Raw genomic sequence first — 110187 nt, 5'->3', positions numbered from 1 at the left:
ATATATATATATATATATATACATTAATCCTCTTCTATGTTGCCCTCTAATATGAAACAAAGATTGATTCTATGCATGGAATTTTGTTTTTTAAACAACAAATTGACATAACATACACACACAACCCCCCCCCCCCCCCCCAAACATAATCACATACACAATTTGCTCTACACGGGAGAGCAAGAAGCACGTAGCTTAGTGGAGCTAGGCTTCAGCTCCCGTGTCTGAGACCCACGTTCGATGTTCATATCCCCCTTCCCCCAGTAGGTAATACCCCTTGATATTTCCGTGATACGAAATCAGGGTGGGGCCCACCCTTTACCCATTAAAAAAAAAGGTCTACACGGGAGAAATCAAGCTCATACTTGCATTTCTTGGATTGGAATAGACTGGATCACGTTGGTTTTTTATTCATGTTTATTTATGCACACTTATAGCAACACCTAAACCTTATTCTCGCCTCATCAATTTGTGTTTTTAATTTCTCACCCAATCCAAAAAGTTTCATTTTATTGAAAAAAAAAAAAATTCCAAACAACATCTATTTACACACAAAATGCCCAAAGTGCCAAATTTCTTGAACTACACTCCTTTAACAATAAGTTTATCGCATATTGTTCATATTAGTAGGGTTCATACACATTAACTTTTACCAAGTGGACCAACACATATTCATTGATTGAATTGAATTTTTGTGAAAAATTAAACAGTCGACTCAATTAGAGACTTGACTAAGCTAGAATCAATAAAGAAACCAAAACTATAATATCATCAAATCCTGATTCAATCATAAATTTTAAATAAATTCCCCTAACAATTTCATTATACAATAGTGCATTATTTAAAAACCCAATTTAAGGGTAATCTTGTGGTTGTGAGAGTCTAACCTCCACTGCTACCTTGCTGGTAGAGGAGCCGCAATTATATTGGAGGGGGAAAAAAGATGGAGAATTGCGACAATGGGCGTTGGTCGCTCACTAGAGGCTGTAGGGGTGGGGGGTATCAACGTTTTTCACGAACTTAGATGATGGAATTGGGGAGTTTGTTTCAATTGACAACAAAGTCGCTCATCAATTTACTAGTGTTAATCACTGATTAAATTAACAATACTTTTTACTAATCACTAATTAAATTAACGATATATCTTACTAATCACTAAAGAATTAGTCAGTCTACACATTAACAGTTTGACATGAACGTTACCGGTAAAATATTGTGAAAGGGCCATAACTCGAAAATTGTTTTGTTTTTTTTTTATTTATTTATTTTAGTTATTACACAAATTTTTGTATGCGGCTGGCCACATGGTGCGGCAGGGGTTACTTGTAGGTGTTACTATAGGTGTTACTTGTTTCCGGGGTTACTTGTATGGGTGTTACTGGTTTTGTCAGGGGTTACTTGTAGGTGTTACCTGTATTCTGGGGTTACTTGTATGGGTGTTACTGGTTTTGGTCAGGGGTTACTTGTAGGTATTACTTGTATTATGGGGTTACTTGTATACGTGTTACTAGTTTTGGACAGGGGTTACTTGTAGGGTGTTATTGGTTTGGTACGAGATTTTGATCTGGGGTTACTCAACCCATTCAAGTGTTCCATACAAGTAACCCTAGAATACAAGTAACTCCAGAATTGAAACAAGTAACCCAGAATACAATTTTTTTTTCAAGAGTTACTTGTACGATGTTACGGGTTTTGGTCAGGGGTTACTTGTAGGGTGTTACTAATTTTGGTCAGGGTTACTTGTAGGGTGTTACTGGTTTGGTATAGGGCATACGTACAACAACCCTTGAACAAGTAACTCATACAAGTAATCTTGAATAAGTAACTCATACAAGTAACCCATGCATACAAGTAACCCTTAAATAAGCTAGTAACTCATATAAGTAACCCTTGAATAATTAATCATACAAGTAACTCTTAAATTAACTCATACAAGTAAACCCTGAATAAGTATTCCATACAAGTAACCCCTTAAAAAAAACAAGTAACCCCTAAAAAATACAAGTAATCAGTAACTCCTGAAAAAAAAATAAAACAAGTAACCCCTGAATAAGTAATCCATACAAATAACTCTTGAAAAAAAAAATTATAAGTAACCCCTAAATAAGTAATCATACAAGTAACTCCTGAAAAAAAAATACAAGTAACAGCTGAAAAATACAAGTAACCTTGACAATACCAGTAACTCCCATTATTTTTGCTGACTTGGCTGGCCTGCTGCACCAAAAAGGCACTGTATTTATTATTGTTTTTTTTTCATTTTTTTTATTTTATTTTTTTTGGTAAAAAAAAAGCAGCAGCCCCCACAGGCACACCGAGTCTCCCCACACTCCACTTTGATTAAAATGAATCGAATAGGCAGCTGTGTCTCGTTTTTTAGAGTGTTCATCAATCTCCATCTTTCTTTCTCTCTCCTCTTTTTCTCTCTTTCTTTTTTCCCCCTTTTCTCTTTCAACTCAAATCTCTTCGCAAATCCCTCCATCAATCTACTCGCCGGAGATCTCTCTGCTTCAGATCTACTTTCATCTCTCTCTTCAGGTATTGTTAATTTCTCTACTCCATTTTGACTGATTACACTTTCAATTTCTATTTACTAATTCTGGGTTTTTTTTGATTAATTTTCATCTGCATTTCTTTTCAACTTTTGACAATTTTATCAACTTGGGGTTTTAATTATCGGTAATGGGTACTAAACCCATTTCTGGGTTTTTAATGTTTGTTTACTTGAACTTGAATCGCTGCATGTTCTCAAATTTTTTTTTTTTTTTAAAATTTTTTTTTGATTAAAATTTTTTAATTTTTGAACTTAATTATCGTTTACTTTGTTTGCTAAATATCTCATTATAAAGCTGATTCTAATTTTTACTGTGATCAACCCCAAAAAGGTTCATGATTTTTGTGTTGAATTACTTTTTCTGTAATTAGAGTTTTAGTGTACGATCTCTTATATTTGTTTTCCAAAATGAGAATATTACTTTTTTTTTGGGGGTTCTTTTTCTTTTATCCATATGATTTGTATAATTTAAGCTTTTGAGCTTTTTCGATTTTTACTTTAGTGAAGAATGTTGTGATATAAGTTTACTGGACTGAGACTATAATTTCCAACTTAGGGTCAATTGCATTGTTGGGTTGCTACAATTTTGGATTAGAAAATGCTTATTGAACGGTGCACAATGAGTTTGCTTAGTGATTTATGCCAAGTTTAGACTTTGTTAGAGTAGCCCTTTATATTTGATGTATTTTACACTTAAAGTTATATGTATGATCATACATTGGCATAGAAGCTCTTCGATTGTGGGGAGGCGAGGATGATCTGTTTTTGTCATATGTAGTGGGTTAAAAGAAATCCTAAATTATATGAAGGGGCTGTTGCTTGTTGCTGAAATGTTGTTTGTATGGAATAGGCCACTAGGGAGCTATACAAAATCTACTGTATATAAAGGCTTAGAATTATAAAGTATTACGATTTCATGTTGATAGCTAGGCAGTTAATTAGTCATACTTGTAATAGTCACAAGCTGGACATTTAAGCTTGTAATTAGTGTTTCAAAGATTCTGCTCCAATAACTATAATGGCTTATTCAATTTTGAGAATTTACATAATGTAGTTCTTTTTCCCTGAGACCTTTTTACTACACTTTTCAGGTGATTGGGTGAAAATTTGTATCAGAATCTGCAGAATCAGACTTTGAAGGGTCTGGAACTAAAACTGTAAATAGTTCTGGTGCCCAGATGAGAAGAACTGATGTTATTAGCAGTCGAAGGAGGGGGGTTTTTCTCTTCTTCAGCTACTGGGTATAGCAAGGGTCTGACCCTTTTACTCTTGGGTCAGAAGAGTGATGATAAGCACATGAAAGTTGCACCTTGGAATCAATACCAGTTGGTGGACCAGGAAACTGAAAGTAACCTCCAGCTGGCTTCTGGAAAGAATAGACTTTCCCGCGGGTGCGCTACCTTTGTCTGTTTTGGTCGCGCTTCCGCAGGACTTGATGGGCAGTCGCCTCTTAAAGTAGGTCCTACCCAGCCACAGGATATTTTGCTGAGTGGTCCTGCAAACGATAGGGAAAAGGAACAGACTCAACAGAGCACTGTTGTTGACGATGATAACAATGCTAGAAATATCACCCTCAAGAGTAGCCTGAAGAAGCCATTGCATAATACTACAGAAACTACTAAAGACAATGATGAGCAGCAGCCCCTGGCTGAAGAGGATAGTGATCTCTCTGGACACACAGAAACGAGAAAAGTGCAGTGGACAGATGCATGTGGGAAAGAGCTTGCAGAGATCAGGGAATTTGAGCTCAGGTATATGACTGTGAAGGCTATAAAATTTGATATCTCTTTATAATTTTTTGTTGTGTAGAAATGCTGGATATAGAATGTTACTTTCTCACTATCACTGTCTTCTATGTACTTACAAGATTAAAGAGTATCCTGCAACAAGGGATTTTTTGTTTGGTATTTGTCCTGGTCTGCATTTATTGGTTCCTTAAGTGATTATAATATAATGTGATTATATAAGGACCACATGTCATAAGTTTTGTTTCTAACCACTTTTATCACACTTCAGTATTTTACTGACTTCACTCAGTATGCTAGGCACTGTTACTTGTGTTGTGTCTATGTGGTGATTTTTGCTGCACCTACTGAAAGATATTACTATAATAAACTAGTCCTACTATAGCAATGACTTGGAAATTTATTAAGCTTGAATTAATATTAACTTATGCTAACATACTTCTTTGACCAAGTTGGAAATTGTACTCGAAGTTAACCTTGAACAGAGTCCTTATGGTCCTCTAGCAATGCAGCCTAAGGACTTTAGTTTATTGTTTTATTAGCAGAAGACATTCTTCATGCATTTTAGGGCTTCAACCATATTCTTCCTTCAAACCCTGATTCAGCTAGGTTTTGTCTGCATAATGAGTTATCATCTTATCATAAGTCAAAATGGAATAATTTTAGCTTTAGTTTGATTGGATGGAATCAGGTTCATGGACTCTATCTCATCTTCAAAATATATAAGAGCTGAATGCATGATTGTTAGTTCTAAGCTTTACGTTAGTTGTTACTTACTAATACAATTCTCCGTTAAATGTTCCAGCTAAAATCATAACTGTCCACAATAACTGATGTTTTGTGTCCTGCAATGTGTTTGATATAATTTCTTAGGATGGTGTTAGTTGATTGTTGAAACTTCTGGTGACATGTACAGACCAACATTTGGCATCAAAAATATTTTATATTATCCTTGGTTTTCTCTCTGCATGAAGTCAACAGAAGTGCTTTTAAGCTCAATGTGTGCTCCCTATATCCCATCTAGTTAGTGAAAATATATGGTAAAAGTTGCATTGACATCAATCCTATAGCAAGTAATGTATATATGAGTTGTAAATGTGGTAGCCAAAGTTTTATCTGCATTTTTTTATATGTGGCCAACCTTTGTGGGATAAAGTAGTATTAATCATTGAACAACTCTTACTGTATTTGTGTTTATTAATTTGTTGAAAGGGAGGGGGGTGGGTGTTTGGCTGCTGGCAGTCTAACCTGTATCAGTTTGAGACTCCTTTAGCCTAGTATTATAGCAAAAGATTTGTTCCCCTTGATCACAAAGACAAACTGGCTTACAGTCTTGGCAGGAAGATAAGCATAGTTAAGTAATACATTTTTGTAGTCAATTTTAAGCAGAGGTTGGAAAGTTTATGCCAAATAGATATAGTAGAACCTATAATTACATTGAATGTTTTCTGTTTAACATTTTATGTTCTAGACTGGATATAAATCCGTCATCTGTCATGCTTAGGAAACTCTTTGTCTTGGTTCAGGGATGCCTAATAAGTGCATGTGAAGAAGTTTGATTTATTCATGGAAAATAATTTTTAACATAATAATGCAAATGCTACTTTACCAATAGTAATTTGACAAATTGTAATAAGTTGCTAATGTTCATACTGGCTATTAACTTGGAAGGATTGTGGGCAAAACAATGATGACTAATTTCTGATTCCTTTCTAGATATACTTTGTAATGCTTAAGGAATAAGTTGACATGGTATTGATCATGTGCTACATTTGATTACTTTTTGGTAAGGAGATATACTTCATCCTGGGAAATTGTGTGGCCCAGTTTGATTCTAAATATGATTTATTATAAAGAAATGGGTTCTTTTTCTTAAAATTTGGTTAAAATTTCAAAGAAGTGGAGTTCAAATTCGTAAGAATCAACGAATCAAGGAGCAGATTTTTACCTAGAGTTTGGTGGTACAGTCTTCTCTACCATCTTATAAAGACAAACATGGGTGGATAAAAATGTCACACATCCACGCTAAATTTTAGATTTGTAAAGCTGGTAGAGAATCAGAATTCACAGCCATCATCACTAAGACTGTGTCTCTTTCCAGCTAATCTCAAAGACCTCCTCACTGCTTGCTTTGTATTTATGCTAATGTAGCTGATTTGAAATGTGCTTTAAGTATAAATTGTATCTTCCTTACATTATCTTTCTGGCAATACCCTGTACAAAGTAAAGAAGCAATCATCAGTGTGCCTGTTCAGTGCCATATTCTTCATGGAGATTTTCTTAGGTAACAGGTGAAACCTATCTATGAAGTATTTCATCTCATGACCCTACTTGATTAGATGGCCTTTCTTCTGTAGATAAAAGACCGTAAGGCGTGGGAGTATGGGATCACTTAGCTTTTAATTTTTTGCAGATTGTAAGGTATCTTAACTGTCACTGGAAACTCTCTGGAAAAACAGTGATATTCTGATAGGGGCAACACAGAGATCTCAATCCACAAAGAAACTGAGAATTTATCCAAAGGAAACCACAAAACTGACACCGAACCTTGAGGTTGGGAGAGTTGATAATCAAACCCACAACCCCTTGGTTTGGATCTCAATTGACTCTTTGAAGTAGTTGAACAGTATATCCTCCCCATGAAAATCTCACAGATTGTTCACTTGTGTTCGAAAGTGGCCATCTATATTTCTGAAACTGAAAATACTTGCTTGAGTTATCTCTGTTTCAGAATAGTTGTAAAGAATTCGATAACCATTAGCTTATTACATTTACCTGTTCAAGCCTACTAACTGAAAAGGAAAAAAGAATAACTAACACATATTGGATAGAGATTCATGTAAGGGTTACTTACCTGATTCCCTGTGAATCTTTTAATTAATCTATCTTTTTTAGTTATTTTCTTTCTTCTTCTTCTTCTTTCTCCCCCGTACATTCTCTCTCCGGGGCCTGGGGTTTTGTGTTTGTCTAAGAATTTTTGGTGTAGCATTTTGTATAAAAAGAATCAAGCCCAAACGATGGACATCATCTCTAGATATAATTCAGAAGTCTCAAATTAATATGATTTGTCCACTTCTTTCTTCTTCCAAGGATATTTCAACCTAAATTCACTTTATAGAAAGAGATCATGAAGCTGTTGATGCAGAGCTTCCCTGAGAGCTTTGAATTACACAATCTGCTGGTGGTCATTTCTTTCAATTATAACTGCTACATGCTTGCTGTGCTGGAGCTTGAGCACTTCTATGCCCCATTAACTTGCATAACCATTGTCTAAGCCCTTTGAGGCTATCACTTGCTGCAATACTAGTATATGACTATATGGTATTCATCAGGAATTGCATCTGCATTTCCTAGAAGTATTAGTTTTGGCAGTCTAGATGGCTTTCATTGTAACATTTAGCATCAATGGCAGTGCCTTATTGGACGGTGATGTGTGGATATTGGACAGATTTGATTGGCTTGATTTTGCTTTTGATCATGTCTGTCTTACTGACAGCAGCAATATATTTATCTCTCTATTTCTGTTCAAACTTTATCTTTTCTTGCACCCTGTTGAAATTGTATATTTTTTTTTCCCAATTTAAGTTTTGTGGTGTATACTTTTGTGGAGTTTCCATTTATCCTGTAATGCATCTGTTTTATGGATTGAATGGAAAGTTGGAAACGTATCTTCATCGATGTTACTCACTTCTGTTGTGTGCACAATTATGTCTTATCCCATTGCTTTCTACTTACATCCACGAAATTAAATTGCAGTGAACATGGCGAATCAGATGACGAGTTTGTCAATGGAAATGGGAAGACTTGTTCTTGCAGGATAATGTAATTTGGGCTTGTAAAAGCCCACTTGATTGAATCAAAATCAAGCATTGTGGAAGGGCATTAGATTGGGCTATTTTTGTGTGCTTAGCTGCTGTGAATCAAGCATATTTGGATTTACTGAGTGCTGTTGCCCATTTTTCGCCTGCTGAGTGAGTGGAAAACTAGAGCGAGGTGCTTGAGGTTTCGAGTGTGTTTTGATATGAGTACAGCCATCTGCTAAGATCCGGCATTCGGATGCCTCTACTGGCTGATTCACTTTGTTAATATCTTGTCAATTTTGTTTCATTGAGTGGACCGTCAGATTGAATTTTTAGTCATCTCTTTCAATCATTTTTTCTTCCCTCTTCACCTCTACTGCTTCTCCCCCCATCACCCATTCTTTTTTTGTTTGGGTTTTTAGATCATGTCCTTTTTCTATTTCATGACTCAGTGTGTATTTGCCGCCGTAATTAAAGTGTTCTTGCATTCAATCATACTTATTCTGCTTACAGGCCTTTGTATTTAGCAATCAAGTCACCCTGGCCCTTAGGTATATTTAATAACAATGCATATGCAGTTTTTTTGGGATCTTTCTCATATAGATCCGAGCATCCGAGCTGATGAGTTGTTTGATTTAGTTCCGGTTTGGCTGATGTTATTCAGTCTCATATCTGTAGCAATTGAAGAGGTTGTATAGTGAACTTAAAACTAGTCAAATTTATACTAATCATGTTTATTCTGAATGCTTAATTAGGCAGAACTGAAAAACAGAAACCTTTATAGTTCGGTTTTCTTAATTATTCGTAAACAGAGAATGATCACGAACTTACTTTCACGTAGTTGGAATCCATTTTACTTATTTTTGAGTAATTAGCGGTGTTTGTCAACAGTTAGCCATTTAATCTTACTCTTAATACGACCCGAATGAGACTATCTATAGTTTCAAATTCCTGTTCTCAGAAAAGTACTTATTATTCTGGGTTCCATACAGCCAAGTGGAGTAAGACTCAGCCTCAGACTCGAAAGCGGCGCGACTCACACGCGCCTCTTACTGCAAGTAGGCATTATCCACTTGCACATAAACAATCAAAATCCTCAACACCCAATAAATCACAGCCACATTTCATCTACCCATTAACAAATTTCCTCTGATTCTGATAACACTTCAAATTCCATCCTCTGCCTTCTCCTCTCTCTCTCTCCTCCCCAATTCAGACAAAAACACTTGGATTCAGAGAAATATGTCAGTAGCAGCTTCAATCCCAAGTATCAGACTACCAACAACAACAACAACATCATCATCTTCTTCATCATCATGTTCTTCTTCCTCATCAACTACCTTGAGCTTAAGGCTATCACAAACTAAGCCCTGTATGTCATTTACTGTCAGGAGTTCACAGACTGAAGGTCCTATCAGAAGACCTACTGCTCCTTCTCCTGCTCCTCCTCTGCAGCCGCCTTCGCCGCCTTCTTCATCTCCTCCTCCATCGCCTCCGAAGCCGGCCTCGGCTTCTAAAGTGGGGGAGGATAAGAGTGTGATCACATTGGAGTTTCAGAGGGCTAAGGCTAAAGAGCTGCAGGATTATTTTAAGCAGAAGAAGCTTGAAGAAGCTGATCAAGGCCCTGCTTTTGGTTTTGTTCCTAAAAATGAGATTGGCAATGGCAGGTATGTTCGGTAACACTTTTTATTATTAAATTAATTTATTGGAATATGTGTTTTCTTTGTAAATTTTATTTTCAATTTCTCTACCATCATGAACATTCACATGTTACCATTGGGTGATATGTAATTTTTGATATTGATGTACTCGCTTTATTTCAATTCGCTATTACTTGTCAGTTTTGGATACCAATGTATTGACTAATACGAAAATATTTTTGTTACGTTTACTAGTGCATAACCTTGAAAAACAATTAATTAGGAAGTCAGGAACATAGGACGTATTATATAGAAGTAAATGAAAATTTCACATGAAGTTATTGTCAATTATATATCCAATGGTTACCTTGTACCAAAATAAATGTAAGATCTATAAGCTGATGATTGTTGAATGTGTCAGCAATGTGGTATTGGGGAATTACTTGTCAAATGTTGATGTGCTAATTGGAAAGTTGTTAATTATGTGATTTTTGTTAATTTGCTAGGTAGGCTTATTCAATTGAAAGGTAAGATGTGAAAATGTTACATGTTTTTATAATGTGTGTTACTTGGACCTTCAAAATTGTTAGAACTATTCAACACAAACATAGGTATGAGAGACAGAGTAATCGAGATTTTGCTGCCCGTCATTCTATCTCTTTGGTAACATAAGCTTGATCGTTGTACGTAAGAGAGGGCTGTGAGGATTAAGATTACATGTTTATAGTATGATATGGTGGCAGTTGAAAAAAAACATGTTTAACATTTACTTTAAAACTCATACGTCCACTTTTCGATACTGTTTGTTCACTTCAGTCTTTGTAACTCATATTGACGTGGGTTATATAAATTAAACAATGTTTTTCCAAACACCGAATAACAGATTCTCCTTGTTTTTCAGTGAAAAAGAACATGTAGAATTTGATACATGTTTAATGTGATTATGCTTTAAGATTACAAGGACTAACTGTTAGCATTTTGATACAATATTTCGATTGTAATGTTTTGCATATAAAAGACATCAATTATGGGATAAATTGTTTCATATAATGGTTGTTTGATTCTTGATGCTTGATCTGTGATGAATAAACTTCATTGCAATTATGAAATAAGCTTTTTTGAGGTGTTAAATTTGGTGAGTATGTGGTAATGCTATGATGTTTGTGATATGATAAGTAAACCATAAACTGCGCCTTTCTGATGTGCTGCTATCAACAGATGGGCTATGTTTGGATTTGCTGTTGGGATGCTGACTGAGTATGCAACCGGATCTGACTTCGTGGATCAAGTAAAACTCATTCTCTCCAATTTGGGGATTGTAGATTTAGAATGAGCTATATAACACCATATCTTTAATTTCATTTTCTACTTTTTACAGTTTATTATACACCCCTTTGTGATTTCTGTCATCAAAAATCAGAATTTCCCCTTCTTTTGTGTGTTACGAGTCTTGTGACCATTTAATTCAACTGTTTGTTGCTATCACCTGTATTTATGTACTTGGTTCTGCATTTTTGAGCTCACAATACCTATGAGGTTCAAATTACAACATTTTTTTTAAAAAAAGTTTTATTCTTATAGTATAAATTACTCATTCATATGCTTTTCTTGTTTATGTTTTCTCCTTGTTTGGTTATACAAAGATTTGAACCTAATTTCTTTAAACTATCACCAGTTGAACAAAGATAATCTCAATTATAGTATGTAAAGATGCCAGTGGTTTCAGAGTTTGAGTGTGCGAAGGTGAATATGCTAGATAGAGTCCTAGGCTTCCAAGGTATGAGGACGATGCTGTTTCAAGCATCATATTGTGGCTGACCGGTTAACCAAGTCAGAGCAAGCTAAGAATAGGGCACTACAATTCTTAAGCTAAACCGAGTCTTCATGGAGTCTGTTTTGTAGAAGAGGTTTCCTAGAATGATGCAAAATTTACATGTAGCATCAGCATTAGTTCCAAGTTCCAACTAGCCCATAGGCCAGATGCAATATCCTCCCGTTTAGTCCTTGGATTCAGAAACAGTTAGTTACCGAAAAAACAACTATGTTGGCCGTTGAGGTCGTAGTAAAAAGTACTTACTGGCGTTGTGCTGCTGCAACTTGTGCAGGTCGTGCTTGTTAGTACAATGCATGATAGATGGTTTAGCTTGTTTATACAATGCAGGTGAAGCTTGTTGGTACCAAATTTAGCTTTGTTAGTACAATGCAGGTCGTGCTTGTTAGTACCAAATTTAGCAATTACAATCTTGTAAAATGAAAATTGCAAATTGTTGCCTAAATAGCATTACAAACTTGTTTGGTGACACCCGCTTCATATTTCCGGATAAAATTGCCTAAAAATAACGTCAATTTTTTTTTTTTTTTTTTTAAAATTTTTTTTTTAAAATTTTTTTTTTCTCCTCCCTTTTACTAAAATTCTAGTGCACTATTGACTACACACTAGTACACTGTTCACTTTTTATTGACAACCGTATATGATAAATCAACCCTTTCATGGTTTTACTACCTCCAATCCATTTTCTTAAGCTTTCATTAGAGGAAAATGAATTAATTTCAGTGGAAGTATTAGGTTGAATCTCTCCAACGTTCATTAATACACAATTTGGCTAAAATTTGCGATCATTTTTATTTGTATTAAAGACTACAATTAGCAAAGGGAATACTCCATATTTAAAATGACTGCATTTGACAAGTTTTCCAAAACATCTATTAACAATTATTCCCACGACTTACCACTACCATGACAAGTGATTAAGCAAGGAAAAAAAAAATAACAAAGCCTAAAAATTGTAGATATCTTTTAAACGAGAAAAAAAATCTCAGCAAACACATATCAATTTTGCTAAAATATATTGAATAATATTCACTGTAAATTGTATTTCACATAAACGGCCACATACAAGTATATATAGACTAGGTTACTTGGAGGGCAAGACCAAAATAACCTAAAGATATTCACAAGATATATAAGATATATTTCCAAATATTCACAATATTATTATCTTTCCTAATACCCCCCCTCAAGTTGGAGAGTACGGATCTCGGACACCCAACTTGCGAAGTAGAAACTCAAATTTAGCTTTACCCAAAGCTTTTGTAAAAATGTCGGCCAACTGAACCGTCGTAGGAACATACGAGGGTATAATCGTCCCATCTGTAATCGCATCCCGAACAAAGTGACAATCTGACTCAATATGCTTTGTTCGTTCATGAAATACTGGATTCTGCGCTATGTATAACGCAGACTGACTATCACAATAAAGGTGCATCCCATTCTCATGTCGAACACCTAAATCACCAAGTAGTCGCTTCAACCACTTTAATTCACAAGTCGTTGCATTCATACAACGATATTCTGCTTCTGAGGAAGAGAGGGCCACAGTAGGCTGCTTCTTGGTCTTCCAAGACACCGGAGACAAGCCAAGAAGTACAAACCAACCACTCAAGGACCGCCTGGAGAGAGGACAACCTGCCCAATCTGAATCACACCAACCTTCCAACTGTAAAGCACTATCAGATCTCAATAAAATACCCTGTCCCGGACTCTTCTTCAAGTATCGAACAACTTGCAGAGCTGCTTCCCAATGATCAACCCTAGGATTTTGCATAAACTGTGATAAAATGTGGACTGAATATGCTAAATCGGGTCTCGTAACTGACAAATAAATCAGTCTACCTATGAGACGTCGATATTTCTCAATATCATGAAAATACTCTCCCTGTGACAATGCTAACTTGTGATTCTGCTCCATAGGGAACTCTGCAGGTTTAGCATCAAGTAAACCTGCCTCTGTAATTATATCCAGTGCATACTTTCTCTGACAAATAAAAATTCCCTGTTTATTCCGGGCTACCTCTAGCCCCAAAAAATATTTCAACACTCCAAGATCTTTCATCTTGAAACAATCTCCCAGATATGATTTAAAATTGAGCATAGCATTTTTATCATTGCCTGCAACAATTAAATCATCTACATATACTAACACATTAAGCTGCATTTTACCCTTTGTCAGAGTAAACAAGGAATAATCATAATATGACTGTTTAAAGCCATAATTTTTCAAAGCTGTAGCAAGCTTTGCAAACCAACATCGAGGAGCTTGTTTAAGCTCGTACAGTGATTTCAGCATCCTGCAAACTTTGTCAGAGTTATCTTTCTCAAAACCAGGGGGAATTTTCATATATACCTCTTCTTCCATATCACCATGGAGAAATGCATTGTGGACGTCCATTTGATGAACTTCCCAATTTTTCACCGCCGCTACTGCAAGAAAGGTCCGAACTGTCACCATCTTTGCTACCGGAGCAAATGTCTCATTGTAGTCTAATCCTTCAACCTGATGATTGCCAAAGATGACTAGCCTCGCCTTCAATCTCTGCAAGTTCCCATGCTCATCATATTTTTCTTTGTAAACCCACTTGCTCCCGAGCGCCTTTTTACCAGGTGGTAGTTTTTCTAACACCCAAGTACCCTGTTCTTCAAGTGCCTTTATCTCATCTGCCATTGCCTTTCTCCAACCCTCGTATTTCATGGCCTCCCTGAAACTCTTAGGTTCATTTCCTCCTGTAATAGCAGCAATATATGTTCTATGTGCCACAGAGAATCGGTGAGAATCAACAAAATGCGTTATAGGGTAAACAGTACCTGAGGGAGGTGATGTCACAGGTGAACTTTGAGTCGGTGTAGATGGACTTTTATTTCGTATAGTATGCAACACAAAATCACGGAATTTGACCGGAGTTTTCTTTGGTCTCATGCCTCTACCCAAGGCATCATCGGTGCCATCCTTAACGTGTGCACCTCGCTGCTGCTGCTTAGCAGGCGAGTGTGGCACGAGCTGCTCCTCCAAGCACCCACTAGTGCTGCTCTCTCCCACGCCCCCTGTACCAGCGCTCGCAGGACTGCCAGCGTACGGATCAGAGTGGCTGGCAGTGCCCTCTGCGGCCTGGCTGCGGGCAGCCTCTTCATGCCGCAACCCGGGTGCGGACGTTGCTGTCTCGGCCTCACTAAGTGCTGTCTCAGCATCCCTATGACATCCCTCATCTCCCCTTACACATTCCTCATCAAACACGCTAAACCCATCTTCGCTTGCCCCTTCGTCTCCACTCACAACTGAAGGTAACATAGTAGTAGTAGGTGTGCTAATAAAAGGAAAATCATGCTCCACAAACTTTACATCTCTCGAAACAAAAAATTCCTTAGTCTCTAAGTCATAGACTTTCCACCCCTTTTTCCCAAAAGGATACCCAACAAATACACACCTCCTACTTCTACTAGCAAATTTATCCCCTTTACTCCGGAAATTATATACAAAACATAAACACCCAAACACCCTAATATGCTCATATGAAGGTTGTTTGTGGAATAAAATTTGAAAGGGGGTTTTATAGTCAAGCAAACGAGAAGGGGTTCGATTAATTAAGTGACAAGCCGCTTGCACACACTCCCCCCAAACTTTGATAGGTAAGTTAGCTTGAAATCTCAAGGCTCTAGCCACATTTAAAATATGTTGATGTTTTCGCTCAACTCTCCCATTTTGTTGAGGTGTCCCTACACAAGATGTCTGAAAATGTATCCCATTCTCAAAAAAATACTCCTTCAAAGAGTTAAACTCCGTACCATTATCACTACGCACAATTTTTATCTCTTTAGAAAATTGACGTTTCACAATAGCAACAAAATTATAAAACATGTATTCAACTTCCGTTTTATTTCTCAATAAATAAGTCCACACACCCCTAGAGTAATCATCAACAATAGTTAAAAAATAATACGAACCACAAGACGAAGGAGTCTTGTATGGCCCCCACAAATCTAAATGCACTAGTTCAAATATCCGACTAGCTTTATTTTGACTCAAAGGAAAACTACTCCTATGTTGTTTTGCCCTAGGGCATACATCACAAGATTTAAATCTACTACTACGACTCACAAACGGAAGTTGCTCAAGAACTTTTCCCGAAGGATGCCCCAAACGTTGATGCCACAACTTTGTAGATTGATCCCCATCCGTCTTCAAAGTCCTCACAGTTGGAACACCTCGGAAATAGTAAAGTCCATCCACACGTTCACCCGCTCCAATCACCTTCCTCGTCATTAGGTCCTGTATAACACAAAGTTTGTTAGTAAATTGCATAGTACAATTTGATTCATCACTTAATTGAGTTGCGGAAATTAAATTGCAATTCAATTGAGGCACATAAAGAACATTTTTAATCATCAAGCCGCCATCCAATGTGACTGTGCCTATTTTAGATGCCTTAGCATAAGTTCCATCCGGCAATCCCACCGGACAATGAGCCACATTTGTCACGTTCTTCAAATAAGAGAGATCACAAGTCACATGGTTCGAGGCTCCGGTATCAATTATCCACCCCAAGTCATGCTTACCATGCAATTTGGGTTTAAGAGAGTTTAGGTGGTCAAGAAGCTGCTGAATTTGGGCTGTCGAAACCCCTGCAAGAGCTGCTGTGTCACTGCTCGAAGGCGGAGCAGAGCTGCTGCTCTGTGAGACAGCCTGCCCACCAGTCTTATGTGCTCGAACAGTGGTGTTTGGGCCTCTGCCTCGCCCCCCTGCACGGCCTCCACGACCTCCAGCAGAACCACCACGTCCCGGTCCACGGCCTCCCCGAGGCCTGTCACCCCACCAGTCAGGAAACCCGTGAAGTTGGAAGCACGTAGCCTCATCGTGCCCTTCACGGTTACAATGCGTGCAAAACTTAACGGAGTTCTCACGGGGCTTCGCCTTTGAATCATACTGAAGCTTGAAGGCAACAGTATTGTCTCGTGAATTAGCACGAGTTGCATCTCCGCCACGCAGCTGCTCTGCTTGAACAAGCTGCTGATATGCTCTGTCCACACTCGGCAGAGGGTCTTGCGCCAAGAGTTGGCCATGAATCGATGCATATGCATCGTCTAACCCAATGAGAAAGTGGTGAACATAATCTTCGTCTCTGATCTTCTCAACTTGCGCCACGATGTTGCACTTGCACCCACCACAAGAGCACTTTGGGATGGACACATAAGATGTTAATTCATCCCAAATTTTGGACAATCGCCCAAAATACACAGCCACTGCTTCATTGGAGTCCTGCTTGCACTCCCCCAACGAACGCTTCAATTGACACACACGAGTTCCACTGACAACGCAAAACCTATTCTTCAAATTCGTCCACAGCAAGCAAGCGTCATCATAATCCCCAAGGGTAGATCACACAATTGGGTCCAAGGTATTCATCAACCAAGACACCAACATCGATTGCACGGCCTCCCAATCCTCAAGCTTCTTAGCTTCACTCGGCTTTGCAATTGAACCATTAATAAAACCGAATTTCCTCTTCGCCTTCAAAGCCGTTCTCACAGCCCTAGCCCATTCATCATAATTATCACCCCTTAATTGAATAGGAGTAATAACGCTTCCTGGCCCGTCACTTGAACCAAGATGAAAGGTCAAGTCGACCTTCGATGATTTTCCTGTCTCCCCTGCCATCTCTCAGGAAAAAAAAATATTTGATTGTGTTTGAAAAAGAAAGTCACGAAAAATTCACACCCTCAAACAATGTCTATGGAAAACAATGTTTGAAAAAAAAAAAATCGGATCTCACAAGGCTCTTGATACCATGCTAAAATATATTGAATAATATTCACTGTAAATTGTATTTCACATAAACGGCCACATACAAGTATATATAGACTAGGTTACTTGGAGGGCAAGACCAAAATAACCTAAAGATATTCACAAGATATATAAGATATATTTCCAAATATTCACAATATTATTATCTTTCCTAATAAATTTGTACCAATTGGTTGTTGGTGCATTGGTGATTGAAATTGACTTGCGAGGGCAAGACTGTCTTGGCACTAGAACCCTACCAGTGTTACCACCAGAATTGATCCCCGAAACTGGATTAGTCCAAAGGGTGAACCAGCGAAGAACAGAGAAACTTGTAGAGAGCCTTTTTAATGGTAGAAAATGGTCGTCCCTTTCCCACCTTAGATTGTTGAATGGAAGCATTTGATGCAAACAACGGGTGATTGAGGATGTCAATTGCCGAGGGTCTGTAAGAAGCAGGACTTATACAGAGTATAATCAAGAGTCTAACTTGATAATCCGTGACTTTTCTTACAAGTTTTGGCATAATATACCTTCTTTTCGTTTCCCAAAGCTTATTGAAAGTACGGCATTCTTTGTACGGTTGCTCACCAGTAAGCATTCGAAGAAAGCACAAGCCGAAAGAGTATACGTCAGTGAGCTGATTATTGTATATCGGTCTATATTCTGGTCCAATTACTACACCACCTTGTGTTCTTTCAAGAACGACCGCGTAACACAAGTCTCCTATCATCAGCCGCCCCGTTTTTTTACTAAAGTAGAAGTACTTGCAGTGGATATCTCGGTGCATTATCGGGGGATCTTGACTGTGTAAATAATGCAACCCTTTGAGAATTTGTCTAGCAAATTCCCTGATTTCTTCGACATCGAAATGATGGTGTTTGTTGTTTAAGTAGTCTTCTAAATTTCCTAATGTTAAAGGCTCAGTAATCATGTTACTTATTATATATTGATCATCCGTCCAATAATGATAGCACTTAACAATATTCTCATGATCTAATGACTTTAACAGTGTCGCTTCAGAAACCAAATTCATATCAAATCCTGTATGAGTAATAAGGGCTACTTCTAGTGAGGATGACTTACTCCAACTAATTTCTATTCCTTCAACCTCATCATAACCTTTGTATATTGTTTTTGAGCCCACTTTGCCTACGATCTCGTCGTACCTTGCGTATCGTCCGGTTGGATCTCTTTCGACCACCTTCACATCGTTCACGTCCACCGATCCAGTCATTGCCATCATCACTAGACTAATTAATCAGCAACAGAGAAACCAAAAAAAAAAAAAAGGTTTTAATTAACTTTTTTGCGTGATGAAAGTTTTGTAGAATGCTGGAAAATATATATAAAGCAGAGATGTAGTTAAGTTGTGTTAGGGACTTAGGGTTAAAGGTTGGTTCCGACTCTTCAGATATTAGTTTTGTTATAGTTATACTGTTGACTATAAAAATGCTTAATGATAAATATTCGCGGAGATATATAGGAAATTGATAGGAGTACTACACACTAAATAAATATTTAAATTCTATTCAAAAAAAAAAAAATATTTAAATAATTATGTCCTTGGATTTGTTCAAAATTAAATTTCTTTTTTTTTTTTGATAAACAAAATTAAATTTCTTTTGACTTACAAGTTACATTTTTTAAATATCTAAATATATTCTGCCCTTTGATTTGTTCAAAGAAAGAAAGAAAAAAAAAAGGCAACAATTTATTTTATTTTTAAATTTTGACAAATTCTACAAGAGCATTATTTTCTCATCAAATAAACAATCGAATATAAAGGTCTCTATTTAAAAGGATGCGAAAAACGTACTTGTATAAAATAACTACTTGCGCCAAGCTTAAAACATTAGAGTATGGAATTATAGTTTTCTTAATAAAACTCAATAATATTTTGATTAATTTGCTTGTTGGAATAGAATTGTTCTTATTTTATTTTTATTTTTTATGCAACTTACAATGTGTCCTCCCTAAAAAAAACACAAATTTTTTTTTTTAATTTTTTTTTTAAAATATGACCTTAAAACTTATACTTGCAATCCAATCACAAAATCCATGGAAATCGAATTCCAATTCCACTTACTACCTAGATGTCACGAGGTCTGAAAGCAGGAGGACTGATTTATTCAGAAAAGTGGCCTGCTTGCTGCTATTGCGCTTTGGTGGATTTGGAAGAGGCGTAATTGTGTAATGTTTGGAAATGCTGATGAAATTCCAGCACATACAGGTACCTTCACCAGATCTAAGGTTGAAGAATGTTGGAATGCTCTAGTGGAAACAGATGTTGGTGGTAATTAGTCATGGCAGGTTTGAGTTCATGATCCAAACGTGTGGGCGCGTGGCTATAGAGACAGACCGATAGGGCAATACATATTGTACAATAGTTGCATAAGAAGTGTTTACAAAGGGACTTGATAAACATCAAGATATAAAAATTACTTGGAGTAAGACTACAATTAAATATAATTCATTAAGGTCTAAGTAAAGTTATGAGAAATAATAATGTACAAAAGCTACAATGCAGCCCATATCAGAACTCGAATTAAAAACAAAATTCGTACTATTGACAAAAACATTAAATAAAAAAGAATCTTAATTTCGACTCAAACATCTTTAGGGACTTGCATTGGATGTATAGTTTATGCTTTAATTTGATCAAATTATGGTAGTCATGATATCATAGATACAGAATTGAAAAGCAAAGTCAAGGAAGAAAAACATATTGTGTATATACCAAATATTATATACAATCAACTAACTCAAGAATATTCATTTATTCAAATCAAACACTTAATACAAGTGATGTAAATCAATTGACGAAAGAATGAAAGAGTCAACCCCCTCCCCTATACCCTACACACACACACCATGGATGATTACAGCCTCAGCAATACTATACAAACTGAGCATCATACATTTTATTATTCTAACACTAAGTTTTATTGAACTGACTAAGATAAAAGAACAAACTAACTATCAGCAATACTATGCAAACAGTACGGTGAAGCCGGCATTAGGAGAGCACTTTCAATTCAGAAGATGCAGGAACATACCCTATGTAACAGCCCCAGCAATCTTGCTCTGAGGGTACTCGAATCAGTCAAGTAACTCGGTAACGGTGCAACAAACGGGTCCTTCAAGAGAGCATTTGCCGAGGGTCTAAGCCCCCAAGCCAATAAACACCTGTTAGTAAATTGATAAACTTGAATATCGTCCTCTGCCACTTTTTGTATCTCAACAAAATCAAGCCCGCCTAAACACACTTGTCTTGGATAATCCATCACCGTACTCGTGCTGCATTTGTTAGCCCAGACCATCTCTAGCACGCACGTTCCGAAAGAGTAAATGTCGACCATCTCGGTGTAACGTCCTTCAGCAAACTCTAGTGACTTGTAACGTGATCCAACCCATCTCTGATAACAGAACCTCTGTTCAAGAAAACACGCAAACCCGAATCCTCCAATTTTCACATCTCCTGTCTCTCCATTCACAAAAATGTTCTCGCAGACAATGTCACGGTGCACAATTCGCGGTGTTTGGTTGTGCAGATAAGCAATTCCTTTCAGAATCTGTCTTGACCATTTCTGAATTGCATTATGACCTGATATCTTGTGATTTCTGAGGTACTGTAACAAGTTTCCTGCAGGAAAGTACTCAGTAATCGTGTTTATCGTCTTCGCCTCGTAATCAATCCAAGAATCGTAGCATTTCACTACATTTTTATGATCTAATAACTTCATTAGACCAGCTTCTGCACATACCATCTCAAGAATTTCCTTATTCTTTAACAAATTCTCTGTTAGCTCTGTCTTAGTCCAAGCAATTTCGATCCCAGCAAGATTATCGAATCCCTTGTAAACTTTCTGCGTACTACATTTCGATTTTCCATCGTACCATACGTGTTTCCTATTCGAGCCATAAGTCTCATACCTCGAACCATCTCCTGGAATTAACTCATTGACCCTTAAGTACTCTCCGTCATAAAACAGAATCGTTTTACCTTCAATCATCTCATCGTACCTTACATACCGCCTACTCGAATCACTCTCGACAATCCTACTGTCACTTCTGGTACCCCCCTGCGAACCAGATGTCGTATCATCAGATTTTTCCCCTTGTAATCTTGCCACCTGATCACGCACAGTCTCTCTGAGAGTCTGAAGGTTAGCAGCACTGATACCTGCTGCTGTCAATGTTTCTGCTGTTGATGTTTCAGGAACATCGACGTCTGCAAGAAACGAGTCCTTCAGAAGGTCATTTACCTTAGGCCTGTCTGATCTATGACGCAGACACTTATCAATTAACTGCCTAATTTCCGAGTCTTTCATACTGTATAGCGCAGCAGGCGGTTCACGTTTCTTAATCTTGTCGAAAACGAGTTCTCTGCTCTCGCATTCGCTGTACAGCACTTCCTTAGACAGTATCTGTAACAGGGTCAGCCCAAATGAAAATACATCAACCTTCTCATTATAATCTGCTGTTCTTAAAATATCCGGCGACACTGTTTCCGGAATACCATCATAGCCAGTGTACCTTTTTTCATCATCAAGATGCATCGCAAACCCGAAATATCCGAGCTTAACTCTGCCCACATTTCCATTAACAAAGATGTTTTCAATCTTCAAATCACGATGAGTTATCGGTATATTATGCTTCGTGTGAAGATGATGCAACGCGCTTAGAATCTGTCGACACCAGTTCTTGATCGCGGTATTACTGTCATCGAGATTATGTTTGCTGAGGTACTCTCTCAGATTTCCTGAACAAAAATGTTCAGTAATCGTGTTAGTGATCGTGTTTCGGGCTTCAGGGGTATCATCAGGTGTCCAAGAATGGTACAAGTTCAGTATATTATCTTCTGGGAAAGTCGGATAAGACATAATTCGATTGAATTCGTCTGACATCTCTGTTGTCTTACACCAAGAAATTTCTTTACCAGTAAACTTATCGAACCCGCTATAAACTGTTCTGGTGCCACTTCTTGCTATGATTTTGTCGTACCTTACGTATCGCCCGTCCGGACTCGCCTCCTCGATACTGTATTCGTCTGTCCGTGATGATGATGCTGACGAACTCGAAGAAGCCATTACTGATTTTGTTGAACAAACAGAAGGTTTGGGATTGAAAAGATGACTAAGAAAAAAGGAAGGTTGTTTTCTGATTTTTGAGGAAAAACAGAGAAATTTTGCTTATTAATTGTGTTTGTTGAAGTAACAGAGAATTTTTGGATCAAAGGAGAATGTGAAAACAGAATTCTAATCAGTAATCACTATTTATAGATTGTTTCTGTCTGATCCCGACTCCACAGAGAACTTGGACTTGAGATCCTGATACTCCTATCGGCAAGCTGAGAACCTACACAATGAGAAGAAGTTAGCTAACCCCGGGGTGATCCGGGGATAACCACTCCGATGATAAAGTCAGAAAGGTGTTTAAGAAAAAGAAAGTAAGAGAGAGAGAAAGTAGAGAGAGATTAGAGAGATAAAAAGTGTAATTAATGTCCTCATTAATGAGGTCTTACCTACTATTTATAATGGTTTATCTTGACAGGTGGCTCTCATCCATGCAGAGCCTTTTGTGCCAAGTGTCGAGCTTCTGTTGCCACGTGTTACATTTCGGTGGGCCGACATGTCTTCAATCTGTGACATATCAGCATCTTCTCCATGATTACTAAAACCTGATCATGTTTTCATAAGATATCGGTCATGCCAGATATCATCCCATACAATTAGCCCCCCAAGTGAGGACGTACGATTACTCATCGTCGTGCTCAGTTTATACCAATAACAAGCTGATTCCGACGAAACAAACTTTGGGTCCCACATCTCATTCTTTAGAGTTTTCCTTGTGGTGTAAATTCTACTGTAGCAACGTTTCTTGTACTCTGTCAAGCACCACTTGTTAACAAAGTTTTACTACTGATGTTGTTGTCTTGGCTTCGTCACAATTCATCTTACTTGCTTGCTTGATTTATATTCAGATAAATTAGCTTGCACATATGTATTGTAGGTCTATATTTAAGCTCTATGTTCTTTTGCTGAGAAGTTTTATACTTGTATAAACTCCATTTCCCCCCCAAGTGACCTTGTGTGCTGATAGCAGACAAGGTCTACTTTCTGTAAACTATCTGGGAGCGAAAAACTCCGTTTTCCCCCCCAAGTGACCTTGTGTGCTGATAGCATACAAGGTCTACTTGCTGTAAACTATCTGGGAGCGAAAAACTCCGTTTTCCCCCCCAAGTGACCTTGTGTGCTGATAGCATACAAGGTCTACTTGCTGTAAACTATCTGGGAGCGAAAAACTCCGTTTTCCCCCCCAAGTGACCTTGTGTGCTGATAGCAGACAAGGTCTACTTGCTGTAAACTATCTGGGAGCGAAAAACTCCGTTTTCCCCCCCAAGTGACCTTGTGTGCTGATAGCATACAAGGTCTACTTGCTGTAAACTATCTGGGAGCGAAAAACTCCGTTTTCCCCCCCAAGTGACCTTGTGTGCTGATAGCAGACAAGGTCTACTTTCTGTAAACTATCTGGGAGCGAAAAACTCCGTTTTCCCCCCCAAGTGACCTTGTGTGCTGATAGCATACAAGGTCTACTTGCTGTAAACTATCTGGGAGCGAAAAACTCCGTTTTCCCCCCCAAGTGACCTTGTGTGCTGGTAGCAGACAAGGTCTACTTGCAATAAAATTGAAGTGTAACCGTTCCTAAAAATATATTTTACTAATTTTTTTTTTAGGCGGGAAAATATTTACACGTGTCACAAATCCTGCCGTTGCTTTTTGAAAGGGCTTGTTAATTAACAGCCGTAGGATTTCTGAACCGCCTTTCATTTCAATTGGCGATTCAGTTTTTCCTTTTTAGATCAAAAATCCACCATTTTTACCATTTCACACCTCTTCTCCTTCTTAATTTTCTCCCGAAAGAAATTCTTATCAATCTTGCGCTTAGTTTGTGCATTTCGTCTCGTCGGGCGTTCCTTCTCTTTCTTCGTCGCTTTCATCTGTAAAAGGCGTTCCTTCTTTTTGCGATTTTCTTCGAAGGTATTTTCGTACCCTAACCCTTGATTTTTATGCTGTTTTATGTGCTTATATTCAATTAAATGTCTGAGGATAGTGTTGAAGAGAACTTTCCTAACCTTAGTACTGCTAGGCGTCGTTTAATTAGGCAGTCTTTAGGTAAAGAAACTGGTAGTAATAGGGGCAATTCATCTTCCCTTTCTGACAATATCGACTATCCCTTTGGGACGTTAACTTCTGAAGAAGAAAAACGTGCTTTTATGATACATAGGACTATTGCTCACCGTGAAAGTGCCTTTCACCCCTTTAACCCTGATATTCCTGCCGATACTGAAATTCTTGACGTTGAGCCTGTTAGTGTCCGTTATCACTTACGCAACTTTACTGGGAGACGCTATTTTAACCAATACGGCACTAACGTTGGCAATATAGGTATTAACACTATGCCAAGGGTAAGGAGTACCAGTTATCAGCCTGAAGTTGCTGCTCGTGAAGCCGCCGAGGCTGCCAAAGCAGCTAAGGCAGCTGAGGCCGCTAAGGTGGCGGAATCTAGTAAAAGACCTGGTCAAGGTCAGGTTATAAGTTCTTCTTCAGAAGAACTTGGGGACGACATCCCACCAAACCCCCAGGAAGGTCAGGTATCTCCTGTGCATGATTCTGCCGTCAACTCAGTTTTAGGAGATGACGAAGCTCAGGAAGATAGTGTAAATAACGAGAGTAGGGATAACATTGTTGATTTAACGGCTGAGGTTATCCAAGAGGAGAGTTTGGACGAAGGATACAATTCCGAGACTGACAGGGCTGAATTCCGACAACCCATAGTCCTTGCCAACGATGGAAAAGTTGCGAAGGAAACAATAAGTGAAGCTTTTAGGAAAACGGCAATTACAAAAGATTACTGCCGTCGTGCGAAGAGGTTTTTTAATCTTCCTGACGGCTATGAGTTGTCTCTTCCTCCATCTGGTGCTTCAGTATTGGATTGCCCAGCCGGGTCCGTGGCCGTTTATCTGAGACATCTAGACTTCGGTCTCCGTTTTCCCCTACACCCATTTGTAGCCAAAATTTTGAAGGCCTGGAACGTTTGCTTAGTTCAGCTAACCCCTCAAACTATTCGTGCCGTTATTGCCACAGTTTGGGTTATGCTTTATCGGAACTACCCTTTGACCCTTAATGTATTTCGGCGGCTAATTACCCTGAAGAGAGATGGACAGTCTGATGGGTGGTGGTCTTTGTACACTCAACCTCACAAATATACCGTCCATCCAAAACTTTCTAGCTGCAAAAACTGGAAGGACAAGTTTTTCTTCATGTCTGTTCCAGATGATTATCCCTTGAGAAGGACTTTTTTCAAGCCTCATCCTCATTTTGACTCAATCCCCGAGAGAGATCTCGGGAAACATGAAGAGAGGGCCGTCAACCATTTTGACGTTTCCGAATTCGACGAAGGTGACGGCAAAGTCCGTCTCATTCCTGCGGTGTGGGTGCCGAATGTGAGTTACATTCTGGGCAACGCTCCGCTATCACGCGTCGGTCTCTGTTGGACTGACCAGCATGGTATAACTTACTTTTCTTTTTACTCCTATGCACTCTCTTATTTCTATGACGAAGACGGCATAGCTTACATGCTACTTTCCTCGTCCTTTCTTTATTGTCATTTGTATCTCTCTCCCTTTTTTTTTTTTTGCATTTTACCGATTTTTTTTTTTTTTTATTTCTTTTTCTAGGTACCGATAAGTTGGATAATAGGCTACTCGGCCTATCTGCTGACGGGACTAGGGTTATCAGGCGGTGTCCCAAAGCTTGCGATCCGTACGACACCCTTGCTACTGTTTGCGGTCGCGCTCCAGCCATCAGTGCTAAAAGAAGAGCTGAGATCATGGCCGATGAGAATGCTAAGAAAAGAAAACTTACACCTCTTGCCAATCGGCGGGGTGGGATCGTGATCTCAAGCCCTCGGCAACCTGAAGGGCGTGCCGAGAAGAGAAGGGATCAACCGGCGCCCGAGAAAAATAAAGAGCAGTCGGTTCCTGAGAAGACCCCGACTGCCAGCCAAGTTAAAAGCCCCGAGGCCATTGTGAAGAAGGTCATTCAGGGTATTGAGATTGAAGATCTCACCTCTGCCGAGTCTCCCCCTCAGCCTCAGGTTACAACCGTAATCGCTCCTATGACAGTTGGGTCGGACTCCAGCATTCCGGCCTTGACTTATCGATCCAATCAGTGGATCGAACGAGTGTCTGGACGGTTTCCAGAGGAAGTTTTAAGGGGGTTTTCTGTCCCTCCTGGCCATTCCGGCGACCGCTGGCAACCAGCCATGGATGTCGGCCGGAATGAATCCATGATAACCGACGACCCTATGCAAGGTGGGAATCTCGGTTACCGGCTGCTGAGTAACCTGACGCTGCCAATGGACAGACCCGCTGGTCCAATCGGCCCCCTTGCCGCGTCTCATATGCATAATTTGATGAAGGTTAGTGTATTACTTACGCGTATATACTTATCGTCTTTATCTCTTATTACTATTGGTATTTCTATATATATATTTCAAGTACTGATATCGGTTTTTTTTTTTTTTTTTTTTTTTTTTTTTTTTTTTTTTTTTTTTTTTTTTGTATGTATCGTACAGGCCGTCATGTCTGGCACAGAATTGGTTGAGATGTACCGCTATTACCAGGAAAAACATCATCAAGCATCTGCCAACGAAAGCGCCATGCAGGAGGCCATCAAGAATGCTGAAAAGGCCCTCAGTGATCTGAGGAAGATAAAAGAAAATGACGACAAGGAGATGTCGGCCTTGAAGATCAAGGCTGAGAGAGTTGCTGGGTTAGAGTCGGACGTGCAGAGTCTGAAGACTCAAATTGCCAAAAAAGATGAAGCCATCCAACGTCTTCCTTCCGTCGAGAAGAACCTCGAAGATGCCAAAACCAAAATTAAGAGCCTTGAAGAGAAGGTTCAAAAAATGGAGGCTGACAAACCTGGTATTCGTCAGCGTGCGGTTGGCCGTTATCTAGCGTCCGATGAGTTCTGCTCCAAACTCCAGGACCGTTTCGATGGGGGTTGGACTGCTGCTCAGAGGTGTATTGCCCACGCCGCCGGTTGGAAGAAGGATGATTGGGCAAAAGTTGAGAAGGCTTTCAGCGAGGAAGCCTATAAGATTCCTTCCGGCTTTGAGGCGCAGCAATTCTCCGAAGAAGACTTATATAACTTGGCGCCAACTGCTGATGACGGCCCCAGCAACCCCAGTATTCTGGACTCCCCGGTGCCTGAAAACGGTCAATCTTGAAGGGGCGGGCAGTCATCACCGACATCTTCTTGTGGGTCTTGTATCATTGGGCCTTATCAGCTATAACTTTACTTGTTTTTTGTATGTATGGACATTTCTTTTGACAGTGCTGTTTTATCGGCATATACCCTTTTTTTGTGGTGATGCCTGTCGATTGTTATTTTTATCTATTATGTATTAACTGTGTATAAATTTGTACACTTTTCGCTATAACTGTATTGCTCTCTATCTGCTATTTTCTAACTTGTTTACAATTATTCCAGTATGATAACTGCATAATCTTGCAAATTAAGCATATATATAGAGAAGAACTTGTAAAAAATAAAACTTACTTGGTAGTTTGCTTGAAATCTGCCACTGAAAGCTCTCTAAAGAATGTCGGCCTCTGTAGATACCAGACTTCGAAACTTCATCCTTGGTGGACACTTTATCAAGACTGCATTTTAAAAGGTGCCGACATACTATGGATACCATTATTGTACTGAAAACTTTAAACATTTTTTGAAATTTTAAATATTCTTCAAATAACATATCATCATGCAAACAACATACCATACAACCTCCAATAGCATATAATATATCCAAATAACATATCCAAATAACATATCATCATGCAAGCAACATAATATATCATTATGGTACTCCTTGCCCCCCTTAGTATACATAGTTCTTCTCGGAGCTATGTATACTGATTCGTAACCGGCTGTTGGTGGTTCAGATTATAACAACGGTCACCCACTGCTTTGATATTACAGTCAGTTAGGTACCCTCTCGGCGATCACATTCTGAGCTATGCCTCATGTCGGCATATACTCGAATTGATTTGGCCGGTATTTATACTTTGAACCAGCAACCTCATGAGTTAACGTATACAACTGATCAGGTTGTACAACTGTTAACTGCATGGAAGCGGTTTTGAGCTGTCCGTCCCATTTAACGATGTTTTGTTAAATGGAGGATGCCTATTGAAATGCACATTGTCTGAATACTTCTTCATTCATCACCGATATCTTTGTCCGATATCAGCTTCAAAAAGTGAGGTTTATTCTCTACACATAGTATTTTTTCAATACAGCTGAATTCCATACATTCTTTAGAGGAGTCCCATCCAAAGTTTCCAAGTAGAATGACCCTTGGACGATGATAGCTTTAATCCGATAAGGTCCTTCCCAGTTTGCAGTCAGTTTCCCGTCTTCATTTCCCTTACCGGTTGCGGCGGTTCTTCGTAGCACCAGATCCCCTATCTGTAACGGCCGATGGGATACCCTTCTATTATATGCCCTAGACATTCTTTCCTTGAATGCAGCTGACTTAACGGCTGCCTTTTCTCTTAGTTCTGGCAAGAAATCCAGTTGTTGTCGTAGGAGTAAATCATTTTGATCTTCACAGTAATGCTGAACTCTGAATGTCGGCAGTCCAACTTCTGCCGGTATGACTGCTTCTGTCCCAAAAACCAGGTTATATGGTGACTCTCCTGTGGCCTCTCTTATTGTTGTCCTATTTGCCCACAATATCTCCGGTATCAAATCTGCCCACAAACCCTTTGCATCTTCGATTTTCTTCTTTATGGCCGTTATGATCTGCTTGTTTGCTGCTTCTGCCTGGCCGTTTGATTGTGGATGGCATACTGCTGCATATGCAAACTTCACTTTATACATCATCAGAAGATCTTTGACTGGCTTGCAATCAAATTGAGTTCCATGATCAAAAACCATCGCCATCGGCAACCCAAACCTTGTAAAGATATTTTTCCATATAAACTTCTTCACTTCTGCTGCCGTGATCTTTGCTACCGGCTCTGCTTCTATCCACTTTGTGAAGTAGTCAATTCCTACTATCAGATATTTTCTGCCTCCTGTGGCTGATGGGAACGGCCCTACTATATCCATTCCCCACTGGGCAAATGGAACTGGGTTTAATATCGGCGTAAGGTCATTTGGGGGGAGGTTGATAACTGGGGCATACTTTTGGCACTTCTCACATTTTCTAACATAAGCCAAAGCATCGGCGTTCATTGTCGGCCAATAGTATCCCCTTCTCATAGCTTCTCTGGACAGGGCTCTTGCCCCAAGATGATTTCCACAACTTCCTTCATGCAATTCTTCCATTAACTTTACCGATTCAGATCCTGTTATGCATCTCTGTAACGGCAGTGAAAACCCTCTTTTATATAACTGGCCTTGATACATAACAAACCACACACTATCCTTCTGTAACTTCTTTAACTCCCCCTTGTCTGTCGGCCCTACACCATGAACAATGTATGCCAGTATTTTATCATACCACTGATCCCCTATCTCAACAGAACAGACAGTTGCCGGTATCTCATCTATGCTTCTCTGCCTGAGTATCTCAACCATTACTGTTCTCTCCAAGTCGTTAAAACTTGAACTTGCCAATCTTGCCAGTGCGTCTGCTTGAGCATTTTTCAATCTGGGAACCAATTTAATCTCAAGGTATTGCAGCTGAGCCGCTAACTGCTTCATTTTCTCCAAATACTTCACCATTGCCGGCTCTCGAGTTTCATATTCCCCACTGAACTGGCTTGACACCAGCTGTGAGTCAGTTGTCAGAACTAGCCGTTTTGCCTCTGCCGCTATCGATAGCTGCATTCCAGCCACTGCAGCTTCGTACTCGGCCTCATTATTTGTTGCCTTGAACTTGAATTTCATGGCGTATTCAAATATTTTTCCGTCTGGGGCCGTTATCACAATTCCAGCGCCTGCCCCCGTTGCTGTGGCTGACCCATCAACGGATACCTGCCACGTCCCCAACTCTTCTTCTTCATCTGTGTATGTGGTTTCTACAATGAAATCTGATAGTGCTTGAGCCTTAATTGATGTTCTAGGCTTGTAACTTATCTCATACTCCGACAACTCTACTGCCCATGCAAGTAACCTTCCAGACGTATCCATTTTTCGCAATGATTTCTCCAAGGGATGGTTGGTGAGGACTTCTATCGGATGTGCGTCAAAGTAAGGTCTTAACTTCCTGGCCGCTATTAATACAGATAAAGCCATCTTCTCTATAACTGGATATCTTCGTTCTGCCGCATTCAGAACATGGCTGACAAAGTAAATCGGTTGTTGACGTCTCTTCCTTTCAACCAACAAAACGGCTGCTACCGTTTTTGGTGACGCCGAGATGTATAACTGCAATACTTCTCCCTTCTCAGGCCTGGCAATTGTGGGAAGAGATTTGAGATGATTCCTCACTACTTCCAAGGCATCACTTTGTTCTTTTCCCCACTCAAACGCCTTATTCTTTCTCAGCACCATAAAAAACGGAAGAGCCTTATCAGCTGATTTGCTGATGAATCTGGTTAACCCTGCCATCCTGCCCGTTAACCTCTGTATATCACGAATGGTTTGTGGTTGTTTCATTTGAAGCACTGCATTCACCTTATCTGGATTCGCATCTATCCCTCGTTCACTGACCATAAAGCCCAGAAACTTCCCTGATCTCACTCCAAAAACACACTTCTCCGGATTCAGCTTCATTTGATACTTTCTCAAGGTTTCAAATGTTTCCTTCAAATCGGCTACATGGTCTTCTGTGCTCTTGCTCTTAACTATCGTATCATCTACATATACCTCAACATTCCGCCCTTTCTGTTTCTCAAAAATCTTATCTACCAACTTCTGATAAGTTGCCCCAGCATTTTTCAGTCCGAACGGCATTGCCTTATAACAATACACACCTGCATCCGTTATGAAGGCCGTTTTATTCCTGTCGGCTCTATGCATGCTGACCTGATGATACCCTGAAAAAGCGTCTAGAAAACTAAGCATTGCATGACCGGAGGTTGAATCAACCAGTCTATCAATCCGAGGTAGCGGATAGCAATCTTTTGGGCAAGCTTTATTCAAGTCTGTAAAATCTACGCACATCCGCCATTTCCCTGTCGGCTTTCTCACCATAACTACATTTGCCAACCATTCTGGATACGTGCAGGGCTCTATAAACCCTGCCGCCAAGAGCTTATTCACCTCGGCCTGGATCGCCTCTATTTTCTCAGTCGAGAAGTTGCGCTTCTTCTGCCTTATCGGCCTGAATTTTCTGTCAACATTCAGCTTATGTTCCATTACCTCAGGATGTATTCCTGGCATCTCACTGGCCGAGAACGCAAAGACATCAGCGTTCTCGCGCAATAAACTTATCAGATTGCACCTAGTCTCCACATCCATATCAGCCCCAACTTTCACTGTTCTACTGGGGTTGCCTGGCTGTAACTCAACTTGGATGGTTTCTCCTCCTGGCAACGGCCTTGGTGTTTCTTCGGGCCTTGCATCGAAGTTTTTCATGGCCAGATCTTGCACTGTCGGCTCACTCTCCTTTGCTGGGTTACATGGAACTGCAGTACTTCCAACTGGGTTCTTCAACGCTGTTACATAACAGGCTTTTGACATAACCTGGCCTCCATACACCTTTTCCACGGCTCCCAGGTTTGACACATAGGCTATAGCCAAATGGTATGTTGATACCACAGCCTGCATGTCATGAATTATCGGTCTGCCGATAATTGCATTATAAGCCGACTTGACATCCACCACTAAAAATTCTGCCATCACATCCCTTGCTTGTGGCCCATCACCCATCCTTACAGGCAACACAATACTCCCCTCTGGCCTCACTGTCGACCCATTAAAACCAATTACGGGATATGATACCGGCTTCAAGTATTGTCTTCCGATATTCATCTCTTTAAAGGCTTGAATGAACAGGACATTTGCCGAGCTACCCCCATCTACTAGTACTCTTTTGACATCAGCACCATTTATCCTGGTTATCAGGACTAACGGATCGTCATGCGGGAATACTACACCTCGTGCATCCTCTTCTGTAAATACAACTTGCGGTATTGATGCCGGCCGAGGACGATTGTCTATATCTAGAGCACACACCAGATGTCGGTGCTCCGCCAAATGTTTCTTTGCTCCACTAATCGTTCCCCCATGAATCGGCCCGCCCGTTATCACATCTACTCTTCCAGTAGATAACGGCGGCATTCCCGTGTCCCCTTGTCGGACTATCCTCCCTTGAGTCCTTTCGGGCCTCGCTTCTATTTGTTGCCTCTCAGCTATTTGCGCTGGTTGTTGATTTCTACCAGTATTCAACCGATACTGTGCTAAGTGCCCTTTTCTAATCAACTCCTCAATATTATCCTTCAACTGAGTACATTCCTCTGTGTAATGTCCCACATCCCTATGAAACATACAATACTTCTTTACATCTCTAGACTTCGCCTTCATCGGAGTCGGCCTTGACCAATCTTCTCTATTCTGATTCACTGAGTAGATTGCGGCCCTTGGTGCATTCAGGGGAGTGTAGGTGCTGTATCTCATTGGGAGTCTTGTCGGCCTGGTATCTTGCCGACTTCCTCCTCCCCTTCCTGGGGCAGGAGCTCTTGACCTGTTTCCTCCAGATGAAGTCCCTTCATACTGACTTGGTCCCTTTCCAGCTGCCACATGTCTACTACTTGTTTTCATCAGCTCTTCACTTTTTATGTAATCATGGGCTTTACTGAACGCCGCTGCCAATGTCGGCAGGCTTTTTCTTGTTAGATATCTTTTGAAATCCGAATCAACCAACCCATTCATCAAAGCCATCACGGCTATCTCCTGTTGCAACCTCGGAATTGTGTTTGCCTCATTATTAAATCTCCTGATATAATCCCTCAAAGATTCATCCGGTTTCTGCTCTACAGCCATCAATTCTCCAGAAGTTCTCTGCCTTACACTATTACTGACATATTGCCCTACAAACATCTCAGTCAGTCTTTCAAAGCTGTCTACTGACCCAATTTCAAGGTTGTTGAACCAATCGGCTGCAGCCCCAATCAGAGTTGTCGGAAATACCTTGCACCAAACTGCATCCGAGTTTGTGTATAGCATCATGTGTCCCTCATAGGACGTTATGAATCTTGCTGGATCCCCTCTTCCATCATACCTACAAGTCGGCATTTTCACCTTCTCCATTGGTTGATCCAAGATGTGCTGGGCAAACGGGGATGCCCTTAACTGCACCACCGTGCGCACTGCTTGCCCTTCCACTTGCGAACTCCTTTGTTGCTGAGTTCTGGTGCTCATAGCACGGCTCGAGGATTGTTCATCCTGCCGTAATGTTGTATGCGTCCTTACCGGCGACTCATGTCGGGGCCTCCTTGACGGGTTCTCCAACTGATTATACTGTTCTTCTTGGTTTCGGTGCAATACTCCTCTTTCTGCCTGAGCAGCTTCTCTTTCAGCTCGTGCTGCCTCTGCTTCCTTCCTTTTCCTACTCATTGCACTCATCACCCTGGCAGCCGTTTCCAACTCATCCGGGGTGAATGCTGCCATAGGATCCTCTGCCTCCCCTCCTCCTGCTGGGGGAGTTATCGGCATATGGAACTGGTTATCCTCTAGGGTATGGGTTTCATCTACTATCTCCACCTGGGGTTGTCCTACTGGTGTTCCATTGTTTCCAGTCATGATTGTTGTTGTTATACACGTGTTTTATTTTTGTGTGAGGTTCTTAGGCGATAGAAGTGATCAACTGCTCCCCTCCTTCTAGCGCCAAACTGTTTCTGTCTGATCCCGACTCCACAGAGAACTTGGACTTGAGATCCTGATACTCCTATCGGCAAGCTGAGAACCTACACAATGAGAAGAAGTTAGCTAACCCCGGGGTGATCCGGGGATAACCACTCCGATGATAAAGTCAGAAAGGTGTTTAAGAAAAAGAAAGTAAGAGAGAGAGAAAGTAGAGAGAGATTAGAGAGATAAAAAGTGTAATTAATGTCCTCATTAATGAGGTCTTACCTACTATTTATAATGGTTTATCTTGACAGGTGGCTCTCATCCATGCAGAGCCTTTTGTGCCAAGTGTCGAGCTTCTGTTGCCACGTGTTACATTTCGGTGGGCCGACATGTCTTCAATCTGTGACATATCAGCATCTTCTCCATGATTACTAAAACCTGATCATGTTTTCATAAGATATCGGTCATGCCAGATATCATCCCATACATAGATGAATCTAATTTTGTAAAACAGAATAATTGGGAATTTGTTATGGGTTAGTAAATATCTAAATCACCCTTTCTTGATTTTCTATTTTTTTTATTTTATTTAAATATTCTATATAATAAAAAACTTCTTGAACTGGAAATTTGGATGATTAGTAGACATTAATAACGGTTTAGTGTAACTAACGTGGAATTGGCAGTTAAAACGGTTATAAAGAAATAGAAATACCCTTTCTTGATATTTATTTATTTATTTATTTTTGTGTTTTGTTTTGTAAAATAAGATAAGAAATGAGAAACATTTCTTCAAAAAATAAAAATAAATACCCTTTCTTTAGTTTCTATTTTTTATTTTATTTTAAAATATTTAATAATAAATTTCTTCAACTTTTATTTATTCAAACTATTTTGATTGTATAATAAGAATTGAGTTGTTTCAAGCCATATGACATAGTAACTAAAACATCAATTAACTAAACCTAAGGTACTACTCCCTCCCCTTTTAAAAAAAAGGTACTACTCCCTCCGTTTTTAAATACTTGCTCCATTTCTCCATGCGTCATGATATCAGAGCCAGGTTAAAGTTGGTGTGTGTCTTGTGTCAATGAATGCTTTATAAGTTACATTTGACATGTGTCACTTGGTGTTTGGTTAAAATATTTTTAATTTTTCTTTAATAATAATGATTTAAAAAAACAAAACTTAAATTAAAATAACTTTATAAAAAATTAAAACTAAAAACAAAACTGAAATTAAAAAAGAAAAATCCCTCCCCCTTACCGGCAACAACTCCACCAGCCCGACATCACCGCAAGCAACCTAAGCCCCTTACCGGCACCAGTGATACCTTCTCCCAATCGACCTAGTACCCGACCATCCAATCCCTCCGTCCCCTTCCCCTGAACCACCTTTCCCCCCACCCTAAATTCCATCTCTTTCCCCTCGAAAACACTCCTCTCCTCACCGGAAAACGACCAAACTCATTTATCCTCTCCGCCGGCCGTCTCGAACCACTTCCCCCTTGAACCACCATATGAAAATCATAAAACCCCAAAATCAAGTGGTGGTTTTAGAGGTTTTTAATTTGACTTTTTGGTGGTGGTTCAAGGGGGAAGGGGTGGAGATGGCCAGCAGAGGGGCGAAATGGGTTTTCCGACACAGGGGTGTGGATTTGGGCGCGAGTTGGTGGCAGGTGGTGGTGGCTGGGGTTGCTATCAGCTAAGGGGGTTTGGCTTTTTTTTTTTTTTTTTTTTTTTTTTTTAATTTCAGTTTTTTTTAAGTATTTTTTAAACAAAAACCAAAATTGTTAAAATAATTGAACAATGATATTGTGACACGTGTCACATATAACCTGTTAAACAGGTTACCAACCGGTCATGTTTCATTTTTGGCAGATGTGTATCAAAGGTCGTTTTATTTTGGAATAATCTAAATGTCGTTTTATTATGGAAGAGCGGTGAAAGATGGTGTTACTTTTGGTAAATTTTCCAATTTAATATTCAAACTTTTGTTGCAGTATAGGATACGGCATATATTTTACATTTAGAGTCGATGACCCAACTAAACTACTCGCATAGATAAAACAATAATTCAACTAACGACATTTAATCATCCTACTAACTTGACCAAGCTCAAGCTAAACCATCCGATTTAACATCTCTAGTGACTTGGATATAACATGTGCTTTGTTCAAATTACAATAATAATCGAGTCATCCGGAAACTACGAAGTATAAACAAAGGTATACAAATTACTTAATACTAAAATTTATTGCTATAAACTAACTCAGCAAAGTTCTTGACACAAATCAAATTATTACAACAAACATTGAAACACACAGCACACTAGCTACACTGCATGATTAGAATTTAGAAACCTCAGCATTAGTCTTAAACTGAGTACGCAATCATACTTATTATAACTATACACCAATGTCACTAACATACTACCCAGAATCAAAAACAGATCACAATATGTATAGTCTGAAATACAAGAATCTATATCTAGAAAAAGTTTAGAGTTGTACTAAAAGATCAAATTGAGTTTAGGATCTTCTGTTCTTGCCAAAGACTGACGACAGCTTTGACAGCCTCTGACGCCAAACATGTTTCCTTCTGCTACTCACATCCATTCCCCGCCGCCTCTGATCTGCCTCTGCAGCTGCTCTGCTGCTCTCCCCTGTTGGTATGCTAGCAACCTCACCAGTCGCAATGAACGAGCATCCCAACAGATTAGATGCTGTGGGTCGCTCATGTTGGGGAACTAGACAGCTTTGAATGAACTCTCTAGTCTCATAATCTGTCACTGCATCTAGTGCAGCAGGCCTTACACCCTCCTTAATCTTCGTTTCAATCTCAGCACGATTCCTGTATTCGCTGTAAATTTTTTTCTTGCTCATCATCTGAAGTACGCACATCCCGAAAGAATATATGTCAGCCAACTGATCATACTTAAAAGTAAAAACCTCTGGTGCCATGTACTCTACTGCCGCATCAGCAAACTCCTGCAAATTAGCATCCTCTTCAAGCCTTACTGCTAAACCAAATTCTACTAGCTTCACTTTGCCCGTGGTTCCATTAATAAAGATGTTTTGGAGGTTCAAATCACGGTGAATAACTGGCGGGTTTTGACTGTGAAGATATTCCAAAGCTGATAGAATCTGCTGACACCACTTCTTTATTGTTTCTATATTACCAACAAGATCGTGTATCAAGCTGTAAACCCTCAAATTCTCCGAAGAAAAAGCCTCAGTAATCATATGAACAGATTTCAGGCCATTATCACTATTATCAGGCCAATAACTGTAGCATTTTATTATATTCTGGTGCTCTAATGACTGCAACATTTTAGGTTCATTTTTCTTTTGGTCGATTTCATCCCCTGGTATTGTACACCAATAAACTTCTACACCAGTCACTTCATCGACCCCTGGATAAACATCTTTCTTGGAGGAGGTGCCGTGTCGTGCTTTGATCAAAGAGTACTTTGCGAATCGCCCAGTTGGATCTCTCTCTGAAATGTAACCTGGTTGCATAACTTGTGTACCTTGTGAACTAATGAACAGAAAAGCAGAGAAAAAGCAGAGAGATTTCAGAGGATTATTGGTGATTATGCAATTATGATGTTTATGTGGAATGAGATGCTATCATGAAGAAAAATGTAGAGTACTTACAAAAGGTTAAGAAATGATTTATAAGGGTAGTTTGATATTTATAATAGTAGTATAGCTTCTATAGAAATCACAATTTATCCAAAAGAATTCATCTTCTTATTAGGTCTGAGAGTTTGTTATGGTAGTTAAACTTAGTTGACTAAGTCTAGCATAATTAAAATTCAAAAGTTTTAAATGGCAGTGACTAAGGATATAGAGTTTTAGACATTGAAGCAATTTTCAGGACATGGATCTAGAGAATCAGATATCAGCTATACGAAATAGACAAAGGCCTTACCTTGAGGGAGCAGTCACAGAATCTGTTGATAAAAGTCCATCTAATTTAGAAAGCACATAGATCTGCAAATTGCTTAAAAGCTTCCCTAAATTCTTATACTGAGAACGATAATCACTTGCTGCAGTCTCGGTAACATAATCATCAACACTGCCACAAACACAACATCCATCAATAATCAATAACGAAACAACAGCACAATACTGACCTCCAATTCAAGTAATATATCCAATGAACAGAACAGAACAGAACAAAACTTCTAGTTAGAAGAAAAGTTTACCTTATCCCAAGATACACAGGCTCAGAAAGACAAGCATTCATAGCATCAACCATCAAGTTATCACCTATCACCAAGCATTTTACCAACACCTTCGTGTTACCCTTGTTAGGATTTCTATACACGAAGGCATACTTGTTTTCCACTTCGTTCCAATGATCAATCCCAACCTCATCTGAACATTCAATACACAGTCATTTTATTATTCTACACAAATCTCTCAAATTGCTACTAAGTGAATATTACATTGTTCAACCTCATCAGTTTTTCGTACATATTTTCATTAACATGATCAATCCCAACTTTCAGTGAACAACCAAAACCCTTAAAGATTAATTTAAAGCATATAATACAAAAATGTGGAGTATAATCATAATTAACTTAATTCCAATGATCAATTTTAACCATCATTGAACAACCAAAACCCTTAAAGATTAATTCAAAGCATATAATACAAAAATGTGGAGTATAATCATAATTAACTTAATTCCAATGATCAATTATGCCAACCATCATTGAACAACCAAAACCCTTAAAGATTAATATAAAGCATATAAATACAAAAATGTGGAGTATAATCATAAATATTTTTTAATTCCAATGATCAATTCCGATCTCCTGGTACCCACTAAAACTCCAAAAAATTACCCCACTTGAAACAAAACAGAAAAATCACAAATATCAAACAAATAAATACAGACAACCAATTTAACCATCAACTTCATTCGAATAATCAATTCCAAATTCCTCCTAAAAAGCCCAGAAAAATTAAAGAAAATAGACAAGAATAATACCAATTGAAGAGGAATAGGAGAAATAATTATCGGCGAAAGCGGCGTGACCGGTAGCAGTGAGGACGTAACCAGAAGCAAAAAACGCAGAGTGGACGACAAAAGCTAATTTGTCGTAATCGTTTCGGAAATTAGGTCTAGATGCTCTTATTACCAACATTACTAAATCTTCTGTCACCATCTTTTCTGCTTCAATTAGGGTTTATGATTTCTGCAATATTTTTGAAAAAATTGAGCTGAGTATTGTCTGTTTTTTATCTTGTTTCTCTGAAAAATTTCTTGGGAAGGAAGGAAATTGATGCAAGCAGTCAACTGGAGGGTAAAAAGGGGAAGAATAATGCTGTGTTATTTTTTTTATTTGGCAGAAAAGAAACCGAATTAGATGATTAAAAGGTCATGCTGTAAGTAGGCTGAGGCCTGTAAACTGCATGCTGTGTTGTTGTTTGTCTGAATAATTGATGCAAGTATTATCATGGATATTATTGACTTCCTTGTTAAATTTTGAATTATTAAGGTTTAATGGCAATTGTTTATATTACTAAGGACTATATAAAATAATTTTGAATTATAATTTTCTAGGTGCATGCTAACCATACTGCCTACATACATAGTGTGATAGTGATGATGTTTATGTTCCTTAGAAACATTGAAACCGCTTGTATTACTAACTTATTAGGATAAACTAGGTTAGATCCCGTGCCATGCACGGTAATTTCAATATTTATCATTGGTTTAATACAATTATTTTACTATAAAAATAATATCAAATTGCAAAATAGGATGAAAGTTCAGTAATTACAATTTTTTTGAATTTTTAAAGAAAACAGAGGAAGAAATGCATGCACGATTAATAAAAATAACCATGGATTACATTACAAAGTTATAGATAATATTACATTATTGTATTATATGACTTTGTTCCCGTCATAAAATAAATAAATATATAAATCTTTGTTGAATGTGTAAAAATGAATATACTTGCCAAATAGAAAAGAAATATTATTATAAAGTAAGTATTAAATTAAATACTTCTCTAAGAAGCTTTGAAAAAAAAAAAAAAAAAAAAATCTTTTGGAGGGAAAATTTTTAACCAGGTTATGACAAATGTCATTTCTGGTTTCGCCTTTAGTATAGGTATATTGATGGGAACTTTATGGATAAATCTTCATTACTATAAAGCTATTACAATAATCCATGGTACATTTTTTTTTGTATAAAAAAAATATACAAAAAATAATATGTATATATTTTTTGGAAAATTCTACAATAAATGTCGTGTGCCGTTATATAGAGCTGTCAAAAGGTGACCCAACACAAAATATCGACCCGAACCCGATTATCACCCGACCCGTCTGAACCCAGAAAATTGGTGACCCAAACCTGATCTGACCCGACCTAAACCAACCCTAGGCCCGAGTTAACTCGAGTATTTGACACTTGAACCTGAACATGAACCGACCTGGAGATGAACCAACCCAAATATAACCCGTAAATTATTGATCTGAACCGAATCCGACCTGAACCGAAATTGACCCAAATCCATTTTAACTCGTCAAACCCCAAAATTAACCTGATTTATTACTAACCCGATTTGAATTCGACCCGACCTGTTCCTAACCCGACCTGAATTTAACCTGATTTGTTACTAACCTGACTCGAAATTCAACTCGATCTGTTACAAAAGCAACCTTAAATCAACACGCCTTGTTATTGACCCGACTCAAAATTAACTCGACTTATTATTTCATACATCTTTATTATTGTAGATATTAACTAGCTAAATAAAGATATATGCTATATGCCTATATATATTGTAATTTACTTGTAAAGTCATAATTTCGTAAGACTAAAACTACTCTATGTTAATATTGAAAATATTTTGTCTTTACTTGAACCAAACTAACAAATTATTGACTTGAACCGACCTGACTTGAACCAAAGAATGACCCGACATGGAAATGACCAGACTTGAATATAACTCGCAAATTATTGACTTCAACCGAACCCGATTTAAACCCGAGAATGACCCGTCTAGATTATAAGTCACAAATTATTGACTTGAACCGAACCCAACTCGAACCCGAGAATGACCCTAACCCAATTTTAACCCAAATTAAACCTGACCTATTATTCACCCGACCCAAATGTAACCCGACTTGTTATAACCCGACCTAATCCCGATAATATGTTTGACCTGACGTGACCCGACTTAAGCATGACCCAACCCGAACTCGGCCTACATAGGTTACGACATTAACCCAAAAGAACCTGTTGCAGACTTGGTCAATCTCCAAGTGAGTTTTGGTAGGGAGTATGAGTACATTCATAGAATATTGGGGTATAGATAGGAGGGTGGATTTGATAAGCACAATCCTACTTGACAGACATTTGGCCTTTCCAAGAGGATAGATTGGCTTTCATTTACCAGAGGGCCTTTTATCAGTGAGTGGATAGCCCAGGTAGGTACCTAGGTCATTTGTGGCAGGGATGTTAAGGGAGGAGGAGAAGAAATCAATAATGTAAGGTTGGGCATTCTTAGAAAAATAGAGTTTGCTTTTAGAAGGGTTCATCTTTTGACCAAAGAGGGAGAAAAAGAGGTCAAGTGTTTGAGAAAGGGAGTTGAGAATTTGGCATGAGGCTTCCCCAAAAAGGATAAATCATCTGCAAACATTAAGTGGGAGATAGAGAAAAAGTTTTTCCTGAAGCTAAAGGGGGTCCAAGCACCCAAGGAGCATGCTTCAGATTTCATGGAAAAGAGGTATTCCATGCATATTATGAAAATATAAGGCCGGGGAGATGGGATCTCCCTGCCTTATAATACCCGTGGTGGCATTGAAATTTGAATTTGGTTTTCCATTTACCATGACATGGAAAGAGGAAGAGGAGATAACACTCATAATCAAATCCACAGAAGGCTTGTTAAAACCACTCCTAGCAAGGAAAGTCCTATTAAAAGGTTACTCAAGCCATCATAGGCCTTTTCATCATAGGCCTTTTCTAGATCAAGCTTGAGAGCAAACCAAGCTCTTTAGATTATTAACGTATGAATACACACTCAACTTTAGATTAATGTTGAAGTTCTAGTCATACATGGTGTGTGCAATGTGTGTAGTAGGAGTAGGGGTTTGAATCTTCAGTTTGTCAATTGATTTAAGTGTTTGTTTGATTTGAATAAATGAGCATTAATTGCTGAATTAATTAGTTTACTGTATGTAATGGTTGAAGACTTGTAGTACTATGCAATTTTTTTTATATCTTCATCATTTTATTAATGTGTTCAAACAATATTATTGCCTTTGATTAATTAATGAAATTCAATCGTGACTAATTAATCCAACTAATGGCATTATACAATGCCTAGATTATGTAGTCCAATTGCAAATACCTATAAGATACCAAATTAATGAATTCAATTGACATCAATGTGTAACATGAAAAAAATTAATGGAGAGAATTATGCTAATAGACTTTCTAACCGACCTCAAAACTCCCTTACAACCGCCCTAACGCATCCCAAAACCAACCCCAGCCCACTTGAAACCGCCACCTCGTCAAATCCAACACAAGCCCTCAATCGCTCCGCAATTCCGCGACCCTCAAACAACAACATCAATTACTTCCTCAATTGAGGGAAGGAAGGGAAGGGCGATTCTGGTTTTTGAGGGGGTTGGAGGAGGGTGGGCGGGATTTCGAGGGTGAGATATGCGTGGGTGGGATGAAATTTGACCGAAAAAATGATAATTTATTTGAGGGGTAGTCGGAAGTCAAGAATCGAGGGAAAGGAGAAGGGTTTCGAGGTGTTCGGGGGAATGATGAGCAGTAAAGGGAGGTTGGCAAGGAAAGGGCTGTCGGATTTAATGGAAGTGGGGGTAGGGAGGGGAGTGGCCTGAAATTGATAATCTGTTTGAGGGCTGCAAGAAGGGGGTAAGGAGGGCTAAGGAAAAGGAGCAATGTAGGGTGTTGGGGTGTTCATCCCAAGTCCCACATGGAAAGATTAAGGAAGTGAGAAGCTCCTTATAAAGCACACTCCAAATAGTATGAGGCATTTTGGGAAGGTGCCCAAAAACAAATCCGTGCGGGCTAGGCCCAAAGCGGACAATATCATACTAACGTAGAGTGGAGTGTGCATGTGACCCGTCAAGCTGGGTGACCCGGGCCCAACAAGTGGTATCAGAGCCGACGGTTCGGCTGGGACAATATGGGCGTTATGTGTGGGACGGTTCCCTCAAATGTGTGACCTCGAGATTTTGGTGCCTTAGCTTGTGTCGAAAGTCCTCCTGATATTGTGGCTCAGACGGCGTGTCCCGTGGTGATAACGGCGGTGCAAGATAGTATCGCCGGAGGGGAGGCCATGAGTTATGTGGTCCTTGGTCTGAGGGGAGGTTTGTTGGGGTGTTCCTTTCAAGTCCCACATGGAAAGATTAAAGAAGTGAGAAGCTCCTTGTAGATTAAAGCACACTCCAAATAGTATGAGGCCTTTTGGGAAGGTGCCCAAAAACAAATCCGTGCGGGCTATGCCCAAAGCGGACAATATCATACTAACGTGGAGTGGAGTGTGCGTGCGACCCGTCAAGCTGGGTGATCCGGGCCCAACAGGTAGATTATCTTTAAGAACGTTTCCAAAAATCACCAATTTCAATTAAGTTTTTCTTATTTCGTTTGCTAAAGGGGACATCAAGAAGCCTCACCCACATAGGAGCATACTTAAAACTACTTCAGATGGTTGCTCCTCTCCATCAACTTCCTTAAGAATAAGGAGTTACCGTCAAAGAACCACAGACATCCTTCTATCACCTTCTCCTTATCTACTTCATTGAAAAATTAGAAAACGAAAACATTCGTCTCCACCATTTTTATCACGACATTATCCTTCAACTTCCGTACCGACATTAATGAGCGTTTCATAGCCTCCACATTGAAAGGCTTGGTTGTCAACAATTATTTCCCTACCAACTATAGGGTAATCTTATTCGTCATCGTTTCTTCATCCTCCAAATTCTCATAATGTTCACCAATAACCTTCGACTCATCCTAATTGGTCAATTTGATTTTCTCGAAATCATTCATTAAATCCTCAGCCATAATTCCAATTCAGGGATAGAAATAAATTTGGGGGAAAATTGTAGAGATTTATGAATTTTAGGGCAAAATTTGCAAGAAACTAACAAACCCTAATTTTGGGACATACAATCATAGTCGAGGGACGACTTAAATTGTGCTCTCAAATAGAGGTGTGTCTAAATCATGTTAGTGCAACTTTAGTTACGAAAAATTAATTTCCTTAAAAAAGAAAAAAAAAAGGTACGGAAAATTAATAAGTTTGGATAATGTTTTTTTCCCCTTATTTTCTTAATAGAATTTGAATAATGAATTTGCTGAACTTGAAAGCTTAGATTTTTAGGTCTAAAAAATAAACATGCAATTTCCTTTATTTTAAGTTTTAGGTATCGGTTTATTAGTAATGACAATCTATAAATTATATATTATTATATTATCATCAATAATTGTGTAAAACATTAAAGTTTTATGCAAATAAATCAAAACTAAGTTAGATGCAAATAAATTAGTCAACAAATAAAAATAACAATCTAGTACCTACTTATTATTCAACTGAAAGATGGAATACAAGTGATTGAAGATGAACCCTATAAATTGAACAACAAACATTACTTAGACCAAACAAACAAAAAATCAACCCCCCCTCCCACACATACACACACTGAAACACACACTACACCAAACTACACACACTAACACACACTGAAGACACACTACACCAACTACACACACTAACACACAGTGATGAAGACACACTACACCATACTACACACACTAACACAGTAACACACACTTAGTGCTCTTGCCTTCTGATTTCGTTCATTACCGACTCATCCGGATAAAATTCGAGCTTTGGCATGTTGCGTATATACATCTTGGTATTATGCCATTTAGTGATCATAGAGTAGCCAACCCGCTTCGGCTTTGTTTCCGCAAAGAAAGGGTGCTTCAAGAGAGCACTTGCCGAGGGTCGCTTTTTTTGTGCAGTAGCCAGACACCCTTCAATAAACTTCCTCACCTTTCGGTCCTCAACATTCTTGAGTGCATCCGGCTTTATACCCGACAAAACATGATAACAAAGAGAACTTTTTGCCCGTTCCAACATGTTGCGTTTCTCTTGGTCACTCGCGTTTTCTCGTGGGGTTAATCGCCTAAATATCTCGCTGTATAACTCATCCGTACTCATCATCTGTAGTACGCACATTCCAAACGAGTAGATGTCTGTCGCTCCACTTTGTGTATTATCCCCTGTATCCGGCTCTCGAAACCTTATTTCACCCCATATGGCCTTCTCTCCTTCGCTCTTTGGTTCATAACAGGCGATATCGAAATTTGAGAGTTTGATGTTGCCTGATTCCCCACAAATTAATATGTTGTCGCAATTTAGATCAAGGTGTAGTATCATTCTCGGCTTGCGGGTATGCAAGAACTTCAAACCCTTCAAGATTTGCTTACTCCAAAGTTTAATAACATCTGTATTACCGACCAGAGTTACATGTTTCTTTAGATAATCCGACACACTCCACGAACAAGGCAATTCGGTAATCATATTAATTTTGAAGGTTCCATCTTTTTCTTCACATACCCAATAGTCGTAACATTTGATTATATTCTCGTGGTTCAACGATTGCAACATCTTAGCTTCTTTACAAAACTTCTTAACATCATCTCTTTCGGTCACTGTTATGACTTTCCAAGCAATTAACATGCCATTTGACTTATCCATTCCCTCATAAATTTCCTTACCCTCTTTAAATCCTAAGCGATTCACGTACCTCACATATCTCCCGTCTCGACCGACCTCCACCACCGTGCGCCTTGGACATTCCTCGCTCCCACCTTCTTCCATTGGTCTCTTGCCTTTATCTCTAAAACCAGCAGCCATTACTTACAAAAGAACCACCAAGATTTGGTGTTGATCGATGAAACTAGAAAAAAGAAAAAGGATACTAAAGAGAGTTAAATTTTTGATGATCTAAATAGTTTGTAGAAATGTATAGAGAATTCTCTTGAAAGAATACCAGAATTTTTGGAGAATTTTGATGAGTGATTTTTTTTCAGCGTACAATGATATTTATAACTAGTTAGTTCATCTAGAACAGATTTGTCTTCAGTTAGTTGGCCGTTATTAAGTAGGTTATATTAAGTCGGTTACATTGAGTCGGTTATCAACAAAACGAAATCCATTTTCTTGTTTTTTTTATTTTTTTTTATTTTTTATTTTTTATTTTTTAATATTAATTATATCTATTATATGATGAAAGTGCTTTAAAAAAAAAATGATGAAAGTACTTTTAGTTTGTAGAGAAAAATGCTTACAAATATTAATTATATATTTATTTATAATTGCAATTTAAGGTTGTTACATGGCATATCCAAACGGAAAGGTAAGTCGGTTAGTTTTAGTTATTTGTGGTAGGTAATGTAAGTAGATTATCAAGATTCAATTCCTAAAAAAAAAAAAAAAAAAAAAAAAAAAAAAGAAAGAAAATAGAATAATAGATTAGAGGAGGTTGAGTAATTCCAATTAGAAAGCGCATTATACGTACTTACGTAGTAGCTTAGGTTTAATTAATGGATGTTTCAGTGACATGACATATGGCTTGAACTCTTGAAGCCTTGAAACAACTCAATTTTCAGTTTATAATAAAAATATCATGAATAAAAGTTGTAGAAATTTATTATAAAATACTTTTAAATAAAATAAAAAAATAGAAAATCAAGAAAGGGTATTTCTGTTTCTCATTTCTTATCTTTTTTACGAAATAAAATCTCTTGAATAAAAGTTGAAGAAATTTATTATAGAACATTTTTAAATTAAATAAAAAATACAATATCAAGAACGGGTATTTCTATTTCTTGATTACCGTTTTAACTGCCACAACTAGCAAGTTAGTAACATTAAACCGTTATAAAATATCTACTAACCCATTCCAAATTTCCAGTTTCAAGAAGTTTTTTTTTTTTTTTTGAATTAAAGAACATTATTCATTCCTGTGTTAGTTAATTGTAAGACTTTTTGTAATTTTAATTTTTGTCAAGAGTTAATTGTAAATACAATTGCTTAATTAGAGTAATTGTTAATCTACGCAACCATTGCTGAGTTACCTTGTTATAAGTATAGTGATTGGATAAAAAGAACAGTGTTCACTTAGTTGCTTTTAATTATAACTGAGTTTTATCACATGTTCACAATTTTGTTCATGTTATGAGCGCAAATTAAACAAGATTATAACCCTGGAATAACCTGATTGATGAAACAACTTGAGGCTGTTGAACAAATTGATGACATAAGGGTTTACATAATTAGGCCATTTAGATTTTAGATAATGAGCAAAAATAGTCGCAAGCAAGGACCTAAAATAAAATTGTCAATGCCAAAATTCTAATGTGACATAGAATTCATGGATTTTGATAAAGACGATATTAACTCTGATTAGCATTCCATCAAACAAGAATTGATATTAGGGACAGGTAGCTTGATATTATTTTAATATTCGATGACAACTAAAACTATTTAATTACTTAGCTTGCATCATGTGGAATATATATATATTCCTCCCAATTTCATAATAATTGTAATGTTATTATGGGTTTATTTAAGGTGAAACTGTAATTTGAGGATCAAAGTGAGTAATATCATGTATTTATACGAGCGTTACATGGAATACATTTAATTGTTAGTGACTGATTGATTATAAACATACTAATCAAATTAAAAGTAGTGCAAGAATTGTTCACATATCATCAAATTAAGTAAACTAATGGACAAAAGAGTAAAAAAAATAATTGAAAGTTGAGATTTGGAGATCAAACTAGCTTAGGTATGGTTTGGATTATATAGTTTTTTCCTATCCTTTAATATAAATTTTTTAATGGTACCAAAAAGTAAATGAATAACAAAAGAAAACTAATTGCTGAAGAATTTGAATAGAGGTTGAGTATTTTTATAGAATATTTTTAATCAAAAATAAAAAAAAAAATTTAAAATCAAGAAAGGGTATAGCTATTTTCTTGATAACCGTTTTTAACTGTCACAACTAGCAGCAAGTTCGTTACATTAAGCCATTATAAATATCTACTAATCATCCTAATTTCCACTTTCCAGTTCAAGAAGTTTTTTATTATAGAATATTTAAATAAAAAAAAATAGATATCAAGAAAGGGTAAATCTGTTTCTATGCCTCAAAAAAAAAAAAAAAAAAAAATCTGTTTCTTGATAACTGACTTAACTGCCCCAACTAACAAAAACCGTTATAGGTATTTACTAACCCATTCCAAATTTCCGATTTTTCTATTTTACAAAATTACATTCATCTATATAAGTCGTCATTTCTCTTGAAGTGACCCTTATATAAATCATCATTAAAATTCTGTTCTTACATTCTCATTTTAATCCAAAATTCTCTGTTTGTTCAACAACACAATTATAAGCAAATTTTCTCTGTTTTTCCTCAAAAATCAGAAAACAACCTTCCTTTTTCCTTAGTCATCTTTTCAATCCCAATTCCCAAACCTTCTGTTTGTTCAACAAAATCAGTAATGGCTTCTTCGAGTTCGTCAGGATCATCACACGCAGACGAATACAGAGTTCAGGAGGTGTCTCCGGAAGGACGATACGTAAGGTACGACAAAATCATAGCAAGAAGTGGCACCAGAACAGTTTTTCTGGGGTTTGATAAGCTCGATGGTAAAGAAATTGCTTGGTGTAAGACGACTGAGTTGTCAGACGAATTCAATCGAATATCGTCTCATCCGACTTTCCCAGAAGATAACTTACTGAACCTCTACAAATCTTGGACACCCGATGACACCCCTGAAGCTCGTAACACGATTACTAACATGATTACTCAGAATTTTAGTTCAGGAAATCTGAGGGAGTACCTCAGCAAACATACTCTCGCTGAAAGAAACACGGCGATCAAGAAATGGTGTCGACAGATTCTAACCGGGTTGAATCATCTTCACAGGAAGCATAATATACCAATAACTCACCGTGATTTGAAGATTGAAAACATCTTCGTTAATGGAAGTGTGGGAAGAGTTAAGCTCGGATATTTCGAGTTCGCGTTGCATCTTGATGATGAAAAATGGTACACCGGCTATGATGGTATTCCAGAAACACTGTCACCGGATATTTTAAGAGGGGGAGATTATGATGAGAAGACTGATATATTTTCATTTGGGATGACACTATTACAGATACTGTCTAAGGAAGTGCTGTACAGCGAATGCGAGAACTCAGGACTCGTTTTCGACAAGATTAAGAAACGTGAACCGCCTACTGTGCTATACAAAGTGAAAGACTCGGAGATTAGGCAGTTAATTGATAAGTGTCTGCGTCATAAATCAGAAAGACCTGCCGCAAATGACCTTCTGAAGGAGTCGTTTCTTGTAGAAGACGATGTTCCTGAAACATCGACAGCAGCAGGTATCAGTGCTACTACAGTTGAGTTTCTCAGAGAGACTGTGCGCGATCAGATGGCAAGATTACAAGGGGAAAAGTCTGATGGTACGGCATTTGGGTCGCAGGGAGGTAACAGCAGTGACAGTAGGATTGTCGAGACTGATTCGAGTAGGCGGTATGTTAGGTACGATGAGATGATTGAAGGTAAAACGCTTCTCTGTTCTGAAGGAGATTACATAAGGGTCAATGAGATATTTCCAGAAGGTTCGAGGTATGAGTCGTATGGCTCGAATAGGAAAGACGTATGGTACGATGGACAATCGAAATGTAGTACACAGAAGGTTTACAAGGGATTCGATAATGTCGCTGGTATCGAAATTGCTTGGACTAAGACAGAGTTAGCAGAGAATTTGTTACAGAATAAGGAAATTCTTGAGTTGATATGTGCAGAAGCTTGTTTGATGAAGCTACTAGATCATAAAAATATAGTGAAATGCTTCGATTATTGGGTTGATTACAAGGCGAAGACCATAAACATGATTACTGAGTATTTTCCTGCAGGAAACTTGTTACAGTACCTCAGAAATCACAAGATATCAGGTCATAATGCAATTCAGAAATGGTCAAAACAGATTCTGAAAGGAATTGCTTATCTGCACAACCAAACACCGCGAATTGTGCACCGTGACATTATCTGCGAGCACATCTTTGTGAATGGTGAGACAGGAGATGTAAAAATCGGAGGATTCGGCTTTGCGTGTTTTCTTGAACAAAGATTCTGTTACCAGAGATGGGTTGGATCACGTTACAAGTCAATAGAGTTTGCTGTAGGACGTTACAACGAGCTGGTCGATATTTACTCTTTAGGAACGTGCATTCTAGAAATGGTCTGGGCAAACAAATGCTGCACGGGTGTGGCCACGACTTTAAAGAAACGAGAGTACCTAGGCGGCCTTGATCAAGTTGAGCTAGAAAAAATGGCACTCGACGATGATGAAGTTCATCGATTTACTAGAAGGTGCTTATTGGGTCGTCTAAGACCCTCGGCAAATGAGCTCTTGAAGGACCCGTTTATTTCACCGTTACCGAGTTATTTGACTGAATCGATTAGCCTCAGAGCAGTATTGCTGGAGCTGTTACCCAGGGTATGTTGTTGCCTATTCTGAGTTGAAAGTGCTCTCCAAATGCTGGCCTCAACTTACTGTTTGAAACTTGCCATGCTCTAATATTAGTCTGTTTTTAGTTAGTTTGTTCTTTTATGTTTTGTCTTCTATATTTGTAGTCAGTTTCAATAATAAAATGTATGATTACTCAGTTTTTAGATTAATGCTGGGATTGTAATCATGCATCTTTTGTTTGTTAATTGATTTTCATCACTTGTATTAAGTGTTTGATATGAATAAATGAATGTTCTTGAGTTGGTTGATTGCTTATAATATTTGGTGTACACAATTTGTTTTTCTTCCTTTAATTTGGTTTTCAAATCTGTTATATATGTGACTACTATAATTGATCGAAGCATGTAAACTATACATCCAATTAAGTCTCAAAAGATGTCAAATAATTCCGTCAAAAAAAAAAAAAAAAAGGTGTCAAATAAGATGTTTTTTTTTTTTTTTTTTTTTTTTTTTTTTTTTTTTTTTTTTTTTTTTGAGACACAATCAAATAAGATGTTTGAGTGGGATAATGATTACGAAATTAAGACTATTTGATTTAAATTTTTGTCAGACTACAATTTATGTTTTGGATTCGAGTTAAGGGCTACATTCTAGCTTTTGTACATTATTTCACATAACTTCCCTTAGAGCTTAATGATTTATTTGTAATCGTAGTCTTATTACTCCAAGTAATTTCTATACCTTGATGTTTATCAAACAACGTAACCCCCTGTAGACACTTCCTATGCGAGTATTGTACATTATGTATTGCCCTGTCGGGTCAGTCTCCGTGTATAGCACCACGTTTGGATCATGAACTCAAACCCGCCATGACTAATTACCAACAATAGAAAGAAACTAAAGAAATAAGTGGTATCACAGTATAACTCTAGTTGATTTTTTTTTTTTTTTGAGCTAAGTCTGGTTGATATTTATAATTGCTATCAAAAGTTGTTACATGGCATATCCAAACTAACGGAAAGGTAAGTCACTTACTTTTACTTAGTTGATGTAGTTATGTAAGCTGTTACATTTTTTTTTTTTTTTTTTGGCATATCTAAAGTTGATTATTAAGATTCAAGAAACAGAAGTCCCCTTAAAAAAATAAAAATCCTTATTTAATTTGTGGAGCAATTTTTTTTTTTTTTTTTTTGAGGGAAAGCTAGTAGTACCATTAATTAAGATTTGGACAAATTGTCCATCAATACATAAGGAGCAATCTCAGGGAGACAATGGTTCTCCCAAACTTGCTCAAAGCCAAAAGGTACTATCAATTAATTAAGTGATATTACTATAAAAAAGAACTGACTACTTTGTCGTCCTTATCTCGGAATAAAACCAAATTACTAAAACTATTTAATATCAAAGTGGTTGCCTCAAAAAAAAAAAAAAAAGTGGTTAAACTTTTGCCCTCAAAAAAAAAAAAAAAAAAAGAAAGTGATTAAGCTTTTTTTATTTGATAATAATATTTAAAAAATAAAAAATAAAAAAAAAACTTTTTTTGAACAAGTCAAAGGGCAGAATCTATTTAGATATTTAAAAAACGGAAGTCAACAGAAATTTGATTTTGATTAGTATATAAATTCCTATCTTATCTCCACCAATATTAATCATCAAGCATCTTTATAGTAAGTTTGTTTTAGGTTCGTAACAACCCTAAAACAACTTAACTAGCATATAAGTGCATCTCTCCTTTATATATATGAAGCATTCTACAAAAGTTTCATCACAAAAATCCCTAGCCATCAAAACAAATAAATTATTTTTTCTGTTTCTTTGTTAGCTGGCTAATTAGCTAGTGATGGCTATCATTGGATCGATCGATGTCAACGGTCTCGAGGTTGTCGAAAGAGATTCAACAGGACGATACGCAAGGTATGACGAGGTCATAGGCAAAGTGGACTCAAAAACAATGTACAGTGGTTTTGATGAAGTAAAAGGAATAGAAATTGCTTGGAGTAAGACAGAGTTAACAGATGATATATACAATAACGTAAGCTATCTTACGAGTTTGAAGGCTGAAGCAAGTCTTTTAATGTCATTAGATCATGAAAATATTATCAAGTGCTATGATTATTGGATTGATACCGACACAATTAACATGATTACTGAGATTTATACATCAGGGACTTTGGAAGAGTACTTCGAAACACATGTTCATTTCGATATCGAGGCAATTAAGGATTTTGCTAGACAGATCCTTAAAGGGTTACACTATATCCACTCTCAAAATCCTCCAATCGTGCACGGCGCTCTGGATGGTAAAAACATCTATGTTGATGGGAGTACAGGCCGGATAATGATAGCAAATTTTGGTGTCGCGATGATTCTTGAAAAACAATATTACCCAGTTCAGCTAGTTGACATTTACGGGTTTGGGATGTGCTTTCTTCAAATGCTTACGGGTGAACCTCCGTACAAGGAATGTGGTGGTGATGTGAATGAACGTTCCAAAAGGAAAAAGTTGGGTGTTATGCCAGAAGTTCTTAACAAAATCACAGATTTACAAGTTCGACACATGATTAAAAAGTGTTTGGTTCCTACGGCTTGTGAAAGACCTTCGGCAATTGAACTCCTCAGTGACCCGTTACTCGCACCGAAAACAGTCACAAGATCAAGGACACAGCTACGAAGTTCTACATCAATTACAAATGCACTACGCAAGTTTTTCATAAAATTTGTGTTAGGTTGTTTTACTTAGACAGCTTTTAATTAAATTAATCCGTATTGTTTTTGTTTTGAAGATATTCTACGTTTAATTCTTTTTAAAAATAATTAATATCATCATAAAGTTGAATTTTGAATGTGTTCCATGCAAGATAATTTCAAGTTATTTCCATCACTTTTTTTTATAGTTAATAAACTCTCTCTATATTTCTCGAACTCTCATATCACATGGTACATTTTTATATTCTATCTCTCTATCTCCAATAATTGTATAATCAGAGGAAGTACATATGAAGTTTGAAATATATTGAACCCGCCTACAATATCCATAATTGATTGCTTATCATATCAATAATTGCCTATAATTTCGTTAAAAAAAAATAAATTGCCTATAGAATAATAAAAATCCCGTACAAAAAAGGAGTACTTGTATTTTTTTTTTTTAAGAAAGTACGGAGCACTTGTATACAGTAATTTTGAGTCGTTGATTCTCAAAAATTCAAACTTTGCTATTTTTTCGTTTTCTAATTTCAATCAATTGAGGCGATTTCTGATATTTCCATCCTCCATTGAAGTAGCTTTAAAGGTAAGATGTTATTTCCTTTTGAAAAAATCGAATATCAATTTCACAATCTAGGGTTTATCGTTAATTTGATTCTCTGTATACTCAATTTAGGGTTCTTCTTAATTCGATATAAGAGGAAAACTTTGAGCGTGATATGATATTTGAATCTAATTTGGCTTCAATTTTTGGATGCAACTATGAAATTGGACCCTTTCTCCCTAATATATGAGCCTTAGTTTATCGTTTTGATTGCTGAGAGTTAAATTGTACTAAAGACGACTTTGAGGATAAATTTGTGCATAAGATTCTAATTAATATGAATATTTCATTCTTATTGTTGAATTCTGCAATCTTAGCAGAATTTCTTCAGTTTCGTCAATATTCTAGCAGAAGTTTAGAGAGAATTTAGAGAGAGAAGTTTTGGGGAAAGAATTCTTTTTTTTTTTTTTTTTTTTTGTTATTGATCATATGATAGATAAGATTACAGCTCTACGACTCTTTATAGCATAGTATACAACTAACAGAAATAAGACTTAGCTATAAAATACACCAGAACTCTTTTGTAACAGGATTCTGAGCTGGCATTATCTTGTAACAGAATGCTGAGCTGTACAAGTGGCTGGTAACAAACTTTAGAAGAATCTAGAACTATCTAGGAGCTTCCAGAAACTTGAGAGAAGTAATGCAGATAGTCCTTTAGCTAGTTGCTTCTTAGCTTCATATTTACCTGCTGATGTGAGGGCAGTAGCAGCAGCAGCAGCAGCTTGTATTTCACCAATACTTATGTTCATATGTTGTTATGGCTAATGAATGAGTTGCTGTGGTTTGTTCAGGATGGAGAAATATCGAGTACGGATGCTGGCCGAGTCACTACAGTGAAGAGCTCAAGAGTTCCCATGGTCAGTTAATATTTAATCATTCCATAAAAGAAGTATGTTAATTTGCCAAGTTTTAGTAACGAAACTTAGGGGCCTTAGAGTTGTTTCCTGCTTAAAATATGTTACGGTATGTTAATTTTCCAAAGTAGTCTTTTAAAGGACTAGAATTTTACAGAATTTCATTTGTTTATGTTTTTTTTTTCTCTCTTTACATATAGTAAAATGATGGTACTTTTGATTATTGATATGTGAAATGGGATGGAGTGTTTATGGTTTGTTTAATATAAAATAAGTAACTCTATATGTTTTGTGCTTTGGTGCATATATTCAACAGAGGACAACTGTAACTAATGTACAGATCATGACACCAAATAATCTGGTTGAATCCCGTCAGTTGTCTGTATAAGTAGACGGTTTACAACTTGATCGATCATTGTGTGACGGAATAATCAGAAGCTATGTTTGGGGAAGGTTTCAATCTTGCAGGGGAAGATGGAATAGGTTCTGACCCATTACAAAAATTCCTACGACCTCCGCCAGAAATTAAGTGTTTGGATGAGTTACAAACTTTCAGGTCAGTGTCTACTTCCTCTCCGCCCCTGAAAATAGTTTGGGTTAAGCATGGTTTATAAAATCAGAACTATAAAGCCAAAAATCTGTTCTGTTTTCCAAAGGTTTGTGTTAAGTCTTTTGTTTTTGCAGGGGAAGATCAATAAGTTTCTTGTGCTGAAGAGGCAAGGAAAAAGCTTCAAGGTAGAGGTTTGAAATAGAAAAGACTATTGAAACCCTGATTGCTTATGCCATGCCGTGAGATATCAAGATATTGATGAGATAGGCTCATGCTTCAGTATAGATGTATTTGACCCACATGGGTATGATTAGAGGGACTACTTTGATGCAATAGGTTGTTAACAATCTCTTAGAGCATATCTTATTGCATTTGTCTTGCATGTAATTAGGTGTTTTTTTTGTTGATGATATATGTGCTGAAATTTTAGGTGCAAGTCATGCAACTTCTCTGTTTTGAACGTATACTTGTAAATAAGATGATTAAAGGGTTTGAGTATCAGATTGATGTGCATATGGGTTCAGTGATTAAGTTTTGAGCTTATTTATTTATTTATTGATTTATTTATTTATTATTATTTTTTTTGTACATAATATTTTAGGTGCTCTATTTATATACGAGTAATATCTTGGGTGCTTTATTAATCTGGTTTGGCTTATAGCCCTCTTTTTGTGTTCGCTTGTAACTTTTCAAGAAAGGAATTAAATAGCTTAAAATATAAAACCACATGATATTACAGTAAATAGTGCTAATATCGAAGTTCAGGGGTTTTCTTAGGTCTCTTTTTTGTCATTTCAGCCAGATATGATTAGCTCCTTTAAGATTTTGATGTGTTATGGGTTAGTGTCATTGTGTCAATGTTTATAATTTCTTCTAACGCTTGAAAACTTATTTTTTAAATTGTTTTGTTTGCTACTTGTTTTGGATGATTTCTATGTTTGAAATATTGTAAAATCCTGGGTTAATTATCATTTTGGAACAAATTTTCGTGAATGAGATGCTTCTAAAAGGAAATGATTTTCTTGAGATTGTCGTGCAGTTGGAGTCAAGTTCTTTATTTTTAGCTTTACTTGTTTCTGCTATTAGTAGATAAAGGTATACATGATATCTTGAGAGCATGAATATTTCTGGGGTAGGGTGGTGTTGTGGCACTTCCCTAGTTTTTCATTAATTTATCCTCATATCATTAATGCAAAAACCCAAACATTGATCAAACTGCTGTTCCATAATCCATACATTCCAGTTTGTAATTCTCATTTCAAAGTATGGAAGATTTGCAGGTTTCTTTTTTTGTTTAGTTTTTAGTCAGCTAGATACAATGTAACTTCTCTGTATACCGATGTGATGTGAGATGTTATAAAATCTTCCCCTTTTCTCCCAACTTTACAAGCCTTCATTTACTACCTACGCTGCTATGTCCATGATGTTTTAAGTCAAGCTTATGCAAGTATTGAGAAATAGATTAAGTCAAATACTTGATCTGTTCGTCAATATGTTTTATGCAATATATATTTGTTTCTTGCATTTTCTGAACTAGTAGTGACATTTTATCCTTGTTATTTGTGGTCTCCACTCTGCAGGTGTTTCCTATCTGCCTTCTTCTGGATTGCAGTCAGGTACAGCTGACATGTAACACGGGAGGGTTGACAAAATGAGAAATCAAAATGGGATAAGGTTTCATTCAATCTATAGTCTATACTTTAGTAGATACTTCTGCCAGGGAATTTATTGAGTTATTCTTAAATGGTTTGTTGGTTTTAGGTGGATGGCGAAAGAAGGAATGTGACGGATATTGGGCAGGATTCTTTATCTGTGGTTGGATACATGCAGCACTCCTTTCTGCTGCTAATGCTGGAGCTGGATATGCTGCTTTTGTATGAGTATGCTTATGCTGTCATTCATTCACTGGTGTGCCTGGTTCTTTGTTTGTAGATATTTTGTGCCTTAGTGCTTGACAGATTTTTATGCTGGTGTTAACTTGGAAAAGCTATGAACATGATTTCTGCCATGTTTTAAGAGATTGACATCAGAAGCTGTGTTTTATGTGAATAAGCTAATAATAGAAGCAGCTAACTATATAGTCTTGCATCACAGAAGTCGACAGTTTTTGTGACGAATTGTAGAGAGTTTTAGTTAGAAGTTGCTTGGATTATGTTGATGCTTGTTTTATGTTTTGACTTCAAATGATTGAAGTTATAGATTTTCTCCTAATCAAAGAAAAATCAAAGTACGAAACAAGTTGCAAGGCTCTTGTTTGCTTAAGGGTATTACTGCAGTGTCTGTTGGTAGGGGCTTTCTTTTACAATTTTTTTATAACTTAATAGATTGAACAGGAATGAGAATGTTTCCTGTAATGTGCTATAAGCGTGAGACTGATTGATGGAAGCTTCCTAATTCCCATTAAAGTGAGTGTGGTAGGCTCAATATGGATGGGATTGGGTATTAAACTGTTAATTGGGTGTGTTTGTCTATGTCTTTCTGTTCGATGCAAATGACATTAACCTATAGAAAGGTATCCTCTAAGCAGTATGAATTGCGATAGTTACCTAAAGTACTACTAGGAGGAACCTTAGCTCTTGCTATTGTGATTAAATTAGGTATGGCTCCTATACTGAATTGCTACTACTAAAACACTTCTCCATTTTAACACAAGTTGAACACTCAATTGACTACGATTCATAGCATTTGCTTACATTGCCGTAGTTATAGAGGTAAGACAATTGAAAAATAAAGCTTTTGTTACACTTACAAAAGATACTGATACTAGCTATCTCATTTGTGTTCTAGAGGTAAGACAATTGTAAAATGAAGCTTTTGTTACACGTACAAAAGAATGCTGATACTAGCTATTTCATTAATGTTCTTAAAACAAAATCAAACAAATTACAAGTGACAATCAAACAAACAAATTAACAAAAGAATAACTTGCCCTCCCCTGCCAAGTGCCAACACCAGCTAGGAATCCCAGCATGAATAACAAATAACAAGTAAAATGCCTAATTTCAAGCAATCATACTTATAGAGAATCAAAGTATCTAAAATGCCTAGAATTTTAATCACAATTTTTACTCTAACAAGCATGATGATTAGTAACAACATCCCGAACCAACTAGGTATCAATCAACGTGGTGTCTGATCAGGCTCATCAGTGCATGTCTCGTGTGTCTTAGATGGCGAAACAGTCTCAGACGATCCTTCTGGCCACCCAGATGTTTGATCTTTCTCATCAGTGGATGTCTCGTGTGTCTTAGATGACGAAACAGTCTCAATTGATCCTTCTGGGGTCCCAAATGTCTGATCCTGCTCATGAATCTCAGATGATTCCCCTGGCGACTTAAATGTCTGGTCTTGCTTATCAATCTTAGATGATCCCCCTTGTGAACTAAATGTCTCATCCCCATGCTTAACATTACGTGTTGTTGATCTCCTGTGTAACAGAGGTGTCTCATCCTCTTCCTCTTCCTCTTCTTCCTTCAGTTCTGTAGATTGTGATGCAGCAGTTGTTGTTTCAGGAACCTTTGTCTCTGGATCCGGAGGTGGTCTGGATGGCGAAACATTCTCGTTTGTTTCTTCCTCTTCCGGTTCTGTACGTGGTGATGCAGCCTGTAGTAATCTTGCCACCTGGTTACGCACAGAATTTTTCAAAGTCTGAATATTAGCAGTAGTCCATTCTGTGTTTGCAGTAGCCCGTTTTGTGTCAGCAAGAAACTTATTATTCCTCAGAAGGTCAATTGCCGCAGGTCGGTCTGATTTAGGGCGCAAACACTGATCAATGAATTCTCTAATCTCTAAGTCTTTCACATTGTTTAGTGCAGCAGGCAGTTCGCCCTTCTTAATCATTTCGCAGACCAGCGTGTTGTCGTTGCATTCACTGTACAGCTTTTCCTTGGTCACTATCTGTACAACGGTCATGCCAAACGAGAATATATCAGCCTTGCCATCATAATCTGTTGTAAAAGAATCGGGTGACAAAGTTTCTGGTGTAACAGCGATGGCTAATGTTCTCCCTTCTTTGAGTTTCAACTGAACACCTTGCTTAGCCGTTCTCAAGTATCCAGAGTACCCAAGCTTAACCATGCCCAAGTTTCCGTCAATAAAGATGTTTTCGATCTTCACATCACCATGCATTTTCAGTTCACTAACAGTGTGTAGATAATTAAGCGCATCTAGAATCTGTCGACACCAATTCTTGATTGCAGTTCTGTCTACAGTGTGTTTGTCGGTGTACTCTCTCAAATTCCCGGAGGTAAAAACCTCGGTAATCATGTTAAAGATTCCAGTGGATTCATCAACCCAGTACTTGTAGCATTTCTGTATATTTTCATGGTCTAATAGCTCCAACCGATCAGCTCTCTTTGACATAAACTTCAATACATCCTCGTATGAGTCTTCTGGTAACTGAGTCTGACACCAAGCAATTTCTATGGAATCAACATTATCAAACCCCATGTAAATTTTTTTCAGGTCACCTTGTCCTATGATTTTTTCGTACCTGACATATCTTCCATCCTGAGTTTCCTCCACAACTGTATATTCGTCTGACCGTGAAGAACTCGAAGCAGCCATTATTGAATAGTTGAGCAAACAGAAGATTTGAATTGATGAGATGAGTAAGGTTGTTGTCTGGTAAAAAAAAATTGGAAAACAGAGAAAGATGTCTTGTGGTTTGTGGAAATATGGAAATGGAGAATGAGGAGATTATTTGTAAGAAAAGGCTTTTATAAAGGTAGATACGAGCTTATCTTGTTAATTAGTTATGGCAGTTACCCCTTCAAAAAAAAAAAAAAAAAAAAAAAGTTATGGCAGTTAAATAAGTCGGTTATCAAGAAACAGATTATACCCTTTCTTGTTTGTTCTTGATTTATATATATATTTTTATAAATCCCTTTATCAGTTTCTTGAACTTTTTGAAAGAGATAATTTTTTTTTTTTTTTTTGGGGTTAAAATAGGAATGTATGGATTAAAAATCTAGGGCATACGTTTAGCGACTTCAGTCTACAAGTCATAAACCTCTTTGATATAAAGAGACATTCAATATCTATGAAGAGAAGAAGTGAACTTTATATATTCATGGTTGAGATTCAACGAGAAATTTCTTAATACGAGAAGGATGTAAAGGGATGAATGTGCAAAAGTTTTTCAACATATATATGCATAATTTTTCTATTACATGTGCAAAATTGATTTTTGACAAGATAAAAAAAAATTCAATTTCCCCAAAAACAAAAAATTATGTACATTTTGTTCAAAATTTGTGCACATTGAACTTGAGTCAAAAAAATGTTTACACATTCAGTTAAAACAAAATGTGCACAGTTAGTACTACAAATATTTACATAAAATCATAGTGTGGAGTCCACCGATAAAGACCTTAGTACCTCTCTTAATTTAACACAATCTTTTTATTAATTAAAAGTTCAACAAAATAATCAAGAAAGCTGATTTCTATTTCTTTATAACCGCCATAACAAACTAGATGATTCTGTTTGGATAACTACTATGTACTAACTACTTATACTCGATTAAATACTCTTATAAATATGTTGCACCACTATACATTTAATCATTTTATACTCCAAAACTACTTTCACAAGTATTCTGTTTTTACATAAATCATTTTTCGATTCTACAAATACTAGTTCGTTCCAGCGACACAAATCAGAAGACATAATCTTTCATTCTCTAGTTCATTTTTTACTTTTGATCTACTAATGGCTGCTTCGAGTTCACAGGGAGGTAACAACAATGATCTTAGGATTGTCGAGAGTGATTCGAGTAAGAGATTCCTAAGGTATGATGAGATTATTGGAGAAAGTACTATACTTCTCGATTCTTGTGGGCGATATGTAAGGCATAATAAGGCCATTCAAGAAGGTGCTTTGATTCTTGATTCAAGTGGGAAACGCGTAATGTAACGTACAATGGAGGTGGCACTACGAAAAGAGTATACAAGGGATTCGATAATGTAGCTTATCAAAGTATTGCAGCAGAAATCTAAATGCAGTAGCAGAAATGACACAGAGGATTTATGGCCTTCATCGCTCTATCCGTAGATTCCGAGCTTAGGCAAAACTAGAACTACTCCATTAAAGAAGCTTGAAGAAAGCTTCAAAGTTTAGAGAGAGAAACTCTTACAGAGAGAATTAGGAAAGAGAAAGGGGAAAATACAAAATGTGTGAATGAACTAACAGAAGGCTTTAGGAGCCTATTTATTACAACAATTAAAGCTCAACTAATTAGGAGTTTGTTATAACAGAAAAATGATGACAGCTGTAGAATTTGTTATGAGTGTGCTGACGTGTCCTGTGATTCATCTTCAATACTCTCAACAGTCCCCCTCAAACTTGGCATGGTGTTGATCATACCAAGTTTGGATAACAATTCATTGAACTGATGTGAAGGCAGAACTTTTGTAAACACATCTGCAATCTGAGAAGTTGTTGGAAGATAGGTGATTTGCAGCAGACCTTCTAAGACTTTGTCTCTTGTAAAATGCACGTCAATTTCAATGTGCTTAGTTCTTTCATGATGCACAGGGTTCTTAGCAATGTGAATAGCACTTTGATTATCACAGTGCAAAGTAACTGGCTTAAGGTTTTCAACACCCAATTCTTCAAGTAATCTGACTAGCCAAGCCACTTCCCCTGATGCTGATGACATTGCTCTGTACTCTGCTTCTGAAGAGCTCTTTGAAACATTGCTTTGTTTCTTTGATTTCCAACTTATTGGAGATTTTCCAAGTAACATAACATACCCTGAGATGGATCTTCTACTATCCATACATGCACCCCAGTCTGAGTCAGAATATGCTTGGAGAATTAACTTTTCTGCACCATTTAACAAAATACCTTGCCCAACTGTTGCCTGAACATATCTCAGAGTATGAATAAGAGCTTTATAGTGAGGCACTCTTGGTTCCTACAGAAATTGACTCAAATGCTGCACAGTATAGGATAGGTCTGGTCTTGTATGAGTTAAAAAGTTTAACTTCCCAATTAAGCATCTGTACTTACTAGGATCTTCATATAACTCTCCCTGATCTGCCTGTAACTTCAGATTTACAAGTAATGGAGTTAATTCCTTTACCATTCTGCAATCCTGCATCCTTTAATAATTCTCCAGTAAACTTCCTTTGTGTCATGCATATACCTTGATCAAGATATCCTATCTCAATCCCAAGGAAATAACTAAGCCTTCCCAAATCTTTGATGCTGAATACAGAATCCAGATGAAGCTTCAAGGAAAGTATTTCTTGTTCATCATTCCCAGTTAGCACAATATCATCCACATACACAGCAAGGATAGTAACCAGATTACCTTTGTTTTTAATAAACAAAGAGTAATCATTCTTGGACTGAACATAGTGCTTACCCTTTAACTCCCCCACTAACTTGGCATACCATTGTCTAGAGGCTTGTTTCAAGCCATACAATGATTTGACAAATTTGCAAACCTTGTTGTGGGGATTTGAATAACCTTCAGGAGGCAACATATATACATCTTCATTGAGGTCACCATGCAAGAAAGCATTATTGATGTCCAATTGGTGTAATTTCCATCCCTTATTTGCAGCAATAGCCAATAAAGATCTAATAGTAGCCATTTTCACCACTGGAGAAAAAGTCCCGTCATCGTCAATCCCCCACTTTTGATTATACCCTTTAGCCACCAATCTGGCCTTAAATCTTTCTACAGTCCCATCAGCTCTCAACCTGATTCTAAAAACCCATTTACTGCCTATAGGTTTCTTTCCAACTGGTAAATTCACCATAATCCATGTACCAGTCTTTTCCAGAGCAGAAAGCTCTTTATTCATGGCCTCTATCCATCTAGGATCCTTAACAGCCTCATAATAAGAAACAGGTTCAGTGAGGTTATGAACAGCAGCAGTAAAACCATGATGAGAAGAAGGAAGACAGTCAAATTTCACTAAGCCACACCAGTGAGTAAAAGATTCTGAAGTATTAACCATGTTACAAATGAAATTGTCAAATTTGGAAGGAAATTTGACAGGTCTGGTGCTTTTTCTGGTGGTAGAAATATCAAAGAGATTGGATGAAGAAGAAGAATGTGAATCAGAAGGAGAAGAAGAAGAAGAAGAAGAAGAAGGAGAAGAAGGAAGTGATTGAGAAATTGATGGATGACTGACAAGGGAATTTGATGAATCACTAGGGATAGGAATATCTGGTTGTCTAAAAATAGGTGGTATAGACTCATAATTGAAAGGAGGTAAATCAGTAACTTCAGGTAGGAAAAATCTATGATGCTCAGCTTGTGTGTCAGAAACATGAAATGGAAAATGTTGTTCATGAAAGTCTACATCCCTAGAGACATGAATTCTGAAATTATTCATGTTCAAAACCTTATATCCCTTTTGACCAGTAGAGTACCCAAGGAAAACATGAGGAATTGCTCTTGGCTCAAATTTGGTTCTGTTTTGCTTAGGAGTGGATACATAACATAGGCAACCAAATACTCTAAGATGGGAAAGACTATGTGGCTTTTGAAAGAGTTTCTCATAAGGAGATGTATCTCCAAGAACATGAAGAGGCATTCTATTAATTAAATGAGTAGCACAAAGCACACATTCACCCCAAAATTGAATAGGTAATTTGGCTTGAAAAAACAATGCCCTAGCAGTTTCCAAAAGGTGTTTATGCTTTCTCTCAACTACCCCATTTTGTTGAGGTGTATCAACACAACTTCTTTGATGCAAAATTCCTTTACTTGCATAGAAGATTTTTAACTCTCCTTCACACAATTCAAGAGCATTATCACTTCTCACACTCTTAACTACAGTCCCAAATTGTGTTTCAGCAAACTTCACAAAATTCACAAAGATAGGAACAACATCAGATTTAAGAAGCATTAAGAATATCCATGTCATTCTGCTGTAATCATCAACTATAGTAAGGAAAAATTTACAGCCATTATGAGTAGGGTCAGGATTAGGGCCCCATACATCTAAATGTAACAACTCAAAAGGACTAGTAGTCTTAATGAAACTGACAGGGAAAGAATTTCTAGTCTGTCTGGCAGCAGGACAGATTTGACAAAAACTGTCTAGACTACAGTCTTTATTACATATATCATCAACTATGTAATGTAACCTATTGATAGAAATGTGCCCCAGTCTTAAATGCCAAAGCTTGACCTTATTTTGATCCTTGGAAGGTGTAGAACTCCCATTTGCATTAGCTACAAGAGAGCTGGAAGTAGACTTAGGATGTATAACTGTGTCATCTAGGCAGTAAAGACCATGCTTAAGTCTACCAAGAAGCAGTGGCTTCATTGAAGAGCCCTGAATATAACACTCATCATCAGTAAAGACTGCATGACAAGACAAATCCTTACACAATTTAGGTATAGAGATCAGATTATACCTAAAGTCTGGTACATGCAAAACATTCCTCAAAATTAAATGTTCATTCAAGCATATTGTACCAAAGTGTGTGACCTTAACCTTCTTGCCATTAGGTATGGTTATGTAATTATCAACACCATTATAGACTTCTAAGGAATCAAATAATGTGTTATCAAAACACATATGATCAGTAGCACCACTGTCAAGAACCCATTGCACATTATTAAAGGAAGTGAAACAGAATTTACCTGCCACATGTGCAGATTTGCTTCCTTGAGCACCATCAGAAGATCCAGAACTCTGACCATTAGCCTTTTGATTCAATTGATACTGCAAGAACTCTTGATATTGATCAGCAGGGATAGTATTCTGATCATCCTCAGATTCTTCATAAGAACCGAACTCAACATTAGCTGCCAACCTTTTGCCTTTGTCAATATAGCCTGGATTACCATTCAGCTTGTAGCACCTTTGCATGTTGTGACCAGGTATTTTGCAATGGTCGCAATAGTAATTAACTCTCCTTTGAGGTTGATCTCTTCCTCTATTATTCTGGAAATTCTGCTTGTATCTGTCTTGACCAAAAAACCTTCCATTACTGTCTTGTGGCCTTCTATTATTGTGAGCTGCAAAAGCTAAAGCCTCAGAAGTAGTAGTAGCTGTGGTCTGATACAGTTGCTTATGTTTCTCTTCCTGCATAAGTAGCCTGTAAGCATGAGAAATACTTGGAAGAGGATTCATAATCAGAATGCTACGTCTAACAATTTCATAGCCATCATTAAGCTTCATCAAAAATTCCACAAGTCTTCTGTCCTGTTGTGACTTAAGTAACCTTTGAGTAATATTGCAGGTGCAATTAGAACAACTACAAACAACAATTGGATCCACTGAGTCCAACTGATCCCAGAGCATTTTGATTCTGGTATAATAACCAGAAACTGAGTCCTGTCCTTGTTTGATCTCATGAAGTGCTTGTTGTAAAGAGAATAACAAAGCACCAGAAGATTGTCCAAACCTCTCCTCCAGATTCAGCCAAATTTCTCTTGCTGTACCAAAGTATAGAACACTACGAGCAATATCTTGTTCAAGAACTCCAAGCAACCAAGAGATAATCATATTATTGCATCTATCCCAAGCCTGATGAGCATCATCAGTAACAGCAGGTTTGATAAGACTTCCATCAACAAAACCGAGTTTATTTTTAGCAGACAAGCTAATTAACATAGATCGTTTCCAATCTCCTTAAGAATTTCCATCGAACTTGAAATTGACAAGTTTCTGACCAGGATTATCAGAAGGATGAAGATAATACGGAGAAGTAGGATTTTGAGAAGGATCGATCGGTGTTCCCATGATTAAGAACGAAGAACTTCAAGAAAATCAAATTGAAGAAGAATATGATTGAACAAATCGCAAAAACAGAGATACGATCAAGCAACCAGCAGAATAACTCCAGAATTTGAACAAAATCAACAAATAGAACAACAGACCACAAATCTGAACAAATTTCGAGCAAAATCGAACGAAGAATCGAGCAAAATCAAGGCTAATTGCAGAAAAATCGAGAGAAATCGATCGAAGAACGAATACCTCAAGCTGAAGAACTATGAGCTGAAATAGTGCAAAACGATCGAACAAAAATTTCTTCAAGATCGCAACCACCGTGCTCTGATACCATATCAAAGTATTGCAGCAGAAATCTAAATGCAGTAGCAGAAATGACACAGAGGATTTATGGCCTTCATCGCTCTATCCGTAGATTCCGAGCTTAGGCAAAACTAGAACTACTCCATTAAATAAGCTTGAAGAAAGCTTCAAAGTTTAGAGAGAGAAACTCTTACAGAGAGAATTAGGAAAGAGAAAGGGGAAAATACAAAATGTGTGAATGAACTAACAGAAGGCTTTAGGAGCCTATTTATTACAACAATTAAAGCTCAACTAATTAGGAGTTTGTTATAACAGAAAAATGATGACAGCTGTAGAATTTGTTATGAGTGTGCTGACGTGTCCTGTGATTCATGTTCAATACTCTCAACATAGCTGGTATCGAAATTGCTTGGAGTAAGACAGAGCTAACAGAGAATTTGTTATAGAATAAGGAAATTCTTGAGATGTTATGTGCAGAAGGTGATCTAATGAAGTTATTAGATCATAAAAATGTAGTGAAATGCTATGATTCTTGGGTTGATGAGGAAGCAAAAACCATTCACATGATTACTGAGTACTTTCCTTCAGGAAATTTGTCACAGTATGTCCTCAGTCATAAGCCGGATGGTCGAAACACAATCAAGAATTGGTGTAAACAGATTCTGAATGCGATAAACTATCTTCACTCTCTGAGTCCACAGATGGCTCACCTTGACATCAACTGCGACAACATCTTTATCAATGGGAAGACAGGATGTGTCAAACTCGGAGACTTTGGCTTTGCGGTTATTCTTGAACAAGGTACTAGTGATCAAAAATGTGTTGCTCCACGTTATATGGCACCAGAGTTTATTACAGAAACTGGTTATACTGAATCGGTTGACATATTCTCTTTCGGAATGTGCGTGCGAGAGATGGTCTGGGCAAGCAAATGCAGTAATAAAAGCGAGTTTTTAGACAGCCTCAATCCTACCACGATAAACGCAATGGCAGATGACAATGAAGCTCTCCAATTCAGTAGAAGGTGTCTGACTCCTTCATCAGATGGTAGACCCTTGGCAAATGAGCTCTTGAATGACTCGTTTCTTGCACCGACTTTTTTGAGCACCATCAGAGCAAAAGTTCTGAGGCTGTTACATAGGGTATGTTCCTGCTTATCCTGAAAGTGCTCGCCAAATGCCCATTGTACCGTGTGAAATTTGCTATATCAGTCTGTTATTAGTTGGTTTGTTCTTTTTATCTTTGTTCTTCAATAAAACATAGTGTTAGCATAATAAAATGTATGATTACTCAGTTTGTAGATTATTGCTGAGGTTTTAATCATGCATGGTGTGTGTGTATGGGGAGGGGGTTGATTCTTTTGGTTCGTTTGTTAATTGATTTTCATCACTTGTAATAAGTGTTTCATTTGGATAAATGAATATTATTCTTGAGTTAGTTGATTGCATATAATATTTGCTATACGCAACTTAATTTGTTTCTTCCTTAAATTTGGTTTTTCAATTCTCCTTTATCTCTAATTTCATGACTAGTACTACGTACGTATAATTAGATTGAAGCATATATAAATTATACATTCTAGTCTTTAAAAGATGACAAATCAGATGTTTGAGCCAGATCATGTAACGAAATTAAGGCCTTTCTTGATTTTAATTTTTCTCACGAATACAAATAATAACGTAACATGTTTTTGATTCGAGTTATGTTATTAATATTTGTCACGAGTGCAACTAATAATGTAGCATGAGGATTAGGTTGGGTATATAAAATAGGTATTCTTCCTTAAAATGGTTTTGGGTAGATTTCAAGTTTTCTTGAATTCGAATATTGAACAATCGAGTCTTTTATTTGGGTAAATAATGAGTCAATCTCAAATTCATGTCGGGTTTGAATCATATATTATCATAACATATGACGGATGAGTTTTCAGTGGCAACAATAAGAATATAGCTATTGCAGTAATTATTTTCAACCTTGACCCTATAAATTTTAGGGATCAATATAGTCTGTCCATGTAGTTATTTCATATAAAAAATATAATCAAAACAAAAGCTGTTTTTCTTACTAAAAAAAAATTGGTTTTAAATAATTAAAAAAAAAAAGGTTTTTCTCGAAACGAAGGACACCTCCATGACTCCATCATCCATCAAATATACAGTTGGTTTCTTTTCACCACCCAAATTAAACATTCATCATCATGCCTTAAAAAAAAAACGCCCAACTCACATCATCCCATGTAGTACGTAAGAGCAATTGTAACCAAATTTTTTAAAAAGGTAATCGCAAATTAAACGATAAGTCCACCGTAATTGGATCTTAGCCCTAATTGGTTTTTTTGGGACATTCTTGAACAAGATGAGATTGCTAAGGAGAAGGGAGGAAAGGAAACTACACAGTAAGAAGATTGAAAGATAGAAACTGAGAAAAAAAAACGTGTATTTTTTTTTATTTTTTTTATATTTTATCAAAATATTTTTGAAAACCACAACGTCATCCCATAAAGAGTTTGAATTAGTCATTTCATGAATAGTTAAGATTTGATCTAGTATAATGGATACTAAACCTGATTATTGAGCGGGTCAGGTCAAGGTCAGTGCGGGTCCGTTGCAGGTTGGGCAAAGAGGGTCACTTTTTATAGGGTCAGTATTGCGTCAAGCCAATGCGGGTCGCGGGTAAATAGCGGGTCGATAATGAGCGGACATAAAAAATATCAATTAAAATAAATATAAAACAAAGCCTTTTTTTTTTTCAAAAGGTATTGTGTGAGTCCGTTTCACGTGAGTCCAGTTTATAATGTATACTCTGACCCCTACCCATTGTCACTGCTCAGCCTCTACCGACGGCCGGCGACCTTCTCCCTCCCATTTCCCGGTTTCGGCAACCCTCCCCCACCCATCCCCAACAACCGCTACACCTCTAGTTGAAAAATTGATTTTTATTTCTTCCTTAATTATACTTCATATGATTTTTGATTGATTAATAATTTTTGTAGAATTTTGATTTTGATTGTATAGGTATTATACGACGAGGCTTTACATCGGAACTCCGCCGAGAATTTCGGAGTAGAGAGGAGGAGGAGTACGGACTTCGTTCTTAATCAGGAGAACACAAAGCTTTGGAGGAGGAGTACGGAAATGGCGGTCGAGGAAGGTGAAGGTGAGGTTGAAGATGAAGACAATGTGAAGGTTGATGTTGATGACTGAGCATCAATGGCGGCAAGAGCTTTAATGCAGTAGTCAGGTAATAAGCAGAGCAGAGCTTAAATGTGAAGCAGGACACCCCAAGGTTGGTTATTTTTTATTATCTGATACATTTAAGCTATTTTCTGATACATATAACCTTTTTTCTGACAATTATAATTTAATATCTGATATTTATAATTTAAAATCTGACCATTATAATTTAATATCTGATATTTATAATTTAAAATCTGACCATTATAATTTAATTTCTAACCATTATAATTTAATTTCTGACCATTTTATGTTAATATCGGACTATTATTATCTTATTTATGACCATTAAGATTTTTTCCCCTTAATATCTGACCATTATAATCTAATTTCTGACCATTATAATCTAATATCTGACTATTATTATTTAATTTCTGACCATTAATTTTTTTTTTCCTCAAATATTTTTTTCATGTTTGTATGACCGGACTCATGTGAGTCCGTTCTACACAAAACTTTTACTTTTTTTTTTTGTTTTTTGACATGGACAAGAAGCCATTATTAAGTATATATGAATAAAAATTTGTCTATATATTTATTTTTATCAATTAAATTGAAAAAAAAAACATTTTGGCCCTACATTGACCCTACCCAACAACGGCCATGTCCGTGAAAGGCTCCATTCAAAGTCCTTTAAGATTGATCTCGATCCTATTATCATTGGACTACCCTACCCAATAACTAGCTCTAATGGATACAATACAATTGTAGCCATTTAAAACCCATCCATCTATTATAACATGTTATATCATCTTATCTTATCTCTAATTAATAAACCTGATCTCGTAGTCATGCCATGAGACAACGACACTTGGCATTCCAGCATTTTCCCAAGTGTTGCGCCACGTAGGTGATAAAATATATTATTACGACACATTTAATTGTAAGAAAGAGAGTTTTGAGTTTTATTACTGATATACTTCTAAATTTCTAACCATAACTTGTAGGGAACAATTAGTGTATTTTTTGGATTGAAAACAGATTCGTTGATACCGATACCATTACCGTGCGTTTGGTTTGAAGACATGGCAACAATTACCATTACCTAAAAGGTAATGGTCACCCCTCATTTGTTACCACTCAAAAACGTTGTCTTGGGGTAACAAATTAAATACTTTTACCCTCCTCTTATTAAATACCCTTTCGATGGTTAAACCAAACAAAGGAAAGGTAATAGCTAAATGATTCATATCCCCTTATTATTTGTTTCTTTTCCACTCCGTTTTCAATTTTCGAACCAAACACCCCCTTAATAAATATCCTATAACTCAGTTCTAAATCTATCATAAAATTCATTTTAAAAGTTAAATTATTTAAAATAATTTCTAATTACAATACATTTAATTTAATTTTTTTAAATAATAGAGAATTAATAAAAAATAAGTTTTAATAGTAAAAATAATAATTTTAGTTTGATAAAAATTAAATACTTTCACTTTAGTAAAAATAATCTAAGTTCAAAAAATAATTCCAAGTTTATAAAACATAGATATCGATTTACAAACAAAACTACAATAAATTCAATTAATAAACACAAATTGTTATATGTGACTGGCCACATGGTGTGATCAATCATCATGGGGGTATAATCTTAAGTGTTACAGGGTTTACTCGGTCAATGTTATAAGGTTACTTGGTTAGTATTACAAGTGTTACTCGGTCAATGTTATAAGGGTTACTTTGTTATTTTATAAGCGACAACTGCACACAAAACGCGCTGCAATTATTATATAAATAAGCAATATGAAATTGCATGTCTAAATATATCTAACTTTATCAAAAGAGAATGTAGGACCATATTTAAGATTCAAGCCAAAAAATATCAACAATATAGACATCACCTGGACACAAAACTAGTCACTAATAAATAAAGCCGGGCTCGCAGCCATACCACGAGATAGTGACACTTGATATTCCTGTTTTTCGCCAAATGTCGGGTCACGTAGGCGACAAATAGGTATTATGTGACATATATGATGGTAAGTAAGCAAATTTTAGAAAAATTTTTGTAAAACAAAAAAGTTGTATAGAGTTTTATTATCGATATACTTCTAATATTTCATATATAAAAAAATTATCATAACTTTTAATAAAGATCCTATAACTCAGTTCTATTTCTATCATAATAATAACATAGATACCTATTTATAAACAAAAATACAAAACGTACATTATTATATACTTCCTCCGTTTTCTTTTACTTGCAACACAGCCTTGTGGCACGTGTTTTAAGGTAGGGTTTATGTAATGTAAACGGATAAATTTTTCATTAAAATTTTTACAAATGATACTTAACCCTATTCTAATTTTCGTGTAAAAATTATATTGATAAAATCGCTCGTTTATCCTCACTAATCATCTCCTAAAACTGCGTGCTTTAAAGGTGTGTTGCAAGTAAAAGAAAACAGAGGAAGTAAATTATTAAGCGATAAGATATCGGATGCATACGTAACTGTATTTTACATTCAAGCCAAAGCATTTATTTTAAAATTTTATTGACAATATGGCAAAACTAGTTGCTAATAAATAAAGTCGGTCTCGCAGCCAAGCCACGAGACAACGACACTTGACATTTCAGTTTTTCGCCAAGTGTCGAGCCACGCGACAAATAGATATAATGTTGATAGTAACGCGTTTTGTGTGCGGCTAGCCACATCATGTGACAGGACAAAGTAAACACTATTCGAGTCCCCCTTGTAACACTGACCGAGTAAGGGCCTGTTCACATTTACTTAATTTCAGTTCAGTTCAGTTCAGTTCAGCTCTTAATTTCCCTCTCACATAAAATATCCATTTCAGCTCAATTCAGTTTAGTTCATTCCAATCAGTTCAGTTTAGTTCAGTTCAGCTCCAATCAGTTCAGTTCAGCTCAGTTCAGTAAATATGAACATGCCCTAACCCCTAAAATTGACCAAATTACCACTACTACACCAATAAAGTAACACCTCTAATACTAACAAAGTTGCCCCATAATAATTGACCACACGGTATAGCTAGTTGCCTAGTTACGTATTAAAGTTTGTGTAAATTCTAATGTACTTTAATACTTTTTTTTAAAAAAAAAATATCATAGTGAGCTAGAGATCACAATAACTTAAAAAATCGTGCACGGGCTTAGTGGCTTACATTGGTTTCACCTTTTTTTGAGGAATATTAGTTGCACCTTGAACTCTAAAAGGAAAATATATATCATCACTTTCCTATCTTATCTCCGTGTATATTTATCATTTTAGCATCTTGGTCAAAACTATATAACAAAACATCAGTATTCAAAAAAAAAAATTATAAATCATCAATAAAACCAGGGTTTTTGTTTTCTTTTTTATTCTTCCTTTTTTTTTATTTTTTATTTATTAGGAAAGGGGTTTTTTTTTTTTTTTTTTTTGATAAATCAATAATTTCATATTAATATTCGGAACCAACCACCCTAAAAGTCTAAAACAGAAACCACTCAATAGCATATAAATCATCTCTCGTTTAGATACATACAAAATTCTTGTAAACTTTCTTAAAAAAAAACTCCTTAACCATTAAAAAAAATAAAAAGAAAGAAAAATTCTCAAGTCATAAGTAGTTTTCATGGGTTTGTTCCAACCAGAAGATGTCAAAGGCCTCAACGTTGTCGAAAAAAGAGAGGGATACACAAGGTACGACGAGATCATAGGCAAAGTAAACACAAAAACAGTATACAAGGGTTTTGATGAGATTACAGGAAGAGAAATCGCTTGGAGTAAGATAGTGTCCACAAATGCAAAATTCATTGTTGATAACATAAATTTAATGACTGAACCGCGGTTGTTATTCTCATTAAATCATGAGAATATTATCAAGGGTTATGATTTTTGGATTGATGATCGCTATAATAATAATAATACGAAAACAATTAACATGATTAGTGAGCTTTATACATCAGGGAGTTTGGAAGACTACTTGAAGAAACATGATGATCTCGATATCGAGGTAATCAAGGATTTTGCTAGGCAAATCCTTAAAGGGTTACATTATATTCAAAGTCGTAATCCCCCGATAATGCACGGCGCTCTAAATTTGAGCCGCATCTATGTAAACGGGAAAACAGGCCGGGTAATGATAGGAGATTTTGGTTACGCACTGTCTAATCCGCTAGACTATAATCAGTATTATGACATACACTCTTTTGGTATGTGCTTTTTTCTAATGGTGAGTAAAAAGCAAATGTCAACAAACTTACAAGTTCGAAAATTCATTGAAAAGTGTCTAAATCCTGCTACTCATAGACTTACGCCAATTGACCTCCTTAATGACCCGTTGTTCACAGGATCAAAGACGATGGGACAACGAATGTCTACAATTACAAAGGCGGTGTCTAAGTTTTTCTTGAATTGTTTTTTCTTAGCGAGCCCTTAATTATATTGTTCTTGTATTTTCTTAATGATATTCAAGGTTTTAAGTATCAAAATTATTGTTTTAATTATTAATATTATGATGAAATCGATTTTTCAACATCTTTAGTACTCTATCATGTTAGACATTATCGTTAGAAATTGCTTTAGAGTACGTATAAAGTATGATGTCAAATGTGTCATACTTAGCCGATAGCCGTGAATATTTCTTAATTTGTTAATGCCTTGGAGAAAATCAAGGAGCAATTTTATTTTAGAGAAAATATAGTGTAAAGAAATTTAATAATGATGAAGTAGAAATCAGAAATCATCCCACCAAAAAAATTTCATCCCATCCCCGCAATGAGTACAAGATTTTTCCTCATTCCACAAGTCAACAAACAAAATCAATAATATGGTGACACGTGGACATGGTAGGCCCCACTAACGCATTTATGGACGGAATCCGTTAGTTGGCGGTGATTGGTGGTAGAAACCAACTTTCATTTTTGTATGTGGTGGTAAAATACTTTTTTTTTTTTTTTGGAGGTGGTAAAAACAACTTTTTTTTTTTTATTAATTTACGTGGTAAAAGTAAAAATTTCCAAATAAAAAAATCGATGTTATTTTTTAGGAAAATTTGACAATTATCACCTTCTATTATGTTCATTTTAGCAATTACCACCTTCTATTTTTTTTTAAAAAAAAATTACTACCTTCTCTTTTCAAAAACATCACGAGTTACCACATTCTTGCCTCCCAACTACTACATTACGTCATCTTGGGCCCACTTTTTACCTTCCCTCCCTATTTCCCCCTCATTTCTCATTCCTAACTTGATTCTCATTTCCATCTCATCATCATCTGTCATAAACAGCTTTGGTTTCATCCACTTCTGATGAAGCATTGTCTGAAGTTTGATCGCCATGGTCAGTTTCTCCTTCTCTGAATTCGTAGGTACAGGTGACAAAACGTCATCTGATGTCATGAACAGCTTTCGTAAACCAAAACTTTCATCCAATTCTGAAGAAGCAGCCATTGCTGAAGCTAACAGAAGATTTGGCACTGATTAGAAATGACTAGGGTTGTTTTCTAATGGTTTAATTGTAATGAAGGGATGAGTGTGTAGAAAAAACAGAGAATTCTTGGAATAAATGAGAGAATATATGTATTGTTTTTATTTATACTTCGTATAAGATTAATAGTGGAAGGTCGTTTGTTACCAATTGAATGAACTAGTTAAGCTAGTTATCAAGATCAAGAAACAGGAAATGCCATTTCTTGATTATTTAATTAAAAAAAATATAAAAGTGATAAAAAAAAAGAGTAACAATAAAAATATCTGTTGTTATTTCTGTTATGAAAAATCGTTATGCTTTACTTAATTTTTTGTCATGCTATGTTATGTTGAGTATGCTTATCTACGGTAAAGCCTAAAGCTTATATGTGTTACTCACCTTATTGTCATATATCTTAGCTTTTACGGATAATCTAATGACTTTAGATTTTTGACCACAATTGAAATTGTTTATCATTATACGTGTATATATATATTGATTAGAAATTTTGTCAGAACAACTTTATACCAGCCTAAAAGAAATTAGCCTTAATCAAGAGTTCAAGACTCGTGTTTTACCCAAAATTAGATTGGCTGAATAGATTTTAATCAAAAAATTCTTTATTAATCTTGGACAGTAATATAACTAAATTTGATGGTTTTCAATATGTTACTCCATAAGTCCATATTAGACCCTTAATTGACTGTATCTAACTGTCTTATTAACCCAATACAACCCAATTAAAACCATCTAGCGCATAAGAAATTTACAAAATCCTCGTGCCACTTTGTTTGGCATATAAAAAATGGCTATTGTATAACTTAATACCCCTAGTCATCGACGGTATGGTATGGGTGATGTTCATTGGTATAGTTGTAAGGAATACGTGGTTACTGGTTAGGGCGATATTTCTTACATACTACAAGTAGTTAACTATCATGATGTGTTGATTAAAACTAACTATAACATATTTACAATCACCTCTAGTTGAACTTAATTGTGCATGATTGATGAACATCTTATGAAAATCGAACTGGCTACTCATTAAGTAAAACATTATGCAAATAAATTTTTGCCACTTAAAATCAATATAATCCTTATATTTGACTCTTAAACACTACTTGATTACTTAAAATTATATACACAATACATGGTTCACGTACTTGTGATACGGCTAAATCCAAATTATTGTATAAGCCTTCATTATACATTTTCTGGACATACTACAGAGGACGATATACAGAGCTTTCATTTGCCATACTAAGTTTTGGCTAAGTAAAAGTTCAATAGTCAAACTCAATCAAGAAGATGAGAAAATCAAGATTTATCTAGTATGAACTGAGAAGCCAATTTATTGGTTATATAAGCGAAGACAAAATAAGGTCAAAAATAATACGAGTCATATATATCCCCTGCTAACACTAGAAGTAACAAATAACAAGTAAAATGCCTAATTTCGAGCAACTATACTAATTAAGACTCAAAGTACAATTGACAAATTTATCACTCTAAAATATACATGAATATTGTCGAATAGTCTTTTACTACCAAAGAATTTTATTGACCTTACACTTCCATCTGTTGCAGCAAAATGTTGATGACATCATCCTTATATTCCCAAACCATTATAGAATCGACTAGTTATCAGTCGAAGTCTCCTGTGTCCTAGATGGCGAACCAGTCTCAGACGTTCCCTTTTGTGACCCAAAGGTCTCACCCCCACGCTCAGCTTCTCTTTCTTGTTCTGGAGATGGTCTAGAAGGCGGAACATTGCCTGTCGTACTGCCAAACTCTTCATTCCCAGGTTCTGTACTCAGTAATCTAGCCACCTGATCACGCACAGACTCTCTCAGAGTCTGAATACTTGCACTACTACCTGATGTCAACGTTTCAGAAACACTGTCTGCAAGAAACGCGTCGTTCAGAAGGTCAATTGCTGCAGGCCTCTCTGATTTAGGGCGCAGACACTTGTCAATGAACTGCCTAACCTCAGAGTCTACCACATTGTTTAACGCGGCAGGCATTTCACCATTTCTAATCATTCCGAAAACCAGTTCTTTTTCGTTGTTGCATTCGCTGTACATCTTTTCCTTAGTCACTATCTGTACTAAAGTCATCCCAAACGAGAATATATCAACCTTTTCATTGTATTCTGCTTCTAAAATCTCCGGTGCCATAGTTTCTGGCGTACCAACACACCTAGTTAGACTTCTCCCCGGTTTAATTTTACATGCGAAACCAAAATCTCCTAGCTTAACCGTGCCCAAATTTCCATCAATGAAGATGTTTTCAATCTTCACATCTCGATGAACTATCGGTATACTACGAGCATGAAGATAATTCAACGCGCTTAGAATCTGTCTAGACCAATTCTTGATCGCGGTGTTACCAACAAGATTGTGTTTGTTGGTGTACTTTCTCAAATCTCCGGAAGTACAAAGCTCGGTAATCATGTGAAAGGTTTTGGTGGAATCATCGTACCAAGAATGGTAGCATTTGATTACGTTTTCATGGTCTAATGACTGCAACAAAGAAGCTTCAGCAAGCAAATTCTTGGCTTTTTGATTTGATGAATTTGTCAATTGCGTCTTCGACCAAGCAATTTCTATACCATTAATTTTATCAAGCCCCATATAAACTCTTTTCGTTGTACCTTGTCCTATGGATTTGTTGTACCTTACGTATCGCTTTCTCGGGCACTCCTCCATAGCTCTGTATTCGCGTCTTTGTGATGAACTCGAAGCAGCCATTACTGATTAGTTAACAGAAGAGAAGATTTGGGATTGAAGAAATGAGTAAGGTTGTTTTCTAATGATTTAATAATCATGTAGGACAAAAACAGAATACTTGGAATGGTAATATATATATGGTTGTGATAGTTGATTTGTTACTTTAGTTAGTTAAGTCGGTTATCAAGATCAAGAAATCTTGATTATTATAAAGATTTGTTTTTAAAAAATTGTTAACTTATGCTGCTGATGTGGCAATGTTAGTTATTCATAACAAACTTCTTCTAGTAGCTTCTCTTATTACAGGTATATATACTTGTTTTCTTTCTCTGTAAATTAGGAGTTCATAATAAAATAATTAATTTTCTTCCAAATTCTCTCTATTTCTTCACTTTTGTTCACAAATATAACTAGTTAATTTGTAATCTCCAAAGTAATTAACAACAAATTAAGTTATCTACCATTTTGCAATACATAGAAGTTAAAGGCATTTTCATCTTTTTACGACTCTTTCGACCATCCCCCAATTTATTAGTATATATTTTTAATTGTACAGTCGTAAATAGACCTGGTTATTAGACGGGTTGGATTAATGTCGGGTCAAAGAAGGTCTTTATAGGGCCAATAGCGGGTCACGAGTCAACAGTGGGCAACGAACTATAATTTTAAATAATAAATATTGTACAAAGTAATTATTAAGTATGAATACGTAAATTTTTGTCAATTATCTATTTTCTTTATCTATTAAATTGGACAAACATTTTGGACCTATATTGACCCTGTTCAATAAACTGCTTGTTCATTATAGGCCTTGTCCATTAAAAGCCCAATAAACTTTACCATAACCCTATTATTAATTGGGCTGCCCTGCCCCATAAGTCCATAACAAGGTCTAGTTGTCAACATGTATAATTGACCATAAATAACAAGAGTTATTATATAAAATTATTTTTATAAATTACACATTTTTACAAATCCAATATAACTTGTACAACTATTTTCATATACTATTTTGAGTATTTTCATATACAACCTTGTTAATTATTAGGTATAATTTTAAAAAATTTAATATCTTACAAATAATACACCTAAATTACACTTATTAATAATAATAATTAACGGATCGGAGATAGCATATCAATCAGAAACTATTATTAAATCATTTAAAAAATTCCATATGATAAAAGATTTAAGCTACCACCCTATTATTTTACAGTAGGACATAAGCTTTTATAATACGCGTTAAGCTTCACGAAATTTTCTATTGGAATAGAGTAAGTTTGTGTCAATAAGGTTTGACTTTATTTATTTATTTATTTTTACGCAACGTTTGACTTTATTAATCAGTCCATCTTTTACAAAAAATAAGTGTTAGGCTAATCAGGTTCAGTCATATGTATCTAATATCTACCATGTCTTACTAGTGCTAATATGCTAAGCTAGAAAAGTGCAGTGAATATAATGCACCTACTATATATTAATGGAACCTAAGAAAATAAGTAGCTATGACCTTGGTCTACACGGTATAGCCGGATGCACCATGCTCATAGATCACCAGTGTGAAAATAGAGAGGTAGCTTTTTTTTAAAATTTTTTAAAAAAAAGTTTCAAAAATTAAAGGGATTGAGCCTGATCTTTTCCAATATAATAGCTTCCAAAATTAAATATCTCGATGTCAAAAAAAAAAAAAACAAAAACAAAAACAAAATTAAATATCTCCATATTTGCAATTTACTAATTTTGATTAATTTTAGTGAGAAAAATTTACAGAGAGCGGTTTTTAGAGAGAAATTTCAGAGCTAGAGTGCGAAACTGAGGACTTGAGGAGCAAGAGAAACTTACTTATCCATCTAAATTTCACCATGATATTGATAATAAAGGTGAATTTGGAGATTTTTTGTTTGTATTATTTCAACAATTGGATAGACTTATTGAAGTTATTACATGAAACCTGGCCTATTCTTTATCTCCAAAAAGCCCTTCACTTCATCAACATTTTACAATTTCCCTTTTACCGGTTGACCAAGGCTTTTCCTTATTATTATTATATATATATATATACCATATATTCCACAACCTTTGCATATGCAAATCTAAGTTCACAAATCCCCAAATACAGACTTCTCTAAGAAAGTGAATTGAAATTAAAAGTCAGCAACCTTACAATCATATTTCTAATATTCCCATCTAGCCTTATATACCGAAATTTGTTTACCTATTTTTTTTTTCGAACAAACTCACCACCTATCCTAACCTTAATATCCACATTTTCAACATTATCATCCATATGTTCAATTTACAAGAGAAGGGCAAGTCCTATTCATCTATTTGTAATATCGGTTAAGTTTATTTAGTATATTCACATGTGCATAACACAATAAAAATAAAGCAATGAGACAACAATTCCAAAGCACAGCACAATATTTAACACTAAACCCTAGAATAAAGAATCCCCAATTAAATATTACCCCCAATTACAAATTATCTGACGCATACACGGAAAACAATTTTTAATTACATTATTTCCCCAATTAACTACTCAAATAGTAAATTGACATTGTTAATTAAACTAAAATTAACTGGAATTTAGTTTTACCGAATGAATTATATAATAATCAAGGTTGATTTTTCTAGGGTTAAGCGCAATTCATCAATGAACCCCAATATTTACCAAAATTATCCTTGGTACACTTTAGTTAGTTATAATTTTTCAGTGGTGAACTTAATGAAACTGTAAGTCTAACCCTAGTTAACTAAAGACTTAATGACTAATTTAACCCTATTCCTAAATTCTACCTTTCCTTCCAAAAAGTTTCAACCACGAATAACCCCTCCCTGTCTATGACCAAGCCCTTACGCCAGCATCCCCTTCTCCTACGCTGGCCGGCTATCCCAACCCCTCCCCCCCCCCCCTCGAGATCTATATTTTGTTGTCGAAATCCACACCTAAAAAATTGAATTCTGGATTTGTTGTTTGTTCGTTAGGGTGAGTTCTAAGTGGGGTTTAAGGTTTGGTGGGTGGTTCTAGGGTGGGGAAGGGTTTAGGGGAGATTTCAAGCCAAAATCCAGCGGTTTTTCACTAGGCGAAAAAAGGGGTTGGCCACCGGTTCAAAACCCCCCTTTGCCACCGGTTTTGAACCGGTGGCCAGTGGGGGGGTGGCAAAACCTAGGACAAAAGGCCACCGGTTCAAAACCGGTGGCAAAATCAAGTATTGCCACCGGTTAACCGGTGGCAATAGTCGTTCCCGCATTTTTTTTTTTTGTACTAACAACTATTGCCACCGGTTAACCGGTGGCAATAATACCCTAAAAAAACAAAAAAAACAAAATTTTTTTTTTTTGCATTTTTTTGACTTAAAATGTTGCACAAACATATATATATGCATAATATACATGAAACACACATATATTCATCAATAACCAGTATATAATAACTACAAATAAATTTCTCATAAAACAATTCCAAATAATTAAGATAATCAGATTTACAAACTAAAATTCCAATATTAAATTAAAATATAATTACAACATTAAAATCTAAAAAAACCCCATACAACATCTAATTCACTATTCTTGCATCTTGGATCTTCGATTTCAGATCTTGATCAATATAACTGCATCAATTAAAACAAAAAAATAAATCAATTAAAATAAACTGTGAAAAAAAAAATAACCAAAACACTGCATGTAACCATTAATTGAATAAAATCAGTTTAAAACCCACATAAACAAAAACAAATACCCAGAAATTAAACAAAAACCCAGGAAAAAAAATTAAACAAAAATAAAATTAAATCCCTAAAATCAGTTTACTATCTCACACCAGTCACCACCCCACCACCTTAACCCACCATCCGCACCACCTTAACCCACCATCCGCACCACCCGAACACCCACCATCACCCACCAGACCCACCCACCAACTTAACCCAAAAATACCCAAAAATAAAAAAAGAAAATACAAACCCAGAAACTAGTAAAACCCGAGCTCAAAATCGAAAAAAAAAACCAGAATAAAATCGAATAGAACCTAGAAGGAGATCGGATTAAAATCAATTAAAATCGATGAAAACACTCAAAAAATCCAAAATCGACTAATTAACAATTAATTAAACCCAACAAAATCCAAAAATCGATTAAAATCGACTAATTAAACACAAAATTAAACCTAGCCTCTTGCATGTCTTCGTTGTTGTTGTTGCGGTGGCGGTTTAAGGTGGTGGGGTGGTGGTTTAACCTAGGGCGGAGATCGAAGAGGAGAGGAGATCGAGAAGGAAAAAAAAGACGAAGAGGAGAGGAGATCGAGAAGGAAAAAAAAAGACGAAGAAGAGAAGGAAAAAAAAGACGAAGAGGAGAAGGAGATCGAATAGGAAAGAGAAGGAAAAAGGAGAGGAGAGGATCTCAACCAGAAGAAGAGGAGAGGAGAGGAGAGGAGAGGAGAGACGAACCAGAAGAAGAGGAGAAGAAGAGGAGAGGAGAGGAGAGGAGAGAGAGAGAATGAGAGGGAGGCTGATGAGTGATTAGGGTTTGGGTTTGGGGTTTTTATATGGGCCGCTTTTTTTTTTTTTTTAATTGGATATTGCCACCGGTTCAAAACCGGTGGCCTTATAATTATTGCCACGGGTTTGGTTTGAACCGGTGGCAAAACCGGTTTGGCTAATCCCGCCCATTAATTAAGCCACCGGTTTTCAAAAACCGGTGGCCAATTAGCGGTGCATTTTTCAATTTTTCTACTAGTGTTTTGTTTGAGGAGGAGAGATTGAGGATTTGAGTTGTTTGGGGAGGGGATGCGGTGGTGGTTCAAGGGGAAAGAGAGGTGCGGAAGGGGTGGGGAATTGTTGTAATTGGTTGCGAATTTGATGTTTGCGGTAGGCGAATTGGTGATTGCAAAAATACCATCAATAATCCACAAGTTTAAAGTTTAATTAATACCAAAATTGCTTATATATTTCTCCTTTGGTGTCCACCTTAACATCAGCACCAGTGCCCACACCCACCTTCTGGATCCCTCAACTACAAAGATGGCGACTTGTCCTTCAGCTTCCACTTAAGGCGGGTAACAGGAAGAACTTTTCAAGGACAGAGACACAACTAGTTATGAAGATGTTGATTAGGATGAAAAAAAAAACTTAGGATTTGCTTTCATTAATTAATGGTTCGGATATTGAAAAAATTGACTGTGATTTAATATATGTTAGAAGATAAAGTAATTTAATCGAAGTAAATTAGAGGGAAATCGGGAAATTTAAAAAGTGGGCCCACGAGCTTCTAGAATTAGGTAAAAGTTTGTTTTTTTTTTTTTTTTTTTTTTTTTGTGTGTGTGTGTGTGTGTGTGTGTGTGGAGGGAGGGAGGGGGGGATGGAAGACGTTAGCAGGATTTTATTCCAAATCAAACTCCCGCAAGAGCTAAAATGCTATGTGGGAATTAGGCAAAAGGTGGTGAGTATTGACTTCTTTTTTATTTTTAAAATAATAATAATAATAATAATAATAATAATAATAATAATAATTTCATGGGTGATAGTATCAAAAGGTGAGTTATTTGTGTGAGGTAAAATGCGAAATTTTTATTTAACTGGCAAGTGCACAAATAATTCTTTCCCCTCGTGCTGGAAAGTGATACGTAATATAAATAAATATTTATTTATTTACTACTCCCTCCGTCCCCGAAAGAATGATCCATTTAGGTTGATTTCGCGTGTATTAAGAAACTTAATTTCCAAGTACAAATGTATGGGAAAACACAAGTCATTAATAATTTGCAAGTACAAATGTATGGGAAAACACAAGAAAAATTAATGGTGACAGAAGAGAGAAAAAAAGGTTAGAATTTTAGAGAGGAGATGGCACAAAGATCTAAAAGAATACAAGGGTAAAATAGGGAGAAGGAGCTATATGACAAAAATTTGTGGTAAAGGTGGTGTTCATTAGTAGAATTCGAAATGGTCCTAGCTGTTAATTTCGGAGTACTAGTTAACTTTTATTTATAATCTAAAATGTGTTCACGAACAATGCTATTAGAACCTAATTATGCTTGATTGATGAACATCTCGTGCAAAAAACTTGCCAACTAGCTATATTCATCAAATGTGAAACATCAATGTGAATGAATGTACTCCTTGCATTGTTAGCTACTTTCGAGTTCAGGGCTTCAGGCACAATTCTGTTTCGCATATTGTTACATTTTAGGCATTGGCTTGGATTTGGAATGTATGCCTATGTGTGGTTGCTGTTGGGACTCGTGACTGTTTATATGCTTGTGTGATTTTGTTTATTTTTTCACCTTGGACTTTTTTCTTCAGATATTCTAAGGTATGCACATTTCATTGATGGGACCAAAATTCCTTATACTCCCTACGCTCACAATTATCTGCAACATTTGTTATAAATGGGTGCTCTCTAGTATGTGCAACAAATTTTTATCTTTCCTCTTTTAGTATATTTTAAAGTGTAAAAATACCATCTTACTAAACTTAAACATATGGGACAACTTTCTCTCTCCAATTTCCCACTTACTTTAACCCACTATCAAACTTAAACATATGGGATCACTTTTTCTCTCATATTTCCCTCCTTTTTACAATTTAATTAAACCCACTTAAACTTAATTAAACTATACTAAAAGCTTTGCCTAGTGTCCGCAAAAAGGGCGTTCGGTGCAGATAATCGTGGGCGGAGGAAATATATGAAATGTAGCACCAATTTCTGCCCTTGCCAAAATAACTAGTCTTAGCAACAAAATCAATGTGATCATGGAAAAATAGAACAATAACTTGGTAGACATAAGCTTTTGATGAGTGGCTTATTTCAGTCTAAAAGGCTAAACTAGAGCTGGTTATTGGATAAGGTAGCCCAATGATGAAAGGGTTAAGGCGAATCTTAAAGAGTTTTTAATGGATATGGTTTTTAATGGATAGGGCCCTTATTGGATTGAGTCAATATAGGACCAAAATGTTTTTCCAATCTATTAACTATTACTAAAACAGAAGTTGCTGACATCACCATTGCCCACAAGTCGCTTTCTCAATAAAATTTTCCCGCTTATATGCAATGATGATGTCATCTTTTTTTTTTTTTTTTTTTTTTTTTTTTTTGTAGAGCTATTAAATATAACATTTTGAAATTTAAATATTGGAAGCTTCTACATTACAATTAAAACATATCAATTTATCGTAGAAAATTGAAACAATTTTAAATAGTACACTATTAAATGACCTTCTACATTGAATTATGAATAAGATGACGTTGAACAAATAATACATCATAATTCTTATTTATATTCATGTATAACGATTTATTTTTAAAATGTACAAATTAAAAATAGGTTTTATATAAATCGTGCATCGCACGGGTTCAAACCTAGTTTGATTAATAAAGAAAATAGATAATGTAAAAATAATTACATAGATAAATTTGTATTCATATATACTTATTAATGGCTTTGTCCAATAATTATTTTAATTGAAATTTTGTAGGCTCACCCATTACCGACCCAATATTGACCCGCGACCCGCATTGGCCCAACCCGATATTGACCCTATAAAATATGATCCTCTTTGACCTGACTCGCACTGATTTGACCCGACCCGCCCAATAACCAGGTCAAGGCTTAACAAAAGAAAAATTCCATTTCTGAATGCACATGATTTTGCCTAATCTCCTTTATCTATAGAGTTTCTTGAATCTCATTTCGTGTTCCATGTTCTGATGACTAACCATGCATGTTCCTGTTCAAGCTACTCTTAACAAACTAATTATGCATTGCCAATTATACTCCTTTCCATTAGGCCAATTCATCAAAAATCAAATAAAAACAACAAAAATAATCTAAAGTTGGCTCTAACAAGCACAATTTGTCAATCAGTTGAGTATAATTTGGTCGTATTGCTAGTACTTAAGCTAGACTTCAACTTATTTCATACTTGATACCATATAATAAATTGCTTCTTTCTTGAACTTAGTGGAGGACATTTGTTGTTACAAGCCTCCTGTTTGTTCAAGATAACATTAGCTACACACCCTTACCTGTTTGTTCATGATATTTTTAATAAACAACGAACTCACTTCCTACTGGCGATAGTTGTACCAGGCTACCAGCTATATGTGTTAAACGCGGGCCTGGGCCACACCCGCAAACAAAGAAAGAGAGTCCACTTCACAAGATCAAAGGAGGTTCCATCCCAAAACCATATGGTAATAGGAGGAGTAGCCCCTTAACCTTATAAAGTGTTTAACTCTCTCTTATTTTAATCAATGTGGGACTCTTATATGTGTTACTTGGTGGGATTTACTTCAACAATATGTCTTTCATCAAGACCGTTAGATATATAGGTTGAATTGTTTTAGTTTTTGTTTTTTCTACTGGTTGTGTGTAGTATTTTGTTGATGAACTAAAAAGTCTGAAGTATTGGCTTTCAAAAAAAAAAAAAAAAAAAAAAAAAAAAAAAAAAAAAGTGTGAAGTATTGAAATCAAATGCACTATTGAAAAATTATTCATAATATTAGTCCAACTTAATAAATGGCTCGGGTACCCCAAATCTATAAAATCTTCAAGGGCTGATAACATGACAAGTACTAAGCTAAAAAGTTCCAATTTTATGAACTTCAGAAAATTTCCAATTATTTAACACAAGTTGAAATTTCAATTGACTACGATTTGTAGAAATTGCCTACATTACAATAGTTACATAGGCAAAACAATCAGAAAACGAAGCATTTGTTACACGTACAAAAGATGGTACTAGCTATGTCATTAATGTTCTTAAATCTAAATCAAACACTTACAAATGATAAACAAACAAAGAAATTAACGATAGTGTAACTTCACCTCCCTTGCTAAGTGCCAACACTAATTAGGACCCCCCAGCAAGTACAACAAATAACAAGGAAAATGACTAAATTCGAGCAATCATACTAATTGAGACTTAAAAGTATCTAAAAAATCGTACGGAGTACTGATCTTAAATTTCTTCATCTGTTGCAGCAAAATAAAGCATGATTGTAGATCATCCCAAACCAACTAGGTATCAATCCATGTGGCTTGTCTGATCTTGTTGATTAGTCGATGTCTCGTGTGTCCTAGATGGCGATTCAGTCTCAGACAATCTCCCTTATGACCCAAATGTCTCACCCCCACGCTCAACACTGCAAGTTGTTTTTCTTTGTAACAGAGGTGTCTCATCCTCTTCCTCTTGTTCTGTAGATGGTGATGCAGCAGTCGACATTTCAGGAACTTCTGTCTCTAACTCCAAAGAAGGTCTAGATGGAGAATTATCACGCGATGTTTCAGAATCAGTCTCATACGTTCCCCCTTGTGACCCAAATCTCTCACCCCCATTGTCAAACTCTTCCTCCTCTGGTTCTGTACCTGCTGATTCAGCAGACGGCCGCTGCTGTAGAAATCTTACCACCTCAACACGCACAGGGTCTCTCAGACTCTTAATATTATCATTACCACCTGCTGTCAATCTTTCAGGAACATCATCTACAAGAAATCCGTCCTTCAGAAGATCAATTGCCGCGGGTCTCTCAGAAACGGGACTTACTTTCTCAGTTTGTGGCTTAGCAGTTGTTACTTGGTAGACAAATGGTGCAACGTAAGTGTAACACCCCCAAATCTCCCTCTACGGAAATACCAATATAATACGTATAATTATACCGTAGAGATAGACTTAGGCGTATTACCGCCGCGTGATTACACAAGGCTACTCAAAATACTTTACTCAATAACGCGGAAACTCAACTTTCTTTTATTAACACTTATGAAAATAGTAACATTGTTATGAGTACCCTAAATAAAGACAAGACCAACAGTCCTAAACTAGGTAAAGCAAATCCCGGGACTCCCATATGCTCATTCATGACTCCACCTAAAAATAGTCAACACTGTTTACCATTACGGTAAACAAGGTGAACCAAAACAAGTAAGAAATACGGATTAACAAATTATGCTAAGTACGATAAGTGCAAGATAATGTAAATTCAATTTATTCACAAACATGCTTTAAAACCAATTTCAATAATTAATCCAATAATTCCAAAACTCATGATTGAAAACCAATTCCAAAGATTCAACATTCAAAATAATTGATAAACCAATTCTTTTAAAATCCAATTCCTTTTTGAACCAATTTCTTTTAATCCAATTCCTCACCCAAGTGTGCACACCCCCCAAGCTAGTCTCCTTATATTACAAGCTAGGCTATTCTTGAGGAAAGACTAGGTCATACAAAGTCCATAGTCTTTCAATAAACCAAAACCACGTAGTGGGATTACCAACATGCTTATAAAGCATTAATAATAATATTTTAATGGTTCAATAACAAATCCTTTTAATATCCAATAATTCCAATATAATTCAAACTCCTTCCACATACTTTAAAAATCAAAAACCTTTTAAATAAATACTTAGAGAATAAAATCTCATATTAATACTTTTCAAAATCAATAACTCTCCTTGAAAAACCTTCTACTCGTATTTAATTCAATAAACTTTTCAAATCATATCCAAACATGATAAGTAATTCAAACCATTCAAAACATGATTTAAAAATCAATCATTCAAAATACTTTTATTAAAACAAATATTAAAATCAATGCCTCCAAACATACTTTATTTCATAAATCATAATTCAATTCAATTCAATCATCAATCAAATCATGTAAAAACATGATATTCAAACCAATCACTTTCGAAAGTATCTAGCCACCTAAACGTACCTTGATCCTTGCTTAGCTTTACACACCAAAAGAACCTCAAGAATCTTGGCCGAACACACCCTACAAATAAATATAACCTTAATCAATATAAGGTTAACAAATAATTTAAAACCCCCCAACTATATGTACATGAACCTTTTAAATTAGTTTCTCATAAACATCATTAAAAGTATGATTTTATACAATTAAAACTACTCATAATAATTTTTATAAATCCTCCATAATAACAATAATAATACTTGAATAAGAGAAGAGAAAAAGAAAAGATAAGTAACCAAGGAAAAGAGAAGAATTGGATTTGCGTAGGAAATAATAAGCAGAACTTGCAGAGGCTATAACTCCTTCGATATAGCTCCGAATTGGGTGATTCTTGAGCCTAACCTCAAGGACTTTTCGAGAGGAACAACTTTTTGTGACGTCAATACCCCAAAAACTGACCAGAAGTGCCTGAAAATTGGCTTCAAAGATAAACGGGATGATTTGTGTAAAATTAAGGAGAAGAATAAAAGAGAATTGGTGTGAAGAATGTGATAGGTATGAAGGGGTATTTATAGGCTAGTATGAGCATGAATTATGGTAGGAAAATGTAGGAAGAATTATGGTAATTAGGGTTTAAGAGATTACTTGGAGAAGTGAGTAAAGAATTAAGGAAAGTTTAGATATTAAGCTTGAATATGGAATGTATGTATGTCATGAAAAATAATAAGGAAATTAGAATTACTTGGGGAATAATTGATATGTCCATTTTATATAGAGATTTATCCCCGTCCCTTGGTTGTAATTAGTAGTGATTTTGGCTCTTTCGAGCCAATGTTATTACTAACTAGTTGTGTCATCGCGCGCGATAGCCCAATAAACTAATATTAAGCATCGATAATATAGTAGCGTAAGTGAATGTGTAATAATACTTATTGTTGTATTTATCATTAAGGAGTAGAAACGATTGTTATTGTTTTGTTAAATAATTATAATTTGATGTTTGTCAAAAATGTAAGAATAATTAAGCATTTTATAATTAAGTATAGAAATATTATTCATATTGTCTATAAGTATATTAATATTGTATAAATTACCTCACGTTTTTAAAAATTACTCACCCCTAAAGTATTTACTTATCCTTATAGAATTTATTAAATCCTAGAAATCATACACACACCTTTAAGTAGTTTTCTCACCCCCTAAATGTCATAATAGTTTGCCTACCTCTAAAAATCATATATAAATTACCCTTAAATAATTTGTTCACCCCCAAAGAATTTTCTCACTCTAAAAATCATATTCAAATTACATCACCCTAAAATAGTTTGCTCACCTCCATATAGTTTGCTCATGCCTAAATAATTTGCTCACCCTTTAAAAATTGTATACATCATTGAAAGCTGCATCTTGTACAACATATTCTTTGTGGAAATAAAAGCTACCTTTGATTAATTATAAAAAGCACTATCCTCTGTTACACCCATCACAACTCATCTTGCTTAATTGGTTCTGATTTCACATCTAAGATCGAGCAACATTCGTATGGTCGGTATCCTTCACTGGCTTTAAATCCTCGACCAACATGATTATTGACCAACATGATTATTAACCTGCGGCATCAAATAAAATAAGTAAATAAACACCACCGCTTTCCTGCCAAACATATTGAAAAATTTGAATTCAATGAAAATAAACACATTACCATGTATGTATAAGCTAATAAGAAAAGCAGAATACAGGAAAACTCCAATGCAATACTTACCTGCAAATCTTAGACAATCCAAACTCAAACAGGAGAACAAGAAATAAATACGCAAAATACAACAACATATCATTTACAAGAAAATCCTACAAAGCACATGTGATATATACAATAACCACAATTGATTTTACAACTGAAATCCATCATACATACTAATCACTCCAAAATGTGTGAAAACATTCAACAATAATAAGATTAATAAACAAGCAATGCAACAAAAATAGAAAGGGGGAAAACATTCAACAATGTCTAAGTAATCTAAAAAAAGGAAAATTAATTAAATTGTCTTAGATAATAATTATATCAAGTTTTAGGGTATGGTATCGACTGTATTGAGTAGCAAAAAGAGTTATAGAGCTCAAGTAAAAGAATAGTGTACTAATTAGAGTAAAATTACACTAAACAATTTTTCATCCTTGTTCCTTCCTTCAAACCCATTGCAATTTTATCTTCTTTATTTCATATATCATTTTTTTCCTCTCTATTTCCTTCCTCCATAGCATCTAAGTCTCTTCAACAATTAAACGCTTAGAATGGTCTCTTAAATTGTTTCTCACCTCTCTCTCCATCTCTCTTTCCCACTATTTTTTAATGCCTTTGAAAATTATAGGTCAAACTTGTTCCCATATCACTCGATCATTATTTCATTCCTTTAAAAGCCCATGGCCCATACTCTTTCATTCTCTTAGTCTTTTTCTTTCTTTCTAATCCATTGTCCCTATTCTATCCTATAAAAGACATTGAAAATTATAGGTTATACTTGCTTCCTTTTCCCCGAAGCCCTCTTCCCCCTTTTCTCCCTAACCCCCTTTATTTTTCTCAACTTCTCTAACTTCTCCTCTCTATCCGCCTCTTTATTCCGGCCTCTCTATCCCTTTCTCTCTCCCCAACCTATCTCTCTCTCCTAGCCCCACTTTCCCTTAGTGTTCTAATTCTATCTCTTTTGACCCCTAGTGCTCTCTTGTAGCCTTGCTTCTCATTCTCCCTTTATTTCACTCTCTCTTTCTCCCAACTCCTCTTTCTTGCTATCTCTCTCTCTTCTTCCGGCTCCTTACTCCTAACCCCTTTTTCTCACCCTCTATCTCTCTCCCTACCCCTTTTTATTTCTCTCTCTCCTGACCCCTTTCTTCTCACCGTGTGCCCTTACTCTTCTCTCCTGGCCTGCCCTATATTCCCTTTTTTCCTCCCTCTCTCTCCTTTTTTCCACCTATCCCTCTCCCTCTCCACACTTGCTTCCTTTTCCCCCAAGCCCTCTTACCCCCCATTTCTCCCTAACCCCCTTTATTTTCCTCAACTTCTCTAACTTCTCTTCTCTCTATCTGCGTCTTTATTCCGACCACTCTATCCTTTTCTCTCTCGAGCCTTCCCTCTCTCTCTTCCCCGACCTATCTCTCTCTCATAGCCCCACTTTCCCTTATTGTTCTATTTGTATCTCTTTTGACCCTTATTGCTCTCTCGTGGCCTTGTTTCTCATTCTCTCATTCTCTCTTTTACTCGCTCTTTCACCCTATCTCTCTCTCCTAGCCCCACTCTCATTCTCGCTACCTTTCTATACAAATGTTCAAAAGTGTTGCAACAAATTTATCCCTAAATTTGTCACTAAAGATAATTCTTCATGTTCATTTTTTTTATTATGTGATGAGTAGATGACTCTAGTCTATAAGCACACATTCTCCACTTGTCTGCTAATATTTTATCAAGGCAAAACAACTTTGGAAGTTGATTCAGTATAAATATAAAATAATTTACCTAAAAAATTGAATTTGTATCTTCTCGAGATCATCTCAAAGTTCTTCATTTCCAATGAGCTTCTCTCAGATTTAGCCTTAACAATAATCCCCTGACCTACAGATGTTGGATCTGTCGACAAATTACTTGACCTTCCTCTGTAAAAGCAATAAGATGTTTATTAACCAACAACCCTAACTTCTACCACAACATTATTCATGAGAAGAGGACCATAATTTAAAATTAATATTTTTAACTTCTGTTTATAACTTGCGTTTCTTAATTACACTCAAAACTTGTTATACAAGTTCCAAATTCAAGATACACTCCAAATCCAAAACCCCAAATTTGTATAGTTCATGACTTTCCTAAATTTGCTATCTATGCCTCTAATGTATACCAAATTGTAGGGAAAGAAAAAACAAAAAAAATTGTACCTTTATTGAGTGAACAGAAGGCTACGATTCTCCATAGCTATTCCAATCCACCCCTCTGATTTGAACACATTTATCTGACCTAACAAAAGATCGCAAAGCGATATACCCAACATCAAAAACAAACATATAAATAACCAACATCAGCGTAAAAAGAATTAAATAGCATTATTTTATGTAGAAAGATACAAGGATATAATAATCTACCTTTAATTAAATGCATAAGGATTATCTCCATCAGCATATGGATTCAGAGACCCTTCGGAAAATATTTCACCGATATTGATAGGCTGAGAGTAACCCACTGCCCTAACTCTCTGCATTAAGAGACTATGTCATCAATTATTTTGTCCTCTAATTTATTGGGGACTTACAAAAGCAGCAACCAAGCATATTAAAACAACAGTCCAAACCATGAGTAGAAAAAGTAATCAACGGTGTAGGACAATTTATGAACCTAAGCGAGATAAAAGAACTCATCTCTAATTATTCCGATAAAATACTCAGCATATATGGCACAGCCTAAAGAAACAACCAGAACAAGTACAAATGATAGCTTTCATTACAGGATAAAACTAATCAAATTTATCAAAATTATCAGTGGTAATCAAAGCATAGGATGCCATCATTTGTGTTTCAACTTTTACAATTACTTAGCTTCCATGTTAAGTAATGGGTTACCAAAGAGGGGAAAACCCCACATGGTGAGAACCGAGATTTTTTTTAATGCCTCTAAATTCTATCAATTTGGTATTGAAATCCGGATTGCAATTTTTAGTACTAAGCAACAGCAGATATATTTCCTTCAAAATTCTTAGGTTTATAGATAACACACGGTTACACATAGATTACCTATATTACAGAACGGTGACACTCTATAGCTGGCTCATATCTCACTCTCTCCCTACTTATCAGCAATGTTAAAAACAGTATGACCAACACATTAACAACTCTTTCTAAATAATCCCATCATCATCAACTAAAACCCCCTTTGAGCCACGCCAAAAACATTATGACCAACTCATTAACAACACTTTATAAAATTATCATTTACAGCATGAAACATGAAAACTCCTTAAATGTAATTGAATAAAAGAAGGGAGAAAACAATTACTTGAGAAGATCGACATTGTATAGATCTTCGCCATCTTCCTCATCAACATTTATACTGTAAATACAATATAAAGGTAGTACTCTGACAGAAAATTCTGAAATTTTGTATATACCAGTATATATTCCTGGGATTTCGGGTCCTCCAAATTTAAATCCTAGCTTGCTGGAATTGGCTTTTCTTCGAGGATTCAGCTTCCTCAGTTGCCTCTATGTAACACAAACTCATTAGGCGTGAGAATTGTCCCCTGAGCTGCATATATTGATATAAGAGACATTCCTACAAAATCAACAACAAAAGTTCATCAATTTCATTTTCCCAAAAATTTAATTGAAAATACAGCAAACTTCTTTTCATTATTTTTATATAATTAATTAACTTACCAAAGAAAAAAAAAAAAACTCATGTTGTGTTATCCCACAAAATCTCATGTCCCCCCCACCCTCCCCCAGCAGCCCTATTCTCATAATATTCAATTCCTCATAGTAATTTTACTTTCACTACTCTCTCATGAAACTACCATATTGGAGTACTATTTTTACTTCACGCGAAACAAATAATGTAATTCACTCTATATAAGCAGATAAGATACTACATTCTCCTAAATTGCTATGATCGCTTAAACATACCATGGTAGACGCCTAAACTTCTTCTCAATCATCAACATGATTGCATTAATGAAACTTGTATCATGTGAAAGAATAATCAATGTACATTTCACCAATACAGTTTTTACGCAAACATCACTCGATTTTGCTTATGATTTTTTACTATGCAAATTTCCAAGAGCTGAAATTTCATTGATCTTAAGACCCGATATCACTCGATTTTGCTTATGAATCACTACCTTCTACTTCCTAAATTCCTATTACCATTGTTAGACCTAGAACCAATGTTAGGTTCTTGAAAATTAATACTCCCTCTCATCACACAGTTCTCGGACCTATTTGATCTGCTACATTATCAACAAAACATGAAAATTTTATAAAAATAAAAAACAATGTCTTGCAAAATTTTTTTGAAATCATCAATTTACAACAAACACAGTTTCTATTACTCCCCTTAATCACATTAAATCATGATATATACCCTTTCACAAGTCACACCATGAAAATCACTCATTTACTTATACTGCCTCCGTTACAGGTTATGTGCAACGATTAGACATTTTCTCTCTCTACTTTATGTCAAATCGTTGCACATAACCTATAACGGAGGTAGTAGTAGATTTAATATTCAAGCTAGCCAAATTAACATTCCATTAAACAAAAGGTTTTAAAGCTAAGTACTTTATGAAAACTTTCGTGTCTCACATTGTTGAATAGTATATTGATTTATGATTTATGATTTGTTTTTCTTCTTTCTTTGAGATGAACCATGCATTCACTTTTGCTCCCCACTAAATATAAGGTTCATCTGATGCGATCACATTCAATAATACATCAGCATAGCCAAATTAATATTCAATCAAGAAAATCAATTAAAAATGAGATATTAGTGACAAAAATTACAGTAATTTAAAAGTAGAAGAGAGAGAAAACAGACAGAGTGGTAAGAGTACTGACCCATCCTATTCAAAGGGACGGTGTCGCCGACAGAAAGAGTAACCATTGATAGCAATATTACTGAGATTGCAGCAAAGAAAATATCTAAATAATTGCATAATTCCCCCATTCTACACTGTCAATTAAATAGTCGTAAAATTAAACCAAATCCTAGATTGTCAAATTGATATTCCATGATTATATATATATAAAGAAATTTTAAAAAACTAAATATCATACCTTAGCTTCAATGTAAAACTTGGAATTTCAATGGAGAAGAAACTAACCCTAATATTCTGAAAGTATGTGTTTTTGGGTTTAGTCTCTACAGAGACTGGAAAAAATGGAGTGCAGAGTAGAGAGTAAAGAGAGAGAAAATGAAGTTAGAAAGGAGAGATGGAGTGATAGTGAGAAAGGGTTCAAAGGAGTGAGATAGGGTTCAAAGGAGAGAGAAAGCAAATGGAAGATTTGAATGGTGGAGCATGAAAAGGGGAAAAAGCAGGACTGAAATCTAGCCTGAAAGGCAATTTCGAATATTGAAAATAGCTCGAGGGTATAAACGGAACCACACTATACAGTGGTAGATAAAAGTATTTTAACAAAGACACAAGGGTAAAAGCGTCATTACACTATTAATTTGGAATAGTAACACTTGTTGTGGCTTTTGAAAGGGTTATAGATTGGTGTTTTCTAGTGTTTTCGTAGTCTTTGTTGAGTTTTGTAGGAAATTGCATCTTTGGAGCATTTTCCCAGGTTATTCATGGAGCAACTACGAGAATGAAGAGCACGACCATCATTGAAGCCCAAGGCCAGCTAGAGCCATCGAGCCGGTGATTAAGGGCTCGGTATTTGGAATACCGAGGTATTTGGACCGAGTATTCAAGAACCGAAGAGGAGATCCGGATTGGGCCGAGGAATCGAGCCCAATCGAAGTTCCGAAGCCTCAAAGAGGAAGTCTTCGGATGCTGCATCAACGAGCCATGTGTGCTAGGCACGCCCGATCGTGCGAGGCTTAGCACGATCGGGCGGATCTGTTGCGTAGGAGCACGAGGAAAAAGGCGCGCCCGATCGGGCGGCCCTTAGCCCGATCGGGCGCATGTTTCTCTAGGTGCTTGTTAGACGAGCACTTAGTTTCTAATTAGGAGTTGTTTAGAATTTCGTTTAAGTACGTTTTAGGATAATTATTTTTTACTTACTTCTTTCCTTTTAACTTTCTCTCTCTACTTAGTATTTTTTCTCTCTCTAGACTTCTCTCTGAACTTTTCCCTTGTTCTTGATTACTTTGTAATTCTGCCGATTCGGTACGATTTCTATTTTAATTAAATTCAGTAATTTCTTCCTTTCAATTCTTCATGTCTTATTTTATTACTTTGCATGTTTTAGATTTAATTATGTCTGAGTAGTTTAATTCTAGGGTTTATGGGGATCCATAATTAATATGAAGGGATAATTTGTTATTATTGATTATTGATATTGCATGATAATTTCTTATTGAATTGTTTTAATTCTTTGCAATTAAATTATGAATCGAGCAGATGTAATTTGATTGTGAATGTTTAGCAATATTGAATTGATGAATCGAGCAGATGTCAATTTGATATTAAAGGCTATTTTCAATAGGAACTTAGATCTAGTAAATTGCAAGAGCCTGTTAGATCTATGTTGATTAATAAATTGCGAGAGCCTGTTAATCATGTTATCTGTGCAATGTTGATTATTGATTGTTATGTTTTATCCCAGAATATTAATTATTAGTGAATCTGTGACCCTAGGCCTTCTTATTATTGATTTTCTCCCTAAACTTAATCTCCGTAGTATATTTTCATATTAAAAACAACAAATTGATTACCTTAATAATTTAGATTATAATTAATTAATTAGGAATAGAAAGACCAGTTTCCCTGTAGACTCGACCCTACTTCCCTATCTACTTTAGTTAGAGGACTTAGGTAATTACTTTTGATTAGGTGATACGACTTTAGCCTGTCAATAATCAAGAGGAACAAAAGACAAGAGAATATGATGATTGGATACTAAAAAGATGGATAATAAATATACTAAAATACTTTTTTTATAAAATACTTCTTAACTAATTAATTAGAAAATATGTATAAAAATACGGGGTATTACAGTAAGCACCACTATACTTATTACCTGCTAAAAGCAAGAAAACACCAGCCAGAATAGTCCAAATGAACAGAGAAACCATAATAACTTTATCAAGTACAACAATGTGCTCATTAACATTTCCTCCTGCAAAAAATGTAATGGCACTAGTCCAAAATCCATTTATAGGGAGGTTTTGAGGAGGGTTTTGAGGTTTTTGAGGGGGGTTTCCAGCGTTACCAGAGGGGTTTTGAGGGGGGTTTCCAGCGTTACCAGAGGTTGATGCTGTGTTTCCAGGAGTAAAAGGGTCGTTCGACATTTCGTTTTCTTGAAAATAATACCCTCTAATAATTGCCACAGGCCCGACCCACAGCTAATAACAAATATTGGTTAATTTTAAAGAACCCACTATAGGCTTAAAAAAAAAGAACCCAGTATAAATGAAAACAAGAAACAAGTAACCCATTATTATAAAACATTTACATGCAACAAGATACGAAGCTCTTATGAAGAGAATACGTATATTAACTCACAGCTAGCTTATAATGATTCCTTATTTGCACATAGATATAAAATTGGATGGCATCAAAAGGCAAATTGCGCAGTAGAAAATTATAAGATTGAAAAGCATCGGTCAATATGACAACATTCCTCACAAAAGCTACATTTAGAAAAGAATGAAAAAAGAGCACATAGCCTACTAAGTACTAACTAACTTGACAAACAAAAGATATTTCTATCTTAACTGCACAACAGATTATCTCACTTAAAAAACAATCATACGCAGTGTATTAGGGGCTGTGGCAAATTGACCCGTTTGCATCCTTTGTTACAAAATCTATATTATTGTTTAGGATGAGTATATATTTTAAACCATATAGAGTTATAAACCAAAAAAGAGAAATGGTACAAATCTTAATACCACTGTTGGGACTCTGACAATAGAAGAGCAACATGTCACGTGCTGACTATTTTCCTAAGTCTTTTGCACGCGTCCTACTAGAATTACCCCCGCAACTCTAGTCAAGGATCCCCTAAAGTACCTTAGCTAGGCTAAGTACGATGCTTGAAGTTAAGTGAGTAAGCTAGAGAATGGCTAAGTAAGCAAGCAAGAGAGGACTTAGAAAGATTGCTTTAAGAATGCTTTATATTGCTTGAGAGAATTTGCAAAATGTATGGATGATGTACAAATGAGGGGGAGGCAGCCTATTTATAGTGCTCCCTTGGCCTAGAGACTTCTAGCCTAGAATGTTCTTACCTCCTCAAATGGAGGGTTCTAGAGCTGAGCTTTCTCTAGAGAGTTCTACACCACTTCTCTACTCCTCCCTATGTACATGTTTCTGGAGAGATCTAGGCTACTCTAGTTACAAAGAATGTACAAGATTGCCCTAGAAGATTCTAGAAGCTTCCGGAAGGCTCACGAACTTTGTAGCGCAATCTGGAACAATGTGTGACCCATATCCAAAATCTGACTCGACCATCATCTTCATTGGGTCCAAAAACGATGGGCCCCCAAGTTTCAGCCCGTTTGGGCTTCATTTGGGCCCCCAAACGGCCCATTATTGTGTCATTGTCACTTGGGTGTTCACTAGGATTTCAGCACTAATCCTATATAAAGCTCTATAGGGGAGAGGTGCTTCCTAGCACCCATGGGCAACTCCCTTGGCCCGAATTGTTGCCTAGTGCCCAAGTTTATCACTAATTTTCTATAGGTTGTATAACTTTATCTGTTTTTGAGATATAATAATAATAATAATAATAATAATAATAATAATAATAATAATAATACCAATAATAATAATAATATTAATAATAATAAATTATTGACCTAGAACTCCAACTCCAACCCTAATAATAATAATAGTAATAATAATAATTAATAATTAATAATAATGATGATGATGATGATGATGATGATAATAATGATATTGCTAACGAACCCTTTAGAATACGGAGTAGTTGATAAAATGGTACTCGTATTGATTTAAGAATGCATATGAAAATCACGCGTCAATCGGGGTGATTCATGTTTATTTCATATTAAAAGTTTTAATTTTCTTATCTTATCTTGTCCAAGTTTCCAACGCTTCCAGGACATCCATTCATTTTTTGCCTAATAATAAATAATTTTTTTTTTTTTTTTGAAAGGAACCTAATAATAAATAATTTATGTTGTTTAATTTGGAGTTGGCAAAGCCTCTAATTATTGAGTTATTAAAAACATCCACTCACTTTGACGAGTCAAACAAATTAATGGAAATAGATTCGATGTACTTGTCTTATAATACTTTTTTTAAAAAAAAAAAAAATAAATAAATTAAAAAAATTACAAAGGTCTTATACGTAGTAATACTTATGTACCTACGTCCTACAATCTATGAACAACGTAACATTAAAGCAGAACTATGTTTTCCCTTCAAAAATATTAATTATCCCTCCTAAATGCTTTAGTATTTTTTTTTTTTTCAATTGTTTAAAACTTTAAATCTAACATTATCCTACTTTTATTGCTTAAAAATTGTCACTATAACCTATGCAATTCACAATGTCTACACCAGTTAACATTTAGTTGCAATTTTGTGCGGCTATTATTTGAGAGGCATATAATATTCCAAAGTTGCAACTAAGGACCTGTTCTCATTGACTGGATTGAACTAAACTAAACTGAGCTGAGCTGAGCTGAACTGAACTGAGCTGAGCTGAGCTGAACAAAACTGAACTGAACTGAAATATATTTTATAAGAGAAGGAAATTAGGAGCTGAACTGAACTAAACTGAGCTGAACTGAAAATAAACGTATGAGAATAGGCCCTAAATGTTAACAGAGGTAGTAATTAATCTATTTAAACAAAATAATAAATTAAAATCACCCCATATAAATATACAATTAGTAAAAAAAAAAAAGGATTTTTTGTGAAAAACTACCTTTTAAACTCCAGATTTTGCGAAAAACTACCCTTAAAACAAAATGTTGTAATTAACTACCTTATAAAATATAAAACGTTGTAATTGATTACCTTCTACCAGAATGACACATTTGACTTTTATTTCCCGACGTTGACCATGTCACGTGAGGGTCACGTGACTCTTTAACGACTTAATTCCCCTCTTTTCCCCAAATTTCACGCTTTACACCAATTCAGCCCATATAGTTATCAAAGGGGTTGCAAATAAACAATATAAAATATGAATAATCGTATTGTTAAGGAAAATAGTTGGTATAAAGCGGGAGAATTTGGGAGAAAGGGGGGAATTAAGTCATTAAAGGGTCATGTGACCCTCACATGATATGATCAACACCGGAAAATAAAAATCAAATGTGTTATTCCGGTGGGAGGTAGTCAATTACAACATTTTATACTTTATAAGGTAGTTATTTACAACATTTTATACTTTATAAGGTAGTTAACTACAACATTTTGTTTTTAGGGTAGTTTTTCGCAAAATTCAAAGTTTAAAAGGTAGTTTTTCACAAAATATCCAAAAAAAAAATAATAATTAAAATAAAATTATGCAACTCTTAATTGACAATTGATGCAAATGAAAAATCAAATCTTTACTACATATGGAATACATATTAGATCCAAATAAACCTTGAGTAAAAAAAAAAAAAAAAATTATAAACACGAAAAGAAAGATAAGTATTGAGTACGAGTAATAAAAAAGAAGACATAATTAAATGAATATTTATCATACAATAATAAAATAATTAGGTCATACCCAATAAAATGAACATTTTAAATGTATGAACACATTAAATTGAGTACAAAATATGTGAATGTTATAAAAGATTTTAGTAAGCTAAAAAACCAAATCCTAAGTAGTGTACACTTCCTAAATCCTAAAAAGATAAAAATAAAAAATTCTAAGTAGTCTACACCTCCGGAGTCCGTACCTCACTACTCTGTAATAAATTGCTTGAAACAAATACCCTAACCATTCTTTCTTTCCTTCTTTCCCTTATCCGACATTAATTCCCTCAAATCTCAATCCTTTCTAAACAAAAAAATAAAAAAACAATGGAAGGTAAAGGGAAAAAAGAATTGCCAGCGATAGGAATCGATCTCGGGACAACATACTCTTGTGTTGGAGTATGGCAGCACGGTCGTGTAGAAATCATTATCAATGATCAAGGAAACAGAACGACACCGTCTTGTGTTGCTTTCAATCAAACTCAACGTCTTGTTGGCGAGGCTGCTAAAAATCAGGCTACTTCTAATCCTATTAATACTATTTTTGGTTCGTTTTCTACCTCTAATCCTTCAATCTTCATGCTACAATATAATTTTGCCTCGTTAATTATACTTCTTATGACAACGTTTGGTCACAGATGATATTCCTAAGCCCCTCGTTTGCACCAAAAAAAAAAAAACAGATGATATTCCTAACGTGTGCTGTCATGTGTGTCCAATATAATAGCATCCATGTTAGATAAAACTGACCCTAAACCCAGATGAAATTAATTTTATCGAATAAATATTTAATGTACACTAGCGTTATTGTTTTTTTATTTTTATTTATTTATTTATTTTTTTTTTTTTTTTTTTTGAATGGGATGTACACTGGCATTATTAATTAATCCGCAATTATGTAATACTAGCTAGATTGACTTTTTTTTTTAGATTGACATTCTAATGTGTGTCCAACATATGTCGATAACATTCGGTTAAGAATAAAGTAATTAATCCTAGATGATTTTTGTCGAAGGGAAATAATCTTTACACTTCAAATAAGTATCGTCAATTAATTGAAACTTATTGTTGTTGATTATTTTAATACTATCTTTGTTAGTATTTAGTTGTAACAAAGAAATATATTGTATTAAATAATACCCCTTTTTTACAACTAAAAGTTAACGGAGATAGTATTTATTGTAAACTAGCACTACTATTTGTATAAGCTATACTTATATTTTCTTATGTTGATTTTCCAATATGTGTCAATGTATGTCAAATTCTCCATAGCATCTATGTTTAATCAAACTAAACCAAGTTGATTTTTGTTAATTAAAAACTTAATGAGAAGATAGCACTCTAAAAATCTGATATTGTATTCAAAAGTGGTAACACTTGAATAAAGTGTTATACATTGAGATAAGTAGGGAAGTTGAAGTATTTAAGAATTGTATGAAGAAGACAAGGGGTTGATGATTATCGAAAAGTGTTATTAGAATGTAATTTTTTTTTTTATAGAAAAAGGAAAACTTGACAACTACCACCTACAATTATTGTTGTTTTAGCAATTACCACCTACAATGATTTTATTTTTTATTTATTTATTTATTTATTTTTTGAATTCTACCACCTAATATTTTTAAACCATCAAAACTTCCCACCCACTTGACTCTCAACTCAAATCAGGTAATAGTTATGTTTTTTTATTTTTAAAAAAGTTTATACTTCTCCGTTTCATAAAAATTGCAACATGAGCTCTCACATTTTTGTCAAAGTTTTGCAATTTATTTTGAAATAAAGTATTTCAAAAATTGATGCAATAGCTGTATTATATTTTTCAATTTCTTATAATTGCTTTCTTAATCACTGGAATAAACTACAGATGCAAAGAGGCTTATTGGCAGAAGATTCACTGATGAAGTATTGCAGAATGACATGAAACTCTGGCCTTTTAAGGTTATTTCTGCGTCTGAAGACAACAAACCTGTTATTGTAGTCACCTATAAAGGCGAAGAAAAGCAATTTGCTGCAGAGGAGATCTCTTCAATGATCCTGATGAAGATGAAACAGACTGCAGAGACCTACCTTGGCTCAGAAGTGAAAAATGCTGTTATCACTGTTCCGGCTTATTTCAATGATTCCCAACGTCAGGCAACAAAAGATGCCGGTACCATTGCTGGACTCAATGTCATGCGCATTATCAATGAACCAACTGCTGCTGCCATTGCCTATGGTCTTGACAAAATGGGCAATGATAGGAAAGAGACAGCTAAGAACGTGTTAGTTTTTGATCTTGGCGGTGGGACATTTGATGTATCTTTGGTCAGAATTGGTAAACAGGCTTATGAAGTGAAAGCTGTTAACGGAGACACTCATTTAGGTGGTCAGGATTTTGATAGTAGGATAGTTGACTACTTTGTGTCTGAATTTAAGAGGAAACATAACAAGGACATCAGTCAGGAGCGCAGGGCTATTGGGAGGTTGAGATATGCTTGTGAGAGGGCTAAAAGGATGCTTTCATCAGCTACGGAGACTAGTCTTGATGTAGATTGTCTCTACGAGGGTATTGATTTTTATTCAACCATCTCCCGTGCCAAGTTTGAAAAGTTGAACCTGGATTTGTTTAAAAATTGTATAAATCCTGTTAAGAGATGTTTGGAAGACGCCAATATGAAAAAGGGTGATGTTGATGATGTTGTTCTTGTTGGTGGGTCAACTAGAATTCCAAAAGTTCAAGAATTGTTGAAAGATTTTTTCAAAGGGAAGGAACTTTGCCAAAGCATTAACCCGGATGAGGCCGTTGCATATGGTGCTGCAATTCAAGCTGCAATCTTAAGCGGTGTACGTAACAATAAAGACTTCACACTAGTAGATGTTACTCCTTTGTCCCTTGGGGTTAGGCTTTATTATGGTGATATGTATATTTTGATCCCAAGAAATTCTACCATTCCGGTGAAAAAGTCGACTACTCTTCGCACTTCATATGATGGTGAGACAGCTGTTCCATTTAGTGTATACGAGGGTGAGAGACCCATCGCTGAAGACAACAACTTCTTAGGTACATTTACTCTGTACGATATCCCTCCAGCACCGAGAGGTCAAGAAAAATTTGATGTTTGCTTTGAAATCGACAATGATGGTATCCTTACTGTGTCAGCGCAGCATATAGGCACTGGCAACAAAAAACAAATAAGTATTGCAAATCACAGTGGTAGGTTATCCAAAGAAGAGATTGATCGGATGGTAGAGGAAGCCAACAATTACAAGGCAGAGGACAAGCAGCACAAAAAAGCTGTCAACGCAAAGCTTGCATTACATAATTATGCTGAAAGTATGTTGGACATGGTGGAAGTTCGCTTGAACAAGTTTCGAGAGTTTCTGAATAAGAGGAAAAGTTGAATGAACTCAAGACAATTCTCGACCTTATAATTGGAGACATGCCTTGACAACGGTGCTGCTATCAGCTAGAGATATTTCATGTCATTACTCGTTAGCTATAGGTTTCTAAATTCTTCACTTATCATGCATGTATAATCTTAGCTTCTGTCTATGGTCGTGTTACAAATTAGTTTTCTGAAAGTATGTTTTCGGGTCTTTTTAGATTGAATTGACCTTTAACAAGACTTAATTATTTTATACCCCCTTGAAGCTTTTATGGATTTGGGCTACCTCCTGAGCTATTAAGTTGAATTGGACTAATAATATGGATCATTATTTTTGAGTACTGCATTTGATTTTATTACTTTATACTTTTCAATAAAGTTCATCAACAAAAAAAAGCTACACTAAACCAGTAATAATAAAAACAGACTTGATGAATTATATAATCACAGCTGGTGCAACAATCGTCGTTAGGAAGAGACTGAGTCTATTGTTCATTAGGAAACCTCTATCATGAATCATAATATCAGCAGCGGAGTTATGGGCATTAAAAAATGGGAATGTTTTCTTACCTTTGTTTAGCCTTTTAGAGTGAAACAAACCACTCAAAAGGTTGTGTCTATTAAGATATTGTTCTGTTTTACATCATCACATTCATCTTTTTGTTCACAAGACTAGTTTTCATATAGGTGATACATTTCTAATATAGTCTCATCAATGGAATTTCGTAGCATAGAAAATCTACAGATAAGTCCAACGCGAAAAAGTAGACAAAATCACACAAACATGTCAAATAGCCTCACATGAGTGCCAACATCAACAAGATACTTAATAATTGTAAGCTTGGTCATTGTTACGATTCCAGCAGAACAGTATGTATGCAGGGTACCTCGATCCATGTCTGCTATCTCCTTTATCGCCGCCCCTCTCTTCAAGATAGCACCCGACCCTCTAAAGTCTAAACTGTCGCGATTGAGTCATGAGGACTGAGCAACCTGTAACATTTATAAGCCTGCTTCGTGAGACTCCTATTCAATTTGTGATACTATATCAGATTACAAATATTCTTGAGCATCTAAGAGACACAAACCTTGAGGCCAAGGATCTGATGAAACCTAAGTATTATAATGAATTGTTAGTTGTAGGCCAACTCTTAACAAACTAATTATGCATTGTTATTATACCCCTTTCCATTAGGCCAACTCATAAAAAATAGAATAAAAACAACAAAAATAGTCTAAGTGTAGTATTTTATTGATGAACTGAAAAGTCTGAAGTATAAAATGGTCCATGGTATTAGTCCAATTTTTAATAATATAGCTCAGGTAGCCCAAATTAATAAAATCATCAAGGGTGAAAACATGACAAGTAGTAAGCTGAAGAGGTCCAATTTTATGAACTTCAAATATGTTTGGTGTCTGATTTGCTGAAGTCAGAGGTCACATTCACTATTTCACATATTTTCCCCTGTACTAAACTCCTATTACTAAAATACTACTCCATTTTAACACAAGCTGAACACTCAATTGACTACAATTCATAGCAATTGCCTACATTACAGTAGTTCTATAGGTAAGAAAATAAAAGAACGAAGCATTTGTTACGCGTGCAAAAAGATGCTGATACTAGTTATCTCATTAATGTTCTTCAATCCTTATGAAACACTTACAGATGACAATCAATCAAACAAATTCAAGAAAAAATAACTTCCCCTCCCCTGCCAACACTAGTTAAGACCCCTTGCAACTACAATAAATAACAAGTAAAATGCCTAAATTCGAGCAATCATACTAATTTTTTTTTTTGAGAACCTAGCAATCATACTAATTGAGACTTAAAAGTATCTAAAATGCGGCAAAATACTAAGAAAACCATAATGGTCGTCAATTTCATCTGTTGCAGCAAAATAAAGCATGACATCATCCCAAACCAACTAGGTATCAATCCATGTGGCTTGTCTGATCTTGCTCATGATCAGTCGATGTCTCGTGTGTCCTAGATGGCGAATCAGTCTCAGACATTCCCCCTTCTGACCCAAATGTTTCACCTCCACGCTCCATATTGCGTGTTGTTATCAATTTAATCGGATTTGTAGTGGGGTTGATCAACTAAAAATAACTTTCAAAAAGAAGTACTCGTCAATTTGAAAAACAAAAAAACTTTCCAAAATGTAATACGCGTCAACCAAAATAGTATATACTTACTTTCATATTAATTGAATGGACCAATTAGTTGTTGGTACAGTGGTGATTGGGACTATACTTGGTAGAGAAGACCCGTATTCGATCCCCCGCAATGTAATATTAGGGTCTGTTCACTTGCTCATATTTTATGAGAGAGGAAAATTAAGAGCTGAACTGATTAGAGCTGAACTAAACTGAATATTTTATAAGAGAAGGAAATTGAATTGGGGTTTTTGCTTATTTTAGCATTAAGGGCATGTTCTCTTACGTTGAAATTCAGTTCAGTTCAGTTCAGCTGAGTTCAGTTCAGTTCAGTTCAGTTCAGTTCAGTTCAGCTCAATTCAGTTCAGTTCAGTTCAGTTCAGCTCCTAATTTCCTTCTCTTATAAAATATTCATTTCAGTTCAGTTCAGTTCAGTTCAGTTCAGTTCAGCTGAGTTCAGTCAATGAGAACAGGCCCTAATTAGCCATTGTAATTGAAAAAACTAAAAAATTGGGTCAAAATAAAGTTTTAATTAGACGAAAAACGTTAGTGGGTAGTGTTACCCAAACTTTTCCAAACTTGCGGGTAGTTCTCAACAAATAAAAAAAATGGGTAGTTATTCACAAATGACCTTATCTTTAGGGTAGTTCTACACAAAATTTATGAAAACTTGATTGGTTTGAATAAATGACAAGTTGACAACCTCTCTGCTTCAATCATTGTGTATGCATCTACGAGAATTGTTAAAACAACTAACTTTCTTAAAAAAAAAAAGACTCTTTCTAGCTTTATTTTTATTTCTATTTTTATAACAAAATCAAACATAATTATATTTTACTGCAAATATACTAATAGTTTTATAAATGAGCTAAGCATACAACAAGTGATCAAGTTTTTGTTTTTTTCACCCTTTGGTGATCAAGTTTTTTTTTTTCACCCTTTGGTGATTGAACCCAAAATTCAGGCAACTTAACTCAGCTGTATTGCCTTTAACTCATCTTTAACCCAAGCAAATACATAATCACCCAAAATCATAATGTTTAACTGAAAAAAACTTAAACTTATACAAATTAATTCTGGAATTTAATATGAAGTATTTAACCAAAAAAAAAAATTTAACTTATACAAATAATTTCCCAAATAAAAGTTTTTCGAGTGAAGCGTAGAAAGTCATCCATAAATTTCCCAAATAAAAGTTTCCAGAGAAAGAAAAAAAAACTAATCAAATTGCAAAGAAAATCAGAGAAGTTGAATCAGATGGCGAAGAAGAAGATAAATCAGAGAATTTATCAATCATTAACCGACTAATCGAACGGCTAAGATTGCATCTGCATCTAACCATAATCAAGAATGAGATTACATCATCAATGGAGGTGTGGGTTTGGTTATGGAAATCAACCTTTTCAATTTAAATTTTGATGGATGATCAATTGATCATAGAGAATTGTGTGGGTTTGGTTATGGAATTCGACCTTTTCAATTTTTTTTAAAGGATTTCGATTTGTTGTTGATGAACCCAAAAAATATTTCGATTATTGAAGTTGTTGTTGGTATTGAATATTGATATGTTTCTTGGATTAAAATGGATGAAAAAAGTGGTCATTGAGGATAGGATGAAGGTTGTGATCAACTGATCATGAAGGAAAACGGGTGGTAAAAAAAACTAAATTAAAATATACTTCCTCCGTTTTCATTTAGATGCAACATACCCTTTAGCACGGTAATTAAGAAAGGTGGGGTTTACATGATATAATAAACTTAAAATAGGATGAGTGGTTGTTATGAGTGTAATTTAGTGGGCCATGTGCTTTAAATAAGGGATATAGTATAGTTTTTCCTTAAAGTAACTTTCCTTTTATAGTGTGTTGCAAGTATTGTAGTGTTGCAAGTAAAAGAAAACGGAGGAAGTATTTTTTAGTGCTATTTTTCTATTGGTTAACTACAAGTGACTAAGTTTTTAACCAAGGTGATTATGTTTATTTGACATGTCACTTAGATTTTGCTGTTTTTATATTTTTTTTGGCCAAATTTAATCCTCCAATCACCAAAAGGTGAAAAAAAGAAACTTAATCACCAAATGGTGAAAAACATTAAAACATAATCACCAATCTTATGCTTACCACGTTTTATAAATATGTACTTGTATTTGCACATACTACTTTAATAATTATATAATTTAATCAAAGATTATGTAATATATACGAAGTATATTTTATGATAGTTACTCTAATGAGATAATTATTTTATTTTACCAACGTTATTTAGACTAAACTAGTCCTAAATTATCCTAAACACACAAATTTGACCCAAGTTAGAACTAAAAATCCTAATCCTTCTAAGCTTACAAAAACCCATTGTAAACATTAAAAACCCTTAAACTCCCACAAACTCACAAACTTACTTTTTTCACGCAAGAAAGAAAAAAAAAAAAAAAAAAAAAAAAAATCTGCCGGAACCACCGCCGCCTACTGCCACCGTCGGTCAAACGTAAGTCCGTTCGTTTTCACCCTCCTCCCTTCTTTTCTTTCTTTTCAATACAAATACTCTTAATTAGTTTCAAAGATTTAAACTATTATGATTTAGTTATGATTATTGTTTATTATGGTTTGATTATGTTTATGGATTGTAAAAGAGGTTGCAAATTTATGAGTTTGATGTTTAAAATATGAAATAAATTTTCAAATTTATCTAATTAATCATTTAGGGTTTAAAACTTTGATTTTTCATGGTTTAGGGCTTAAAACGAGATTAATTGATTTAAGTAGTTACTTTGTATTGATAGAGTGTTAAATGTTTAGTTTTGATTGATGATTAAAAATAAATTTTTCAGATTAACAATAAGGAGTTTTAGATTTAAACTATTCTAAATCATATTTTTAGAGTCCTATTTACACTACTTGGCTAATTTAATTAAACTATGTTAATAAGTTGTTTGAGTTTAGGTTAAAATTTTTTAATCAAATTTTCAGATTTTTCATAATCTGAATTTTATCGTTTTGTGTAAAAAATAAGATATTTTTATGTTCCGGCATATTTATTATGCTACTAATCTGATATTACAAGTATAGGCTGTTAATTTCGCAGATTTTGCTAGTAGCTTAAGTATGCTGTAATTTCATTTCTAAAGGTGTATTTTAAGATTTTAATGATGAAACCTATATAGGCTTTTGATTTTAATTAAACAGAAGGTTAAAAATGTTGTTTAAATGTATTTCGAAGGTTTTATTGTAAGTTAGTTTTGCTGTAAATTTAATTGTTTGGGTATTGATTGAGATTTTGTTGTTTGGTTTAGGATAGGACTTCATGAAAGGTGATTTTTAGTTGGTAAAGTGGGTTACCAATTTGTTTACTCAAGATACGTGCAGGATTACGAAAACCTTGACTTTATGAGCATGTTTTAGGATTTGGAAAACTTAGAATCATGTTAGGGAACTTGTGGTTGATTGAAATTATTTAGTAGCAAGTTTCATTGATGATTCAAAAAAATTATCGTAGTAATACTATAATTATAACAAATAAAGCAGTGTGAAAAAATTTATTATTAAATTAGCAAATATCAAATTTTGGTCGAGTTAAGAGTTAACAGTGTCACCCATTGTTCTGATACTAGCCAAATTTGGCCAATGGTTTGTTTTTCGGTTTGGGCTAACTTTTAGCACCTTTGAGAAATAGTCATAATATTGTTGCATTAAAAAAACTGAGGAACTAAGATTTAATAGTAC

At 35.8% G+C, this 110187-nt stretch overlaps 8 protein-coding genes, 2 long non-coding RNA genes and 2 pseudogenes across 10 annotated transcripts; 6 read left to right on the top strand and 6 right to left on the bottom strand.

The window, feature by feature from the left end:
• The first annotated feature begins 2393 nt into the window (after positions 1–2393).
• LOC145614467 (uncharacterized) lies at positions 2394–8475 on the top strand. The gene is made up of 3 exons (XM_081669523.1): positions 2394–2538; positions 3646–4305; positions 8056–8475. The coding sequence occupies exons 2-3, from the start codon at positions 3746–3748 to the stop codon at positions 8123–8125; spliced, it is 630 nt and encodes a 209-aa protein (XP_081525649.1). The 5' UTR covers positions 2394–2538; positions 3646–3745; the 3' UTR covers positions 8126–8475.
• Positions 8476–9240: 765 nt separating this feature from the next.
• LOC145615233 (light-harvesting complex-like protein OHP2, chloroplastic) lies at positions 9241–11339 on the top strand. The gene is made up of 2 exons (XM_081670299.1): positions 9241–9766; positions 10958–11339. The coding sequence occupies exons 1-2, from the start codon at positions 9342–9344 to the stop codon at positions 11070–11072; spliced, it is 540 nt and encodes a 179-aa protein (XP_081526425.1). The 5' UTR covers positions 9241–9341; the 3' UTR covers positions 11073–11339.
• A 1417-nt stretch (positions 11340–12756) lies between these two features.
• LOC145613762 (uncharacterized) lies at positions 12757–17226 on the bottom strand. The gene is made up of 4 exons (XM_081668823.1): positions 16991–17226; positions 15946–16891; positions 13689–14964; positions 12757–13526 (listed from the first exon to the last, which is right to left on the bottom strand). Exons 1-4 carry the CDS (start codon positions 17224–17226, stop codon positions 12757–12759), a joined length of 3228 nt encoding a protein of 1075 aa, XP_081524949.1.
• A 421-nt stretch (positions 17227–17647) lies between these two features.
• On the bottom strand, positions 17648–18595 carry LOC145613761 (putative serine/threonine-protein kinase WNK10 pseudogene; annotated as a pseudogene).
• A 26425-nt stretch (positions 18596–45020) lies between these two features.
• Positions 45021–46112, bottom strand: LOC145613759 (putative serine/threonine-protein kinase WNK11). The gene has a single exon (XM_081668822.1). The coding sequence runs from the start codon at positions 46110–46112 to the stop codon at positions 45021–45023; it is 1092 nt and encodes a 363-aa protein (XP_081524948.1).
• A 6480-nt stretch (positions 46113–52592) lies between these two features.
• On the top strand, positions 52593–57582 carry LOC145613758 (putative serine/threonine-protein kinase WNK11). The gene is made up of 7 exons (XM_081668821.1): positions 52593–53354; positions 54622–54645; positions 54857–54922; positions 55604–55660; positions 57050–57085; positions 57231–57377; positions 57487–57582. Exons 1-7 carry the CDS (start codon positions 52593–52595, stop codon positions 57580–57582), a joined length of 1188 nt encoding a protein of 395 aa, XP_081524947.1.
• A 9363-nt stretch (positions 57583–66945) lies between these two features.
• Positions 66946–69684, top strand: LOC145613757 (serine/threonine-protein kinase WNK8-like). The gene is made up of 2 exons (XM_081668820.1): positions 66946–67623; positions 69496–69684. The coding sequence occupies exons 1-2, from the start codon at positions 66946–66948 to the stop codon at positions 69682–69684; spliced, it is 867 nt and encodes a 288-aa protein (XP_081524946.1).
• Positions 69685–73293: 3609 nt separating this feature from the next.
• LOC145613756 (serine/threonine-protein kinase WNK8-like) lies at positions 73294–75148 on the top strand. The gene is made up of 2 exons (XM_081668819.1): positions 73294–73873; positions 75033–75148. The coding sequence occupies exons 1-2, from the start codon at positions 73294–73296 to the stop codon at positions 75146–75148; spliced, it is 696 nt and encodes a 231-aa protein (XP_081524945.1).
• A 1622-nt stretch (positions 75149–76770) lies between these two features.
• Positions 76771–77883, bottom strand: LOC145613755 (putative serine/threonine-protein kinase WNK11 pseudogene; annotated as a pseudogene).
• Positions 77884–81307: 3424 nt separating this feature from the next.
• LOC145615467 (uncharacterized) lies at positions 81308–82381 on the bottom strand. Its single transcript, XR_014107280.1, has 2 exons — positions 82031–82381; positions 81308–81476 (listed from the first exon to the last, which is right to left on the bottom strand). It is a non-coding gene; the product is annotated as an uncharacterized LOC145615467 (long non-coding RNA).
• A 7770-nt stretch (positions 82382–90151) lies between these two features.
• LOC145615125 (uncharacterized) lies at positions 90152–94355 on the bottom strand. Its single transcript, XR_014107233.1, has 5 exons — positions 93599–94355; positions 92692–92801; positions 92488–92566; positions 92072–92208; positions 90152–90213 (listed from the first exon to the last, which is right to left on the bottom strand). It is a non-coding gene; the product is annotated as an uncharacterized LOC145615125 (long non-coding RNA).
• Positions 94356–101264: 6909 nt separating this feature from the next.
• Positions 101265–104318, top strand: LOC145613754 (heat shock cognate 70 kDa protein-like). The gene is made up of 2 exons (XM_081668817.1): positions 101265–101484; positions 102802–104318. The coding sequence occupies exons 1-2, from the start codon at positions 101265–101267 to the stop codon at positions 104316–104318; spliced, it is 1737 nt and encodes a 578-aa protein (XP_081524943.1).
• Positions 104319–110187: the final 5869 nt, after the last annotated feature.

This window comes from Chenopodium album, chromosome 25 (genome assembly GCF_948465745.1).
Source record: "Chenopodium album chromosome 25, dcCheAlbu1.1, whole genome shotgun sequence".
NCBI lineage: Eukaryota > Viridiplantae > Streptophyta > Magnoliopsida > Caryophyllales > Amaranthaceae > Chenopodium > Chenopodium album.
This window is presented reverse-complemented; position numbering and strand designations above follow the sequence as displayed.

Coding starts and splice junctions, on each gene's coding strand:
- LOC145614467 (XM_081669523.1), top strand. CDS start 3,746: ATGTTATTAGCAGTCGAAGGAGGGGGGTTTTTCTCTTCTTCAGCTACT. Junction 4,306..8,055: donor ATCAGGGAATTTGAGCTCAG/GTATATGACTGT, acceptor ATTAAATTGCAG/TGAACATGGCGAATCAGATG.
- LOC145613754 (XM_081668817.1), top strand. CDS start 101,265: ATGGAAGGTAAAGGGAAAAAAGAATTGCCAGCGATAGGAATCGATCTC. Junction 101,485..102,801: donor TCCTATTAATACTATTTTTG/GTTCGTTTTCTA, acceptor AATAAACTACAG/ATGCAAAGAGGCTTATTGGC.
- LOC145613759 (XM_081668822.1), bottom strand. CDS start 46,112: ATGGCTGCTGGTTTTAGAGATAAAGGCAAGAGACCAATGGAAGAAGGT.
- LOC145613757 (XM_081668820.1), top strand. CDS start 66,946: ATGTTATGTGCAGAAGGTGATCTAATGAAGTTATTAGATCATAAAAAT. Junction 67,624..69,495: donor TTCTGAGGCTGTTACATAGG/GTATGTTCCTGC, acceptor TTGATTGTATAG/GTATTATACGACGAGGCTTT.
- LOC145613762 (XM_081668823.1), bottom strand. CDS start 17,226: ATGGCAGGGGAGACAGGAAAATCATCGAAGGTCGACTTGACCTTTCAT. Junction 16,892..16,990: donor TGGGAGGCCGTGCAATCGAT/GTTGGTGTCTTG, acceptor TTTGAAGAATAG/GTTTTGCGTTGTCAGTGGAA. Junction 13,527..13,688: donor AGATGATTTAATTGTTGCAG/GCAATGATAAAA, acceptor ATATAATTACAG/AGGCAGGTTTACTTGATGCT.
- LOC145613758 (XM_081668821.1), top strand. CDS start 52,593: ATGGCTATCATTGGATCGATCGATGTCAACGGTCTCGAGGTTGTCGAA. Junction 54,646..54,856: donor CTGAGCTGTACAAGTGGCTG/GTAACAAACTTT, acceptor TGGTTTGTTCAG/GATGGAGAAATATCGAGTAC. Junction 57,378..57,486: donor ATGCTGTCATTCATTCACTG/GTGTGCCTGGTT, acceptor CCATGTTTTAAG/AGATTGACATCAGAAGCTGT.
- LOC145615233 (XM_081670299.1), top strand. CDS start 9,342: ATGTCAGTAGCAGCTTCAATCCCAAGTATCAGACTACCAACAACAACA. Junction 9,767..10,957: donor AATGAGATTGGCAATGGCAG/GTATGTTCGGTA, acceptor TGCTATCAACAG/ATGGGCTATGTTTGGATTTG.
- LOC145613756 (XM_081668819.1), top strand. CDS start 73,294: ATGGGTTTGTTCCAACCAGAAGATGTCAAAGGCCTCAACGTTGTCGAA. Junction 73,874..75,032: donor TTATGACATACACTCTTTTG/GTATGTGCTTTT, acceptor CTGAATTCGTAG/GTACAGGTGACAAAACGTCA.